General features: G+C 45.7%; 7 protein-coding genes, 1 non-coding gene and 4 pseudogenes across 10 annotated transcripts in view; 8 read left to right on the top strand and 4 right to left on the bottom strand.

Moving 5' to 3' along the window:
- The window catches only part of LOC147977011 (uncharacterized), a 1,211-nt gene extending 924 nt beyond the window's left edge, over window positions 1-287 (bottom strand). The window contains exon 1 of the mRNA XM_087519138.1: window positions 1-287. This exon is cut by the window's left edge and continues 924 nt beyond it. Coding sequence (XP_087375264.1) covers window positions 1-252 — 252 coding nt within the window. The 5' untranslated portion in view covers window positions 253-287.
- A 4,334-nt stretch (window positions 288-4,621) lies between these two features.
- LOC125554955 (uncharacterized) lies at window positions 4,622-6,381 on the bottom strand (annotated as a pseudogene).
- A 3,519-nt stretch (window positions 6,382-9,900) lies between these two features.
- On the bottom strand, window positions 9,901-14,900 carry LOC125554364 (uncharacterized; annotated as a pseudogene). The gene is made up of 3 exons (XR_015602186.1): window positions 14,726-14,900; window positions 12,988-13,062; window positions 9,901-12,764 (listed from the first exon to the last, which is right to left on the bottom strand). The product of XR_015602186.1 is annotated as an uncharacterized LOC125554364 (transcript).
- Window positions 14,901-36,064: 21,164 nt separating this feature from the next.
- On the top strand, window positions 36,065-39,209 carry LOC125553101 (uncharacterized). Its single transcript, XM_087519135.1, has 4 exons — window positions 36,065-36,475; window positions 36,992-37,888; window positions 38,096-38,245; window positions 38,545-39,209. The coding sequence occupies exons 1-4, from the start codon at window positions 36,446-36,448 to the stop codon at window positions 38,899-38,901; spliced, it is 1,434 nt and encodes a 477-aa protein (XP_087375261.1). The 5' UTR covers window positions 36,065-36,445; the 3' UTR covers window positions 38,902-39,209.
- Window positions 39,210-40,453: 1,244 nt separating this feature from the next.
- LOC125553102 (cysteine-rich receptor-like protein kinase 43) lies at window positions 40,454-52,744 on the top strand. Of its 2 annotated transcripts, XM_048716872.2 has the most exons (13): window positions 40,471-40,921; window positions 41,071-41,374; window positions 41,458-41,540; window positions 42,080-42,196; window positions 42,426-42,684; window positions 42,787-43,012; window positions 43,104-43,245; window positions 43,513-43,719; window positions 43,963-44,070; window positions 44,162-44,426; window positions 44,501-44,696; window positions 50,316-50,460; window positions 51,848-52,744. In XM_048716872.2, exons 3-12 carry the CDS (start codon window positions 41,481-41,483, stop codon window positions 50,446-50,448), a joined length of 1,713 nt encoding a protein of 570 aa, XP_048572829.2. In that variant the 5' UTR covers window positions 40,471-40,921; window positions 41,071-41,374; window positions 41,458-41,480; the 3' UTR covers window positions 50,449-50,460; window positions 51,848-52,744. The 2 variants fall into 2 exon arrangements, with proteins under 2 accessions (XP_048572831.2, XP_048572829.2); XM_048716874.2 differs by lacking the exon at window positions 50,316-50,460 and having other exon boundaries at window positions 40,454-40,921.
- LOC147977010 (uncharacterized) lies at window positions 47,970-50,299 on the bottom strand. The gene is made up of 2 exons (XM_087519134.1): window positions 48,434-50,299; window positions 47,970-48,155 (listed from the first exon to the last, which is right to left on the bottom strand). The coding sequence occupies exons 1-2, from the start codon at window positions 49,596-49,598 to the stop codon at window positions 48,109-48,111; spliced, it is 1,212 nt and encodes a 403-aa protein (XP_087375260.1). The 5' UTR covers window positions 49,599-50,299; the 3' UTR covers window positions 47,970-48,108.
- On the top strand, window positions 51,863-109,920 carry LOC147977008 (cysteine-rich receptor-like protein kinase 45). The gene is made up of 7 exons (XM_087521059.1): window positions 51,863-52,033; window positions 52,792-52,814; window positions 53,331-53,484; window positions 53,592-53,847; window positions 108,472-108,694; window positions 108,803-108,923; window positions 109,717-109,920. Exons 1-7 carry the CDS (start codon window positions 51,863-51,865, stop codon window positions 109,918-109,920), a joined length of 1,152 nt encoding a protein of 383 aa, XP_087377185.1.
- Window positions 78,437-81,371, top strand: LOC147977009 (uncharacterized; annotated as a pseudogene).
- An 8,537-nt stretch (window positions 109,921-118,457) lies between the features above and the next one.
- Window positions 118,458-119,901, top strand: LOC147977007 (uncharacterized; annotated as a pseudogene).
- A 4,304-nt stretch (window positions 119,902-124,205) lies between these two features.
- On the top strand, window positions 124,206-125,865 carry LOC147977006 (F-box protein At5g03970-like). Its single transcript, XM_087519132.1, has one exon. The coding sequence runs from the start codon at window positions 124,249-124,251 to the stop codon at window positions 125,413-125,415; it is 1,167 nt and encodes a 388-aa protein (XP_087375258.1). The 5' UTR covers window positions 124,206-124,248; the 3' UTR covers window positions 125,416-125,865.
- Window positions 125,866-131,300: 5,435 nt separating this feature from the next.
- On the top strand, window positions 131,301-135,077 carry LOC125553103 (wall-associated receptor kinase 3). The gene is made up of 4 exons (XM_048716875.2): window positions 131,301-132,336; window positions 132,657-133,163; window positions 133,373-133,516; window positions 133,602-135,077. The coding sequence occupies exons 1-4, from the start codon at window positions 131,436-131,438 to the stop codon at window positions 134,873-134,875; spliced, it is 2,826 nt and encodes a 941-aa protein (XP_048572832.2). The 5' UTR covers window positions 131,301-131,435; the 3' UTR covers window positions 134,876-135,077.
- A 1,057-nt stretch (window positions 135,078-136,134) lies between these two features.
- Window positions 136,135-136,216, top strand: TRNAS-CGA (transfer RNA serine (anticodon CGA)). The gene has a single exon. It is a non-coding gene; the product is annotated as a tRNA-Ser (tRNA).
- The last annotated feature ends 7,963 nt before the right edge of the window (window positions 136,217-144,179 follow it).

The following is a 144,179-nucleotide window of genomic DNA, read 5'->3' as shown; positions in this document are numbered from 1 at the left end:
TGCAATGGGTCCTGCAAGGCCGCGCCCGGGGAGCCGCAGCGCCGTGACGCGTCCACTTACGCCGTCGCACTTCACACCTTCCCAGCCACAACACGTGGTTCCGGACCACGCTGCACGGAGGATGACGCCACCGCCGGTGAGGTTCCGGGCAAAGTCCCGCAGAGTGCAGAGGTCGTCGGCGTGGCACGACGTCGCGCTCGTCGCCGGCAGGAGGAACACCAAGCAGAGGAGCACTAGCCAGCATTTCACCATGGATTAAGCTGTGGTATGCTATGTATCCACAAACAGAACAACTCTTTGTAAGAAACCTTCTTTGGGATGGAAGTAATTCACAAGTGCTCTTGGCAAAAACTGCTTGGGTGGTGCATGTTGTCTTATAGTGTGTGTGTGTGTGTGTGTGTGTGTGTGTGTGTGTGTGTGTGTGTGTGTGTGTGTGTGTGTGTTTGTAAGCATGCGTTACAAGTGGTTCAGTACCCATAGTCCGCGGTAACAAGGCCCACGTCTGCCTCCCAATTCAAACTTGATTTTTGTTGTTGTCTGCCGACTGAAAGCCGTGGACTAAAGTTGGCAACTTCCGCTACTCAATTCAAACTTCTTATAGTACATAATTGCTTGTGGTCAGCTGCTATAGTTCCAATTTATTGTCTACAGCATAAGATACTTGAATTTGGTAGACTGCCTTAACAACCGCCATCTCACTGCCACTGGATAAGGTATAAGTTGTGCGTGGGAAAACTAAGCTATGAGCTGTGTCAGGAAGGAACTGGTAGTTGCTTCTCTCTTGAACTATCCCAATATAAGTTAGGTGTGAGAAAAGAAACTAAGCAACGGACCAAATATATTCCATGTATTAACCCCCAAAGCTTGTTTACTCTGGGCAACCAAAAAGGGAATAATCGTGTGCTTTTCCATGTATATTTGTGTACTTTGTTTTTTTCCGAATGTGTACTCTTTTATGTACTTCAACTTGCAGCAGTTAAGGTACTTGAAATGCACTGAACTCTCCGCTTAAGACAGAAAATGCAGAGAACGAGAAATCTACTTGATGAATGCCACCAGAAGTATCACTATCAAGAGACAAAATACCAATCAATCATGTATGCGGGACGCTATTTAGTGAACCTACTAGCTAGTGTTCACATGTCTGTACTAGCTACAAAGAAGCTGCAGTTTCTCTTGTGACCTGTGGAGATGGAGTACCTACTACTCACTAGATAAGGTATCACTGAATATCTAGATGAGGTGTACCTAGCTCTCCATACGGTGAGAGCTAGGTAAATAAACTTGTAGTTTAGCTAATAGCCTCCCTTCAACGGACGTTCTCCTCAATGACACCCCTCACAGCCAAACCTCCTTTGGCAACCCTCACACACGAGTCTGCGTCCTGCACTATATGCATGTATCTTCTGCGATCGAGATGGCCGAGCACAACCCCCTTTACTATGTGCCTGACGATTCTAGGTCCACCTAAATGTCTTCCCAAATGGAGATCTTTTCTTGTTTGCAAGATATCAAATGCAGCATCAGCTGGATGCAAATTCCTTTTCCTGGCAGTCATATCCTTTGATAGGGCTGGACGCGAGGTGAGCTGTGTTGGACTTTGGTGGACCGAGCTGAGCTAGTTAGAAAGTTGTGATGAGCCGATAGAACCAACTTGACTCGAACTTAGCTCCTGCTTGGTCCGGCTCATGAGCATCTAAGGGGCAGTTGTTCAGGAGCGATCTAGGGGCTATGTTTTTCCGCTTTTGAAAGCAAACTAAGGACGTATGTTGAACTTGTATTTTCATATGAAAAGTAAAATGATGGTGGTAAAGTATGTTGAACATATTTCTAGAAACGGCCATAGTAAAGTAAAATGATTATATTTTCATATGAAAAGTGTAGAAATCGAACCAGTAACAAGATAAAGCTGGCCACTATAGCCTCTTTCCATTCAAACAGAGAAGTAGAGAGGAGATATATTTGTTAGATGATAATAGGGCTGGGAAAAGGATAGATATCTCACATGCCTAAAATTAAAGGGATACATTTAGGTTCTACCGCAATAACATAAACACATGACTTAAATGGGTAAATGACAATAATGACACAGAGACAAAGTTCTTATACATCCAACGAAAAATATAGAAACATCCACATGAGAACACCACCTATGATCCATCTCCATGCCCCATACACCAAAATAGCAACATCCACATGAGAACACCACCTATGATCAGAGGCGGACCACGGAAAAAATTTAAGGTGGGGCGAAGTCTCATTAAGAACACATTAACAATGCACACTACAAACGAATAACCAAATACATTCTCTTTCGCTATAGCTTCAAGAGAATCTGGAGTTTGTTCTTCCACTTGTTCTGTTTGTATCAAATTTTCATGCTCTAGTTCCACATAACTCACTTGATCTTGATGAGTGGCATGTGCCGAAACATTGACACTTTTACGGGTACTTGGGTTCAATTTCAAGCTTCTGCCACTACCAAGCACTTCAAAATATCTTTTCAAATCTGCAATTCACAACCAGAGTGTTCACAACATTAATATGTAACTACAATCTGCTTGAATTTAAGGCTTAAAACTACTGTGAAAATTTGCTACAAAAATTTCAAAAAAATTGAGAAATTATCTCCTCCCCTTTCCTTTGGATTTGCTATTCCTCTTCCTTTCCATCTTCTGGCAGTCTGGTCGGAACTGCGCCGGACTCAGAAGTGGCCGGACGCCCGGACGGCCGTTGCTGCTGCTGCCGCTAGGCGCCTAGGCCCTTGCTAGAGCCGCCGCTTGCGCCACTGTCGCTTGCTTCCACGGTGCCGCCGTCCTCTAGCTCCCCATCCTGCCGCCGCGGTTGCCTGCCCTGCCATCGGCTGCGCCGCCCGGTCCTGGGCTCCTGGCGACCTGGCCAGACGCCGCCACCGCGCTAGATTAGGGATTAGAGTTTTTGCGTGGCGTCGCGTGCAGAGAACAGAGGAGTGGTCGAGTGTGTTGCGTCTCTTCTCGCGTGTACGCTCGAAACCTGGCTGGCTGCCTCGGCTGTTGGCCCATCAGGCCGCTCGCTGCATCGGCCCATCAGGTATTGGCAGCGTCAACGGAACGTATTCTGCTAGCGATCGATGCATAGTAGTTATAATTTTTTTTGCTCAAAATTAAGGTATGGCGGGCGCCATACCCTGCCCACCGGAGAGGTCCGCCAGTGCCTATGATCCATCTCCATTCCCCATACACCAAAATAGCAACATCCACATGAGATTCTACATGTAACAACAGTTGACCCAACTGTTGTGAGTACATGACCAGTCAAATATGTAAAAATAAACTGTAGAAACTAATGTAGTTACTAATAGTTGAAATCCACCTTGAGAGGAGTCATTCTTTGAGGTATGCATATGTTCGATGGACCTGTGGTGGAGCGGAGTTCCATGTGACGCATCGACGACGTGGAGTCTTGGCGGCGTGGCATGGTAGGGCCTGGGCGACGGATGTGTGATGATGGATGCGCGTAGGGAGGACGTGTTGTCTGGCGCCGTGGTGGCGTCAACAACAGTCCTGGCAAGGTCGATGCGCTAGTATCTGCTCTGAAAATGGATCAATGGAAGACGGTGGCGACGACCTATGAGAGTGCGTCAGACCGGTTTGTGCCGCAAACCTGGTATGTGGCTTGGTTGGGGCCTCCGGATTTAGATGTTAGGCTTAGGTGAGAGGTATGGGTGTTCGGCTGACACTTTCTGCACCCCTTCATCAATGGATTGGAGTAGTGACAGATGTATTACTTTGTAAGGTTTTGTGAATAATTGATAAATTGGTTGCATGCATCGCCCAGATGCAGAGGCCGGGGGTCACCCTCCTTCAAAACAAATAGTTGTAATCCACCGCACTCTTGGGAAACTTTGTGGTCTGAACATCCTCCTCCCCCTCCTAATTTTCTGAAAGGAAGCCATGACATAACATAAGGGGTTTAATGTGTAACAAAAATATGGAAATCATACCAGCACATTATGTCTTTATGGGCACCTTTAATATAACTTGCAAGACACACCAATCCCAAAATGATAGCTGGGTTTAGAGAAGTCCTAAAGTCATCTAAACCATTCCACCGATGCTGAAAGTTAAGTCTGACAACATGAAGCTAGCTAGTATAGTTAAGAACCACCTTACCATCTTTCCTTTCATAAGGTATCTAGATGCATTCACCTTGCACCAATCAAGAAGACTGAATACATGGTCGTCTATTATGTTTCCCCACATAAGGTATCATGATGAAGTGCTGGATAAGAATCACGGATTTGGATGATGATGCACCAGATATTTGTTATATCAGTATGGGTGGGTATAGACTGGTTGGTTGGAACGTTATGCAAATAGTCATGTCCATAAGATATTTGTCAGAGTGATTGCTTTAGAAATATCTACCATGATATTTAAAGTTTTTTAAATATACTTCAACACGCACACATACATGCAGATGTTTATGCATGTATGCAGTATATAATTTACGGAAATTTGAAAAATTATTTGAAAAACAGCCTTATTGAAATTGAAATATATTATTTTTCTCAAAAGGTTAAATATCACATAATAAGTAGTATATACCCTTAAAAACACCGTTATTGAGATTGAAAAAAAAATCGAAGTCATTGGCGGTGTCGAATCTTCTTCCTCCCGCATCCACTCGCGGTGCGTCGTGAGCAAAGGTCATTCCTGTCTCTGGGCCTCCATCCGTGTAGCCAAGAAGCAGTGACTGAGTAGTTGTCGATGTAGAACTTAAGGCATTTACGTTCGAGACATGTGTAAGAAATCGTCGCCCCAAAGAAGAAAACACCAAAATCGTTGCAACTGATATTAATGTAAGCAAGTATGTAAGATAATTTCTGGAAATTTTATTTAAAGTAGGAAAAGGATGCTATATCCATGGAGTTACATAACACAATTGGCATGGCCAATTGATTGTGAGCTACACTGATTGACAAATCATTAACCTCCTGTCACGACTTTGTTGCTCCCAGACACAACATGGTTGCTTCCAGATACGGTATTGTTGCTCCCGGATACAGTATTGTGACTCCCGGATACGGTGTGGAAGCTCCCGGATACATTATTGTCAATCCCGGAAACAACATCGTTGTTGTCAGTTACGATATGTTTGCTCCCAGATACGATATGGTTGCTACCCGTTACGGTATTGTCGCTCTCAGTTGTGATGGTATTGTTGCTCCCAGCCACAGTGTTGCTGTTTCCAAATATGAAAGTGCATGTCATTCCCGGATAGAATGTTGGTTCTACCAGACGGGACTTTGTTGTTGGTCCCAGATATGATATTTGGTCGTTGTTGTTGGAGTGTTCTTCTGTTACGCATCACATGCAATGGCATGCTAGTGAAAGCCATACCCAGTAAACGACCAGTGGTGGCGAGGCCCTGGAGATTTATCAAACTCTTGGGTACCTCGCCAACCAATGAATTACCGGAGAGATCCAAATAGCGAAGGTGATCAAGCTCACCAATCCACGATGGGATGGTGCCAATCAGTTGGTTATTGGATAGGTTGAGCTCCTCCAGCTGCACAAGGCCCGCCAATGATGCTCCTGGGATGGGCCCCGCAAGTCCGCGCCCCGGGAGCAACAGCGCCGTGACACGTCCACTTTGGCCGTCACAGCCGACACCATCCCAGCCGCAGCACAAGGCGCCAGACCACGTGGTGCGTAGGAGCACGCCACCACCACTGAGGTTCCCGGCGAAGCCCCGCAACACGCGGAGGTCATCGGAGTGGCACGTCGTAGCGCTCGCCGCCGGCAAGACGAACGCCAAGAAGTGGAGCAGCAGCCAGCATTTCGCCATGGATTCAGCTGAAGTATGCTATGTCTACACAAACACAACAACTATCGGTAAGAAAACTTGTTTGGGATGCAAGTGATTCACAAGTGCTCTTGGCAAAAACTCCTTGGGTGGTGCATGTTATCTTATAGTGTGTGTGCGCGCGCGCATCTGTTGCAAGTGATCAGTACTGTTCGTCCGTGGCCGCAAGGCCCACAACTGCCTTCCAATTCAAACTTGGTTTTCGTTGTTATGTGTCGACTGAAATCTATGGACTCAAGCTGCTGCTACTCCTACTCAATTTAAACTTCTTCGAGTCCCTTAGTGCTTATCGTCAGCTGCCATGTAGGATCAGCGCCGAGCTGGTGAGGTAATTAAATAAGAGAGAGGATATTGCCGTATGCAAGCACAGAGACCGCTCTTGTCAGCAATGCCATGCCTAGGCAGGGTAATAATTCAGAGTGAGACGTCAAAAGAGAGGAAGATCTGGAGACGAAGCTGCCATGTAGGACCGGGGCTGAGCTGGAGTGATCCCGTGAGGCTACAGATCCAGTGCACATAGGGAAAGAGGGACACAAAAATATCCTTGGAAGATCTTAATATGCACACGTCAAAAGAAACGACACCAACCTAGATCTAGATAATTTGGATGACATGGAATGACCCGGAAGAGACCGTTCATTGGCACCAGCCTAAGGTAATTAATTAGCAAGCACCAAATTCACTATAAATTTGAAATTACCCTATAATATAATTTCAAAGTAATGCATCATGCAATTAGTGAAAATACATGATATGATCTACTCCCAATCACATGCGAAATTGTTACCTTAGTGGGGATTAAATTTTGTGCGGCATTGTCATCCACCGCATGGAAGATCCTACGGAGTTCTATTGGGAATTAACATGTCCACTCTGGCAGTATACAAGATCAAGAGGATATCAGCTGTTCCATGGCTTAGGTGCTACCATGCTCCAATGTCACAAAACTCAAATTTTGAAGTATCCGCAAATTTCAAAATAGAAATCGTGGATGTTCACAGGATAGGTGTTTAGAACCCCTAATTTTTTAACCTCGAACTCAAAATACACATATAGATACTAAAAGAGACGAATTCAAATGTGAATAGGGACATTTTAGCTTTGGTCTTGTGACACTATTCATATTGGAATTGTCTTTTTGTATCCTTTTATGTATTTCGAATTTAGTGTTGAAAATTTTAGGTGTTGTATATGTTGTTGCAGCTCTCTCTCTCTCACTCAGAACTAGAGATAGAAGAAAGAGCAGAATACCCAGGAGTTTCACCCGGCCGCACCACGCAGCCCCGTTACTGTTCCAAGAGCACCAAACTCCAATCTGAAAACACACAAGTGGCCATGGCTTTGTAGTGGCACAGCAACGCAGCCCCCAAGTTTCCGTGCGCACGTACACACTAACTAACCGCACGCATGCATACCCACTTACTTCGCCGGCACACCCACGCATCTAGCTTATCCATCTAACGCATGCACGCATGACCCGGCCACCCCAACCGGCCACTAATTCACGCCCAGCTACGCGACGCACGCACACACGCTACAGCCACGAGCACACACACACTACACCACGCACGCACTTTGCCACGGCTTCCGCTGCGTCCCGCACGTCCGGCGCATACTTGACGCGTTCGACGAGTCCGACCGCACCAGTGTGTCCCGCACGTCTCGCGTGCACCCGACGTGCCCGACGAGCCCGACCGCACCAGTGTGTCCCGTACGTTCCGCGCGCACCCGATATGGAGAATCAGGAATTTGAGGACGGACGTGCTACATGGTAAAGAAGTATAGCGTAGAAGAGATGATAAAAGGAAAGATGGTGGAGTATGAGTTCACACGTGAACAGAGGAATAAAACGTTTTCACAATCTAATCCATGGCCTGTTCCAGCTGCTGGGCAAGTCGCCTTGTCGATCGACGGCTCATTTTACTTTGATGGAACCGCGAGTTCAGGGCTGATCCTAAGAAACTCAGGTGGTGGACCGATCTTTGCAGCCTACGCGTTACCTTTTCTTCTGTAACGATAAGCTTGAAGCGGAACTACATGCGTTGAGAGAAGGTCTTACTATCACCATGGAGCGATCAACCCTACAGCTGGTAATCCAGTCTAATTCCTCTATGGTTCTTTCTTCATTGGCCCCGAATATTTTGGATCGGATTTCTAGAAGCCAAAGCAGAGTAGCAGATTGCGTGGCAAACTTTGGGAGGTTACAGTGTATCACGGCTTGTTAGCTATAGAATTATCCATCTTGTATCACTGAGCTTTTGCCAGTTGATTGTAACTTTGTTTCTATGGAATAAAACTCTCTTTCACCCCACAAAAAAAACATACATGTAGTCTCCACAAGCAGTGTACCATTGGGTAGTGCAACTTGTACTCCGGACTTGAAAATTGCAGCACCATCTTCCTTCTGCAGCCCTCAACGGCGCACCGTGAGCAGAGCTTGATGCCGCCTCTGGGCTTCTGACGTAGCAAAGCTCGTGTCGGACAAAGCTTGAAAAAACCAAGGTGCTTGTAGCAGCACGGTTGGGAAGTCGTCGATGTAAACCAGAAGATGCTGACAACCATGATCTCTCGAGATCATTGGCCAGGACCGAGAAGGCCTGGGATATTAATCCTATCTCCATCCCGACAGAGGGGAGGGACACCAAACTCGCAAGTTCCCCGACGAAGCCGTAGCTGGCTGAGCTTCATCAGACGGAGGCGGAACTTGAGGACACCAATATGTTGTGACACCATCCCCTCCACATGATGTCGCCGCCATAGATCGACACTTATCATGCCGGACCTAAGCCCGACGATCGACTCCAAACTCCAGCCCATCAACAATCTTCCGAGGAAGAACACCGATTTGGGGCGGGCAGAAGGACCTTTATTCTTGTCACCTCCGATGCCCCTACACCGAAGACAAATAACTCAAAGACCCTACAGGGACCGGACATCTGATCTGAGATTCCCCCACTCTCCAGCCGCCGCAACGGCTTGCGGAGGGCAGAGGAACCAGCGGCGGTGGCACCGGCGGCCAAGGGTAGCTAGACCATCATCTAATCGCCTCTTCCATGAGAGGCCTACTGAAAAAACACGGTTTGCTAATAAATATGGACGGAAAAAAATCCAGCCTAACTAAAGGGTGTGTCTAGAACTCAGTCGATGGAGACTTAACGAAGTCTCAATCGAGTGACGTTAGCGTGTTTTTTTTGCTACAAGCGGCACGGCTGGATGCTACAAACGGCGACGAAAAATGTTGCGACGGCATTGCAAGCAACAACAATAAATGCTACAACCGTTCTATCTGAAATGCTACAACTGTCAATGAAGGATGTTGCAAACGGTGAGATGACGTGGTACAACCGATGAGGGGTGACAGTAAAGGTTTTGGATATAGTACCATAATCATGGTACCGACCGAAAAACAGTGAAACAAACAAGTCCCATGGAGAAAACCAGTTGAAGGTATGATGTTGATTAATTATGAACATGGGTGGTGATAAGAGATTGTCATGGACACTGCAAGCTCCCACAGATACCTGATGCTTTCATGTAGGGTTTGATACTTGAACAGCAGCATGCAAGTAGTGAAAACAATGCAGAACGGCGGCTTCTCGGCAACAACGTTGTCAACTATATACATGTAGAATGCAATATTATATACTATGTTGTTTGGTTCTGATAAGGTTCAGGTTTGTAGGCCATGAGCTATCTAGGAATGCTTTCTCTTCGCATATAGTAGTATCTTGTACTCCCTCCATCGGCAAATACTTGTCCTTACATCCATTTCTTCTATAAATATTTCTGGATGGAAGTAGTACCTGGGATATATATCCTGAATCGTTTACTAAGAATGTTACTGTTTTCTCAAACGAGTCATGCTAGGTGATTGACTTAAAAAAAGTAAATACAAATTGCGCTCTGGCAGTTTCAGATCGGTGCATCGCATAGACGAGTGCACACGTAGGCCACCACAGTTTGAGAGGCCAGGCGAAGCCGCCGGTCATATCGACGTGGAGTAGAATAGTGAGGGAGCAGTAAATAATGGACTGTGTTAATTACTATTATTAGGCAGGTGCTATAAATTTACAAGGAGTACATGTTTGTTTTCACGACCAACGTTTCCACCTTACAGAAAGGACTTGAGGGATTTCATCACGTCCTTGGCGACGTGTGGCAGGGACATGTACTCAACGAAGTGACCTTCCAGCTCGGTGCAACCGTGGCGTCCCGCGATTCTTAGCGTGGCCAGTGCGTTTTTCGGCGTGATGTTCTCCGCTAACAGGTTCTCGCACAGCCGCTTCATCCTCTCCAGTCGGAACCGGCTCGCCGCCGCCAGCATCTCTCCTGCTATCATCGTGGAATCACCACCGACAACGGGGACAAGGTCATCGACACGAGGTAGCTCATCCGTGTAGATGAAGTGGAGTATGGCCTTGAAAACAGTGGCTCTCATGGCATCAATTTTTACATGGTCCATGCCGGTAGCCCATTCCACCTCCTCGTGTAACGCCGGTGACCGTGTGGCGACCACAAGCCCATGCGCGGGGATCTCGCTGTCCTCGACGAGGAACATGACATCCCAGCCGCTCTCGCTCGCTAGCAACTGCTCGAGGTGTAGTGCCAAGTTGGACTGTGGCACGGGTATCACGGTGCCGGCTACGACGGTGCTGCTAGTGCAGGACATTGTGGTTACCTCAACTCGACATTGGACAGTGAGAGACCCGTAGTGTGAATTCACTAATTCCATGGTGATGAAGTCTGAAAATCCGTAGCCCTCACCTAAGCCATTATCATAGACGTGTGAAATTATTTTTTGGCGTGACGGTGAGTTACCAGTGGGGTCTTTGAGTTTAAAGCTGAACAAAGCTTTGACGTAGTCATCAGCATGAGCATCATTGTTGTCGCCGTCCACGCCGCCGCCATCGTCGTTGTCATCATCAGCATCCTCGTCGTCATTGTTATAACTCAACCGCCTAAGGAAGAGGCCAATGTACTCGGTCTCGTCCCCTTCAAACCCGGATGGGTACACACTTATGGCCCACTCGTATCCCCCCACTTGAAAACTGCCAGATTGGATGTATTGACCACCACTGTGCGTCTTCCTGATGGCTTTCAAGCTTTCGATCCTAAACTCGTGTGTGCCGATCATCACCGCTGATGGGTTATACCTCGACACGCTCTCTCTGCTGCTATCAGTGCCACAACCGGTGGAAGAAGTAGATGGAGATTTGTTGCGAGCCACCGCACGTCGTGGCTAATTTCTTAGTGATCTCGTATATAAAAGAGGGGCATTCTTTCTCGAGCTCCTTGTACTCATTGGTGGCTTGCACGGCGTTGTAGATGTCAGGGTCGGACGCTATGAACTCAACACACGAGGCCTCGAGTTGTCGGCAGCTGTGCCTGTTGTGCACCAGCATCAGCGTCGACATGACGTTGCCAACCGTGATGCTCTTGGACAGTATGTTCTCACACATGAGCCTAAGCCTCTCCAGGTCATATAGGTCTGCGGCCACGAGGAGGTCGCGCACCATTGCCAAGTGGCATGTTCCTTTGTTGGTTTGGGCCAGCTCGTCGGTGTAAATGAAGTGGAGCATGGCGTTGAATGTCGATGCGCTCATGTCGTCGATCCGTAGGCTGCGCATGGTCTTCTCCTTCATCTCCCCGTGGAACTGTGCAGCGAAGACCGGCGACCGCATGGCTAGCACGAGCTTGTGCGCTTGGATCTTGGTCTGGTCGACCACGAACGTCACGTCCGGCCACCACATCTCCTGCCGGAGCCTATGGATGTCCTGGGATAGGCTCGGCGGCGGAGGCACAACGACCGAGTAGTTCCTGGTGGTCCCATCTACAGACTCCTCCCGGATAACGTCCACGGTGCAGTGGATGGTAAGGCAGTCGTCCATGACGTAGCGTTCCTGGTGTTCCAGGAACATGTCGGGGACGGAAAGCTCCCAGGCGACGGCCTTCCTGGACCTGGCCGGAAAGATGTGGGGCTCGGCGCTGTGCCACTCTGCGCCGGGGTAGCGGCCACAGCCTGTGGGGTCGTCGATCCGGACGCTGGCCATGGCGACGACGTCCTCGTCGGTCTGGTTCCTCGAGAGCTCTATGGAGATTGACGCTAGGGTGAGGCCCCGCGCTTGCTCTGGTTTTGCGACGAAGCGGCATACGAGGGCCCAGACGAAGCCGCCGGCGTCGAAACTCCGGGACCTGATGGTGTTGTCGGCGCCGAACATTACGGCGCGTGCTGTAGCCGACGATGTCGAGCTGGTGCGCCCCGCGGACGATCGCGGACCTGTGCGTCGACGCCGTCTTGTGCTGCGTCGCCATGGCCGAGCCGTGGTCGTCCCCCTAGCTAGTTGCTTTCTCCTCTCGATCGAGCGATCGACTGCATATATGAGAGAAGATGATGTGTTGGAGTCCAGCATGGTCTACAATTGTATATTTCGATCGACACCCGGCCACCTGTGCTTCGTTTATGCCTGGGTTAATTGCTGCTGCTCTGCGCTACGTCATATCAGTCCTGGCCGGTGACGTTCCACTGATTTTACGTGTGTTTTTTTAAGGCCATCATGGCTAGCTTTATTGATTAATCAGTAGAGATACATTATCTACGAGTTTGCTCATCAGACAATCTGGAGGCTCGTCGATCCAACTAGAAGAAGCTTTATTATAATAACTAAACCTAGCTAGCGCATGCTCCGTTTGATTTGCTGATCTAAAGCAATACTTAAACTTGACCTTTCCAATCAAGGTAGAGATGTCCATACATTTCACGAATATCGTTGCTGTCGCGTCCCACCAAGTACTCTGACCGGAACAGCAGTTGATCACCGTTAGCGAGTCGGATTCCGCTTCAACCCGCTGGAACCCTAGGCTATTTGCCAAGTTTAGTCCGTCCCTCATCGCCATTGCCTCTGATTACATTGCGTCCGCTGCATAGGGGGTAAACTTACATTGAGCTGCGAGAAAAATACCTCGTTCATCTCTAATAATTCATGTCGTAGCTCCAACTCCTTCGTCCCAAAAAACGCCATGTCCACATTAAGTTTGACAAACTTTGGGTCCGGCTTCAACCATCTTGCCTGTCACAACTATCTTCGCCGTGGCTCGATGATAGTTGCTTGTAATCGCTAAGACCGAGAAAGACCATCTTACCAGTGGCGGGCAACTCTAATTATGTGTTATAAGGCGGCGTGTCCACCAGAGATACCAACATCCCACCACTATGACCTGTTTAATGTCCAATGTCGGCATTAGATGTTGTGGCGTTTGATCAGTAGACAAGATATACTCCATAATGACCGACCCAGATCTATCAACATTTGCTACAGTGTTGATAAAATCTGCCAATACAAGCCGGTTCCACATATCTCTCGAGTGAATACACGTGAAGAATAGATGGCGAATACCTTCAGAGCTCTGGTGGCAAATTGGGCACCCTCCGATTACCCCGACATGTCTATTAGCGAGTATACAGAATTCTGTGCAGTAAACGCCAACAAAATATGGAAGCTTCACGTGGAATTTGTAGCTTCCATAATGTACTCCACACCACTAGAGTAGCATAACCTCCTGGTCGACTGATGTCATTTGCATGCGTCCCAAATTTATGTAACCATTGGATTATGTATGCTGTACGAACGGAGAAAATCTCTTTTTTATCGGGATGCCATGCGATGAAACCATCAAATTCACGAAGACTTAAGGGGATTTGCAGAATCCTTGGAGCATCCACGGGACTAAAAGTTACTATATCTTTGGGGGTTATTTTTTGCGCGGGTGTTATCCTCGGTTTAGGAGGTATTTTTGCCTTCCTTGTTTATTTATCTGTGAGATATAATTCACAAGACATGATAGAACTATAAAAAAATTGAATGTTGTACAAATGCAAGCGCTTATATACACGCGCATACGCTCACCCTTATGAACGCACACACATATACCCTATCCCTATGAGTACCTCCGAAAGACGGAACCGACATATCATCTTGAAATTTACAAAGTCACGTAGGCACCTCGTCTTCGACGAGACTCCCACTAAATGTGCATCGCCGGAAATAAATCCAGAAATAAATGCGAGCACTAGGATTTGAACCATGATATGCTGGAGATACCACAGTCCCTCTAACCATCCAACCACAGGTTGGTTCGCTACAGAATTATAATTTTAAAGCCATAAATCTCAAGATGTTATGCCGGCTCAATATTTTATAGGTTCATAGGGATAGGATGTACGCGCATGCGTTCATAAGCATGTTATATATATAGGGATAACATTATTTTAAATTAGTATGCGCTTAGGTTAGTATGCGTTTAAGTTAATATACGATTAGTTTAATATGCGTTTAGGCTAATGTGTAATTAAGCTAATATGCGTAGGTAATGTGCGATTAGTCTAATATTATATTCACTGCAATATTTAATTCATCGTTGTTTGCACAATCTATTCTTTACTGAGTTGTTTATATTTTATGCAGGATCTATCGTGGGCTAGCGAGGCCAACAGTACAACCGGTGGTGTTCGCAGTGGTGTGATATCCTACGCAATACTCACCATATTTCTCATTGTATCAGATGAAGCTAATTTCGTTCACTTGAAATTTTTGAATTCAAACTTATGGGGTAAATTCTTATCATCTTCCCAAGCAGTTTCACCCGAAGTGAACATTTCTCTATGGCCATAAGGTTCTCTTTGAAACGCCACACAAGGCTACACGTAGAACTACTGTCAGAGGTTTTTCCTATAGGATCCCTAGCATAAGAACTCGTTCCATAAATTCATAAATAAAAGTATCAAGTGAAGCACAAAACTACTTCATTTCAACAACATAATTTACATATGGCTTTCCATTTTGGAAAGCCCCGAAGGGATTACACGAACTAGGAAGGATACCTTCTTATTCTTGGCGGTTACAGCGCCTTTGATATGGTGGCGATTCTACAAGTGGTGGTGGTACTGCTACTACTAAGAGTGCTCTCGAGGCTGCTCTTCTTGCTCGAGGCTCTGGACTCCGTCGCTGCTCTTGTCCTCCTCTCCTGAAGCCAGCCCTTCCTTTTATAGTCGCGAGGGAGGCGCTAGGGAGCCTTCTCTTCTTTATTCATATGGCAGAGCTTTTTGGAGCGAGGATAAGGATGTCTTCACGAGAGCGGACGATAGCTTCTCGTTACTTGCATTGCGGCCTTCTCAGTTCCTCGTTACTTGCATTGCGGCCTTTTCAGCTTGGTTACTCACATTCTGTCTTGACTCAAACATCTGCCTTCTTCTGCGATGCATGCGGCGATGCTCAAGCTTGCTCTTCTTCATGCGGATGATGCTTTATTCTTCACCCGAGGTAATCTTACAATCGCTTCCTAAATAAATTACATTTAGAATATAGATAGTTACATGCATATTGATTCAATATGTAAAATTTGGTAAAAAACAAAAATATAGGTTATAAGATCAGAAAAAACACATTTTATATATGTTTTACACTATGTTTTTACATTTATAAGTTTACGTAACATAAAATATTTTTTACGGAAAGTACATATTTTCTTACGTTCTCTTTTTATGTATGAAATAAGGCAAATTTTACGAAACGTAGAAATACGGTGCATAAATGTCAAAATAGAGAGGGGGTGAAGAATAAATATTCCTCATCCAAGGTGACGAATAGCGCGACCCAAGGTGCATTGTATGTTGGGGAACGTAGCATAAATTCAAAATTTTCCTACGTGTCACCAAGATCTATCTATGGAGTCATCTAGCAACGAGGGAGGAGTGGATCTACATACCCTTGTAGATCGTGCGCGGAAGCGTTCAAGAGAACGGGGTTGATGGAGTCGTACTCGTCGTGATTCAAATCACCGATGATCCTAGTGCCGAACGGACGGCACCTCCGCGTTCAACACACGTACGGAACGGAGACGTCTCCCACGCCTTGATCCAGCAAGGAGGAGGGAGAGGTTGATGGAGATCCAGCAGCACGACGGCATGGTGGAAGTAGCGGGATTCCAACAGGGCTTCGCTAAGCGCTGCGGGAGGAAGAAGATGTGTCACGGGAGGGAGAGGGAGGCGCCAGGCCTTAGGTATGGTTGCTCCTCCTTTTCCCCACTATATATAGGGCCAAGGGAGAGGGGGAGGCGCAGCCCTTGCCCCTTCCTCCAAGGAAGGGTGCGACCAAGGGTGGGGAGGAGTCCATCCTCCCCAAGGCACCTCGGAGGTGCCTTCCCCTTGTAGGACTCTCCCCTTTTTTTTCTCTCTTGGCGCATGGGCCTCTTGGGGCTGGTGCCCTTGGCCCATATAGGCCAAGGCACACCCCCTACAGCCCATGTGGCCCCCCGGGGCAGGTGGCCCCACCCGGTGGACCCCCGGGACCCTTCTGGTGGTCCCGGTACAATACCGATGACCCCGAAACTTGTCCCGATGGCCGAAATAGCACTTCCTATATATAATTCTTTACCTCCGGACCATTCCGGAACTCCTCGTGACGTCCGGGATCTCATCCAGGACTCCGAACAACTTTCGGGTTACCGCATACTAATATCTCTATAACCCTAGCGTCACCGAACCTTAAGTGTGTAGACCCTACGGGTTCGGGAGACATGCAGACATGACCGAGACGTTCTCCGATCAATAACCAACAGCGGGATCTGGATACCCATGATGGCTCCCACATGTTCCACGATGATCTCATCGGATGAACCACGATGTCAAGGACTTAATCAATCCCGTATACAATTCCCTTTGTCTAGCGGTACGATACTTGCCCGAGATTCGATCGCCGGTATCCCGATACCTTGTTCAATCTCGTTACCGGCAAGTCTCTTTTACTCGTTCCGTAACACATCATCCCGTGATCAACTCCTTGATCACATTGTGCACATTATGATGATGTCCTACCGAGTGGGCCCAGAGATACCTCTCCGTCACACGGAATGACAAATCCCAGTCTCGATTCGTGCCAACCCAACAGACACTTTCGGAGATACCCGTAGTGCACCTTTATAGTCACCCAGTTACGTTGTGACGTTTGGTACACCCAAAGCATTCCTACGGTATCCGGGAGCTGCACAATCTCATGGTCTAAGGAAATGATACTTGACATTAGAAAAGCTTTAGCATACGAACTACACGATCTAGTGCTATGCTTAGGATTGGGTCTTGTCCATCACATCATTCTCCTAATGATGTGATCCCGTTATCAACGACATCCAATGTCCATGGTTAGGAAACCATAACCATCTATTGATCAACGATCTAGTCAACTAGAGGATCACTAGGGACATGGTGTTGTCTATGTATCCACACATGTATCTGAGTTTCCTATCAATACAATTATAGCATGGATAATAAACGATTATCATGAACAAGGAAATATAATAATAACTAATTTATTATTGCCTCTAGGCCATATTTCCAACAGTCTCCCACTTGCACTAGAGTCAATAATCTAGTTCACATCGCCATGTGATTAACACTCACAGGTCACATCGTCATGTGACTAACACCCAAATAGTTCTGGGTTTGATCATGTTGCTTGTGAGAGAGGTTTTAGTCAACGGGTCTGAACCTTTCAGATCCATGTGCGCTTCACAAATTTCTATGTCATCTCCTAGATGCAGCTACCATGTTCTATTTGGAGCTATTCCAAATAACTGTTCTACTATACGAATCCAGTTTACTACTCAGAATAATCTGGATTAGTGTCAAAGTTTGCATCGGCGTAACCCTTTACGACGAACTCTTTTACCACCTCCATACTCGAGAAAATTCCTTAGTCCACTAGTTGCTAAGGATAACTTTGACCACTGTCCTGTGATCCATTCTTGGATCACTCTTGTACCCCTTGACTGACTCATGGCAAGGCACACTTCAGGTGCGGTACACAGCATAGCATACTGTAGAGCCTATGTTTTAAGCATAGGGGACGACCTTCGTCCTTTCTCTCTATTCTGCCGTGGTCGAGCTTTAAGTCTTAACTTCATACCTTACAACTCAGGCAAGAACTCCTTCTTTGACTGATCCATCTTGAACACCTTCAAGATCATGTCAAGGTATGTGCTCATTTGAAAGTACCATTAAGCGTTTTGATCTATCCTTATAGATCTTGATGCTCAATGCTCAAGTAGCTTAATCCAGGCTTTCCATTGAAAAACACTTTCCAAATAACCCTATATGCTTTACAGAAATCCTACATCATTTCTGATCCATTAGTATGTCAACAACATATACTCATCAGAAATTCTATAGTTCTCCCACTCACTTCTTTGGAAATACAAGTTTCTCATAAACTTTGTATAAACCCAAAATCTTTGATCATCTTATCAAAGCATATATTCCAACTCCAAGATGCTTACTCCAGTCCTTAGAAGGATTGCTGGAGCTTTGCATACCTATTAGCATATTTCAAGATTGACAAAACCTTCCGGTTGTATCACATACAACCTTTCCTCAAAAATCGTCGAGGAAACAATGTTTTGACATCCTATCTGCAAGATTTCATAAATAATGCAGTAATTGCTAATACAATTCCAACAGACTCTTAGCATCGCTACGAGTGAGAAAGTCTCACCGTAGTCAACTCCTTGAACTTGTCGGAAAACATCTTAACGACAAGTCGAGCTTTCTTAATGGTGACATTTACCATCATTGTCTGTCTTCCTTTTAAAATCCATCTGCACTCAATAGCCTTACGACCATCGAGCTGTTCTGCCAAAGTCTACACTTTGTTTTCATACATGGATCCTCTCTCGGATTTTTATGGCCTTGAGCCATTTATCGGAATCCAGGCCCACCATCGCTTCTCCATAGCTCGTAGGTTCATTGTTGTTTAGCAACATGACTTCTAAGACAGGATTATGTACCACTCTGAAGTAGTACGCATCCTTGTCATCCTACGAGGTTTGATAGTGACTTGATCTGAAGTTTCATGATCACCATCATAAGCTTCCACTTCAATTGGTGTAGGTGCCACAGGAACAACTTCCTGTGCCCTGCCACACACTAGTTGAAGAGACGGTTCAATAACCTCATCAAGTCTCCACCATCCTCCCACTCAATTCTTTCGAGAGAAACTTTTCCTCGAGAAAGGACCTGATTCTAGAAACAATCCCTTATTGCTTTCGAATCTGAGACAGGAGGTATACCCAACTGTTTTGGGTGTCCTATGAAGATGCATTTATCCGCTTTGGGTTCGAGCTTATCAGCCTGAAACTTTTTCACATAAGCATCGCAGCCCCAAACTTTTAAGAAATGACAGCTTAGGTTTCTCTAAACCATAGTTCATACGGTGTCACCTCATCGGAATTACGTGGTGCCCCCTTTTAAAGTGAATGTGGTTGTCTCTAATGCCTAACCCATAAACTATTGTGGTAATTTGATAAGAAACATCATGGTATGCATCATATCTAATAGGGTGCAGTTATGATGTTTGGACACACCATCACACTATGGTGTTCCAGGCTGTATCAGTTGTGAAACAATTTCCACAATGTCTTAATTCTGTGCCAAACTCGTAATTCAGATATTCATCTCTATGATCATATCATAGATCTTTTATCCTCTTGTCACGACGATCTCTCAACTTCACACTGAAATTATTTGAACCTTTCAATAATTCAGACTCGTGATTCATCAAGTAAATATACTCAACATCTACTCAAATCATCTGTGAAGTAAGAACATAACGATATCCACTACATGCCTCAGCACTCATTGGACTGCACACATCAAAAAATGTATTACTTCCAACAAGTTGCTTTCTTGTTCCATTTTACTGAAACCGAGGCTTTCAGTCATCTTGCCCATGTGGCATGATTTGCATGTCTCAAGTGATTCAAAATCAAGTGAGTTCAAACGGTCCATTTGCATGGAGTTTCTTCATGCACATACACCAATAGACATGGTTCGCATGTCTCAAACTTTTCAAAAATGAGTGAGCCCAAAGATCCATCAACATGGAGCTTCTTCATGCGTTTTATACCGATATGACTTACCTGGCAGTGCCACAAGTAGGTGGTACTATCATTACTATCTTATATCTTTTGGCATGAACATGTGTATCACTACGATTGAGATTCAATAAACCATTCATTTTTGGTGTAAGACCATTGAAGGTATTATTCAAATAAACAGAGTAACCATTATTCTCCTTAAATGAATAACCGTATTGTGATAGACATAATCCAATCATGTCTATGCTCAACGCAAACACCTATCTCGATGGTAGAGGGAGCGTACGATATTTGATCATATCAATATTGGAAACACATATCATCAGCTCACCTTTAGCTAGTCTCCGTTTATTCCGTAGCTTTTATTTCGAGTTACTAACACTTAGCAACCGAACCGGTATCTAATACCCTGGTGCTACTAGGAGTACTAGTAAAGTACACATCAACACAATGTATATCAAATATACTTCTATCGACCTTGCCAGCCTTCTAATCTACCAAGTATCTAGGGTAATTCTGCTCCAGTGGTTGTTCCCCTTATTACAGAAGCACTTAGTCTCGGGTTTGGGTTCAACCTTGGGTTTCTTCACTAGAGCAGCAGCTGAATTGCCGTTTCATGAAGTATCCCTTCTTGCCCTTGCCCTTCTTGAAACTAGTGGTTTCACTAACCATCAACAATTGATGCTCCTTCTTGATTTCTACTTTCGCAGTGTCAAACATCGCGAATATCTCAAGGATCATCATATATGTCCCTGATATATTATAGTTCATCACGAAGCTCTAGCAGCTTGGTGGTAATGACTTCGGAGAACCATCACTATCTCATCTGGAAGATTAACTCCCACTTGATTCAAGTGATTGTTGTACTCAGACAATCTGAGCACAAGCTCAACAATTGAGCTTTTCTCCCTTAGTTTGCAGGTTAAGAAAATCGTCGGAGGTCTTATACCTCTTGACGTGGGCACAAGCCTGAAATCCCAATTTCAGTCCTCAAAACATCTCATATGTTTTTCGACGTTTCAAAACATCTTTGGTGCTTCAATTCTAAACCATTTAACTGAACTATCATGTAGTCATCAAAACGTGTATGTCAGATGTTCGCAACATCCACAGATGACGTTCGAGGTTCAGCACACTGAGCGGTGCATTAAGGACATAAGCCTTCTATGAAGCAATGAGGACAATCCTCGGTTTACGGACCTCGTCCGCATAATTGCTACTATCAACTTTCAACTAATTTTTCTCTAGGAACATATCTAAACAGTAGAACTATAGCGTGAGCTACGACATAATTTGCAAAATCCTTTTGACTATGTTCAGGATAATTAAGTTCATCTTATGAACTCCCACTCAGATAGACATCCCTCTAGTCATCTAAGTGATTACATGATCCGAGTCAACTAGGCCGTGTCCGATCATCACGTGAGACGGACTAGTCAACGACGGTGAACATCTTCATGTTGATCGTATCTTCTATACGACTCATGCTCGACCTTTCGGTCTTCTGTGTTCCGAGGCCATGTCTGTACATGCTTGGCTCGTCAAGTTAACCCTAAGTGTTTTGCATGTGTTCCGAGGCCATGTCTGTACATGCTAGGCTCGTCAACACCCGTTGTATGTGAACGTAAGGATCCATCACACCCGATCATCACGGCGTGCTTAGAAACGACGAACTTTAGGAACGGTGCACAGTTAGGGGAGAACACTTCTTGAAATTGTTATGAGGGATCATCTTATTTACTACCGTCGTTCTAAGCAAATAAGATTTATAAACATGATAAACATCACATGCAATCAAATAGTGACATGATATGGCCAATATCATATTGCTCCTTTTGATCTCCATCTTCGGGGCTCCATGATCATCATCGTCACCGGCATGACACCATGATCTCCATCATCGTGTCTTCTTGAAGTTGCCACGTCATCTATTACTTCTACTACTACAGCTAACGGTTAGCAATAAAGTAAAGTAATTACATGACGTTTATGTTGACATGCAGGTCATGAATAAATAAAGACAACTCCTATGGCTCCTGCCGGTTGTCATACTCATCGACATGCAAGTCGTGATTCCTATTACAGGAACATGATCAATCTCATACATCACATATATCATTCATCACATCCTTTGGCCATATCACATCACATAGCATACCCTGCAAAAACAAGTTAGACGTCCTCTAATTGTTGTTTGCATGTTTTACGTGGCTGCTATGGGTTTCTAGCAAGAACGTTTCTTACCTACGCAAAGACCACAACGTGATATGCCAATTGCTATTTACCCTTCATAAGGACCCTGTTCATCGAATCCGATCCGACTAAAGTGGGAGAGACAGACACCCGCCAGCCACCTTATGAAACTAGTGCATGTTTGACGGTGGAACCGGTCTCACGTAAGAGTACGTGTAAGGTCGGTCCGGGCCGCTTCATCCCACAATGTCGTCGAATCAAGATAAGACTAGTAACGGCAAGCATATTGAACAAAATCAACGCCCACAACTACTTTGTGTTCTACTCGTGCATAGAAACTACGCAATAGACCTAGCTCATGATGCCACTGTTGGGGAACGTAGCATAAATTCAAAATTTTCCTACGTGTCACCAAGATCTATCTATGGAGTCATCTAGCAACGAGGGAGGAGTGGATCTACATACCCTTGTAGATCGCGCGCGGAAGCGTTCAAGAGAACGGGGTTGATGGAGTCGTACTCGTCGTGATTCAAATCACCAATGATCCTAGTGCCGAACGGACGGCACCTCCGCGTTCAACACACGTACGGAACGGAGACGTCTCCCACGCCTTGATCCAGCAAGGAGGAGGGAGAGGTTGATGGAGATCCAGCAGCACGACGGCATGGTGGAAGTAGCGGGATTCCAACAGGGCTTCGCTAAGCGCTGCGGGAGGAAGAAGATGTGTCACGGGAGGGAGAGGGAGGCGCCAGGCCTTAGGTATGGTTGCTCCTCCTTTTCCCCACTATATATAGGGCCAAGGGAGAGGGGGAGGCGCAGCCCTTGCCCCTTCCTCCAAGGAAGGGTGCGGCCAAGGGTGGGGAGGAGTCCATCCTCCCCAAGGCACCTCGGAGGTGCCTTCCCCTTGTAGGACTCTCCCCTTTTTTTTCTCTCTTGGCGCATGGGCCTCTTGGGGCTGGTGCCCTTGGCCCATATAGGCCAAGGCACACCCCCTACAGCCCATGTGGCCCCCCGGGGCAGGTGGCCCCACCCGGTGGACCCCCGGGACCCTTCTGGTGGTCCCGGTACAATACCGATGACCCCGAAACTTGTCCCGATGGCCGAAATAGCACTTCCTATATATAATTCTTTACCTCCGGACCATTCCGGAACTCCTCGTGACGTCCGGGATCTCATCCGGGACTCCGAACAACTTTCGGGTTACCGCATACTAATATCTCTATAACCCTAGCGTCACCGAACCTTAAGTGTGTAGACCCTACGGGTTCGGGAGACATGCAGACATGACCGAGACGTTCTCCGATCAATACCAACAGCGGGATCTGGATACCCATGATGGCTCCCACATGTTCCACGATGATCTCATCGGATGAACCACGATGTCAAGGACTTAATCAATCCCGTATACAATTCCCTTTGTCTAGCGGTACGATACTTGCCCGAGATTCGATCGTCGGTATCCCGATACCTTGTTCAATCTCGTTACCGGCAAGTCTCTTTTACTCGTTCCGTAACACATCATCCCGTGATCAACTCCTTGATCACATTGTGCACATTATGATGATGTCCTACCGAGTGGGCCCAGAGATACCTCTCCGTCACACGGAATGACAAATCCCAGTCTCGATTCGTGCCAACCCAACAGACACTTTCGGAGATACCCGTAGTGCACCTTTATAGTCACCCAGTTACGTTGTGACGTTTGGTACACCCAAAGCATTCCTACGGTATCCGGGAGCTGCACAATCTCATGGTCTAAGGAAATGATACTTGACATTAGAAAAGCTTTAGCATACGAACTACACGATCTAGTGCTATGCTTAGGATTGGGTCTTGTCCATCACATCATTCTCCTAATGATGTGATCCCGTTATCAACGACATCCAATGTCCATGGTTAGGAAACCATAACCATCTATTGATCAACGATCTAGTCAACTAGAGGATCACTAGGGACATGGTGTTGTCTATGTATCCACACATGTATCTGAGTTTCCTATCAATACAATTATAGCATGGATAATAAACGATTATCATGAACAAGGAAATATAATAATAACTAATTTATTATTGCCTCTAGGCCATATTTCCAACAGTCTCCCACTTGCACTAGAGTCAATAATCTAGTTCACATCGCCATGTGATTAACACTCACAGGTCACATCGTCATGTGACTAACACCCAAATAGTTCTGGGTTTGATCATGTTGCTTGTGAGAGAGGTTTTAGTCAACGGGTCTGAACCTTTCAGATCCATGTGCGCTTCACAAATTTCTATGTCATCTCCTAGATGCAGCTACCATGTTCTATTTGGAGCTATTCCAAATAACTGTTCTACTATACGAATCCAGTTTACTACTCAGAATAATCTGGATTAGTGTCAAAGTTTGCATCGGCGTAACCCTTTACGACGAACTCTTTTACCACCTCCATAATCGAGAAAATTCCTTAGTCCACTAGTTGCTAAGGATAACTTTGACCACTGTCCTGTGATCCATTCTTGGATCACTCTTGTACCCCTTGACTGACTCATGGCAAGGCACACTTCAGGTGCGGTACACAGCATAGCATACTGTAGAGCCTATGTTTTAAGCATAGGGGACGACCTTCGTCCTTTCTCTCTATTCTGCCGTGGTCGAGCTTTAAGTCTTAACTTCATACCTTACAACTCAGGCAAGAACTCCTTCTTTGACTGATCCATCTTGAACACCTTCAAGATCATGTCAAGGTATGTGCTCATTTGAAAGTACCATTAAGCGTTTTGATCTATCCTTATAGATCTTGATGCTCAATGCTCAAGTAGCTTAATCCAGGCTTTCCATTGAAAAACACTTTCCAAATAACCCTATATGCTTTACAGAAATCCTACATCATTTCTGATCCATTAGTATGTCAACAACATATACTCATCAGAAATTCTATAGTTCTCCCACTCACTTCTTTGGAAATACAAGTTTCTCATAAACTTTGTATAAACCCAAAATCTTTGATCATCTTATCAAAGCATATATTCCAACTCCAAGATGCTTACTCCAGTCCTTAGAAGGATTGCTGGAGCTTTGCATACCTATTAGCATATTTCAGGATTGACAAAACCTTCCGGTTGTATCACATACAACCTTTCCTCAAAAATCGTCGAGGAAACAATGTTTTGACATCCTATCTGCAAGATTTCATAAATAATGCAGTAATTGCTAATACAATTCCAACAGACTCTTAGCATCGCTACGAGTGAGAAAGTCTCACCGTAGTCAACTCCTTGAACTTGTCGGAAAACATCTTAACGACAAGTCGAGCTTTCTTAATGGTGACATTTACCATCATTGTCTGTCTTCCTTTTAAAATCCATCTGCACTCAATAGCCTTACGACCATCGAGCTGTTCTGCCAAAGTCTACACTTTGTTTTCATACATGGATCCTCTCTCGGATTTTTATGGCCTTGAGCCATTTATCGGAATCCAGGCCCACCATCGCTTCTCCATAGCTCGTAGGTTCATTGTTGTTTAGCAACATGACTTCTAAGACAGGATTATGTACCACTCTGAAGTAGTACGCATCCTTGTCATCCTACGAGGTTTGATAGTGACTTGATCTGAAGTTTCATGATCACCATCATAAGCTTCCACTTCAATTGGTGTAGGTGCCACAGGAACAACTTCCTGTGCCCTGCCACACACTAGTTGAAGAGACGGTTCAATAACCTCATCAAGTCTCCACCATCCTCCCACTCAATTCTTTCGAGAGAAACTTTTCCTCGAGAAAGGACCTGATTCTAGAAACAATCCCTTATTGCTTTCGAATCTGAGACAGGAGGTATACCCAACTGTTTTGGGTGTCCTATGAAGATGCATTTATCCGCTTTGGGTTCGAGCTTATCAGCCTGAAACTTTTTCACATAAGCATCGCAGCCCCAAACTTTTAAGAAATGACAGCTTAGGTTTCTCTAAACCATAGTTCATACGGTGTCACCTCATCGGAATTACGTGGTGCCCCCTTTTAAAGTGAATGTGGTTGTCTCTAATGCCTAACCCATAAACTATTGTGGTAATTTGATAAGAAACATCATGGTATGCATCATATCTAATAGGGTGCAGTTATGATGTTTGGACACACCATCACACTATGGTGTTCCAGGCTGTATCAGTTGTGAAACAATTTCCACAATGTCTTAATTCTGTGCCAAACTCGTAATTCAGACATTCATCTCTATGATCATATCATAGATCTTTTATCCTCTTGTCACGACGATCTCTCAACTTCACACTGAAATTATTTGAACCTTTCAATAATTCAGACTCGTGATTCATCAAGTAAATATACTCAACATCTACTCAAATCATCTGTGAAGTAAGAACATAACGATATCCACTACATGCCTCAGCACTCATTGGACTGCACACATCAAAAAATGTATTACTTCCAACAAGTTGCTTTCTTGTTCCATTTTACTGAAACCGAGGCTTTCAGTCATCTTGCCCATGTGGCATGATTTGCATGTCTCAAGTGATTCAAAATCAAGTGAGTTCAAACGGTCCATTTGCATGGAGTTTCTTCATGCACACACACCAATAGACATGGTTCGCATGTCTCAAACTTTTCAAAAATGAGTGAGCCCAAAGATCCATCAACATGGAGCTTCTTCATGCGTTTTATACCGATATGACTTACCTGGCAGTGCCACAAGTAGGTGGTACTATCATTACTATCTTATATCTTTTGGCATGAACATGTGTATCACTACGATTGAGATTCAATAAACCATTCATTTTTGGTGTAAGACCATTGAAGGTATTATTCAAATAAACAGAGTAACCATTATTCTCCTTAAATGAATAACCGTATTGTGATAGACATAATCCAATCATGTCTATGCTCAACGCAAACACCTATCTCGATGGTAGAGGGAGCGTACGATATTTGATCATATCAATATTGGAAACACATATCATCAGCTCACCTTTAGCTAGTCTCCGTTTATTCCGTAGCTTTTATTTCGAGTTACTAACACTTAGCAACCGAACCGGTATCTAATACCCTGGTGCTACTAGGAGTACTAGTAAAGTACACATCAACACAATGCATATCAAATATACTTCTATCGACCTTGCCAGCCTTCTAATCTACCAAGTATCTAGGGTAATTCTGCTCCAGTGGTTGTTCCCCTTATTACAGAAGCACTTAGTCTCGGGTTTGGGTTCAACCTTGGGTTTCTTCACTAGAGCAGCAGCTGAATTGCCGTTTCATGAAGTATCCCTTCTTGCCCTTGCCCTTCTTGAAACTAGTGGTTTCACTAACCATCAACAATTGATGCTCCTTCTTGATTTCTACTTTCGCAGTGTCAAACATCGCGAATATCTCAAGGATCATCATATATGTCCCTGATATATTATAGTTCATCACGAAGCTCTAGCAGCTTGGTGGTAATGACTTCGGAGAACCATCACTATCTCATCTGGAAGATTAACTCCCACTTGATTCAAGTGATTGTTGTACTCAGACAATCTGAGCACAAGCTCAACAATTGAGCTTTTCTCCCTTAGTTTGCAGGTTAAGAAAATCGTCGGAGGTCTTATACCTCTTGACGTGGGCACAAGCCTGAAATCCCAATTTCAGTCCTCAAAACATCTCATATGTTTTTCGACGTTTCAAAACATCTTTGGTGCTTCAATTCTAAACCATTTAACTGAACTATCATGTAGTCATCAAAACGTGTATGTCAGATGTTCGCAACATCCACAGACGACGTTCGAGGTTCAGCACACTGAGCGGTGCATTAAGGACATAAGCCTTCTATGAAGCAATGAGGACAATCCTCGGTTTACGGACCTCGTCCGCATAATTGCTACTATCAACTTTCAACTAATTTTTCTCTAGGAACATATCTAAACAGTAGAACTATAGCGTGAGCTACGACATAATTTGCAAAATCCTTTTGACTATGTTCAGGATAATTAAGTTCATCTTATGAACTCCCACTCAGATAGACATCCCTCTAGTCATCTAAGTGATTACATGATCCGAGTCAACTAGGCCGTGTCCGATCATCACGTGAGACGGACTAGTCAACGACGGTGAACATCTTCATGTTGATCGTATCTTCTATACGACTCATGCTCGACCTTTCGGCCTTCTGTGTTCCGAGGCCATGTCTGTACATGCTAGGCTCGTCAAGTTAACCCTAAGTGTTTTGCATGTGTTCCGAGGCCATGTCTGTACATGCTAGGCTCGTCAACACCCGTTGTATGTGAACGTAAGGATCCATCACACCCGATCATCACGGCGTGCTTAGAAACGACGAACTTTAGGAACGGTGCACAGTTAGGGGAGAACACTTCTTGAAATTGTTATGAGGGATCATCTTATTTACTACCGTCGTTCTAAGCAAATAAGATGTATAAACATGATAAACATCACATGCAATCAAATAGTGACATGATATGGCCAATATCATATTGCTCCTTTTGATCTCCATCTTCGGGGCTCCATGATCATCATCGTCACCGGCATGACACCATGATCTCCATCATCGTGTCTTCTTGAAGTTGCCACGTCATCTATTACTTCTACTACTACAGCTAACGGTTAGCAATAAAGTAAAGTAATTACATGACGTTTATGTTGACATGCAGGTCATGAATAAATAAAGACAACTCCTATGGCTCCTGCCGGTTGTCATACTCATCGACATGCAAGTCGTGATTCCTATTACAGGAACATGATCAATCTCATACATCACATATATCATTCATCACATCCTTTGGCCATATCACATCACATAGCATACCCTGCAAAAACAAGTTAGACGTCCTCTAATTGTTGTTTGCATGTTTTACGTGGCTGCTATGGGTTTCTAGCAAGAACGTTTCTTACCTACGCAAAGACCACAACGTGATATGCCAATTGCTATTTACCCTTCATAAGGACCCTGTTCATCGAATCCGATCCGACTAAAGTGGGAGAGACAGACACCCGCCAGCCACCTTATGAAACTAGTGCATGTTTGACGGTGGAACCGGTCTCACGTAAGAGTACGTGTAAGGTCGGTCCGGGCCGCTTCATCCCACAATGTCGTCGAATCAAGATAAGACTAGTAACGGCAAGCATATTGAACAAAATCAACGCCCACAACTACTTTGTGTTCTACTCGTGCATAGAAACTACGCAATAGACCTAGCTCATGATGCCACTGTTGGGGAACGTAGCATAAATTCAAAATTTTCCTACGTGTCACCAAGATCTATCTATGGAGTCATCTAGCAACGAGGGAGGAGTGGATCTACATACCCTTGTAGATCGCGCGCGGAAGCGTTCAAGAGAACGGGGTTGATGGAGTCGTACTCGTCGTGATTCAAATCACCGATGATCCTAGTGCCGAACGGACGGCACCTCCGCGTTCAACACACGTACGGAACGGAGACGTCTCCCACGCCTTGATCCAGCAAGGAGGAGGGAGAGGTTGATGGAGATCCAGCAGCACGACGGCATGGTGGAAGTAGCGGGATTCCAACAGGGCTTCGCTAAGCGCTGCGGGAGGAAGAAGATGTGTCACGGGAGGGAGAGGGAGGCGCCAGGCCTTAGGTATGGTTGCTCCTCCTTTTCCCCACTATATATAGGGCCAAGGGAGAGGGGGAGGCGCAGCCCTTGCCCCTTCCTCCAAGGAAGGGTGCGGCCAAGGGTGGGGAGGAGTCCATCCTCCCCAAGGCACCTCGGAGGTGCCTTCCCCTTGTAGGACTCTCCCTTTTTTTTTCTCTCTTGGCGCATGGGCCTCTTGGGGCTGGTGCCCTTGGCCCATATAGGCCAAGGCACACCCCCTACAGCCCATGTGGCCCCCCGGGGCAGGTGGCCCCACCCGGTGGACCCCCGGGACCCTTCTGGTGGTCCCGGTACAATATCGATGACCCCGAAACTTGTCCCGATGGCCGAAATAGCACTTCCTATATATAATTCTTTACCTCCGGACCATTCCGGAACTCCTCGTGACGTCCGGGATCTCATCCGGGACTCCGAACAACTTTCGGGTTACCGCATACTAATATCTCTATAACCCTAGCGTCACCGAACCTTAAGTGTGTAGACCCTACGGGTTCGGGAGACATGCAGACATGACCGAGACGTTCTCCGGTCAATAACCAACAGCGGGATCTGGATACCCATGATGGCTCCCACATGTTCCACGATGATCTCATCGGATGAACCACGATGTCAAGGACTTAATCAATCCCGTATACAATTCCCTTTGTCTAGCGGTACGATACTTGCCCGAGATTCGATCGTCGGTATCCCGATACCTTGTTCAATCTCGTTACCGGCAAGTCTCTTTTACTCGTTCCGTAACACATCATCCCGTGATCAACTCCTTGATCACATTGTGCACATTATGATGATGTCCTACCGAGTGGGCCCAGAGATACCTCTCCGTCACACGGAGTGACAAATCCCAGTCTCGATTCGTGCCAACCCAACAAACACTTTCGGAGATACCCGTAGTGCACCTTTATAGTCACCCAGTTACGTTGTGACGTTTGGTACACCCAAAGCATTCCTACGGTATCCGGGAGCTGCACAATCTCATGGTCTAAGGAAATGATACTTGACATTAGAAAAGCTTTAGCATACGAACTACACGATCTAGTGCTATGCTTAGGATTGGGTCTTGTCCATCACATCATTCTCCTAATGATGTGATCCCGTTATCAACGACATCCAATGTCCATGGTTAGGAAACCATAACCATCTATTGATCAACGAGCTAGTCAACTAGAGGCTCACTAGGGACATGGTGTTGTCTATGTATCCACACATGTATCTGAGTTTCCTATCAATACAATTATAGCATGGATAATAAACGATTATCATGAACAAGGAAATATAATAATAACTAATTTATTATTGCCTCTAGGGCATATTTCCAACATTGTATTGTGTTAAAAAAACAAATAGTACACCCAAAAAAACAAATAATACAAATTTAGTAACTTAATTGTGACAGGTTGTGAACTCATCGGCAACATCTGGTGCTCCGCCATGGAGCTCCCTCTGCTTGGTTGTTTGAGTAGCATTTGTGTGTGTGTGTGTAGATGGTCATTTCGGGTTTAAGGAGGTTTATCCATAGATTTTGCTTAGCCCTTCTACAATGAAGGAGATGGCTACGTTTTTAATCGCTTAACCTGCAGACAAGTGTGTGTTTAGTCCATTGACTTCAAAACCTGACAAGTTGACCCTTAACATTTACAAATTGATGTTGGGGGTGGAGAGCAACAACGTGCTGCACAAATTCACCGACACGGCAAATGTGCAGACTACACAGACCTCTTCACTTATGATGAACTTTGAGGACAGCTTCAACCAACAAATAAGCTGTGGAATAATACAAACAACATGCACCTGTAACACAGGATTTAACGTGAAAAAACCTTCTCAACTTGAGGAGTAAAAAACCATGGCTGTGGACCGACTGGTCCACAAACGTTCACTATGAGAATGATGAGTAAAAGGTCTTCTCTAGAATACCTAGAGAGATTTACAACACACTCTCCACATTGCCAACCCATAGCAACAACAACAACCACCAGAGGCAAGATTTCAGCACAGCAAAGTTTATACAGCTTCTGTATCCTTCAGTGTTTTGCAAAATTGCTCTTAAACTGCTAGACCAAATAGCACCAAATTTGGCAGACAAGTAGACACACGAGTTCTTGAGATCCCTTCAAAATTTCAGCTCAATCGGACACCGTTTGCCTACCCAAACTGTTAGTCTCCCAAAACTACCCTGTTATGAAACTGCAGCAGTCAGAGCTGACAGAACCACTCTCAAATATGATGCTCCACTAACCCAATCCTCAAACCAGCTAAGCAGATCGAAGTACTCAAAGTAAGGAATGAGCTCACCAAGTTTGGTGCCAATCCAAGCACGTTTGAGGCTCCAATCACCATCTTAAACACTGTCTAGTCAGATGCAGCAAATCTGGATAGAACCTCCACTTCTTCTTCTTCCTCCTCTCTTTCACATGCTGTGTTTTTTCTCTTGTGTGCTCTCTCACACTATCAAGAATGGCAGCCACCACCAGCAGGGGTTGAGTGGCTAGGGTTTTCTCCTTGCTTCACTTCCCTTGGAAGCGCTCTCAACCGTAAGATGCAGCGAAGATCAACCGCTGACATGTGTTGGACTTATTGGCTGATGTTGGGCTGCCAACACACCTCCATGTGAAGGAACTTTGCCCAACAATTGAGAACCTTAAAGAAGAGATTAGAGATTGTTGGCAAAAGGCGATTTCTCGCCGTTCCCGTCAGCGAGACTGGCGGTCCTCCACACCTTCGATGCCCATCTTGGTTGCTCAAGGTGGATCTGGCCGCGGGCGCTCATCGGTTGGGCAGGGTAGGTTTCACTTTTGGGAGGTATAGTGTCTGGATGACGAGTTCATGGAGACCTCGTTGTCATAGAATAAGGTCCTCCCAAGGTCGTCCCACTCCTGGTAGTGTTCTCTCCAGTTCTGTCGTTGGGCGCATGGAGGTCGTCCTCTCTGAATCTGGTAGTATGCATCTGGACGAGCATTGTACATGAGATTCTCTCTGTTCTGCGGATTTGGCCTCCTTTTGGCAGTGGTGATGGTAGAGGTTGAAGAAATAAAATTGCATGAGCTTTCAAGTCCAGATATGCCAAGGAGCAATGGTTAATGCTCCTACCTTTGTGAGGCTTCAAGTTGGGGTTCCTCCTCCTTTTCTCAGCTGGTTCTTCGACGGTGGGTCAATGAGGAGCTTTCTCTGGGGCGTCGCCCCACCGATGGGGTTTCTCCGGTGGTTTTGCTTTGCCTTCAGTGGTGGCCTTCTACTACGACATATATGGCCATGTTTGGCGAGTTGGTGCTCCTGGAACCGGGGAAGCGGTCTTTAGTGTTGTTAGGTTCCTTGGGCACCGAACCAAGAGGCGAGGTAGCTCGTTCTTGGCTTGCAGCTTCGGCGAAGATGGAGTCTGAGACCTTGTTTTTCATTTTTTGGATTTGTTGTATTTAGAGTCATTTCTAAATCGTTCTATTCCCTGATGTACTATCATATATGAATATGGAAATACCTGTGGGTGTTTCTTTAAAAACATTTCTAAATTGGACAATTTCAGCCCCTCAACCACTAGAAGTGGTTTCTTTGATGAGGTGGAATGGTTTGATTGTTTTCCTTGAGGTGATAACTGCTATTCCAACTTGGCATCTAATTATATCACCTCGTGTACCCATTTTTTTTTACTTTGATCCATGGTTTCTATCTTGTTTTACTTACATGCGGGCACCACCTGCAAGGTGCATCTGCACCCTCCAAGCCTACCTCTGTGAGGAAAATCTACTCACCCCTTCTCCTCTAGACTAGCATTCCAACACCACATGAGCCTGGAGTTTAGTTTCTGGTGAAACCTATTAGCTCTAGCATCCTTCCCCGAGCCTCCCATGCCTCATAGATCGCATGGCCTATTTGAAGAACTCAATCCTCCGCAACCTGTACCCAGCGGCAGAACCATGAAAAAGTGACCCAGATAAATAAACTAAATGCATGGTATATGACCAAGAATTGATCTACCAACAAAGAACCGTTACCAAACCTGAACGGATGGAAACAAAAAAATGTTCCCTGATTTGGTCATCACAATTGAAGAGCCAAAAATGATCAACCCCCCCCCCCCCTCTACTCTCTATCCCACACTGTCCCAACCTACGAACCCATCTACATCTCTCACCTAGACCAATCCACGTGCACAACTGATGCAACCACACTCTCGAGTAGCTAGTAGGCTAGGCTATAGCCATCTTCGCCAGCCCAACCCTGAAATATCTCTTGTCACTATTATAAATTCAGAGTTGGAATATCTCTTCTCACTACTAATGTGAGAGGCGACTAAAAGAAGCGGTCATAAACATTAAAACTTTTAGCCGTTTCTAACGAGCATGATTAGGCGGTTTAAAAAAGTAAACTACCTCCAATGAGCTAGTGCGTAACTGAAGGCGGTTCGAGATGGAAACCGCCTCTAATATGGATACATTGGAGGCGGTATACATCACAAAATCGTCTTCGATTACGATGCATTGACCTTTGTAGCATAACATGCAATGCAGTCGTTGTGTTGGATTCTTTTAATGGAGTATGTGACACTCTAATCACAACCAATGACTAATACTATGAGCTTGCTACTAAAAAACCCCGACATGGTATAGACCACACGCTAGTAGGTGATTAACACACTACTACTGACATGGATTCTACCTTCGATGTGATAGACACTACTCCCTCCATATGGATTTGTGAGGATTCTTTTATTTGACATCAAATTTTAACCATAGATTTAATTAATAAAGTACTCCCTCTGTTCCTAAATATATGACATTTTGCCTGAAAAATTATTATTTTTGAAACAAGACAAAAGATTTGCCATTTCATTGATTAAGAAGAAGAGAATTGCCTGGTTAATTAATGAAAAACCGGGCTAAAACCGATACAACCCAGCCACATGATATGGGCACCACCAGCCAACCTGCTCACAGACATGGAACACAAAGCTGCAAAGAAGAAAGACATCCGCCAAGGAGTCGCAAGCGTTATCGTCATCACCGGTTGTCTTGAACGAGCGACTCCAACTTCACCATAGAGCTCCACAATCAAAGCCAACCCAGAAACAGCTGCGCAGAAGCCAAGACGACACATGCCACCAGAAAGCCACACGCGCAAGCAACCGACAACTTCGACTTTAACCATGAGCATTACAAGGAAGATATGCAGGACTTGCGCCAACCATACCCTCTGCAAACGACCATCGAGTGCCTGTCATCGTCACCACCTGGACCCGCTCCACCGCAGCTCCGACTTCAAAGCAACCCAGCAATCCACTAAAGAGCACCTTGGACATGCCGGGAAGAACCCACTACCAAAGTCCATGCCGCGACCGAAGCTCCACTCGACGCCATCATCGTTGCCAGAACAGAAACCAGCGCCCCGCCTCCGCTAACCACGCGGCGAAGATGCCGCCATCCACCGGTCTTCCAGTCGTAGCCGACTCCAAGACGATGCCCCCAAGGAGGAGAGAGACACGAAGACGCCTTCATCGCCCGATCTAGCAGATCTGAGGTTTCGTTCTGAAGCCCAAGCCATGGAGAGGAGGAGCACACCTCCATGACGACGCTTCCAAGAAAGGGCACAACACCCGCGGGCGCCGCCATCGCCGGCTCCAATGCAAACGGAGCAAGGATTTCTCCCCGGGACATGTCGACCACCTCTACCACCACCGACCGCCGCCCACCAACCATCACACCTGCCGAGGCTAGCCTCCTTTGTGTGGCAGGATCCCACGATCCAACGCGCCCAGATACGCACCACCCCTGGCCATAGCCGCCGACCACTACCGCCATAGAAACCAGCACCGCAATGCAAACGAGCAACACCCAGATCAGAGAGATCCAAATCTAAGCTGCTCGAAGGAAGCCGTTGGGCAGGAGCAGACCTTCGACCCACACCACACCTCGCGCCCCGGGGAACACAACCAGTCGTGCCCGACGAGCGCCAGCCGCCGGCCGTCGACCTACGCTCCACGCACACATCTGGATCATCACGCGCATACACGCCATCCACGCAAGCTATCCACGCCCAGGTCACGCAAGAGCCCGGAACCAGGCCGCTGCCCCGGCGCCCCCACTCGCCGCCCGCAGCTGATGCGAGTCACCGCACGCCGGCAGCCATTCGCCGGCCGCCGCCGCAAGCTCCCCCTTGCCAGCGAGCCGTCGGGAAAAAGAGACCCTCGCCGCCGCCGGATCCGCGCAGGCTTCGCCCGGTGGAGCCATTGGCGACGGCGAGGGGAGGAGAAGCGGTGGATGGTGTTAGAGGCGCCGCCCGAGTCATCTCTTGCCTGAAAAATTATATCATAAGAACCTCTTTCAAATACAATCCAGTACAGAGTAGTATACTTTTCATAGCATATACTCTACTTCATATTTTGTTAGTCATTTTAGATGATGCAAGGGCACTTGAAAAAAAAAGAATATTTAGATGGTACAAAATGTGACTTATCCCAAAACAACAGAAAGTGAATAAATTTTTTTAATGGACAAAAAAAAAGGAAGTGAGTAAAATGGAAATTGTCACGAAAGGACAAGCCCCGTCTTCTCTCTCGCAGTTTGGGATCGAGGCATCGAGCTTTTCTTCCTCCCGTAAAATCTCCCAATCGACCGCCGCTGGGAGAGAGCAGTCGCGCCGGAGCCGGAGGACTTCTCTGCGCCGCCATCACCACTGTCCACCGTGGCGGGTAGGGGAGGGGTACGTGGCGTCTACTGTAGGCCGCCGTCGGTGCTGGGAGCCGTCTCCGCTGGTGCTCTGGGGCCGGGGCCTCCTGAGCCTTTGCTGGGCGCTCGAGGAGCGACGCCGGGGCCCCCTCCGGCCGGGAAAGTTTGCGCCAAGATCAGGATCTGCAGCCGTGGAGTCGAGCCGCCACGCCTTGGCGAGGGACCGAGGGGATGGATTCCCCCATGGCGAAGAAGGCGACGGTGAGAATCCCATAGCCTTTCGTGTTGCCGTTCTTATTCTTGTACCGCCGGTAGATTCGGTGGATGACCAAGTGATTGTACTTTCTTGGCAAGAGCGTGCTGACATCGCATTAGGAATCCAAGGGAAATGAACAAGTGGTGATTGTAATCGGAACAGATCTGGGGTATTTGACCGGTGTCGCATTGTCGGCCGCATTTCCTCGAACCTTGCTCCCAACTAGGATGTCATTGAGCACCGTAAGGACCTGCGGGTTTGGTGTGTTGGAATGGGAGTGACACTGACTGGGAGTAGTGAGATTGGATTTTTTGGGGTTGCTCATATGAGGTGGAAATTCATGCCTTTGTGGGCTTTGGGATAACTTTGTGCTAATTTGGGTCTCACGTAGACGCACATTCGTAGTTCTTGTCACTATATGGCTTGGTACTACTGTTTGTTCTTATATCTGTTAACTATTTCGAGTCTCTGAATTTGGTTAATCGGCAACAAAGTAACCTGATCCATATTTCTGTATGCAGAAACCAGAGGAGGAAGATAGGTTGAGCGTGCTGCCAGATGATGTTTTACTGTCTATCCTGCGGAAAGTCGACATAAGCACGGCCGCACGAACAAGTTCACTGTCAACACGGTGGAGGCAGCTGCCCTGGCTGCTGCCTGAGCTCAACATTGATGTCAGCTGTTTCCTACCTGCTCCACGCTCAGACCCGATTGAGGCAAATGACATGCAGGAAGCTATGGTGGCTCTAACCAAAGCAACCAGGAGTTTATTGTCTAAGCCTCATAGAGGATCCACCACCACGAGGCTGGACCTTGTGATCTACTTGATCAATACTTTCTTGTCTGACCTTGGCCCACTGGTGGGTGACGCAGTCGATTGTGGTTTGTTAAAAGATTTGGATCTCACCATTCATGACGAGACAGATGCTCTTGACCGTAATGAAGAGTATATGCTTCAGCGAGCGCAGGATATATATGGGTTTTTCACTGCCTACCCTAGTGTGCTCCATTGCCTCACAAAGCTCTCTCTGTACAATGTATGCTTCAGTGAACTGGACATCAATCGTGTCCTGTTTGACAGCTGCAAGGAACTGAAGCATCTATTCCTCATTTACTGTGATACTGGCCGTCACACTCTCTGTAAGATAGATGCACCAAATTCAAAACTCAGTGTTTTAGAAATCCACTTCTGTCGCTTTGAGATGCTTGAGTTGGTCTGCCTTCCAAAGCTGGAGAAGCTCACATGGTATCATTGGTTGTCTGAATATAGCCCCTTGCTGTTGTGTTATGTCCCATCTCTTGGGGAATTAGAACTCTCATCTGCGTTAACACTAAAGCATGTACCATTTAAATTAAGTGAGGTTCTACATGGAACCACAAGCATACATACTCTGACATTGGACTTCCAAGGAGAAAAAGTACCACTTTTTTTTTGTATTCACTACATTTGTCACGCCTCTGTATTTTCTGTGTGGTCATATTTATCCGGGATATACCATGGATGAGTTTTTGCATGATAGAGTACAAATAGAGCTGTAAATAATTCAAGAACCTCCATACATGTACTGTTTTCTATAGATGCTTTTAAACTGTTTCTTCTTATTTTGTTTTTATCTTGTGGTCAGCTTTGGATGCAACCTGAAATGAAGCAACTCTGCACCGCATTCAACAAGCTAAGGAAGCTGTCTGTGTGTGGTATCTTTGTTGAATTTGACATTATATGGACGACAGCCTTTCTTGTGGCGGCACCCTCCATTGAAATATTATGTATTGAGGTAACTTGTGCAGTTCCAGTCTAGTATTCCAGTTGAAGTATGTTTCTTATTACCCTTCTAAAATAATGCTTTGTAAGCTTCTCTCACTCTACACAACTTATGAACACATCTTCACCTTTCATCTTTGTAAATTGAAATGAAAGGTCCCTTTCTTTTAGCCCCCCCCCCCCCCCCCCCCCCCCCAAATCCCTTTATTCTGTACATTTAGAGCAACTTGTTTTATCGCAAATGAAAAGGGATTTGTTTTTTCAATTCCAGGAAAGTCAACTATATTCGTATGTTTTCCTCATGCAATCTAGGTATTGGACCATGACACATGCGGTTGGGACGAAAATTATAACAGAAAGTTGCTATTCGCCGATAGAAAAAATCCTGAGTGGGAGATGGACTCGCACAGCTCCAAGAACTGGCTACTGAAGGAGCTCCAGATCTCTGGCTTCAGGCCGCTGGAACAGCAGTTTACATTTATAAGGGCCTTGCTGGAGCGAGCCCCCAACTTGCAGACGATTGTTCTGAAAGGAGACATAGAGTGCGTGTGGGATTGTGTCGCCCTCACAAGAGAGTCTTTATTTCCAAAGAGTGAGGCTGATCAAGAAATGGTGGTGAGGCGAATCACAGACGGCAAACCCTTGCCCCGAGTGATCTTCCATGAATGATCCTGTTTTCTTCGGATCATCTTTGTTGTTTAAGCTGCAAGGACTGAGTTGTCTGTATGACCTGTATCGTTTTGGGTGTTCAGTCAGACAGTTGGATATGGGCCTGTGTAATGAATTCAGTGAGAGTGAGAGATTGGTATGTGCTAGGAACTAAGGCTGGGTTTCATTTCGTGAGAAGCACAGCATGCATGCAAGTTCATGTTCAAGTTGAACTTCTGGTGCTAGCTAAGCTATATTCTTTCTTTCTTTTGGTTGGTTGCTTGCATGCTGGGAAAACCATTAATCCTGAACTTGTGATGCCTGCGCTATACTGTTGTATATACTTGGTTCTCAACTACTCCCTTCATCTCACAAAGTAAGACATTTTTGCAAGCTATGCAAAAATGTCTTACTTTGTGGGACGGAGGACATACCTTGCGAAAGCGTGTTCCATTGTGGGATGGAGGGAGTAGCACACATCTTCTCTATAATATGCAACTTATCCAAATAGTTTTCAATGAATAAGCATGTTGTCTACATGCCTTATAATTATGTTATTTACACTGTAAGTCTGTAAGGGTGGGTCATTTGTAACGTTTTCTATGTTAACTCGAACACTTTTCTATGATTGGCAGCAGTGTGAAAGCCTTGAAGTTCTTTTTTTTTGGCATGCTCAAAGCCCTAAGGTTGTCAGGGCAAGTAAGAAAATGTTTGGGCCATAGGTATGTAGCGATTCGTTTTCCAAAGACAGGCAACTAAGCAGGCGATGAATAAAACCTAGCCCAACCCGTTCATCTACCCCTCTTGACGCCGCTAGGTGGCGGCTGGGAGTTCGGGGGGAGGCTGTGGGATGGCGAAGGAGATGGGTGGTGCTCGAGCGTTGCACGACATTGGCGTTGGTGAAGCCGGCGGTGGCTAGAGGGATCTAGCACGGAGGTCTTCATTAGTGGCCCGGCCTGGCCAGATCATCAGAGAAGAAGGCCTCGGTCTATGGTTTTGAACGACTGCGAGCTCAACATCAAACTTAGACCTGTCGTACAGTGGCATGGGTGTTTTCCCTAGTTTTTCTTTAGGGAGTCTTTGTGTTTGGTTTGGGGCGACGAAGCGGCAGCTTTGCCCCAGGGTAGTTCTTTTCGCCCTGTCTTCGTTCCATTGGTGTGTTTTTCACTTGTGGAGGGCATGTGGAGCTGTGGCTCGAGTGGGTCTTTAGAGATTTGATCGGTTTAGGTTCTAGATGGATCCATCTGGATTCATCCAGCTTTCGTGGTCTTCATGTTTCTTCGGAGCCCTTATCGATGTGTTTTCTTTCTTTTGGGTGGCGATTTTCTTCACAGATGGTGGCCATCGGCGTCTCATGGTCTGCATCGACAATTTCCACAAATATAGATGCAGGAGGCAAAAGACTACGACACCCCACAAATATTGAATGTATTTCAATTTTTCCATATGCATGGTGTCAACAAGTTGTGTGGCTTTCAGGCAAACATGGCCAGCTCTACTTTTCTTAAAATCAATGACCCCCTTATCCATATTGATATTTCGTTTGTTTAGTTTTAGTTTGTGTAATAAATAAATAAAGTTTATAAAAGCACAAACTGGAAAAAATGGAGCTCGGACCAACAACCACAAGTCTGGCCCAAAAAGGCAAGATGAGGGCGAATGGATTCGTGGGCTGGGCTGACTTTGTCACGACAAACGCTGGGAAGTCGAGAGAGCGCGGCCCGGCAGCTCGCGGGCGGGGATCGTTGGTCGGGGCGGCCGGCCGCCGGCGTCCACCGTCGGGGGCTCGGGCTCGGGGCGACGCGGGTCCTAGTCCTCCTCCGGTGGCGGAGGCGGCTCCGCGCCCAGCTAGCGGTTAGCCTCCTCACTCACACCGCCCACGAGCGAGTAGAGTAGTTGTGCAGCTGGGGATTCGATGGCCGCTTCTGTACGAGCTGGGCGCGCGGGGTGCCAGCGGCGGCGGCACGCTTGCCGGCCTGCGCTTCCACCGCGAGTGGGAAACGACGGCTTGCTGCGGCGGCGAGCACCGACTGCGCAATCGGTGATTTCCTAGATGCCCCCCTCGTCTATTTTCTTCTTCTGCTGTTGTTAATTCCATTGGCTGTCCTTAATAAGCTACGGGAAACGAAGTAGAATTGCGGATGGCATTGTTGCTTCTGTTAAACCAAAAAATTGTTTTCGCTGTTTCAGGTGTTTATTTATTGGATTGGATTGGACAAGTTGCGGATTTTTCACCAAATTTCTGCGGTGGTGTGGATAGGCAATAGGCCCCGCCTGTCACACACATTGTGACTGCCCATGTCTGAAACGAAGCCGACCTCTGAGTCAAGTTGGTCTAACTTCTACGAAAAATCTACTAATGGGACGAATGGCAGAGTCAAACTATTCGGCTCAGATTTTTAAGATCCAGATGTGGACTCCTCCACCCCTCAAGGGCCAAGCTCACTCTGATTGCTTGCTTGGTCTGCACACTGCTGGTTGATACTCTCCTCAGGTAAGCGCATGCATCTTTGTACCTTTATCTGTAATCCTGCCACTATTTGCATTCTGCAACCCCGTCCTCACCCGTGTGTGCAGTTCTCCACAGCTCCAAGTCCAGAATGTCCTTGCCGCCACCGGAGCCGTGTTCTGGTTTCGGAACACCAAACTTCCCCTTTCAGGTGTGATTTATTTAACATCTTCAACCTGATAGCCCTGTGATACATACAACATCATCCTACATTCCTTCCTACTTTATCAGTAGTTTCATGGTTCTACATGTAGTATTTGCTCGCCATGTCTTCACTGTACATACCTTATTCTTGTGGATTTCTATTTTTTGGTCACTTGAGAAATTTAGTTCTAAGTCGGTCAGGTTGTTCATCATGAAGTCTTCATTTAGAAAGGAAAATAATAATGATTTTGTGCAACTCCTGGGTACATTTACACAACTAAGAAATACACTTTTTTTTTTTTTGTGAAACTACCTGATTTTTTTTCATAAAGAATCAACATCCAAGATTCTTAACTTAGAAATAATAACTTATCAACCGACTTAGAAGTAGACAATATTTTGATATGAAGTTTCGAGACGTTAAGGAAATACACCTATCAGATGCTCGCAACTGCCTAAAAAAAAGTTGCTCGCAACTAACTACTTTTGTAATGCTTCTTAATTCTATCTAAAATAGGAAAACCATACTCATCCATGCTCCTACAGGCCAACTCGCAAGGGACAAGTGGTGAGTCCAGGATGCCAGGTTATCATTTCTTCAAGCAGGCTACCGGTGATTTTTCAAAAAAAATTGGCAAGGGCCAATTTGGAAAAGTTTACAAGGTATCCCATTACGAGTTACAGGCACACATAGCACATTTCCTGATCTTGTCAAATACGTTTACTTACTATAATATGGTCCACTGTCTCTCACCACTTCCCACATGAAAAGAATTAATAGTTTCGTAGAGTTTTAGTAACAAGGTGAGAAACATGAATCCTTCTCTACTCCTTGCGGTCACAAAGCAGGCCGAATCATATATAAATTTAACTTGTCCAAGCTGTTGAACAGGCATATCTTCCAACCGGGGAGGTGATCGCCGTGAAGCTGCTCCATCAGATGTCAAAGTTTGATGACGAGCAATTCTCACATCATTGTACACAACTTATGAGCACCAACCATAAGAATCTTGTGAGACTATTGGGCTATTCCTACGGAGAACATGAAGAATCACATCTGTACGATGGGAGAGTAATACGCGGTGTATACAAACGCAGGTTAATCGGCTTCGAGTATGTACCCGGCGGAAGTCTTGCCAATTTTCTTTCAGGTGCGCAAGCGCTCCAACGCATGTATGTTGTTGAACATATAACCAAAATGATCCTTAAACATTTACATTCTGGAAATAATCATCTTCAGTCCCTGACTGTAGAACAACATCTCGGATGGAGTATACGCTTCAAAATAATAAAGGAGATCTGTGAGGGTTTACAATACCTTCAGGAAGCTGGCATTGTGCACTTTAATCTCAACCCAGGTAATATATTGCTAGACAATGGAAAGATACCAAAAATCACAGAGTTTGGTTTATATGAGATGTTCAAGGCAGTAAACGACGGAGCCACAGTTACTCGAGGGTGTACTTACAGATTGAGATAGTAATTTGATGTCTGCTTGACATGCAATTTTTTAATCAGCTAATTTGGGTTGTCTTTATTCTCACTTTGTATCGTTTGTGTTATGATGCAGTATGGCACCAGAAATATATTGCTATGGAAAAATGTCAGAACGGTCTGACAACTTTAGCTTGGGCGCTCTAATTAAAAGTATAATGGCTGGAACTACAGACTCGAGCATTCATCACATGGATGGTCCTAAATGTGTTGAGCATGTATGAATAAACTATTTTTTGTTTCTATTTTAAAGATTATCAGACATATGGCAATAAAAAGTTACTCTATATATGGTTTGTAGAACTCAAGTTTAAAATTGTCACTTGTTCGTAGAACTCAAGTCTAAATTGTCACTTAAAACTGTTGCTACTCCAAGTTTTCTCTTGACAACTTTGCTCTTGACCCTGTGCTAGAAATTCAAATGTCATAAGATTTCATAATGTGTCATTTACCTATGTATACACGCTTGTACTCTCTCTTTGAAGGTACACAAAAGCTGGAGGAAAAGGCTACAAGAGATAAGGAGGTATTGCTCATTTGAAGCAGATTGCCAGCAAGTGAGGACTTGTATCGGAATCGCAGTAGCCTGCATGCACAGAGACCCAGGTGAAAGGCCACTGATGAAGGATATTGTTCGTAAACTATATGAAGTAGAAACTAGGGAAGATTACCTGTCGTCGCGGGTAGAACAGGTATGAACATTCTATATGATCTCAGAAGGTTTTAAAACCTCTCACTATATTTTGAAGCTTGCACTCATAGGATGTATGCCGGATGGTGAAAAAGATGTCTGTGAAGTCCATAATTTACATACACATGTAGCGTAGGCACTCTCCTGTTTTACTTTTTGACATAGTCACCAGTATTGTTAACAACTAGAAGAGCAGTTCATATCCACCGTTTCTTACTTGAAATGTTTTGGTGTCATCTAAAAGGCTGTTCATGATTATGAAGTCAGGAGAATATCATTCCAAGAGATGGAACACGTCACGAGTAATTTCTCTCAAAAACTTGGTCATGATGGCTTAGGTGCTGTTTATAAGGTGCAGATTCAAAGCATCGCCTCCTTTTGGATTTCTACAAAGTACAGATTCCAGAATTCATTTCCATGTGTTAATAACAGCAGTTGAGCAGGGAAAGCTTGAAGATGGGGAAGTGATAGCTGTGAAGAGATTCGATGAGAGACTAAGAAAACTAGAGGAGCAGTTTGAGCGAGTGGTGAATCTTATGAAACTCAGACACAAAAATATAGTACGATTAACGGGCTACTGCTACGAACCAACAAAAGTACCAGTTCCTGATGACAAGAATCCAGAACTGTACATATGGTGGGATGTTATAGAGAATTTGCTCTGTTATGAGTTTTTGCCAAATGGAAGTCTGGACATGATATTAAATGGTATGGTTATGGAAACTCAAGGTAGCTCTTGTTTACTTTCCACTTCTTTCATACCTATTACTTTCTTCGTGCAGATAAATCTTGCGAACTCGATTGGCAAACTCGTCACAAAATAATACATGGCATTTGTGAGGGATTGCATCACCTTCACGTGGAATGCCAGGATGCCCCCCTTGTCCATGAGGGTTTTAAACCTGCCAATGTTTTGCTAGATAATGGCATGGTCCCGAAGCTAGCGGATTTCTGCACTTCAATGGCTGTCACACCAAGGTAACCACTGGTTCAGAAAACTGCGGCCTATTGATCTAGAATCCAGGATTGGGTGGTAACTGAGTTCAGTCCTTTTATCCCTTCTACTGGAAGCACCTTATCCCTATGTGCTTACTAACTTGACACTCAAGCCTAAAGTAAAATTTGAAAGGAAAAAAAAGGATAAGCCAGGAAAGCATATTGAACACCGGTCTGCTCCTGCTCCCAGGTTTCTTGAACCGGGGAAACCACTCCCCTTATGGTTCTTCTCGATGACCCATTGGATCTTTCATGATTTGCATATCGTTAGCGTAGTTCCTGTCAGGAATAGGCAACTTGTATTCCCATGAGGCCATAGGCCGATATACATATACATGTACAGGTGTGGAACATATGCAGGAAACCCCTTATACAACGGGATAAATACAAAGGGGTACATGACTTATATTATAACTCTAACACCCCCCCTCAAACTCATGGTGGATGAACAACACCGAGTTTGGAGAGATAAAAGCCATGTTGTGCTCTAGTCTGAGCCTTCGTCAGGAAATCCGCCAACTGTAACTCGGAAGGCACATACTGAAGAGCAATAACCTGATCCTGCACACCAGCGCGCACATAGAAAGCATCAACACCAATATGCTTGGTGAGCTCATGCTTCACAGGATCGCGTGCAATGCTGATAGCACCTGTACTGTCAGATAAAAGCAGAGTCGGTGTAGTGACAGAAACACCAAAATCCTGAAGTAACCACCGTAACCAAGTCACCTCTGCCGTCAAAAGAGCCATTGCTCGCAACTCAGCCTCGGCACTCGAACGGGAAACTGCAAGCTGTTTCTTCGTCTTCCAGGCAATGAGAGAACCACCAAGAAAAACACAGTAAGCAGAAAGTGAACGGCGATCGGAAGGATCACTAGCCCACGTAGCATCCGAATAGGCCTGGAGCTGTAAAGAACTGGAGCAAGGAAAGAATAGACGGTGAGAGATCGTGCCTCGAAGATATCGAAGAACATGAATGAGATGACTATAGTGAACCGAGGTGGGGGCAGAGACAAACTGACTCAGAATATGAACCGGATAAGAGATGTCTGGACGAGTGACAGCTAGATAGACAAGACTGCCAACAAGATGACGATAACGCGTCGGGTCAGGGAGAGGGTCACCATCAGTAGCACGGAGGTGAACATTGAGCTCCATAGGAGTCTCAACAACGCGCTCGTCAGTAAGAGCAGCACGAGCAAGAAGATCCTGGATATACTTTTCTTGGGATATAAAAAAGCCATCAGAGGTAGAAGAGACTTCAATCCCAAGAAAGTAGCGAAGAGGTCCAAGATCAGACATAAGAAACTGCTCACTAAGACGGGCCTTTACAAAGGCAATATACTCGGGGTCATCCCCCGTGATGATCATGTCATCAACATAAAGAAGAAGAAGAGTCCGACCACGAGGAGAAAGGTGAATAAACAATGCTGGATCATGAGCACTTGCTAAAAAACTAGCAGCAGTGATCACAGAGGCAAAGCGCTCAAACCAGGCGCGGGGGGGCTTGCTTAAGGCCATAGAGAGAGCGACGAAGATGACATACCATGCCATCAGGAACAGAATACCCAGGTGGTGGCTGCATGTACACCTCCTCACGCAGCTCACCATTAAGAAAGGCATTCTTAACATCAAGCTGAGATATAGACCAGTGGCGTGCAGAGGCAACGGCAAGAAGTGTACGAACAGTGGTCATATGAGCCACAGGAGCAAAAGTCTCGTCGTAATCACGACCATGCTCCTGCTGAAAACCACGAGCCACAAGACGAGCTTTGTGACGCTCAAGAGAACCATCGGAGCGAGTCTTAACCTTGTAGACCCACTTACAAGTGATCGGACGGACTCCGGGAGGAAGAGAAACAAGATCCCAGGTACCAGTGCGTTCAAGAGCAGCAATCTCCTCTGCCATCGCAAACTGCCATTCAGGATGAACAACAGCCTGACGGTAAGAAGTCGGCTCAAGAACAGCAGCACCAGCGGTGGGAAATCCAAAGCGATCAACAGGCGGACGAGGACGAGAATGCAAGCCATAAGTAGGCTGAGAGGAAGATGACGACCCATCCACAGAGGCATCGACTGGTCGTGGACGACGAGTGTAATGGTGAGGAAAAGATGGAATAATAGAAGGAGGAATCGGCAAGGTAGAATCAGGGGGTGGCGACGAAGAAGTCACCGGAGATGAAGGTGTAGAATCCGGTGACAGGCTGAGAGAGGAGACCGGGGAGGAAGTCACCGGAGATGAAGGTGGAGAACCCGGTGACATGCTAGGCGAGGAGACCGGGGAGGATGGTGGCTGCAAATCAACTAGATGTGGAGAAGGAGAGGAAGTGGAACGGAGAGGTATAGTCTCGGCGGGGGTGATAGGTGAGTCAGGAAAAGTGAGGAAAGAGATATCCTGCACTGAAAAAGTCGAGGAAGATGGGCGTGGGTAGAAGGGACGAGACTCGTCAAAAGTCACATCTCCAGAGATACGCATCCGACGACCAATAGGATCCCAACAACAATAGCCCTTATGCTCATCACTGTAGCCTAAGAAGACACACTCAACAGACTGAGCGGTCAGTTTGGTGCGTTCGCGAGGGGCAAGAAGAACATAGCAAACACAACCAAACGAGCGAAGCAGCGAATAATCGGGAGAACGATCAAAAAGCCGCTCGAAAGGAACACCACCCTGTAGAGCAGCGGAAGGCTGTATATTGATAAGATAGGTGGATGTGGAGACGGCCTCAGCCCAAAAATGAGGCGGGAGAGAGGCAGCAATCATCAATGCACGAGCCGTCTCAAGAAGATGTCGATGCTTTCGCTCAGCCACACCATTCTGAGCATGAGCACCAGGACAAGAGAATTGAGAGAGAGTCCCGTGCTCAGCAAGAACACCACGCAACATCTTAGAGATATACTCGCCAGCGGAGTCAGCACGAAAAACACGAATGGGTGAAGAGAACTGAGTATGAACCATGGCAGCAAAACGCTTATAAATAGACAACACCTCAGAACGAGAAGTCATGAAATAAAGCCATGTGTAACGAGAGAAATCATCTATGAAAATAATATAGTATTTATGACCACCTTTCGAAGCAAAGGGGCCGGACCCCATACATCAGAATGGACTAAATCGAAAGGACGCTTAGACACTGACTCACTATGTGAATATGGTAACTGAATCTGCTTGCCAAGACGACAACCCTGACACTCTAAAGAGACATCTCCTGAGACAGACCCCAGAAGACCTCGACGAACTAAAGAAGACAACCGAGAACCACACAGATGACCAAGTCGATGATGCCACTTCTGGAAGGAACCAGTGACGGAGGCGACAGAAGCGGAAGAACTGGCGATGGTGGTGGCAGCAGAAGGAACATGAAGCCAGTCCAACTCCCAAAGACCCTGAGAATCACGGCGGCGAGGGCCAGCCCCAACCAGAGTGTGCGTGTGACGGTCCTGGACAGAACAAGAGTCAACGTCAAGGATGACGCGACAACCAGAATCCGTAAGTTGACCAGCAGAAAACAAATTCATGGTAAGTCGAGGAACATGAGCAACATCAGGAACAGAATAAGAAGGAGTAGTAAGATGGCCTCTACTAGCAACAGAAAGTGGAGTACCATCAGCAGTGAAGACATGAATAGGAGAATCCAGTGATCGAAGAGAGGACAAAGTGGAAGAATGAGAAGACATATGAAAAGAAGCTCCAGAGTCCAGAACCCATGGGGATGTACCTGACTGTGTAGAGGGTGATTGCTCAGTGCGGGAAGCATCAGTCACAGAACCGGCAGTACCTGTCGAGGAAGAGCCTGAAGCGGCAAGCAGACGCTTAAGTCTCAGAATATCCTGCTCAGTCAAAGCAATGGCTGAAGCTGTCGAGGTAGATGACGAAGTCCCTGAAGATGATGATCGAGCCTTGCGCAGGTGTTTCTTCTTCGTGTAGCACTGAGACTCAAGATGACCATCATTGTTGCAATAGGCGCAATGTGGACGGGGGCGACCTGAGCCTCCAGAAGGAGTGGGCAAGAGCGGCGGAGCACTCGAGCGAGAAGGGGTCGGTGGAGCAGGTGGCGTAGGAGCACGAGTAGCGAGCACAGAGGGAACCTCCAGCAATCCAGCACCAGGTAAGCGAGTCTCCTCAGCACGAATCTCAGAAAGCGCCTCCATGAGAGAAATACGGCCACGAGCAAACAACTGAGCACGTTGGGGCTCAAACTCCTTACGGAGCCGAGACAGGAACTCATAGACGCGATGAAACTCCAAATTGGCTTGGACAGCCTGGCAACAGGGGCAGGTACGACACCCAGCACTACGGAGAGAATCAAGCTGGCGCCAGATAGCAGAACTCTGTGCATAGAAGTCATCAACAGTAGAGTCACCCTGCTGAAGAGCATGCTCCTGACGGATCACAGAGAGGTATAAGGCATCACCAGAGGGCTGATAGCGCTCACGAAGACGGGTCCACATCTCAAAGACAGTAGAAAGACCCAGAAATTCAGAAGCAAACTGAGGCAGAACACTAGCAGTGAGAACAGCTGCAGCACGAGCATCATCATCAAGCCACTGGGTGTAAACAGACAGAGCACAATGATACGTCTGAAGAGCCTCCTCATAAGCCAAAACCCTCTCATCATAAGCACGATCAGCAGCCTCATCAGCAACCTTAGCCGCATCCTTGGTGGCCTGATTAGCATCCGTAGGAAGAACCGATGGAGTTGGCGGAGTAGGGGCCACCGGAGGAACTGGACGTGGCGGACAGCAGACCTCGCCAGAAAGAACACCCCAAAGACGGATGCCACGCATGTGAATGCGCATGAAGCCAGTAAACTCGGTATAGTTAGTACCATCAAAGATCACCGGACAGCGAGGGACAGCGACATAGCCCGATGCAGCAGACATTTTTTTTTTAGGAATCCGAAGTCGGGCCTGCGAGCGAGAGATGAGATCGAGCGATCCTGAGGCGGCCGTCGAGCGATCGATGGAGTCCTGCGATGTGATTCAGAGATCGAGCGGGAGCGGCAGCTTGATCACCGATCGGGAGAGGAGAGAGATCGCCCCCTGCGGCCTGCTGCTTCGATCGCCGATCGGGAGAGGTGTTTCCGACGTACTTTGTACGACGCAATTCCGACGACCTGTGTTTTCGGCCGTTGAGATACACGCGTACGTATACAAGGAGCAAGCAGGCAAACAAGCTGGTCAATGGATTCTTGACGTGAACTAGTACATGCACATGCACGTACGAAACAATCACGCCGGCTCCTTGATCGCTGAAGCAACTCGCCGGGAACTCACGCACACACGCGAAACAATACGAGGAGCCGATGGATAGCAATAGGTGCGTGTCGCACCTAATACTTTATTTCTTGATCGATCTGGAGAGGAGGGATCGAACGCACGAGTTGCAGCGTGCGAAAAAAATAACCTAGCTCTAATATCATGTTAGGAATAGGCAACTTGTATTCCCATGAGGCCATAGGCCGATATATATATACATGTACAGGTGTGGAACATATGCAGGAAACCCCTTATACAACGGGATAAATACAAAAGGGTACATGACTTATATTATAACTCTAACAGTTCCATGATCTTTCAGTAATAGATGTCGTTATGCAGAGGGTACATAGCACCAGAGGTCATGGACACCGGTAAAGTTACAGTCAAGTCAAATATGTACAGTTTGGGTGTTCTGATAATAGAGATCGCAACCGGAGACAGGTGTCCTTGCGACGAATCATCAGGCCGGTAATATATTGAGAATGTAAGACAATCTTATCAATATTGCTCATTCCATATGAATTTTTGCTGCTTTTTTTTACTGAAGCTCTTTGGTTTTGAAATTAAGAAAATAAATTCAATTTGTGCCTTTTCTCTTAACTCTTCTATAGAACTCTAAGAAGGTACTCACACCCTTCAATATGGTTCTATGGCAATGTCAGTGTGAATAAGGGCATCTCTAGTGCTTAAATCTAAAGTAGACCTTAAGGCATGGCCCACCATGTATGGTATACCACTGGAAACCTTATAATGTTGAAGACCCTATCTGGTTCTTTAGATGGTGCCCACCTGTCAGACTTCTGCATACAAACATACTTTTGTATTAAATAATACATTGCGTTCGCTTGTGGCTTGACCATAGCGACATGGATGAGTCTTAAGAATATTTTCTTACAACTCCTTGTCGCCATGCTTTTGGCAGACAGATTCTGTAGGCTGTATTAATTCCTTACAGGTAGCGCCAGTAGCGAATAGCACACCTGGCACATCTGCTTTCGCTACAGAATTTATGCGCTGATCTTCTAACTTGTCCTTTAATATTGTTCTTTCCTCCCCAGATTCTTTCTATGTTTGTGCCAAAATGGTTCACATTGTGCACATGTTAAGTACTTCCTCCATCCGGAATTAGTTGTCGCTCGAACGGATGTATCTACCACTGGTAGATACATCCGTTCGAGCGACAACTAATTCCGGATGGAGGGAGTATGAGTAAGTTCTACCTTTTTACCCACTAGGTACTGCAGAGTGTGAACCCTCCTCCCTTGTGCTATATTGTACGGGTTTACCTCTAAGAATGTTTCCTCGGCTAACCCAGTTGTAAGATCTAGGAGTATGTCGTAGTTGAGTCAGATGACACATGGCATCACAAATATTAGAAAGCAGCTATTGAATTTCTTTAAAATCATGAAAAATGTAAAATATGCATTTTGAAGCATAATTTAAATTATTTTTTTACAAAGGTCAAGTATCAACTGTCACATAACTATGGTAAACAAGTGAGTGAGAATTTTTTTTCAAGATTCAACATATTAATTATTACTCCCTCTGATCCAAAATAAGTGTCGCAGTTTTGAACTGGGTTAGTTCAAAACTGCGGCACTTATTATGGATCGGAGATAGTATTATTTTAATATTTTGTGACATGGAACCTATGGATTGTCTGCTTCAGCCGATGTATGTGCTTGACATGTGGGGCTTCCCTATTAGGTTGGGGAAATTTGTTAAACTGGATAAACCATGGAATAAATCAGAAATATGAGTAAAAGACAGTTTTGTCTTAATCGGGCAATCGTTGAGTGAAATTTGTTATAATTATGAATAAGTGTATTTAGTATATGACATAACCATAGCCACCTAATCCAATTTACCAGGCGGTAAAAACTTGGATGCAAGGTTCCAATGTCGAATTGAAGTACCCATCACTTGAAGCGGGTTTCATCCAACAAGTGGAGTGTTGGATCAACATTGGGCTGAATTGTGTGGATATCCAACCCGAAAGAAGGCCTACAATTGGGCAAATAATGCATTTCCTTGAGACTGAATCTGCCAGTCCAGAGGTATGACTTTGCAAAGTATACACAAACTCCCCTAAAAAGATGCAAAGTACACACAATCACAATATTTTCTGTGTGTATTATTTCTGTTTCATTGTATCTGGCTTTTGAAACAACTCTACTTTAACATATATGTCTACTGAGAGAAAGACCTACTTAGTGCAATGTTTCTACTTTGTACTCCTATTTAGTTAGTTGGCCGATTGCCTATTGAGTGTAGTGTGTATTTAAGGTTATATTATCGTGCTTGCTTGAGCGTATAGTGATCATCTGGCAGCACAGATATAGTCAAACGAAAAGAGTATGTAAAGAGTACATACTCTGTGTGTGATGAGATAAATGGCAATAGGAAAGTGCAACCACTTATGCTTTTCGATGGCCATTTTAGTCCTATTGGACAGGAATTGCAATATGGATGAAAAGCACTACATGTATCATTCCTAATAATATTGTATTGCACAAAGTACTTGTATGTGTCTGGACATTGAGACCACTTAATCAAATAACTGATAGTAGGAAACCAGAAGTGCTAATGTGCATCATGACCATTGTGGCCTTATGGCAGGTTTAGTAAGTGCCAAAGTGCCAGATTATTCTAAACATTGTACCATAAGGATATAAGGGTTTCTAGTCCACACCTTTTGTTATCGCAATTTCGTATCGTTTTTCCTCGTTGAAAAAATTGGTATATATACATAATGACCCTTGTATGCTTGATAGTATTACCACTACGGATAATTCATCCTGTCTTCTGAGAGCAGCATCACGGCATGGTCTTCTTCAGGTTAGTGTTATTCGGAAAAAAATTATCTATTGTACGCTAGTAGTTACGGATTACACTTTCACAGGAAGGAAAATACTAGTTCGGCAAAAGGAAAGGATAATTAAGTCACTAGGGAACATTATTATCATTTACTTCTCCATGATCCACAAAACCTTTTCTGGTGTAGTGTACCTATGTACAACAATGTGCAAAAGCTCGCACGAATTAGTGCAGTTCATCTAAAACTTCTGTTTTTAGAAATGGTAAAAATCCATGCTTTTAGAATATGCACTGAATTGTTATGGTCACTGTAATTAGCTTTGCAAACACGGATGGTAGAAAAGGGTAAAGTAAATAAACAGATGCGCACTTGGGACCATATATTGGTATGGAATCCATTAGGTGTTGTAACATTTTCATTTTAGGTTGATAATAGAAATTTCTTCTTTTAGTGGCGAAATAACATGATTTAGAAGTTCATGAGGAGAAATACTATTACCATGGTACTTATTATTAAGGAGGGTTTTCTATGGCAGAAATGCGTGATCAAGCAAATGAACTGAAGGCCCTGGAGAGCATGTTAAGTGATGCAAGTGCAGAGCCAACAAAGCTATCATATGCACTTTTAAAATCAGTTACAAGAAATTTTTCTCGAATGATCGAGCGTGGTGGGTTTGGAGCTGTTTACCTGGTATATACTTTGTTTCTGATCATCTCTCAAATCACAATTTTTCATATGTTACCCCATTGAAGTGAAATGTTCATGTCAATGCTAACATGTACGGTGAGTGAAAACAGGGAATTCTTCCAAAAGGAAAAGTTGCGGTGAAGAAGCTCTCTACATTGCAGGATTTATCTAATAATGCATTCGTGGACGAGATTGTATGTTTGAAAAAGGCACATCATAGTAATGTAGTCAGACTTCTAGGCTATTGTGCACTTGCACACGGTGAACTGATGGAAGTGAATGGAACACATGTGATAGCACAGGAAACACAAAGGTTATTCTGCTTTGAGTATGTTCCTAATGGAGACCTTCAGAATTATATTAAAGGTATAATACTTGCAACATCATATCCTCATTTTTACTGACTGAAAAATAATCATTGGCCTTAAATTTTGGAAGTTAATGTGAGCACCAAATATCTATGGGGTCATTTGCCTTACAACCCAAGGACTAATGCGTAAAAGTCTATAAACTGAAGTGGGTTTGTAAAAAGCTGTGGGGTCAGCTGAACTCACAGCTTACACATAGCGCCACCATTGGTTTAGGGGTTGATCGAAATTGAATTTGATTGCATGGCTAGATATTCAAGGTCGCGTTATATTAATCCCAAAACTAATTCAGGAGCCTTACAATTGCAATCGAGAAAATATCCAGTGAAACTACTGAAAACCACATAAAGTGGTTTCTGCCGGATGGAGTAAATTACATAAAATCACCACTTCGAGGGCTAGGTTTGCGGAAAACACTAGGATATAGATTCGCTGTAGACAGCCCACGTCTAGCGTAATTCTTTTGCAAAAACCACTGTCGGAGTAATGGGCCACGGGTAGGCTAACCCGAGCCCCAGAACCTTTCAAGACATCGGGGCAGGCTACGCCCCTCAAGATCCCAGGACACAGTGCCGCCTTTAGAGAAGTCGGCGGCAAGGCAACCGACTAGCCACTCGCGGCCGAGTCTCAGGAACGACTTCAGGATAAGCCGACTCCTGACTGCCGACTTCCCAAGAAGCCGACCTTGGGGAGTCGGACCACGACTCCAACAAACCCCATATCCTTATCGGGAGGGACAGGACCGGGGAGTGGCTACAGTAAAGCCCGCTCCCGCCCCTTATCAAGGGCAGGCATGGCCACAACACGCCGTACCCGGGGAGATCTCCCTGCGGCGTGGCACTGTTGCCATGTCGGCTCTGACATCAGTGCCGAAGGACCGAATCCTGTGCCCACGACGGCTTGTCTGTACGACCCTGGGGCGGCGGGTCCCACCAGCCAGTGGGACCCCATGAGACGGCAAGTGCGCCACCAGTCGGCCCCCGAGAGTCGGCCAAACCCTCCCTCAGGGCCCACGCGCCATTAATCAGATGTGACGGAGAGTGGCAATAGTGATCGCCCGCCAGGCGGCGGGGCTGTTGCCACGACTCCATGACCAAGCCCGCGTCATCAGAAGCACGGCTACAGTAATCAGCAGCCGGCAAGACCCGCCCGTGGCGGACGCGGCCTGTCGGCTCCGTACCTGGCCAGTCGGCGGGCCCCAGCAGTCGGCGGAGAAGACGGAGGCCAGAGGCACTGACGGCTGGGCCCGCGCCCAGCCGGATTACCATTGTACCCCTGGGGGTAGGCCTATATAAACCTCCAGGGCACCCATGCAAAGGGTTGGAATCCATTAGCTTTAGACCAAATCATATAGGAGGGAGAGAGCTAGCCTTGCCCTCTCCTACCTCCAGGAAACAGCTCAAGGAGCAATCGTGTAAACACTTTGCCATAGTGATCATGCGGAGACCCCATAGAGCAGCAGTAGGGGTATTATCTCCCCGGAGAGCCCTGAAGCTGGGTAAGATTCGCCGGCGTGCATGTCTACGCCTCATCCCGTTTCCCGGCACCGGCGACGTTCTACTCGCCCCCACCATGATAAGCCATCCTTTGGCATATGTCGCACCAACCCCCGACATTTGGCGCCCACCGTGGGGCCTGGTGCACCGCCGTCCGGAGACCTGTTCTGGATGGGAACCCTTTTCCTCCCTGGCGAGCGCAGCCAGCCAGGCACGCCAGACGGAGTTTGCGCCGACGCGCTGCACGGCGTTGAGATCCCCTGCGCAGCTAGCCGCCTCGCCGAACTTGTCGGCGAGGTTCGCATCTCCGACGAACCTGCATCCGACGCAGGCACGGGCGGCTCTGAGAGCCTCCTCGCGGGCCTCCTCGATCAACTCCACGTCGCCGGCGAGCCTGCCGTGGACTTGGAGTCTGTAGGTTCCACCGACCCAAAGCTGGTCGACTCCGACACCGCGTCGCTCGACGCGTTCCCCACTAATGTGGTGGTCTACGACGAGCCTCTCCCTCGTGCGGAGAGCGGCGGAAGCACCGTCACCGAGGTGCTCGTCATTAGTCATGACGAGCCTCCCGGTGGAGGAGCGCATGACCCACTTGGCGCGGCGCTACAAGACCTGTCTGCGCCCATTCCGGAAGACACTGACGCGGAGACGTTGGAGGCGCGCCGCCTTCAGCTCGTCGAAGGCGCGGAGAAGCCGGCTAGCATGAGACGCTTGTCAGAAGCCTACCAGCGGGAGATGGATCGCGCTGTTGGCGGCTCGCCAGCCCCAGTTGGGCCCAGCCGCCTCGGCGCGGTCCAGCAGCGCGGCGTAGCCATCGCCAACCTGTTCGGGGCAAGTCGCCCTGTGTACGCCACGCCTGCAGAGAACATTCGAGCCGCCCAGGCGGTGGCGGACGAGCTGGACAATTTCGAGGGCGAAGAGCGCCGCCTGATGATGGAGCGAGTCCAGCGGCTCCTCGACGCGGCTGCCGCGCAGAACGAGGCCGGCTGTCGCATGGAGGCGCCACAGCGGCAAAACGACGACCTTCGCCGAGATCAAGGCGCGATGTCTCGGACGCCGATTGGCGGTGCCCGAGGAAGAAGAGACAAGGATCCGACTGTCAGCCACAGTTGGACTCGCATTACCATAGAGCGCGACCGAGATGGCCGCCCGAGAGCAGTAGAATGGCGGGACGACTGTCCGCCTCCTCCTCCTCGCAGGGAAAGGCGAGTCTCCCCGCCGCCTGTTGATCATCCGACTCTTGGCGACCGCCTTGGCCGCCGAGAGGGAGTCGGGGAAAACGACGCCCGCCACCGGATCGACCGGCTTCACCGATCCCTGGCGCTGGAAGAAGAAGACGAGTTGGGTCCGCCTTGTTTCGGGCCCCGCATTCGAGACGAGCCCTTTCCCAAAGGGTTCACGCTCCCAAGAGACACGCCCAAGTACACCGGCTCCATGAAGCCGGAAGACTGGCTAGTCGACTACTCCACGGCTGTCAGCATAGCGAACGGCAACAAGCGTGTCGCCGTAAAATACGTTCCGCTCATGCTCCAGGGCACGGCCCGGACATGGATGAACAGCCTGAAGCCCCGCAGCATCAACAGCTGGGTCGACTTCACCGAAGCATTCGTCCGCAACTTCACCAGCACATACAAGCGTCCTTCCAAGCCTCGTCAGCTCTCCTTGTGCATGCAAGGTCCCGACGAGTCGACTCGTGATTACCTCACGCGTTGGGCCGAGCTTCGGAACTCCTGCGAGGGCGTGCATGAGGTGCAGGCTATCGAGTACTTCACCGCCGGGTGCAGAGAAGGCACCCTCCTCAAGCACAAGCTCCTCTGGGACGAGCCAGAAACCCTCGACGAGCTGCTGATCATAGCAGATAAGTACGCCACGGCCGACTCCTCCATGAAGGCGGAGATTCAAGTTAGCGCAACTGGCAAAGTGGCCCCTCAAGCTCCAAGAACTCCGGCATGAGATGCCAGTCGGCGGCAACAGCAGAGCGACCACAAGCGCAAGGCCCCGCAGCCGGCTTCTAGCAGCCGGCAGGTTGCGACAGTCGAAGCCCAGCAGTCGGATGGGCAGCCTTCACCCAAGCGACAGAAAGGTGGCAAGCCCAACTGGTTACCGGCCTTCTCATACGAGCAAACCCTGGATGGTCCTTGCAAGTTCCATAGCGGCGCGAAGCTGTCGAATCACACCACCCGGAAGTGCCACTCGCTCACCAGGATCGCCAAAGGAGACGACCTCCTACCTCCCTCGCCTGCTGGGCAGCCGCCGCCGCCTCCGCCCCAGCAGCCGGCTATCAGGCCAGTCGGCGCGATACAAGACGAATACTCCAAAGAGCACGGAGCCTACGTGGTGTTTACCAGTATGGCTGACGATCAACGCAGCAGGCGGCTGCAGCGACAAGAGGTGAATGCAGTAGCATCAGAGACACCAGAGTTCATGCACTGGTCCGAGAAGCTTATCAGCTGGAGCAGGGCTGATCACCCGGAGGTGATGCCGAGTCCGGGCTCCTATGCCTTGGTCTTGGATGCCACCTTTGCCACGGATAGACGAGCCGCTCGTATCTCGCGAGTTCTGGTAGACGGAGGCAGCAACATCAATATCCTGTACAAAGACACCATGGAGAAATTAGAAATCAAGCAAAGACAGCTTCAGAACAGCCGGACTGTGTTCCACGGCATTGTTCCTGGGCTTTCCTGCTCACTAATCGGCAAGATCCTGATGGACGTCCTCTTTGGAGACAAAGATCACTTTCGCTGAGAGTCAGTTTGGTTTGAGGTGGTGGACCTCGAGAGCCCATACCATGCACTACTTGGCCGACCTGCCCTAGCCAAGTTCATGGCGGTCCCCCACTACGCCTACCTCAAAATGAAGATGCCCAGTTCCAGGAGAATTCTGACTGTAGCCGACGACTACCGGAAGTCGTCTGCCTGTGCGGCTGAGAGCAGTCGGCTAGCCGAGTCCTTGGTGATCGCAGCCGAGAAGCGGCTCCTTGAGCAGGTTGTGGCGATGGCCGGCAAGCAGCCAGAGGTGTCGCCCAACCCAAAGGAGTCGGAGGCTGAGGGTTCGTTCAAGCCGGCCAAGGAGACAAAGAAGATACCCTTGGATCCGGAGCACCCAGAGAGGTACGCAGTCGTAGGCGCAAACCTCGACAGCAAATAGGAAGGCGAGCTCGTCGATTTCCTCCGTGAGAATCGGGACATCTTCGCATGGTCCCCCAAAGTCATGCCAGGTGTACCGACGGAATTCGCCGAGCACAAGTTACATGTCTGATCTGATGCAAAGCCGGTCAGGCAGCCCCTGCGCCGCCTATCAGAAGAGAAGAGAAGAGTCGCCGGAGAAGAGATAGCCCGACTCCTAGCAGCCGGCTTCATTATGGAAGTATTATTTCCAGAGTGGCTAGCCAATCCGGTCCTGGTACTGAAGAAGAACAAGTAGTGGCGAATGTGTATTGACTACACGAGTCTCAACAAGGCCTGCCCCAAGGACCCGTTTGCTCTACCAAGAATTGATCAGGTGATAGACTCCACCGCCGAATGCGAGCTGTTGAGCTTTTTGGATGCATACTCAGGATATCACCAGATCAAGCTGAACCCGGCTGACAGACTGAAGACCGCCTTCATCACGCCATTTGGAGCCTTCTGCTACCTCACCATGACATTTGGCTTGAGGAATGCCGGCGCCACCTTTCAGCGTTGCATGCAAAAGTGCCTCCTCAAGCAACTCGGGAGAAACGCCCACGTCTACGTGGACGATGTGGTGGTGAAGACGGAAAAGCGTGGAACACTGCTGGAAGACCTCAAGGAGACTTTTGAGAACCTGCGCCGATTCCAGATCAAGCTCAACCCCGAGAAGTGCGTCTTCGGAGTACCAGCCGGCCAGCTCCTTGGCTTCCTGGTCTCTGAACGCGGCATAGAATGCAACCCTGTAAAGATCAAGGCCATTGAGAGGATGGAGGTACCCAGCCGACTGCTGGACGTGCAAAAGTTCACCGGCTGCCTGGCATCCATCAGCCGATTCATCAGTCGGTTGGGCGAGAAAGCTCTCCCCTTATACCAACTCATGAAGAAGACCACCTTTTTCGAGTGGAACCACAAGGCGGACGAAGCTTTTCTCCAGCTGAAGAAGATGCTGACTACTCCACTCGTTCTGGCGGCTCCGACTCCTAAGGAACCTATGCTCCTATACATCGCCGCCACCAGCCGGGTAGTCAGCACGGTCATTGTAGTGGAACGCAAGGAGGAAGGCAAGGCACTACCTATCCAGAGACTGGTATATTACCTAAGCGAAGTACTGTCAGCCTCCAAGCAGAACTACCCTCACTACCAGAGATGTGCTATGGCGTGCACTTTACCGCCAAGAAATTGAAGCCTTACTTTCAAGAGCATCCAATCACTGTGGTCTGCACGACCCCACTTGCCGAGATCATCGGAAGCCGAGATGCTTCTGGCCGAGTGGCCAAGTGGGCCATAGAGCTGGCTCCCTACACCATCCACTACTAGCCCCGCACTGCCATCAAGTCACAAGCATTGGCCGACTTTCTCGTCGACTGGGCCGAGACCCAGTACCTACCTCTAGCGCCCGACTCCACCCATTGGCGGATGCATTTCGACGGCTCCAAGATGCGCACCGGCTTGGGAGCCAGCGTCGTCCTCACTTCCCCTAAAGGCGACAAGCTCAAATACGCCCTCGTCCAAGTTGCAGTTCTGGCAGTCGAAGAAATAGCAACACCCTCATGGGCCCAGCCCATCCTCAAATTCCTGGTGAGCAAAGAGCTGCCGACTGATGAGACCTCAGCACGGCAAGTACAACGCCGAGCGGCAGCCTACACCATACACCAGTAGAAAAAGGGTCAAATGTGAAGCACATTAGTGCCGGTTTGAATTTGAGCCGGCACTAATGTGACCATTAGTGCCGGTTCCAACGGCTAGGCGGGCGGGCATCATTAGTACCGGTTCGTGGGTAACCTTTAGTACCGGTTCATGCCACGAACCGGTACTAATGAGGCTGTGTCAGGCTATGGTCAGCCTGGGGCCCCCACGAAGACCTTTAGTACCGGTTCATGCCATGAACCGGTACTAGAGTTTCTTTGTAAGCTGATTTTTAGTCCCACCTCGCCAAGAGAGAGGCAGTATGAGCGGTTTATAAGCCGTGAGTGCATAGACAATGACGAAGAGTTGCAATGCTCACCTACATGTTGATTAGCTTCAAGCCTTGCGGAATAGCATAGATTGCACTGAGCTATGTGCAGTGCAGTCTACACTATTCCGAATGGCTTGAAGCAAATTAACCAGCATTGCACCTCTTTTTTTATTTTTAATAACTTATTTGAACTCCGGACTTCTTTTGTGTTTAGTATGCAGCATTCAAAGCGACGTCATCAATTTCCAACATGTTCTGACATCATTTGTTGTTTTTCGGTCATTTACCTAATTGTTTAGAGAGCTAAATGACCGTGAAATTGAAAATCACTACAAAATGAATCCTGAAAATGTTGAAACTTGGCATCGTATCATCATATCACCCGCATAGCATGCGCGAAAGAGTAGAGAGGGTCACGGCAAAAACTGTACGCACTTCGTGTACAAACTGGACAAACTCTTTCAGAGTATCAGGGTTTCGGACGAGAGCTCATCTGTTACACGGCCACTTCAATGTTTTTTAAACTTATTTGAACTCCGGACTTCTTTTGTGTTTAGTATGCAGCATTCAAAGCGACGTCATCAATTTCCAACATGTTCTGACATCATTTGTTGTTTTTCGGTCATTTACCTAATTGTTTAGAGAGCTAAATGACCGTGAAATTGAAAAGCACTACAAAATGAATCCTGAAAATGTTGAAACTTGGCATGGTATCATCATATCACCCGCATAGCATGCGCGAAAGAGTAGAGAGGGTCACGGCAAAAACTGGACGCACTTCGTGTAAAAACTGGACAAACTCTTTCAGAGTATCAGGGTTTCGGACGAGAACTCATCTGTTACACGGCCACTTCAATGTTTTTTAAACTTATTTGAACTCCGGACTTCTTTTGTGTTTAGTATGCAGCATTCAAAGCGACGTCATCAATTTCCAACATGTTCTGACATCATTTGTTGTTTTTCGGTCATTTACCTAATTGTTTAGAGAGCTAAATGACCGTGAAATTGAAAATCACTACAAAATGAATCCTGAAAATGTTGAAACTTGGCATGGTATCATCATATCACCCGCATAGCATGCGCGAAAGAGTAGAGAGGGTCACGGCAAAAACTGGACGCACTTCGTGTACAAACTGGTCAAACTCTTTCAGAGTATCAGGGTTTCGGACGAGAACTCATCTGTTACATGGCCACTTCAATGTTTTTTAAAATTATTTGAACTCCGGACTTATTTTGTGTTTAGTATGCAGCATTCAAAGCGACGTCATCAATTTCCAACATGTTCTGACATCATTTGTTGTTTTTCGGTCATTTACCTAATTGTTTAGAGAGCTAAATGACCGTGAAATTGAAAATCACTACAAAATGAATCCTGAAAATGTTGAAACTTGGCATGGTATCATCATATCACCCGCATAGCATGCGCCAAAGAGTAGAGAGGGTCACGGCAAAAACTGGACGCACTTCGTGTACAAACTGGACAAACTCTTTCAGAGTATCAGGGTTTCGGACGAGAACTCATCTGTTACATGGCCACTTCAATGTTTTTAAAACTTATTTGAACTCTGGACTTCTTTTGTGTTTAGTATGCAGCATTCAAAGCGACGTCATCAATTTCCAACATGTTCTGACATCATTTGTTGTTTTTCGGTCATTTACCTAATTGTTTAGAGAGCTAAATGACCGTGAAATTGAAAATCACTACAAAATGAATCCTGAAAATGTTGAAACTTGGCATGGTATCATCATATCACCCGCATAGCATGCGCGAAAGATTAGAGAGGGTCACGGCAAAAACTGGACGCACTTCGTGTACAAACTGGACAAACTCTTTCAGAGTATCAGGGTTTCGGACGAGAACTCATCTGTTACATGGCCACTTCAATGTTTTTTAAAATTATTTGAACTTCGGACTTCTTTTGTGTTTAGTATGCAGCATTCAAAGCGACGTCATCATTTTCCAACATGTTCTGACATCATTTGTTGTTTTTCGGTCATTTACCTAATTGTTTAGAGAGCTAAATGACCGTGAAATTGAAAATCACTACAAAATGAATCCTGAAAATGTTGAAACTTGGCATGGTATCATCATATCACCCGCATAGCATGCGCGAAAGAGTAGAGAGGGTCACGGCAAAAACTGGACGCTCTTCGTGTACAAACTGGACATACTCTTTCGGAGTATCAGGGTTTCGGACGAGAACTCATCTGTTACACGGCCACTTCAATGTTTTTTAAACTTATTTGAACTCCGGACTTCTTTTGTGTTCAGTATGCAGCATTCAAAGCGACGTCATCAATTTCCAACATGTTCTGACATCATTTGTTGTTTTTCGGTCATTTACCTAATTGTTTAGAGAGCTAAATAACCGTGAAATTGAAAATCACTACAAAATGAATCCTGAAAATGTTGAAACTTGGCATGGTATCATCATATCACCCGCATAGCATGCGCGAAAGAGTAGAGAGGGTCACGGCAAAAACTGGACGCACTTCGTGTACAAACTGGACATACTCTTTCGGAGTATCAGGGTTTCGGACGAGAACTCATCTGTTACACGGCCACTTCAATGTTTTTTAAACTTATTTGAACTCCAGACTTCTTTTGTGTTCAGTATGCAACATTCAAAGCGACGTCATCAATTTCCAACATGTTCTGACATCATTTGTTGTTTTTCGGTCATTTACCTAATTGTTCAGTATGCAACATTCAATTTCTAGAAGAAAATAAATAGAAGAAAAGAAATAATGCAGAAAATAAAAAAACTATACAAAAAAATTACTTAAAAATAAATAGAAGAAAATAAATAATGCAGAAAAGAAAAACTATATAAAAAACTACTCAAAAATAAATAGAAGAAAATAAATAATGCAGAAAAGAAAAAACTATATAAAAAATTTGTTGGCGCGCTGCCCAGTGGGCTTGCCAGACCTAGGGTGTGCAAATGCAGGCCCAGAAGGGCCAGCAGGCTCACAGGGCAGCGCGCCCTAATTAATTAGGCCCAGAAGCCTGCTATATAGAGGAGTTCGAAGAGGTAGCGGCGGCTGGGTTTATAAACCAGTGCGGCTGCCCTTCGCCCGGCGAGGTGGGACTAAACTTTGGGGTGGCAGCGCGAGGCCTTTAGTACCGGTTGGTGGCTCCAACCGGTACTAAAGACCACCCTTTAGTACCGGTTGGAACCACCAACCGGTACTAAAGGCCTGCTCTTCCCGCCTCTTGGCCTGGCCAAAGTTGACCTTTAGTACCGGTTGGTGGCTCCAACTGGTACTAAAGGCCTCTCCTATATATACAACACTTACAAAAATTCAGTTAGATCTCCCACTTCTTTCGTCTCCAACCTCTCGCGCGCCGCTCGAACCCGTCCTCGCCGCCCGTCGTCCGTCGTCGTCGTCGCTGTCCCCACCGCTGCCCATCGTCGTCGCCGTCTCGTGCCGCCGCCCCGAACGCCGTGCGCCGCCGTTCGTCGTCGTCCCGCGCGGTCCCGTACGTCTCTCGCTCTCGCGTATACCCTGTTGGGGAACGTTGCAGAAAACAAAAATTTTCCTACGGTTTCACCAAGATCCATCTAGGAGTTCATCTATCAACGAGTGATTGGATTGCATCTACATACCTTTGTAGATCACGCGCGGAAGCGTTCAAAGAACGGGGATGAGGAAGGCGTACTCGACGTGATCCAAATCACCGGAGATCCTAGCGCCGAACGGACGGCACCTCCGCGTTCAACACACGTACGGTCAGCGTAACGTCTCCTCCTTGTTGATCCAGCAAGGGGGAAGGAGAGGTTGAGGAAGATGGCACCAGCAGCAGCACGACGGCGTGGTGGTGATGGAGCTGCAGTACTCCGGCAGGGCTTCGCCAAGCTCTATGGAGGAAGAGGATGTGTTGGAGAGGGAGAGGGAGGCACCAAGGTGTGGGGTGAGAGGCCCTCCTTCCCCCCACTATATATAGGGAGCCTAGGGGGGGGGCGCCGGCCCTAGGAGATCCAATCTCCTAGGGGGGCGGCGGCCAAGGGAGGAATCCCTCCTCCCCAAGGCACCTAGGAGGTGCCTTCCCCTTTTGGGACTCTTCCCCCTTTTATCCCTAGGCGCATGGGCCTCTTGGGGCTGGTGCCCTTGGCCCATATAGGCCAAGGCGCACCCCCTACAGCCCATGTGGCCCCCGGGGCAGGTGGCCCCACCCGGTGGACCCCCGGGACCCTTCCAGTGGTCCCGGTACAATACCGGTGACCCCGAAACTTGTCCCGATGGCCGAAATAGCACTTCCTATATATAATTATTTACCTCCGGACCATTCCGGAACTCCTCGTGACGTCCGGGATCTCATCCGGGACTCCGAACAACATTCGGGTTACTGCATATACATATCCTACAACCCTAGCGTCACCGAACCTTAAGTGTGTAGACCCTACGGGTTCGGGAGACATGTAGACATGACCGAGACGACTCTCCGACCAATAACCAACAGCGGGATCTGGATACCCATGTTGGCTCCCACATGCTCCTCGATGATCTCATCGGATGAACCACGATGTTGAGGATTCAATCAATCCCGCATACAATTCCCTTCGTCAATCGGTATGTTACTTGCCCGAGATCTGATCGTCGGTATCCCAATACCTCGTTCAATCTCGTTACCGGCAAGTCACTTTACTCGTACCGTAATGCATGATCCCGTGACCAGACACTTGGTCACTTTGAGCTCATTATGATGATGCATTACCGAGTGGGCCCAGTGATACCTCTCCGTCATACGGAGTGACAAATCCCAGTCTTGATCCGTGTCAACCCAACAGACACTTTCGGAGATACCCGTAGTATACTTTATAGCCACCCAGTTACGTTGTGACGTTTGGTACACCCAAAGCACTCCTACGGTATCCGGGAGTTACACGATCTCATGGTCTAAGGAAAAGATACTTGACATTGGAAAACTCTAGCAAACGAACTATATGATCTTGTGCTATGTTTAGGATTCGGTCTTGTCCATCACATCATTCTCCTAATGATGTGATCTCGTTATCAATGACATCCAATGTCCATAGTCAGGAAACCATGACTATCTGTTGATCAACGAGCTAGTCAAGTAGAGGCTTACTAGGGACATGTTGGTGTCTATTATTCACACATGTATTACGATTTCCGGATAACACAATTATAGCATGAATAAAGACAATTATCATGAACAAGGAAATATAATAATAATGCTTTTATTATTGCCTCTAGGGCATATTTCCAACAGTCTCCCACTTGCACTAGAGTCAATAATCTAGTTACATTGTGATGAATCGAACACCCATGGAATTCTGGTGTTGATCATGTTTTGCTCTAGGGAGAGGTTTAGTCAACGGATCTGCTACATTCAGGTCCGTATGTACTTTACAAATATCTATGTCTCCATCTTGAACATTTTCACGAATGGAGTTGAAGCGACGCTTGATGTGCCTTGTCTTCTTGTGAAACCTAGGCTCCTTGGCAAGAGCAATAGCTCCATTGTTGTCACAGAAGAGCTTGATCGGCCCCGACGCATTGGGTATGACTCCTAGGTCGGTGATGAACTCCTTCACCCAAATTGCTTCATGTGCTGCCTCCGAGGCTGCCATGTACTCCGCTTCACATGTAGATCCCGCCACGACGCTCTGCTTGCAACTGCACCAGCTTACTGCCCCACCATTCAAAATATACACGTATCCGGTTTGTGACTTAGAGTCATCCAGATCTGTGTCGAAGCTAGCGTCGACATAACCTTTTACGACGAGCTCTTCGCCACCTCCATAGACGAGAAACATTTCCTTAGTCCTTTTCAGGTACTTCAGGATATTCTTGACCGCTGTCCAGTGTTCCTTGCCGGGATTACTTTGGTACCTTTCTACCAAACTCACGGCAAGGTTTACATCAGGTCTGGTACACAGTATGGCATACATAATAGAACCTATGGCTGAGGCATAGGGGATGACACTCATCTCTTCTATATCTTCTGACATTGAGCTGAGCTCAATTTCACACCTTGCAACACAGGCAAGAACCCCTTCTTAGACTGATCCATATTGAACTTCTTCATTATCTTATCAAGGTATGTGCTTTGTGAAAGACCTATGAGGCGTCTTGATCTATCTCTGTAGATCTTGATGCCTAATATATAAGCAGCTTCTCCAAGGTCCTTCATTGAAAAACTCTTATTCAAGTAGGCCTTAATGCTGTCCAAGAGTTCTATATCATTTCCCATCAAAAGTATGTCATCTACATATAATATGAGAAATGCTACAGAGCTCCCACTCACTTTCTTGTAGACACAGGCTTCTCCATAAGTCTGTGTAAACCCAAACGCTTTGATCATCTCATCAAAGCGAATGTTCCAACTCCGAGATGCTTGCACCAGCCCATAAATCGAGCGTTGGAGCTTGCACACCTTGTCAGCATTCTTAGGATCGACAAAACCTTCCGGCTGCATCATATACAATTCTTCCTTAAGGAAACCATTAAGGAATGCCGTTTTGACGTCCATTTGCCATATCTCATAATCATAGAATGCGGCAATTGCTAACATGATTCGGACGGACTTCAGCTTCGCTACCGGTGAGAAAGTCTCATCGTAGTCAACCCCTTCAACTTGTCGATAACCCTTAGCGACAAGCCGAGCTTTATAGATGGTCACATTACCATCCGCGTCTGTCTTCTTCTTAAAGATCCATTTATTTTCTATGGCTCGCCGCTCAACGGGCAAGTCAGTCAAAGTCCATACTTTGTTTTCATACATGGATCCTATCTCGGATTTCATGGCTTCTAGCCATTTGTCGGAATCCGGGCCCGCCATCGCTTCTTCATAGTTCGAAGGTTCACCGTTGTCTAACAACATGATTTCCAAGACAGGGTTGCCGTACCACTCTGGCGCGGAACGTGTCCTTGTGGACCTTCGAATTTCAATAGGAGCTTGGTCAGAAGTATCTTGATTATCATCATTAACTTCCTCTCTAGTCGGTGCAGGCACCTCAGGAACATTTTCTTGAGTTGTGCCATTTTCCGGTTCAAGAGGTAATACTTCATCAAGTTCTACTTTCCTCCCACTTACTTCTTTCGAGAGAAACTCTTTCTCTAGAAAGGATCCATTCTTGGCAACAAAGATCTTGCCTTCGGATCTGAGGTAGAAGGTATACCCAATAGTTTCTTTAGGGTATCCTATGAAGACGCATTTTTCCGATTTGGGTTCGAGCTTTTCAGGTTGAAGTTTCTTGACATAAGCATCGCATCCCCAAACTTTTAGAAACGACAGCTTAGGTTTCTTCCCAAACCATAATTCATACGGTGTCATCTCAACGGATTTCGACGGAGCCCTATTTAAAGTGAATGCGGCAGTCTCTAAAGCATAGCCCCAAAAAGATAGCGGTAAATCGGTAAGAGACATCATAGATCGCACCATATCTAATAGAGTGCGATTACGACGTTCGGACACACCATTACGCTGAGGTGTTCCAGGCGGCATTAGTTGTGAAACTATTCCACATTTTCTTAAGTGTGTGACAAACTCATGACTCAAGTATTCTCGTCCACGATCTGATCGCAGGAACTTGATTTTCCTGTCATGTTGATTCTCAACCTCACTCTGAAATTCTTTGAACTTTTCAAAGGTCTCGGACTTGTGTTTCATTAAGTAGACATACCCATATCTACTCAAGTCATCAGTGAGGGTGAGAACATAACGATAGCCATCGCGAGCCTCAACACTCATTGGACCGCACACATCAGTATGTATGATTTCCAGTAAGTTGGTTGCTCGCTCCATTGTTCCTGAGAACGGAGTCTTGGTCATTTTACCCATGAGGCATGGTTCGCACGTGTCAAATGATTCGTAATCAAGAGACTCTAAAAGTCCATCTGCATGGAGCTTCTTCATGCGTTTGACACCTATGTGACCAAGGCGGCAGTGCCACAAGTATGTGGGACTATCATTATCAATCTTACATCTTTTGGTACTCACACTATGAACATGTGTAGCATTACGCTCGAGATTCATTAAGAATAAACCATTCACCACCGGAGCATGACCATAAAACATATCTCTCATATAAATAGAACAACCATTATTCTCGTATTTAAATGAGTAGCCATCTTGAATTAAACAAGATCCTGATACAATGTTCATGCTCAAACTTGGCACTAAATAACAATTATTGAGGTTCAAAACTAATCCCGTAGGTAAATGTAGAGTAGCGTGCCGACGGCGATCACATCGACCTTGGAACCATTCCCGACGCGCATCGTCACCTCGTCCTTCGCCAGTCTCCGCTTATTCCGCAGCTCCTGCTTTGAGTTACAAATGTGAGCAACCGCACCGGTATCAAATACCCAGGAGCTACTATGAGTACTGGTAAGGTACACATCAGTTACATGTATATCACATATACCTTTCGTGATGCCGACCTTCTTGTCCGCTAAGTATTTGGGGCAGTTCCGCTTCCAGTGACCACTTCCCTTGCAATAAAAGCACTCAGTCTCGGGCTTGGGTCCATTCTTTGGCTTCTCCCCGGCAGCTTGCTTGCCGAGCGCGGCAACTCCCTTGCCGTCCTTCTTGAAGGCTTTCTTACCCTTGCCCTTCTTGAACTTAGTGGTTTTATTCACCATCAACACTTGATGTTCCTTTTTGACTTCTACCTCTGCTGATTTCAGCATTGCAAATACTTCAGGAATGGTCTTTTCCATCCCCTGCATATTGAAGTTCATCACAAAGCTCTTGTAGCTTGGTGGAAGCGACTGAAGGATTCTGTCAATGACCGCGTCATCCGGGAGATTAACTCCCAGTTGAGTCAAGCGGTTATGCAACCCAGACATAGTGAGTATGTGCTCACTGACAGAACTGTTTTCCTCCATCTTACAGCTGAAGAACTTGTCGGAGACTTCATATCTCTCGACCCGGGCATGAGCTTGGAAAACCATTTTCAGCTCTTCGAACATCTCATATGCTCCGTGTCTCTCAAAACGCTTTTGGAGCCCCGGCTCTAAGCTGTAAAGCATGCCGCACTGAATGAGGGAGTAGTCATCGGTACGTGCCTGCCAAGCGTTCATAACGTCTTGTTCTGCAGGGAGAACAGGTGCGTCACCCAGCGGTGCTTGTAGGACATAATCTTTCTTGGCAGCTATGAGGATGATCCTCAGGTTCCGGACCCAGTCTGTATAGTTGCTGCCATCGTCTTTCAGCTTGGTTTTCTCTAGGAACGCGTTGAAGTTGAGGACTACGTTGGCCATTTGATCTACAAGACATATTGTAAAAATTTTAGACTAAGTTCATGATAATTAAGTTCATCTAATCAAATTATTCAATGAACTCCCACTTAGATAGACATCCCTCTAGTAATCTAAGTATAACATGATCCGAGTTAACTAGGCCATGCCGATCATCACGTGAGACGGACTAGTCAACATCGGTGAACATCTTCATGTTGATCGTATCTTCCATACGACTCATGCTCGACCTTTCGGTCTTCTGTGTTCCGAGGCCATGTCTGTACATGCTAGGCTCGTCAAGTCAACCTAAGTGTTTGCATGTGTAAATCTGTCTTACACCCGTTGTATGTGAACGTTGGAATCTAACACCCGATCATCACGTGGTGCTTCGAAACAACGAACTGTCGCAACGGTGCACAGTTAGGGGGAACACTTTATTGAAATTATTATGAGGGATCATCTTATTTACTACCGTCGTTCTAAGTAAACAAGATGCAGAAACATGATAAACATCACATGTAATCAAATAATAATAGTGACATGATATGGCCAATATCACATAGCTCCTTTGATCTCCATCTTGGGGCTCCATGATCATCTTGTCACCGGCATGACACCATGATCTCCATCATCGTGTCTCCATGAAGTTGCTCGCCAACTATTACTTCTACTACTACGGCTAACTGCGTTTAGCAATAAAGTAAAGTAATTTACATGGCGTTTCTCAATGACACGCAGGTCATACAAAAATAAAGACAACTCCTATGGCTCCTGCCGGTTGTCATACTCATCGACATGCAAGTCGTGATTCCTATTACAATAGCATGAACATCTCATACATCACATATATATCATTCATCATTCATCACAACTTTGGCCATATCACATCATAGAACACTTGCTGCGAAAACAAGTTAGACGTCCTCTAATTGTTGTTGCAAGTTTTACGTGGCTGAAACAGGGTTCTAGCAAGAACGTTTTCTTACCTACGTGAAAGCCACAACGTGATTTGTCAACTTCTATTTACCCTTCATAAGGACCCTTTTCATCGAATCCGCTCCAACTAAAGCGGGAGAGACAGACACCCGCCAGCCACCTTATGCAACTTGTGCATGTTAGTCGGTGGAACCGGTCTCACGTAAGCGTACGTGTAAGGTTGGTCCGGGCCGCTTCATCCCACAATACCATTGAAGCAAGATAAGACTAGTAGCGGCAAGAAAGTTGACAACATCAACGCCCACAACAAATTGTGTTCTACTCGTGCAAGAGAACTACGCATAGACCTAGCTCATGATGCCACTGTTGGGGAACGTTGCAGAAAACAAAAAATTTCCTACGGTTTCACCAAGATCCATCTAGGAGTTCATCTATCAACGAGTGATTGGATTTCATCTACATACCTTTGTAGATCACGCGCGGAAGCGTTCAAAGAACGGGGATGAGGAAGGCGTACTCGACGTGATCCAAATCACCGGAGATCCTAGCGCCGAACGGACGGCACCTCCGCGTTCAACACACGTACGGTCAGCGTAACGTCTCCTCCTTGTTGATCCAGCAAGGGGGAAGGAGAGGTTGAGGAAGATGGCACCACTAGCAGCACGACGGCGTGGTGGTGATGGAGCTGCAGTACTCCGGCAGGGCTTCGCCAAGCTCTATGGAGGGAGAGGATGTGTTGGAGAGGGAGAGGGAGGCACCAAGGCGTGGGGTGAGAGGCCCTCCTTCCCCCCACTATATATAGGGAGCCTAGGGGGGCGCCGGCCCTAGGAGATCCAATCTCCTAGGGGGCGGCGGCCAAGGGAGGAATCCCCTTTTATCACTAGGCGCATGGGCCTCTTGGGGCTGGTGCCCTTGGCCCATATAGGCCAAGGCGCACCCCCTACAGCCCATGTGGCCCCCGGGGTAGGTGGCCCCACCCGGTGGAACCCCGGGACCCTTCCGGTGGTCTCGGTACAATACCGGTGACCCCGAAACTTGTCCCGATGGCCGAAATAGCACTTCCTATATATAATTCTTTACCTCCGGACCATTCTGGAACTCCTCGTGACGTCCGGGATCTCATCCGGGACTCTGAACAACATTCGGGTTACTGCATATACATATCCCTACAACCCTAGCGTCACCGAACCTTAAGTGTGTAGACCCTACGGGTTCGGGAGACATGTAGACATGACCGAGACGACTCTCCGGCCAATAACCAACAGCGGGATCTGGATACCCATGTTGGCTCCCACATGCTCCTCGATGATCTCATCGGATGAACCACGATGTCGAGGATTCAATCAATCCCGCATACAATTCCCTTCGTCAATCGGTATGTTACTTGCCCAAGATCTGATCGTCGGTATCCCAATACCTCGTTCAATCTCGTTACCGGCAAGTCACTTTACTCGTACCGTAATGCATGATCCCGTGACCAGACACTTGGTCACTTTGAGCTCATTATGATGATGCATTACCGAGTGGACCCAGTGATACCTCTCCGTCATACGGAGTGACAAATCCCAGTCTTGATCCGTGTCAACCCAACAGACACTTTTGGAGATAACCGTAGTATACCTTTATAGTCACCCAGTTACGTTGTGACGTTTGGTACACCCAAAGCACTCCTACGGTATCTGGGAGTTACACGATCTCATGGTATAAGGAAAAGATACTTGACATTGGAAAACTCTAGCAAACGAACTATACGATCTTGTGCTATGTTTAGGATTGGGTCTTGTCCATCACATCATTCTCCTAATGATGTGATATCGTTATCAATGACATCCAATGTCCATAGTCAGGAAACCATGACTATCTATTGATCAACGAGCTAGTCAACTAGAGGCTTACTAGGGATATGTTGGTGTCTATTATTCACACATGTATTACGATTTCCGGATAACACAATTATAGCATGAATAAAGACAATTATCATGAACAAGGAAATATAATAATAATGCTTTTATTATTGCCTCTAGGGCATATTTCCAACATACCCGCTGCGCCGCCGTCCGTCGTCGTCGCACCCGGCCCGTATGGCGGCGCCCCCGCCCATACGTACGCCGCCGCCCCCGTCCCGTACGCCGGGGCCCCCGCTCGTACGTACGGGGCGGCGGCGTACGGGGCCGCACACATACACACATACACACACATGCATATATACGTACACACTACACACACACACACTTACACACACACACATACACACATATTTCTTTTACTTATTTTCTGTTTTTTAGAAAAGTTAATTAGATGATCGAATGTTTGATTAATGTCGAATGTTAGATGAATTAGCTAGATAGAAAATTGTCGAACTAGAGATTTGAACTAGTTGAATAATTAATATAACTAGTTTATTTTTAGTAAGAAAATTATCGAACTAGTTTATTTAGGTATATGAGATTTGAACTAGTTCAATAATTAATATAACTAGTTTATTTTTAGTAAGAAAATTGTCGAACTAGTTTATTTAGGTATGTGAGATTTGAACTAGTTCAATAATTAATATAACTAGTTTATTTAGGTATATGAGATTTGAACTAGTTCAATAATTAATATAACTAGTTTATTTTTAGTAAGAAAATTTAGGTATCTGAGATTGGATGATCTAACTAAAATATTATTTGTTAATGAGTTTTTCTGTTTATTTAATTTTTTATATATTTTGAGTTTATATAAATGTTAGATTAATGTTGAGTGTTAGATGAATTAGATAGAAAAGTTAAATATATAGTAATGTCAATTGTTAGAGATGAATATAGTTAGATATATTAATGTCAAATGTTAGATGAATATATATTTGGCTAGATATTAATTAATGTTAGATAGTAATAGGTGTTTAATGTTTCACCTATATGAACATAGGAAATGTCATCTGACGACAAAAAAGATTTCATTATGTGCGAACACTGTGAAAACCAGCGCGGCCTGTGCGACAGAAATTTCCTTGTTGATGGTAGGCGCTTCAGCATCAAGCTGGATGAGACATTCGAAGTTGATACAGTAAGTCACTTTGTCAATTATTATTTGAATGCAAAACTTATGCTTCATTTGCTTCAACTTATAACTTTAAATTTTCACTATTCTACTAGCGCATCTCCTGCCATGCAAGAATTTTTGTCTTGGATAAGATAGGTTTTAGTGCTATAGATGATATGGAGGTAAAGAGAGTTTACTTGAAGACGGAGCATGGGTATACTTTCAACGTCAAATTATATAATGGAGACACATACACCCATTTTGAATGCAAAACTTGGCAAGCACTATGCAAGGCTTATGCATTTGAGCCTGGTATGGTTGTCACCTTTGATATTCGTCCGGAAGATGATATTGAAGGTAATATAGACATCTGGGTCGATGTGCAAACGCCTCCAGTTCTACCATTATGTGAGTTTTTCTCAACCATGCATGCATATGTTTATGTCTTTGATACAGTTTATTCAAAAATAGTTGACAACTAATTTGTATTGTCAGCTTATTTCGGTTCAAGCAAACATGTCCGGCGCTTGGTAGACAGGACCTACTACTGCCCCGGGGCTCAACTAAACTGCGAGGAGATAAGTCATTATGTTTCATGGCTTGAGGATCTTAATACTGTCAAGACAATTTTTTTCCTGAACTTAGAAATGTTAGTACTCAAAACGTGCGACCAATGGTGATCGTATTGAACTACGGTCACATCTATAATCGAAAGATGGTAAGATTTTAACTATTTGTCCTTAATTAGTGCATCTTTTGCATACATTATTTTTGAAGCTAAACTTTCATTGCTTAGTATATTAATTACTATACGATGTTCTTCAACAGGGACTTCCGATGACAGTTGTGCCTCAGTGGATCGAGACTAAAGGTGACATGTCAATGGTTAGCTTACGGCCAAGATATCCTACATTGCACATGAGTGCATTCAGGATTTCTGAAAGCGAAGAATGCTTAATATTGAAAGATTGGAGCAAAATTGTTAACGATCGCAGAGAAGTACTAGGGGCAGCAAGGAGAAGCGCAACCCAAGATTAGGAGACAGATTCATCTGCATGCTCCAGTATGATGAATCAGGAGAGCTATACATGTTCTATGCTATTCTACCTGAGAGGGAACAGCACTAGTTCATGCTCTTAATTAGTGTCTCATGTCCGTGTCCTGAACTTCGATGTTGGTGATGATTATGTTGAACTCGATGATATCTTTGCTTCTGTTACAAAGTGAATGTTTCCTCTTTAAGCTAGCCAGTGTTGGTGATGATTAGATAGCTAGCGGTAATGACTATGATGATAAAATAGTGGTAATTAGACGACTACGATGATTTTTAGCTAGCTAGAGTTTATTTATTTATTAATATGCGATGATGATGATGACGACTACAACTCATTATAACGTAAAACAATCCTAAATTAAATTGATAACACAAATTTAATTGAAAAATACAAAATAAAACAAAAACCCACAAACATTTAGTACCGGTTGGTGTTACCAACCGGTACTAAAGGGCTCCCGGCCCCCGGAGCTGGCTCGTGCCACGTGGTTGCCCTTTAGCACCGGTTCGTGCTGAACCGGTACTAAAGGGGGGGCCTTTAGTGACCACACTTTAGTGCCGGTTATGGAACCGGCACTAAAGGGCCTTACGAACCGGTGCTATTGCCCGGTTCTGCACTAGTGATAGTCAACAGAGAGCTGGTCAGGCGCAGCGTCACTGGTGTCTACCAGCGCTGCGTAGAGCCAGAGCAAGGCCAAGCAATTCTCAAAGACATCCACCAAGGCGAGTGCGGCCACCATGCGGCTTCAACAACACTCGTCGCCAAAGCTTACCAGCACGGCTTCTTTTGGCCAACGGCCTTAGAAGAGGCCAAGGAATTGGTCCAAAAATGCAAAGGGTGCCAGAAGTTCCTCTCCAAGCCGCATCAGCCGGCTTCCGCACTCAAGACCATCCCATTGCCTGGCCTTTCGCAGTTTGGGGTCTAGACATGGTGGGACCATTCAAGACGGCACGAGGTGGCTTAACTCACTTACTTGTCACAGTGGACAAGTTCACCAAGTGGATAGAAGCAAAGCCAATCAAGAAACTGAACGATCCGACTGCCGTGACTTTCATCTCCGACATCACAATTCGGTACGGCATACCACACAACATCATCACCGACAACGGCACAAAATTTGCCAAAGGCGCCTTGGCCCGTTTCTGTGCAACACAGGGCATCCGACTGGACCTAGCATCCGTCGCCCATCCACAGTCAAACGGCCAGGTGGAGCGAGCAAACGGCCTCATCCTGTCCGGCATCAAGCCCCGACTGGTCGAGCCTCTGGAGCGTTCGGCTGGCTGCTAGCTCGATGAGTTGCCAGCCGTCCTCTGGAGTCTGTGCACGACTCCAAACAAGTCAACCGGCTTCACGCCTTTCTTCCTCGTATACGGTGCTGAAGCCGTCATCCCAACGGACATAGAGTTCGACTCCCCGCGAGTCACCATGTACACCGAGGAGGAAGCAGAAGAAGCACGTCAAGGCGGTGTCGATCTACTGGAAGAGGGTCGGCTGTTGGCACTCAGCCGGTCGAGCATCTACCAGCAGAACCTGCGCCGATACTACAACAGGAAGGTCAAGCCGAGATCTTTCCAAGAGGGCGACCTTGTGCTCCGACTGATCCAGCGAACAGCCGGCCAGCACAAGCTGTCGGCGCCTTGGGAAGGCCCTTTCATCATCAGCAAAGTACTGGGCAACGACTCCTACTACCTGATTGACGCTCAGAAGCCCCGAGCACGCAAGAGGGACGACTCCAGCAAAGAGACGGAGTGGCCATGGAATGCAAATCTGCTCCGAAGATTTTATAGTTAATGCAGTATGCACCATGCTACCTATTGTATTAAAGTACCAAGGCTTCGGGCCCCCCGAGACGAGCTCGAGGACTGCCCTCTTTTGTCTATATGATAAAAATTACGCCTACGAGTATATTACTCTTTGTTATGCCGATTGGCACCGGGCTCGACAGGTCGGCCCGGGGACTTGCCGCCTTGCACTATGAAATGCTTCCTGCAGCCGGACAAGTAGTGTGTGGCGCCTAAGCCATCTCCTGTCAGAAGCCACAGCTCGCAGAGCGACTGTACGGTGGGCAGGAGTAAGGTAGAATGGGCGTTCGCATGAAAAATGGCTAAGGAGTCAAAGCATAAAACATAGCTTAAGATGGCTTCCAGCCTTTTTTCGCAAACCGACTCTTGAATAGTCGGCTTGCCGCCTTCTATTCAACTTGCTCAAAAACTCTAAAAACGGCTAAGTACTTGCCTTCCCAAAGTAGCCAAGCATTTGATCCAACGGCAGTCCGCAGAGCGGCTGTCCGACTGGCAAGACTGGCCCTCTCCTACCTCCAGGAAACAGCTCAAGGAGCAATCGTGTAAACACTTTGCCATAGTGATCATGCAGAGACCCCGTAGAGCAGCAGTAGGGGTATTATCTCCCTGGAGAACCCTGAAGCTGGGTAAGATTCGCCGGCGTGCATGTCTATGCCTCATCCCGTTTCCAGGCACCGGCAACATTCTACTCGTCCCCACCATGATAAGCCATCCTTTGGCATATGTCGCACCCAACCCCCGACAACCACTGGTCGGCGGATCGGGCCATGTTAAGTGAGTTTATGACAGCTGGGGCCCGTTTTTCGCCCACGTGGCACTCCAGGCCATCCCGACAGCCGCCAGACGGTGTTAGACGGCGTGTTAGGTCTCGTCTTTAGTTATCCCCGCATCCGTCTCTGTTTCCCCATTCTTCTTCCCCCTCTCCCTCGCTCCCGCCGCCGTCGCCCCCTCCCCCTCACTCCCAGCGCCGCCGCCCCCTCCCCCTCGCTCCCCCCCGTCGCCCCCTCCCCCTCGCTCCCGCCGTCGTCGCCCCTTGCCCCTCGCACTGCAGAGATGCGTAGCCCGGTGAAAGGTGGAGTTGCTGGTGGCGGCGCTCCGCCCGGCAGCGGAGGAGGACCCGCAGTGGATCCAGGCGAGCTTTGCGGGAGCTCGAACCCTAGCAAGCCGACGGAGGAATCAGAGGAGGAGGACCTGCAGTATTCGATGGAATACCGGGCGGCGAGAGCATTCACCGCGGCGGTGATGGCCAATCCGACGGGAAGCCAACACATCGGGTCATCCTACGGCGGCGTATAGTGAGATCCACTTTTCTTTGCTCTTCCCCTTCCTGTTCTCCATTCAATGAGTACTCCCATTCAATTGCGTTGCTAGTGTACTCTAGGGTTAGGGTCCATATTGCTCTATCCTATCAGATGGAGTAGAGTAGATGTTGCGGATTTGTTGTCATGTGCTCTAGTGTTGACATAATTTAGATTAGTTCAGATTATGTGATTTGTTTGTCCTGTGCCCTAGGGTTGACATTTTTAGATTAGTTAACAAATAAGCTGATTTAGTTGATTTTATAAACGAGCAGCAAAGTTATCCTGGTATAGTATATGATTATGATATTATTAACTTAGAAAAATGCATGTTTGTGCTTTGTTATTCAGTTTATTTTAGGAATGGAAGAAATAGAAGATGATGACAAGCTTGAGGAAATTCTAGATAACATAGCATTGCAAAATCAAAAAATATTGAATGTGACAGTTGTTAGGGCCAGTTCTTCCAATGCTGCAACTATAAACACCAACTCCAATGTTATTGAGCAGCAAATCCTTCAAGAAGAAATTGGAGAGCCCAAACTATATCAGATAGATGAAGGAGGAGTGCTGTTCAGTGCAGGAAATGTGCATGTAGCAGCAGCAAGTTCAGAAGCAGCAGAACTGGAGCCAATGCCCATACAGTTTCAAACACAGCATAACACAAATAATTTGGAGGAGCAACTTGCTTTAGGTTATGTACAAGTGGAAGAAAATCCTATAAACAATTCAGAGGAGCAAATGGAAATTGAAAAGGTTATGGAGGAGACAAGGAGGAAGGAAATTCAAATGTTTAGGAAGAATAAGAAAAATAAAGAGAAGGACACTTCTTTGAAGAGAAAAGCTGCAGTGATGGATAATGAGGAGGACAGTGATGATGATGATTTGGAAGAATATGGTGATATCCTTGCTAGGCTTGAGGAGATGAAAAGACAGAGGGAAGATCCACTCCTTCATTTTGAAGGGGACATATATAGATGTTGAGGAAATGTATGAGATAGAGGAGGAGGATGCACTATATGAGCCTGAAAGTGAAGAAGAGGAGGAAGAGGAGGAAGAGGATGAAGAGAGTACTCTGGAGGAAGAGAGTAATCTGGAGCAGGTACGACAAGATGGACAGAAGAAGAAAAAGGAGAAGAAACACAGAAAAGGCCCAACAAGCAGATCACATGCAAGTGTAGAGGAGTTGTTTAAGGAGGACTGAATACCATCTTCTGATGAAGACAAGAAACCAATGGACTTGGGTGTGGAAGATGATGATGGTGCAGAGGCATTGGCATATGTTTTGCCCAATGGCAGGAAAAGCAGAGCTAAGAAGATGAAGAAAAGGTTATGGTATGATGAGAATAGAGCTCACCCAGCTGAGCAATTTGTGAAGCATCTTTGCTTCATTGATGTGTACCAGTTCAGGAATACACTTCAAACAATGCACATTCCATAGAACAGGAACTATGAGTACCATAGAAATTGCAGTGACAGGGTTATAGCACAATGCATAGATGAGACATGCCCTTTTTATATAGCAGCTTCTCAGATTGCAAATGAGAAGACTTTTACCATAAGGAAGCAGTATGTGGTGCACACTTGTCCTTCTGTGTCAGAGAACACAAAAGTTATTGCTAAGTGGGTTGCAAAGTTTTGTGAGGAAGCAATCAGAAATGACCCATGCACAACAATCACTACTATAATTAACACTGCAAAGAGCAAGTATGGAGTGGAAATATCAACCCACATGGCATACAGGGCTAAGAAGGCAACAAAGAATGTTGTGTTAGGAGATCAGAAGGCCCAGTACACCGGGATTAGGGATTATTTGCAGGCTGTGCTAGATACTAATCCAGGTTCAAGGTGTATAGTGACAACAAGACATTTGAGGGAGCATCCAAGCACAAACCCTAGGTTTCATGGATTATTCTATTGCCTAAATGGATGCAAAGAAGGGTTTCTGAGTGGCTGCAGACCATTCATAGGTAATTCCTTGGTATCTAATGTGTGTTTGAATAATGTGTGTTTTCAAATAGTTTGCCTAATGTGTTTACTTGTTATAGGTCTGGATGGATGCTTCATAAAGCTCACTACTGGTCAACAGATCCTTGCTGCTACTGGAAGAGATGGGAACAATAATATATTTCCCATTGCTTTTGGAATTGTTGATAAGGAGGACACAGATTCCTGGACTTGGTTTCTGTATCAGCTGAAGGTAGCACTAGGTGGCCAATCTGGGAAGTTTGGCAACTACACAATAATTTCTGATAGGCAGAAGGTAATGAAATCCACTTGTGCTAGATTTCATTTAGTTCTTTCTAGTAGTTACTTGCATTTAGGTGTAGCTACTTTCTATACACAATCATTTAGTTCTTTCTAGTAGTTACACAATCATTTAGATGTAGTCACTAAGTTAGCTTTACTTAAATTCACACAGGGCCTGCTTAAAGCCATAAACAGAGTCTTTCCCAATTGTCCACAAAGGTTTTGCCTCAGACACATTTACCAGAACTTTCAAAATGCTGGGTTTAGAGGGCCAGAATTGAAGAAATACATGGATGAAGCAAGTTACTCATACACTGAACATGGTTATAATGTTGCAATGGATGAGTTGAAGAGAGAGTGTGAGGCAGCATGGGCTTGGCTTAGTAAAATCCCAAAGCACACTTGGGCCAGACATGCCATGGACACAAATTGCAAAACAGACTTAGTAGTTAACAACTTAAGTGAGGTTTTCAACAAGTGGGTTCTAGATGTCAGGGCTAAGCCAATAAGGACCATGGTTGATGGAATTAGAACAAAATTAATGGTCAAGTTTAATACAAATAGAACCAAGACTCAGACTGTCAGATGGGAGATTTGTCCAACATATGCAGAGAAATTGGAGGAAGAAAAGAAGTGGTCTAGAAACTGCCAATCATTGATGGCTGGCCCCAACCTTTTCCAAGTTACTAGTCAGGAGAGAACATATGTTGTCAACCTAGCACAAAGGACTTGTGGTTGTAAGAAGTGGGATATGACAACAGTTCCTTGCAATCATGTTGTTTCTGCTATACACAAGGCTAAGCTTCAGCCAGAGGACTTTGTTCATGATTTCTTCAAAAAACCTACGTACCTGGCAGCTTACAGTCCTATAATATATCCTGTACCTGGCCCTAACATGTGGCCAAGGATAGATAGTTTGGACATTGAGGCTCCTGTTTTCAAAGAACACAAGGGCAGAGCACAGACTAAGAGGAGAAATGGCCAATTTGAGAAGTCGGCTCCCAAAGACACTTCAAGAATGGCCTCAATTACCTGCTCCAACTGTAGAAAGGTGGGCCATAGGTACACCAATTGCCATGATGCTCTAAAGCCTGCACTTGCTATGAGAAAGAACAAACATCAGGTAACCACTCTACTATGAGAAAGACTAAATTTGTTGTTACTTTGTTGCTTACTAATATTAAACTACTTGTTTCATTGCAGCCAAGCACAAGCTCTTACCCACCTGATAGTAGAAGCACACCAGCACCAGCAAGGACTGCAGCCTCTGCTGCTGTCAGTCCAGCTCCAGCAAGGACTGCAGCTTCTGCTGCTGTGATGACCCACAAGTATAGGGGATCTATCATAGTCCTTTAGATAAGTAAGAGTGACGAACCCAACGAGGAGCAGAAGGAAATGATAAGCGGTTTTCAGCAAGGTATTCTCTACAAGTACTGAAATAAGTGGTAACAGATAGTTTTGTGATAAGATAGGTTGTAAGGAGCAACAAGCAGCAGAAGTAAATAAAGTGCAGCAAGGTGGCCCAATCCTTTTGTATCAAAGGACAAGCCGTAACAAACTCTTATAATAGGAAAAGCGCTCCCGAGGACACATGGGAATATCGTCAAGCTAGTTTTCATCACGTTCATATGATTCACGTTCGATACTTTGATAATTTGATATGTGGGTGGACCGGTGCTTGGGTGCTGTTCTTACTTGAACAAGCATCCCACTTATGATTAACCTCTATTGCAAGCATCCGCAACTACAACAAAAGTATTAAGGTAAACCTAACCATAGCATGAAACATATGGATCCAAATCAGCCCCTTACGAAGCAACGCATAAACTAGGGTTTAAGCTTCTGTCACTCTAGCAACCCATCATCTACTTATTACTTCCCAATGCCTTCCTCTAGGCCCCAATAATGGTGAAGTGTTATGTAGTCGACGTTCACATAACACCACTAAAGGCTAGACAACATACATCTTATCAAAATATCAAACGAATACCAAATTCACATGACTACTCATAGCAAGACTTCTCCCTTGTCCTCAGGAACGAACGTAATTACTCACAAAGCATATTCATGTTCATAATCAGAGGGGTAATAATATGCATATAGGATCTGAACATATGATCTTCCACCAAATAAACCAACTAGCATCAACTACAAGGAGTAATCAACACTACTAGCAACCTACTAGCACCAATCCCGGACTTTGAGACAATAATTGGATACAAGAGATGAACTAGGGTTTGGAAATGAGATGGTGCTGGTGAAGATGTTGATGGATATTGCCCTCTCCCAATGAGAGGAGCATTGGTGATGACGATGGTGATGATTTCCCCCTCCCGGAGGGAAGTTTCCCCAGCAGAACAGCTCTGCCAGAGCTCTAGATTGGATCCGCCAAGGTTCCTCCTCGTGGCGGCGGAGTCTCGTCCCAAAAAGTTCCTCTCTATTTTTTTCTCATCGAAAGACCTCATATAGGAGAAGATGGGCGTCGGAGAGCCACCAGGGGGCCCACGAGGTAGGGGGCGCGCCCCCCACCCTCGTGAGCAGGGTGTGGGGCCCCTGGCCTTCATCTTTGGCATGGATTTTTCTTTATTTCTTTTAAGACGTTCTGTGGAGTTTCAGGACTTTTGGAGTTGCGCAGAATAGGTCTCTAATATTTGCTCCTTTTCCAGACCAGAATTCCAGCTGCCGGCATTCTCCCTCCTTATGTAAACCTTGTAAAATAAGAGAGAATAGCCATAAGTATTGTGACATAAAGTGAAATAACAGCCCATAATACGATAAATATCGATATAAAAGCATGATGCAAAATGGACGTATCAACTCCCCCAAGCTTAGACCTTGCTTGTCCTCAAGCGAAAAGCCGATAACAATAAATATGTCCTCATGTTTAGAGGTAGAGGCGTCGATAAAAATAAAATACGGACATGAAGGCATCATGATTATTCTCATAACAGCAACATATATAGATTTTTGTCATATGATTACTTATGTTCAAGTGATGATCTATTCACAATGTAAGAGTATAAATCATAAACCTTATTGGGCTCCGACAAACTATAATCTCAGTCATTGAAGCAATTGCAATTTATCATAACATCGGAAAGAGTCTATGTCAGAGCTAAAAAGCAAGTCTACATACTCAACTATCATTCAGTCCTCCATAATTGCTAACACTCACGCGATACTTGTGGTTACGTAGTTTTAATCGGACATAGAGAAAGATAGGGGCTTATAGTTTTTCCCCACAACCTTTTACCTCAAGGGTAATGTCAACAATAATGGTTCATGCTCCCCTACATCCAATTAGATATATATATCATGTTCTTTCCAACATGCTGAGCTTGCCAAAGGATAAAATGAAAAAGAAAAGGTGAAGATCACCATGACTCTTGCATAAGGTAGAAGATAATAATAAAGGATAGGCCCTTTGCAGAAGGAAGCAGAGGTTGCCATGCGCTTTTATGGTTGGATATATAAAATCTCAATGCGAAAGAACGTCACTTTATATTACCCCTTGTGATATGAACCTTTATTATGCAGTCCGTCGCTTTTATTACTTCCACATCACAAGATCGTATAAAGCTTATTTCTCCCACTCCAATCAATCATACATATTTAGAGCAATTTTTATTGCTTGCACCGATGACAACTTACTTGAAGGATCTTACTCAATCCATAGGTAGATATGGTGGACTCCCATGGCAAAACTGGTTCAAGGGTATTTGGAAGCACAAGTAGTATTTCTACTTGGTGCTGAGAATTTGGCTAGCATGAGGGGGAAAGGCAAGCTCAACAAGTTAGAGGATCCATGACAACATACTTTATCTCAGATATAAGAAATACATAACTCATTACGTTGTCTTCCTTGTCCAACATCAACTCTTTAGCATGTCATATTTTAATGAGTGCTCCTAATCATAAAAGATGTCAATGATAATATATCTATATGTGAAAAACCTCTCTTTCCTTATTACTTCCTATTAATTGCAGCAATGACCAAAGCTATGTCTGCCAACTCCCAACAACTTTTAATCATCATACTCTTTCTATGTGAAGTCATTACTCTCAATAAGATCAATATGAACTTTTTTCTTTTTATTCTTTTCTCTTTTCTTTTATTCACCCAAGATCATGGCAAAATAATCAAGCCCTTGACTCAACACTAATCTTTATTATATATACCTCGCGGACTCGATCACATAGAGAGATCATAAAGCAAAACTCAGAACTAGATCATGCCATAAACTTTATTCTACTAGATCAAGATACTTCTAATAGGATCGAACTAAGAAAAATGGTAAAGATAGGAGTTGTGATTGTGATACTGTCACAACCCTAGAACTTGATTGCAATTAGTTTCATAAGCATCCATGCATCATGTCTATATTTGTTTGAAATTTGAAATAGGGATGACAAACCCTAGCACTAAATGAAATGCAATTAGGATCAAAATAAAAATATTTCCAATGAACCCAGAATGCCCTTTAGAAAAGTTCATTTTTTTGATAAAGGTGAAAACTTCTGCCAAAAATGATGCACATATTTTTTAGGCCATTCTGGATTTTTGAATAACCCATATTGTATTTGAATTGGGGCATTTAAATACTATTAATATTTTTAAATGCCCCAATAATTCTGAAAATAGTTAAGGGCCTCTGTAATAATTCATTTAATGCCCACAATTATTTTCAGGATTTATTAAAATGATTTGGGTTATAAACTAAATCAAAACAAAATAACAAAAATAGAAAAGCAGAACAAATTAGTAAAGAGAGAGAGAGAGAGTGGACTTACCTGACGCAGGTCATCTCGCAGCCCAGCTGCGGCCCATCGCTGTAAAGGGCCTAGCCCACCTCCTCACCGTGTTGTCTACCTCCTGCCAGTAGGAGCAAGGGCGCGTGGTCGCTGCGCGCGCGCCAACTCCTGCTTCCACCGTGACGCCGGCTCTTCTGGACGCGCCACGGAGACGCCCAGAGGCCTCTCTCCCCTCTCCCTCACCCGTGGCCTCTCCCCTCCCCCGGACCTCTCCCTCTCACTCACCCGAATGGGTCCGTCGCCGCCGTTCGCTGCCACTGTGACCACCGTCGTCTTCTCGCCCCTTCCCCGTGTCCAAAAGCTCTGTGACGACGCACAGCTCCTCCACGCGGAAGATCCCGAACCCAGGAGCACCGTGGTGACGCCTTCAAGCTCGTCTTCCACCTCGGGCGCCACCGATCACCGTCGTCGATTCGCGATGTCTAGCGCGCCCCCGAGAGATTTGACCAGGAACGGTCATGTTGACGTGCTGACGTCACACCAACGTCATGCTGACGTAGTAAATGCTTTTCTAGTTTTTCTTATTCAGAAATGATTTAGAAATTCCAGAAAATAGTTAAAACTTCTAAAAATCATAGAAAATCAACCGTAACTCCAAATGAAATAATTTATATATGAAAAATTACCAGAAAAATTCAATCTATCCATTTATTCTAATTTCATGCATGATCAACCAACTTATACCCACTGTATAAGTGAAAACATGATAGCGGCATTTTAAATGCTAAATATGGAGTTTGCATATGAACCCTTGGTCCATATGGACTTCATTTAAATTGTTGCTAGATGCATTAGTGCAAATCATAACATTATTGCCATGTCACATTCATGCATCAATATTGTTGCATTGCATTGATTGTGTTTCCTCTCTGTTGCCGGTGTTTGTCCCCTCTTAATAGACGATGTTCCGACGATTTGATCGATGACACCGATGAAGAACTATACTATCTTCAGAAGTGCCAGGCAAGCAAAACCCCCTTGGTCATTCCGATACAATCCCACTCTCTCACTCCTGCTCTCTTTTATTGCATTAGGACAAGAATGTTTCAACTGTTACATGCTGCGGTAGCTGAACCCCTTTCCTCTGCATGACCTTCCATTGCCACAGTAAATAGATGAAACCCACTAGCATGAGTAGGAATTGTTTGAGCCCTGATGTGCCTACTCATTCATGCTTGTTGTCACACCTGCTACTGCTTAGAGTTGAGTCAGGTCTGATTCATCGGGAATGAATTGGAACGTGGTGAACATGTCCTACCGTTGAGAGCTAAGTGTGTGAACACGATTTGGTAAAGGTAGAGGTGAGAGGCCATGTAGGAGTACATGGTGGGTTGTCTCATTGCAGCCGTTCTTAGGAACTGAGTTCTGTGTTTGTGATCCATGAACAGTTACTACCACACATTGGGTTCCGGTAACTCGGCCCCTCTCGGCTTATTAATCAACTCGATCTCTGTCCAGGAGTTGCAACTAGTTTCTGGTGTTTGTAGGTAGTGTTAGTAGTCTACCAAGTGGCACCCGGTACAGGTGGGCTTGGGACAGACTAGGCACAGTGGCACGGTGTACCAAGTGGCACCCGGATGGTGGGCTTGGCAACCCTGCACACATCGTTTGGGGCCGTGAGCGACACCCCGGCCGGATCTCCTTGCGGATGGAACCCGAATAGGTGATAAACCTGGATGAGAGACTTGTGTGGTTAGTCAGGTCGTGGCCGACACCCTCGCCTGGCTTCCTCTTGAAGGTTGCCGAGGTACATGACGTGTACAGGGCGATAAGTGGCGAGAGCGTGTGTGAAGAAGTACACCCCTGCAGGGTTATCATTATCTATTCGAATAGCCGGATTCCTCGGATATGGAAACTTGGACCCCTTGCATAGTTCATAGACAAGTGAAAGTGGATACTCTAAAACTCGCAAGATAAGCATAAGTGCTATGGATGGCGTTCTCGCAGGGAGACGGGAGCGGATCCATACTGGTGTATTGGTATGGTGAATTTGTGGACTCATGTGCGCGGCCTCAAAAGAGTTTACTTGCAGTCGTAGTTCAGGTTAGCCATTGAGTCAAAGCTGGCTTGCTGCAGTTAAACTCCACCATCCCCTTTATTGATACCGATGCATATGTAGTTAGCTCTGATGTAAGTCTTGCTGGGTACATTCCTACTCACGTTTGCTTATTTCATGTTTTGCAGAGAGACTTTAGTCTCGCTAGTAGTTCCACGTGGACTTCGACGTTTAGCTTGTTACCTCAGCTACGATCTTGTACCCTTGGGAGGGTCTGGTAGATAGTCAGGCTCCTCAGCCTTCTTCATTTTTAGTTGTCTGTACTTAGACAAGTTAAGCTTCCACATGTGCTTTGACTTGTATGCTTTGAATGTTGGGTCATGAGACCCATGTTTGTAATATCTCACTCCTCGGAGCCTAATGAATAAATACTTTGAGTCGTAGAGTTTTGTTGTGATGCCATGTTGTATTTACACATATCGAGCATATTGTGTGTATGATTGAAATGCTTGGTATGTTTGGGATCCGACAACCTAGTTGTTTATCCTTGGTAGCCTCTCTTATGGGGAAATGTAGTCTTGTGCTTCCATGAGCCATAGTAGTCCGCTACAGCCCGGTTCACCGGAGTCTTGCTAGCCTAGCACTACTGCTCCGGAACACTTGACTGGCCGGCATGTGATTCACTTCGTTCCTGTGTCTGTCCCTTCGGGGAAATGTCACGCGGTGACATCCGGAGTCCTGCCTAGCCTGCTACAGCCCGGTTCACCGGAGTCCTGTTAGCCCAGTGCTACAGCCCGGATTCACACGCTGCTGACCGACATGCTCGATGTTGATTCATGTATGCCTGTTCCCGTAAGTTAGTGCCACTTTGGGTTCACAACTAGTCATGTCGGCCCGGGTTCTCTGTCATATGGATGCTAGCGACACTATCATATACGTGAGCCAAAAGGCGCAAACGGTCCCGGGCCATGGTAAGGCGACACCCGTGGGAATACCGTGCGTGAGGCCGCAAAGTGATATGAGGTGTTATAGGCTAGATCGGTGTGACTTAGAATCGGGGTCCTGACAGCATTGGTATCAGAGCCTGACTGCCTGTAGGATTACCAAGCCAAACCGGTCGAAGTTGAGTCTAGAAATGCTTTAGTTATGTAAGGGAATTGATTGTGGAAGGGAACGTAAGGCTCTTTTTACTCCTTATCCTCATGACCTTCTGATCTGAGTCATCTTATCTTTTCTACGGGGTTAAGAACTAGGCTTCTCTTCTATCTCTCAGGATGACGTGTTACTAAACCGTAGTTGCCTAGGATTGTTGGATTTAAGCCTCAATCCAGTTTCTACTACTCCAGTGTGTTGTTAGTTGGACTTGGAAACTTGATATTGCGATGTTAAGTGGTTATGCCACCATTTTGCAGGATGTCTCAAATCTTTTCGAGCATTTACAGCCGTTATGCTGTCCGAGTCATTCCAGGTTTCTAAATAATCTGATGCATTTGCAAATCCTTCCTCCGTTCCCGATGTCCTTTTGGTCAGAATAAGCACACTAGCCAGTGAGTTGAGGTACTCTGTTGCCTCGACATATATGTTGGAGCTATTATTATGACCCTAGGTGTCTTAGAGAGTCACCTAGTAATCTAGCAATGCTTTGTATTCCCGGAGTGATGATTCTGGCCATTGTTCTCGAAAGCATCCCGTGATGCCATTTAGTAGTAGGTATTCTACTCTTGGGTTCCTGACCCAAGATTCACTCCACTTACCTTATGTTGATAGTGTTTGCTAGTTCCTTTAGAATATTAGTAACCTTTGTGATAGTCCTCGAGGTCCGTGGTATTTTCTTCTTTCAAGTACCATAAACTGCTTATGGCAGAAGTTCTTTTGAACCAAATGATCACAATAAGAGTGCTCTTGATGAGTTCTTCATTCTACATTGTGAATCTGCCAGTTTTACCTTTCTACATGGGTTATCCAGAAGAAATGTTGAGCTTTGCTCGACATACTAATCTATGCATCCACAACTCAGAAAGATATATGTTCCTTGAGTTGTCCCTCCTTAGTTGTTTCTGACCTTCGTCTATCAATTGATAGTCAAGGGTATATCATTGCATTCGTTCATCAAAGTCTATTATTCTTGTGGTCCGTCAAGCCATTCTACTCCAGAATGACTAGGAGAAAACAAACTCTAGAACCTCATCCATATCTAGGATTGGGTCAAAGCAATTGTATTCCGCAGATCAAAATGCCAATCTAGCTTTTGCTCTGTTCTACCTTGAAGTGTTACCATCTTATTGTCAAGAATGTCATGAGAATTGCACCACCTCTTATGAATTCTTGACAGAGTGATACTTCTCACCGTCATTATTCATTCCTCGGTCCCGTGTTGTTGTAAGATTGCCGATAAGTGAACTGTGAGGTGTGAAATCAATACTCCTAGCAACCCTGTTGCTTGGTAGTTAATGGACAATACTCTCATTCTTAGCGTGGTGGTTATTGAATCATAACCCTAAGATTGATCGTGCTGCCTAGTCCATATTTCCGGGTGCACTCATCGACCAATGAGTTAGGATTGTGACAATCCCTCGCTTCTTGATCATATCGTCTTGCCCTGAAAAGCAAGATTGTGCTCGAGTTAAATAACATATCGGTGGTTTGTGATTTTTTGAATATCTTCTCAGAAGTATTACCAGGTTGTTCCCTAATCGCTATGTTGAGTTCGTGATCATGTTGGTTTTTCTCTAAACTATACATTCTCCAAGAATTTGTGTTTGATACCCCCGAGCTAGTTGGTTAAGCTAAACAACAACTTGGAGAATTGGAAGATGGAAGCTTGTCTGACTTAGTTCATGATAAGGGATATCTTTTTGTGTGTGTGTGTTGAAGAAAGATGATATCTTCATCGATTGGTCCCTGAGATCAGTTGTTGGACCTATTGTCTTATCAACTTTGATTTGAGTATGGGCTATCGTCAAATCAAATCAGAACCAACGATGTTCGTAATGTTGTCTTACTCGTGGTTGATCCCTCGAGCACACACCATTACATCCTTTGGGTCTGACCAATGCTATCACCGTGTTCACATGATGGTGGAAGTCCAGTGATATGGAAATTCCGATGAGTTGCTGTTGAACCCATTAGCAGCATTTTGTCTCCCCCATGATTCATGTTGAACATCAACCTAGTATTGGAAACTTTGTAAGCAATGCCTTCATGTTCCGTTCATGAAGCTTATGCTTGGATGGAAGAAGTGACTTCCTCACATTCATGTGCATTTGGAGCAAGTTGCCGCCATAAGTTCGAGAAAGATTGTTTTGTTTCCTCTGATACCATCCCAAGTTAGTTATGCATGTGTGAATGTATTATATGGTTTGGTAGATTAATTACCTCCACTCCATATGTATTCCCTGGCACACCAAGCCACTGATTGATTTGTTCAAGGAGAAGAAGTTCCTTCTTAAGAGCATGCCTTATGCAAGGACTTTGTTATCCTTGATGATGGTTCCCCACCTGAACTCGGTAGTGTTTTTATTCTAAGACTACCACGTGGTCATGCTTGTCTGGGACAACATGTTCACATGTGTTAGCAGAACCAGCTCATGTTTTGGAGCTTACTACCGTAGTTCATTTCCCCGAGAATCTCGCAACGTCATATCGTCGAATTGTGTTGCAAATTTTCATTTTCTTTCTAGACTTGATGAGTCTGGAATATCCTGACACCAACCAGATCTGAATATCAGGCAGATATGATGTTGGAACACACTCCAAGAACTATAATATTGGTCTCTCTGTAACCAGTAAAGTGGATGTCGTGGCCAACACACCCAGCCGGAAGACCTATTATTGTAGTATCTTGATTGAGGAAGTTGGCCACCTCCCCATAAGGATTTCGTAGGATTTACTCCAGGAGTTCTTTCTTATGGATCCTTTGTATTCCGAAGTCCGACCACTTCTTGATGACTATGTTGATGCTTTAAAGCATGACCGTGGTAACCAGTACATCAAGGAGAACATTAGAAGCGGAGTACTAAATGTCTCTCAGTCGATCATCCAGATTTCATTCCCTTGGCCTCGCTAAGGTGAAATCTGAGAAAGGGTTGTCTTTCTATGCATCTGCCTGTCCACCACTATTCGTCAAGGTAGTAAGATGTGTTGCCAGGATCCTCGACTCGGATGTTGGTAGAACCTTGATGAATATGGAAATGCTCAAGTTCTTGAGAGCACGCGCAAGCAAATTCATCCATTATGTTGGCTTCAACAAGGTAGTCCACATCATCCATCCTAGTCGGAGTATGCCATTCTTTCGAACCCCTTCCAACGATCGATTGTGATTACCTCAGGCTGGTATAGAGAGTTTCAATAATCTCTATATCAAAAGTAATTATTTTTGCCACTTAAGGGAATAATTCTATGAGTCACCTTCCCCGAGGTGTTCCGTTATGGTATCATGGGCAACTTAACTCCTCGCTACTTTGAAACCCCCCCTCACCATCTATTTAAGCGTTGAATTGTTGCCTACCAATTTGAACCTTTGTCATATGTTTCTCATCCATCATCTCTGATGTGTGTTTTGCGTCTCAGCTCAAGGGATGCTTCTACGCCTCATTCCGTGAGTTGATCTTGTGTTCATTAAGATCGACGATCCATTCTTGTGAGGTTGTCTTGCTCTCTTGTCGCCATGTTGGATGAAGTTCTCAAAGGAAAGGATGTCATAATCAATATGATGTAGTGGATCAACATCTACGAGAAGGGCAGTTGGATCATGAAGATCGTGTTATTACTTTTGTGTTCCCTCTGTCTTCTTACTCACGTCTTGAATCTCGGGACGAGATTCTTGTTTAGTGGGGGTGAGTTGTCACAGCCCTAGAATTTGATTACAATTAGTTTCATAAGCATCCATGCATCATGTCTATATTTGTTTGAAATTTTAAATAGGGATGACAAACCCTAGCACTAAATGAAATGCAATTAGGATCAAAATAAAAATATTTCCAATGAACCCAGAATGCCCTTTAGAAAAGTCCATTTTTTTATAAAGGTGAAAACCTCTGCCAAAAATGATGCACATATTTTTAGGCCATTCTGGATTTTTGAATAACCCATATTGTATTTGAATTGGGGCATTTAAATACTATTAATATTTTTAAATGCCCCAATAATTCTGAAAATAGTTAAGGGCCTGTGTAATAATTCATTTAATGCCCACAATTATTTTTAGGATTTATTAAAATGATTTGGGTTATAAACTAAATCAAAACAAAATAACAAAAATAGAAAAGCAGAACAAATTAGTAAAGAGAGAGAGAGAGAGAGTGGACTTACCTGACGCAGGCCATATAGCAGCCCAGCTGCGGCCCATCGCTGTAAAGGGCCCAGCCCACCTCCTCACCGCGTCGTCTACCTCCTGCCAGTAGGAGCAGGGGCGCATGGTCGCTACGCGCGCGCCAGCTCCTGCTTCCACCGCGACGCCGGCTCTTCTGGACGCGCCACGGAGACGCCCAGAGGCCTCTCTCCCCTCTCCCTCACCGGTGGCCTCTCCCCTCCCCTGGACCTCTCCCTCTCACTCACCCGAACAGGTCCGTCGCTGCCGTTCGCTGCCACCGTGACCACCGTGGTCTTCTCGCCCCTTCCCCGTGTCCAAAAGCTCTGTGACGACGCACACCTCCTCCACCCGGAAGATCCCGAACCCAAGAGCACCGTGGTGACTCCTTCGAGCTCGTCTTCCACCTCGGGCGCCACCGATCACCGTCGTCGATTCGCGACGTCTGGCGCACCCCCGAGCCTGCTGACCTTCTCCTCCGACCCCCAATGAGCCCCGCATTTTTCCCCTCTCTTCTCGCTGCCGAACGCGTCCCCTAACCGTGCTCTTCACCGGAGCCGATGAAGGAAATATGCCCTAGAGGCAATAATAAAGTTATTATTTATTTCCTTATATCATGATAAATGTTTATTATTCATGCTAGAATTGTATTAACCGGAAACATAATACATGTGTGAATACATAGACAAACAGTATGTCACTAGTATGCCTCTACTTGACTAGCTCGTTGAATCAAAGATGGTTAAGTTTCCTACCATAGACATGAGTTGTCATTTGATTAACGGGATCACATCATTAGATATGATGTGATTGACTTAACCCATTCCGTTAGCATAGCACTTGATCGTTAGTTTGTTGCTATTGCTTTCTTCATGACTTATACATGTTCCTATGACTATGAGATTATGCAACTCCCATTTACCGGAGGAACACTTTGTGTGCTACCAAACGTCACAACGTAACTGGGTGATTATAAAGGAGCTCTACAGGTGTCTCCGAAGGTACTTGTTGGGTTGGCATATTTCGAGATTAGGATTTGTCACTCCGATTGTCGGAGAGGTATCTCTGGGCCCACTCGGTAATGCACATCACTATAAGCCTTGCAAGCATTGCAACTAATGAGTTAGTTGCGGGATGATGGGTTACGGAACGAGTAAAGAGACTTGCCGGTAACGAGATTGAACTAGGTATTGAGATACCGACGATCGAATCTCGAACAAGTAACATACCGATGACAAAGGGAACAACGTATGTTGTTATGCGGTTTGACAGATAAAGATCTTCGTAGAATATGTAGGAGCCAATATGAGCATCCAGGTTCCGCTATTGGTTATTGACCGGAGACGTGTCTCGGTCATGTCTACATAGTTCTCGAACCCGTAGGGTCCGCACGCTTAAAGTTTCGGTGACGATTGTATTATGAGGTTATGCGATTTGATGTGCCGAAGGTAGTTCGGAGTCCCGGATGAGATCGGGGACATGACAAGGAGTCTTGAAATGGTCGAGACGTAAAGATCGATATATTGGACGACTATATTCAGATGTCGGAAAGGTTCCGAGTGATTCGGGTATTTTCGAGAGTACCGGGGAGTTACGGGAATTCGTATTGGGCCTTAATGGGACATACGGGAAAGGAGAGAAAGGCCTCAAAGGGTGGCCGCACCCCTCCCCATGGGCTGGTCCGAATTGGAGTAGGGAGGGGGCGCACCCCCTTCCTTCCTTCTCCTTTTTCCTTCCCTTTCCTTCCCTCCTACTCCTACTACTTGGAAGGGCTCCTAGTTCTACTAGGAAAGGGGGAATCCTACTCCCGGTGGGAGTAGGACTCCCCTAGGGCGCGCCATAGAGAGGGCAAGCCCTCCCCTCCTCCACTCCTTTATATACGTGGCCAGGGGGCACCCCATAGACACACAAGTTGATCAGTTGATCTCTCCCAGCCGTGTGAGGTGCCCCCCTCCACCATATTCCACCTCGGTCATATCGTAGCGGTGCTTAGGCGAAGCCCTGCGTCGGTAGCAACATCATCACCGTCACCACGCCGTCGTGCTGACGGAACTCTCCCGTGAAGCTCTGCTGGATCAGAGTTCGCGGGACGTCATCGAGCTGAACGTGTGCTGAACTCGGAGGTGTCGTGCGTTTGGTACTTGGATCGGTCGGATCGTGAAGACGTACGACTACATCAACCGCGTTGTGCTAACGCTTCCGCTTTCGGTCTACGAGGGTACGTAGACAACACTCTCCCCTCTCGTTGCTATGCATCACCATGATCTTGGGTGTGCGTAGGAAAATTTTGAAATTACTACGTTCCCCAACAGCCGAAAGCTTCCGCCCGCCCGCCATGTCACCAGCGTCGCCGCAGCCGCTCAGGCTCAAAACCGAGCGCGTCACCGTGCTCAGCACAGCTCCACGGGCCCAGAGCAACCACCCGTTGCTCCTGCCGTGCACCATAGCGACGTTTGCATCATCGCTCGAACTCCGGCCGCCGCATTTGAGGACGCCGCCGTCGTTCTAGGTCACCTACGGTGACGCCACCTGCACCAAACGACACGGACGGGTTCCAGGTCTGCGTAGCACCCCTCCACGCATCAAACCGTGGCCGGAGCAGCGATTCCGCAGCACTCTGCTGCGCCTGCCGTCGCCGGCGTTAAGCCGCCGGCGCGTTTGACCTTTGACCCAGGGTTTGACTCCCCTGAGTCACCCGCGTGTGGGCCCAGGCCCCTAATTAACCTGGGTTTAGGATTAGTTTAGTGTTAACTAACTTTGTTAATTAGCCTAGACAGTGACACGCGGGACCCACTGCTCAGATTTGACCAGGAACGGTCATGTTGACTTGCTGACGTCACACCAACGTCATGCTGATGTAGTAAATGCTTTTCTGGTTTTTCTTATTCAGAAATGATTTAGAAATTCCAGAAAATAGTTAAAACTTCTAAAAATCATAGAAAATCAACCGTAACTCCAAATGAAATAATTTATATATGAAAAATTATCAGAAAAATCCAATCTATCCATTTATGCTACTTTCATGCATGATCAACCAACTTATACCCACTGTATAAGTGAAAACATGATAGCGGCATTTTAAATGCTAAATATGGAGTTTTCATATGAACCCTTGGTCCATATGGACTTCATTTAAATTGTTGGTAGATGCATTGGTGCAAATCATAACATTATTGCCATGTCACATTCATGCATCATATTGTTGCATTGCGTTGATTGTGTTTCCTCTCTGTTGCCGGTGTTTGCCCCCTCTCAGTAGACGATGTTCCGACGATTTGATCGATGACACCGATGAAAAACTATACTATCTTCAGAAGTGCCAGGCAAGCAAAACCCCCTTGGTCATTCCGATACAATCCCACTCTCTTGCTCCTGCTCTATTTTACTGTATTAGGACAACAACGTTTCAACTGTTACATGCTGCGGTAGCTGAACCCCTTTCCTCTGCATGACCTGTCATTGCCACAGTAAATAGATGAAACCCACTAGCATGAGTAGGAATTGTTTGAGCCCTGATGTGCCTACACATTCATGCTTGTTGTAATGCCTGCTACTGCTTAGAGTTGAGTCAGGTCTGATTCATCGGGAATGAATTGGAACGTGGTGAACATGTCCTACCGTTGAGAGCTAAGTGTGTGAACATGATTTGGTAAAGATAGCGGTGAGAGGCCATGTAGGAGTACATGGTGGGTTGTCTCATTGCAGCCATTCTCAGGAACTGAGTTCTGTGTTTGTGATCCATGAACAGTTACTACCACACATTGGGTTCCGGTAACTCGGCCCTCTTGGCTTATTAATCAACTCGATCTCTGTCTAGGAGTTGCAACTAGTTTCTGGTGTTTGTAGGTAGTGTTAGTAGTCTACCAAGTGGCACCCGGTACAGGTGGGCTTGGGACAGACTAGGCACAGTGGCACGGTGTACCAAGTGGCACCCGGATGGTGGGCTTGGGAACCCTGCACACATCGTTTGGGGCCGTGAGCGACACCCCGGTCGGATATCCTTGCGGATGGAACCCGAATAGGCGATAAACCTAGATGAGAGACTTGTGTGGTTAGTCAGGTCATGGCCGACACCCTCGCCCGGCTTCCGCTTGAAGGTTTCCGAGGTACATGACGTGTACAGGGCGATAAGTGGCGAGAGCGTGTGTGAAGAAGTACACCCCTGCAGGGTTATCATTATCTATTCGAATAGCCGGATTCCTCAGATATGGAAACTTGGACCCCTTGCATAGTTCATAGACAAGTGAAAGTGGATACTCTAAAACTCGCAAGATAAGCGTGAGTGCTATGGATGGCGTTCTCGCAGGGAGACGGGAGCGGATCCATAGTGGTGTATTGGTATGGTGAATTTGTGGACTCATGTGTGCCACCTCAAAAGAGTTTACTTGCAGTCGTAGTTTAGGTTAGCCACTGAGTCAAAGCTGGCTTGCTGCAGTTAAACTCCACCACCCCCTTTGTTGATACCGATGCATATGTAGTTAGCTCTGATGTAAGTCTTGCTGGGTACATTTGTACTCATGTTTGCTTATTTTATGTTTTGCAGAGAGACTTCAGTCTCGCTAGTAGTTCCACGTGGACTTTGACGTTTAGCTTGTTACCTCAGCTACGATCTTGTACCCTTGGGAGGGTCTGGTAGATAGTCAGGCTCCTCAGCCTTCTTCATTTTTAGTTGGCTGTACTCAGACAAGTTACGCTTCCGCATGTGCTTTGACTTGTATGCTCTGAATGTTGGGTCATGAGACCCATGTTTGTAATATCTCGCTCCTCGGAGCCTAATGAATAAATACTTTGAGTCGTAGAGTTTTGTTGTGATGCCATGTTGTATTTACACATATCGAGCATATTATGTGTATGATTGAAATGCTTGGTATGTGTGGGATCCGACAACCTAGTTGTTTATCCTTGGTAGCCTCTCTTATGGGGAAATGTAGTCTTGTGCTTCCATGAGCCATAGTAGTCCGCTACAGCCCGGTTCACCAGAGTCCTGCTAGCCTAGCACTACTGCTCCGGAACACTTGACTGGCCGGCATGTGATTCACTTCGTTCCTGTGTCTGTCCCTTCGGGGAAATGTCACGGGGTGACATCCGGAGTCCTGCCTAGCCTGCTACAGCCCGGTTCACCGGAGTCCTGTTAGCCCAGTGCTACAGCCCGGATACACACGCTGCTGACCGACATGCTCGATGTTGATTCATGTATGCCTGTCCCCGTAAGTTAGTGCCACTTTGGGTTCACGACTAGTCATGTCGGCCCGGGTTCTCTGTCATATGGATGCTAGCGACACTATCATATACGTGAGCCAAAAGGCGCAAACGCTCCCGGGCCATGGTAAGGCGACACCTGTGGGAATACCGTGCGTGAGGCCGCAAAGTGATATGAGGTGTTACAGGCTAGATCGGTGTGACTTAGAATCGGGGTCCTGACAGATACGATACCGGGGCACCTCCCCCAAGCTTGGCAGTTGCTAAGGGGAGTGCCCATACCCATGTGATTATATCTCCTTTGTCGGTGAAGAAGGTGGAGGTGTTGTTGGCTTAGTTGGTGGCTTAGTCTTTTCCCTTAATTTGCGCTTGAGGACGGCATTTTGATCCCTCAAATCATCAATTTCCCACACCAGGGTTAATATCTTTTTGCATAGGTCCTTCTTATTTTCCTGCAGGAGACGAAAAGGGATAAACTCGAACTTGGGTTTCTTTACCCTATCAGGGAGACTTGACTTTTTGAACTCCACATGCATGTCCCTAGGTTGAGGTAACGGTGCTTCATCTTCCTCTAAGCTCGTCTCCTCCTTCTCCTTGGGTTCATAGTCCTCTTCTTCCTCCGTGGTCCATCCATTATGTTCCACATCTCCATAGACCTTTGAATTTGCTAAGTAATCATCCACATAGCTTTCTCCTTCCGAATCCTGGGAAGACATGTTGATTTAATCTGCAACGGGATAGCTCAAAACAAAGACAAGAGGTTTTTGCGTGATACGGGAGTCAAAACCTTCAGGAGAATATATAATGAATTTTACCGACCAAAATACGTAATGTGCAAGAAAACGGAGTCCAGAAGGCACACAAGGTGCTCACGAGGTAGGGGGGCGCGCCCAGGGGGGTAGGGCGCGCCCACCACCCTCGTGGGGCCCTCGTGTCCTTCCCGAACTGCTACTTATTTTTCTATTTTTCTAAATATTCCAAAACGGAGAAATATTGCCTTAAAAATTGTTTTGGAGTCGGTTTACTTACCGTACCACATACCTATTCCTTTTCGGAGTCTGAAACGTTCCGGAAAGTGTCTCTTATGTATTCCTCCGGGGTTACGGTTTCAATAATATTGGTTTCAACATTTATGGGATTACCTGAGATATAATGTTTGATTCTTTGACCGTTTACCACCTTCGGATTTATGCCCTCGAATTTGTTGATCTTTATGGCACCGGAACGATAGACCTCCTCGATAACATAGGGGCCTTCCCATTTAGAGAGAAGTTTTCCTGCAAAAAATCTTAAACGAGAGTTGTATAGCAATACATAATCACCTACATTAAACTCACGCTTTTGTATCCTTTTGTCATGCCATCTTTTAAATTTTTCTTTAAACAACTTGGAATTTTCATATGCTTGGGTTCTCCATTCATCAAGTGAGCTAATATCAAATAACCTCTTTTCACCGGCAAGTTTAAAATCATAGTTAAGCTCTTTAATAGCCCAATATGCCTTATGTTCTAGTTCGAGAGGTAAGTGACATGCTTTTCCATAGACCATTTTATACGGAGACATACCCATAGGATTTTTATATGCAGTTCTATAAGCCCATAACGCATCATCAAGTTTCTTAGACCAATTCTTTCTAGACCTATTAACAGTCTTTTGCAAAATTAATTTGAGCTCTCTATTGCTCAACTCTACTTGACCACTAGAGTGTGGGTGATAAGGAGATGCAATTCTATGATTAACATCATATTTAGCAAGCATTTTACGGAAAGCACCATGAATAAAGTGTGAACCACCATCAGTCATTCAATATCTAGGGACTCCAAACCGTGGGAAAATAACTTCCTTAAGCATTTTAATAGAAGTGTTATGATCAGCACTACTAGTTGGAATAGCTTCTACCCACTTAGTAACGTAATCAACAGCAACTAGAATATGTCTGTATCCATTAGAGGCAGGAAAAGGTCCCATATAATCAAAACCCCAAACATCAAACGGTTCGATAACAAGTGAATAATTCATAGGCATTTCTTGACGTCTACTAATATTACCAATTCTTTGACATTCATCACAAGACAAGACAAACTTACGAGCATCCTTGAAGAGAGTAGGCCAATAAAAACCAGATTGCAATACCTTATGTGCAGTTCTATCTCCAGCGTGGTGTCCTCCATAAGACTCGGAATGACACTTGCGTAGGATCTGTTCATGTTCATGCTCAGGTACACAACGTCTAATAACACCATCTACTCCTTCTTTATAAAGATGTGGGTCATCCCAAAAGTAATGTCTCAAATCATAGAAGAACTTTTTCTTTTGTTGGTATGTGAAGCTAGGTGGTATAAATTTAGCAACAATATAATTAGCATAATCAGCATACCATGGAGTACTACGAGAAGTACTTATAACATTTAATTGTTCATCAGGAAAGTTATCATTAATAGGTAGTGGGTCATCAAGAATATTTTCTAACCCAGACAGGTTGTCTGCAACGGGGTTCTCAGCTCCCTTTCTATCAATAATATGCAAATCAAATTCTTGTAGCAAGAGAACCCATCTAATAAGTCTAGGTTTAGCATCTTTATTTTCCATAAGATATTTAATAGCAGCATCATATGTTTGAATAGTTACTTTAGAATCAACAATATAAGATCTGAACTCATCACAAGCAAATACAACTGCTAAAAGCTCTTTTTCAGTAGTAGCATAATTTCTTTGAGCATTGTCTAGAGTCTTACTAGCATAATGAATAACATTTAATTTCTTATCAACTCTTTGCCCTAGAACAGCACCTACAGCATAATCACTAGCATCACACATTATTTCAAAGGGTAGGTTCCAATCAGGTGGCTGAACAACAGGTGCAGAGACTAATGCTTTCTTAAGTATTTCAAATGCTTCTACACAATCATCATCAAAGACATATGGTATATCTTTTTGTAATAAATTAGTCAGAGGCCTAGAAATTTTTGAGAAGTCCTTAATGAACCTCCTATAAAATCCGGCGCGACCAAGGAAACTTCTTATACCTTTGATGTCCTTGGGACATGGCATCTTTTCAATAGCATCAACCTTGGCTTTATCAACTTCACTACCTCTTTCAGAAACTTTGTGCCCCAAGACAATACCTTCATTAACCATAAAGTGGCACTTTTCCCAATTCAAGACAAGATTAGTTTCTTCACATCTCTGCAAAACTCGATCAAGATTGCTCAAGCAATCATCAAAAGAGGAACCATAGACGGAAAAGTCATCCATGAAAACCTCACAAATCTTTTCGCAAAAGTCAGAGAATATAGCCATCATGCATCTTTGAAAGGTGGCAGGTGCATTACATAAACCAAAAGGCATACGTCTATAAGCAAAAGTACCAAAAGGGCATGTAAAAGTAGTCTTTGATTGATCTCTAGCCGACACAGGTATTTGAGAGAAACCAGAATAACCATCTAGAAAGCAATAGTGTGTATGTTTGAATAATCTTTCTAGCATTTGATCAATAAAAGGTAAGGGGTAATGATCTTTCTTAGTAGATTTATTTAATTTGCGGGAATCAATTACCATCCTATAACCTGTGATAATTCTTTGTGGAATCAATTCATCTTTATCATTAGGAACAACAGTAATACCTCCCTTCTTAGGGACACAATGGACAAGACTTACCCACTCACTATCAGCAATGGGATAGATTATACCTGCCTCCAGAAGCTTTAGTATTTCTTTTCTTACCACTTCTTTCATTTTAGGATTCAGACATCGTTGAGGATCACGAACTGGTTTGGCATCTGCTTCCAAATTTATTTTATGTTGACATAGAGTGGGACTAATGCCCTTAAGATCATCAAGAGTATATCCAATAGCAGCACGGTGCTTCTTCAGAGTTTTCAATAAACTTTCTTCTTCATGCTCTGAAAGGTTAGCACTAATAATAACAGGATATATCTTCTTTTTATCAAGATAAGCATATTTAAGATTATCAGGAAAAGGTTTAAGCTCAAACACGGGATCACCCTTGGGTGGAGGAGGATCCCCTAAGATTTCAACAGGCAAGTTGTGATGCAGAATAGGTTCCTGTTTAAAGAATACTTCATCTATTTCCCTTCTTTCATTCATGAACATATCATTTTCATGGTCTAGCAAATAGTGTTCTAAAGGATCACTAGGAGGTACGGCAATAGAAGCAAGATCAATAATTTCATCCTTACTAGGTAATTCTTCCTCACGATGTTGTTTACTAAATTTAGAGTAATTAAACTCATGAACCATATCATCCAAGCCAACGGTAACAACATTCTTAGTGCAATCTATGGTAGCATTGACAGTATTTAAGAAGGGTCTACCAAATATAATGGGACAAAAGCTATCTTGTGGGGAAGTAAGAACAAGAAAATCAGCAGGATATTTAATTTTCCCACACAAGACTTCAACATCTCTAACAATTCCAATTGGTGCAATAGTATCTCTATTGGCAAGTTTAATAGTAACATCAATATCTTCTAACTCAACAGGTGCAATTTCATTCTTAATTTCTTCGTATAAAGTATGCGGTATAACACTAGCACTAGCACCCATATCACATAAGCCATGATAACAATGATCTCCTATTTTAACAGAAATAACAGGCACGCCTACCACAGGTCTATGTTTGTCTTTAGCACAAGGTAGCAATTCTAGCAGTTTCACCTTCGAACTGAATGACATGCCCATCAATATTATCAGAGAAGAGATCTTTAACAATAGCAATATTAGGTTCTACTTTAACTTGCTCAGGAGGTGTATAAGTTCTAATATTGCTTTTACGAACAACAGTTGAAGCTTTAGCATGATCCTTTATTCTAACGGGGAAAGGTGGTGTCTTAATATAATAAGTAGGAACAATATGATCATTATAAGTGACAGTCTTTTCTTCAACTTTAATAGGTGCAGCTACTTTTACTTCTATGGGAGGATGATATTTAAACCACTTCTCCTTAGGAAGATCAACATAAGTAGCAAAAGATTCACAGAAAGAAGCTACTATCTCAGAGTCAAGTCCATATTTAGTGCTAAACTTACGGAAAATGTCGGTGTCCATAAAACATTTAACACAATCAAACTTAGGTGTCATACCTGACTCCTTATCTTCGTCGAAGTCCCAATCTTTAGAGTTGCGTTTAATTCTATCCAATAAATTACATCTGAATTCAATAGTCTTCATCATAAAAGAGCCATCACAAGAAGTATCGAGCATGGTGCGATTGTTTTCAGAAAGCCGAGCATAAAAACTTTGCATAATTATTTCTCTTGAGAGCTCATGATTGGGGCATGAATATAACATTGATTTAAGCCTCCCCCAAGCTTGAGCGATGCTTTCTCCTTCGCGAGGCCAGAAATTATATATATAATTGTGATCACGATGAACAAGATGCATAGGGTAATACTTTTGATGAAATTCCAGCTTCAATCTTTTATAGTCCCATGATCTCATATCATCACATAGGCTATACCATATCAATGCTTCTCCCTTCAAAGATAAAGGGAAGACCTTCTTCTTAGCAACATCATCGGGTATACCTGCAAGCTTAAATAATCCACAAACTTCATCTACATATATTAAGTGCTCATCAGGATGCTTTGTTCCATCTCCTGTAAAAGGATTAGCTAGCAGTTTTTCTATCATACCCGAAGGATACTCATAAGGAATTTCATTTTCAATAGGTTCAGTAGGTTGAGGAGCAACTCTTTGCTCTACTGGTCGGGGTGAAGATACCCCGAACAAGCCCCTCAGAGAATTACTTTCCATAGTAACAAGTGACAGTGAATTTCAGCACACTATATAAATTTTTCCTTACCAAATTCCACCTACCAAATGCGCTACACTCCCCGGCAACGGCGCCAGAAAAGAGTCTTGATGACCCACAAGTATAGGGGATCTATCGTAGTCCTTTCGATAAGTAAGAGTGTCGAACCCAACGAGGAGCAGAAGGAAATGATAAGCGGTTTTCAGCAAGGTATTCTCTGCAAGTACTGAAATAAGTGGTAACAGATAGTTTTGTGATAAGATAGGTTGTAACAAGCAACAAGTAACAAAAGTAAATAAAGTGCAGCAAGGTGGCCCAATCCTTTTGTAGCAAAGGACAAGCCGGAACAAACTCTTATAATAGGAAAAGCGCTCCCGAGGACACATGGGAATATCGTCAAGCTAGTTTTCATCACGTTCATATGATTCGCGTTCGATACTTTGATAATTTGATATGTGGGTGGACCGGTGCTTGGGTGCTGTTCTTACTTGAACAAGCATCCCACTTATGATTAACCTCTATTGCAAGCATCCGCAACTACAACAAAAGTATTAAGGTAAACCTAACCATAGCATGAAACATATGGATCCAAATCAGCCCCTTACGAAGCAACGCATAAACTAGGGTTTAAGCTTCTGTCACTCTAGCAATCCATCATCTACTTATTACTTCCCAATGCCTTCCTCTAGGCCCAAATAATGGTGAAGTGTTATGTAGTCGACGTTGACATAACACCACTAGAGGCTAGACAACATACGTCTTATCAAAATATCAAACGAATACCAAATTCACATGACTACTCATAGCAAGACTTCTCCCTTGTCCTCGGGAACAAACGTAATTACTCACAAAGCATATTCATGTTCATAATCAGAGGGGTAATAATATGCATATAGGATCTGAACATATGATCTTCCACCAAGTAAACCAACTAGCATCAACTACAAGGAGTAATCAACACTGCTAGCAACCTACTAGCACCAATCCCGGACTTTGAGACAAGAATTGGATACAAGAGATGAACTAGGGTTTGGAGATGAGATGGTGCTGGTGAAGATGTTGATGGAGATTGCCCTCTCCCGATGAGAGGAGCGTTGGTGATGACGATGGTGATGATTTCCCCCTCCCGGAGGGAAGTTTCCCCGGCAGAACAGCTCTATCGGAGCTCTAGATTGGATCCGCCAAGGTTCCGCCTCGTGGCGGCGGAGTCTCATCCGAAAAGTTCCTCTTTATTTTTTTTCTCATCGAAAGACCTCATATAGGAGAAGATGGGCGTCGGAGAGCCACCAGGGGGCCCACGAGGTAGGGGGGCGCGCCCTAGGGGGGGCGCCCCCCACCCTCGTGAGCAGGGTGTGGGCCCCTGGCCTTCATCTTTGGCGTGGATTTTTCTTTATTTCTTTTAAGACGTTCCGTGGAGTTTCAGGACTTTTGGAGTTGCACAGAATAGGTCTCTAATATTTGCTCCTTTTACAGACCAGATTTCCAGCTGCCGGCATTCTCCCTCCTTATGTAAATCTTGTAAAATAAGAGAGAATAGCCATAAGTATTGTCACATAAAGTGAAATAATAGCCCATAATACGATAAATATCGATATAAAAGCATGATGCAAAATGGACGTATCATGCTGCCACTGCTGGGGGATCATCAAGGAGGGCAACATCTGCTGCCAGTCCAGCTCCAGCAAGGAGGGCAACATCTGCTGCTGCTCCAGCTAGGAGGCAGCCAGCTGCTCCAGCTGCTCCCAAGGGTAAGGCAGCAGCCAGTAAATCTTCATCATCTGCTCCCAAGAGTAAGGCACCAGCAACCAGATCTTCATCAGCTGCTGCAAAGGGACCAAGGTTAGCTTTCATGCCTCCAAGACCAAGTGATGGTTCCCAGAGAGTCAGGAAGCCGAGCAACAGAATGAAGGATTACTTGACTGCCTCTGGTGCAAAATGGTGATGATTTGGTTGTGTTGATGCTTTATCAAACTATGGCATTTTGGTTGTGTTGTGAAACTATGTTGCTGAAGTTATGCTACTCCAGTTATGCTACTCCAGTGTTGATGGTGATTTGGTTGTGTTGATGTTGTATCAAACTTTGGAATTCTAGTAGTCCTGTGATGCTCAACTGTTATGATCAATTTGTGTCAAACTATGGCATTCTAGTAGTACTGCTGATGCTGTGATACTCTTGATGTTGTGATACTCTTGATGCCTACTTGATGCCTCGACGTCGACCAAAAGCCAAAAACCCATCACTTGGCCTACCTTGATGCCTCGACGTCGACAAAAAGCCAAAAAAAACCCTACTTGATGCCTACTTGATGCCTGGATGTCGACAAAAAGCCAAAAGCCCATCACTTGACCCTACTTGATGCCTCGACGTCGACAAAAAGCCAAAAACCCATCACTTGGCCTACTTGATGCCTCGATGTCGACAAAAAGCCAAAAACCCATCACTTGACCCTACTTGATGCCTCGACGTCGATAAAAAGCCAAAAACCCATCACTTGACCCTACTTGATGCCTCGGCGTCGATAAAAAGCCAAAAACCCTAACTTGGCCTACTTGATGCCTCGACGTCGAAAAAAAGCCAAAAACCCATCACTTGACCCTACTTGATGCCTCGACGTCGATAAAAAGCCAAAAACCCATCACTTGACCCTACTTGATGCATCGACATCGATAAAAAGCCAAAAACCCTAACTTGGCCTACTTGATGCCTCGACGTCGATAAAAAGCCAAAAACCCTAACTTGGCCTACTTGATGCCTCGACGTCGATAAAAAGCCAAAAACCCTAACTTGGCCTACTTGATGCCTCGGCGTCGATAAAAAGCCAAAAACCCTAACTTGGCCTACTTGATGCCTCGGCGTCGATAAAAAGCCAAAAACCCTAACTTGGCCTACTTGATGCCTCGGCGTCGATAAAAAGCCAAAAACCCTAACTTGGCTTACTTGATGCCTCAGCGTCGATAAAAAGCCAAAAACCCTACTTGGCCTAGTTGATGCCTCGACGTCGATAAAAAGCCAAAACAACCATAATTGACACTACTTAACTCAGAATCATCAGTTGAACAGGAACATACTAAAGCAAAAATCATCATTTGCAAACAGATTACTTAAGATAACATTAACCAGCTCTAAATACCACCAAATTTAGCACTAGTTCAAATCCATACATAATCATAGTTTGACATTCAGCACTAGTTCAAATAGCACCACATTCAGCACTAGTTCAAATGCAAACATCTTACTTAAGATTACATATCCATAGTTCAGGAGTACTCATAGTTAATAGAATTTAAACTACTATCATTACAACAAATGCCAAACCACACCCTGCAAAAGGTCAGCAAATGCCAAATGATATTGCCCATTCTTCTCTTGCACTGCTTTATCCATTTATGATGGCCTTGATCCCCTCCAGCTTCACATTGCTCTCTTCAACTGTCTTCTTGAGCTCATCAATGTGGATCTGCAAATTCTTCTTCTCTTCAGCTAGCTTCAACTTCATGTTCTTAATGACAGTACCTTGAGCAGCTGCTATGTTCTTCAAAGTGTCATACTTCTCCTGCAACTTGGTTGTTTCAGCATCTTTCCTTTCTATCACTGCCCTCTGCTCCTGGGCATCCATAAGTGCATTGACATCTTCAACCAACTTCTCATAGCTGGCCTAGAGTTTCTTCTTCTCTTGTGTCAGGTCATGAACAGTAAATGAATGCATCAGACATTCATCATTCCTGTCCATCTTACTCTGTTCATACATAGACCACAACTTGAACAGTGCATTCTCAAGGGTAGTGGGCCAAGATGGATCAATCCATTCTACTAGTCCACAGTTTTTACCTTCCGGAAAAAAGAGTATTAACAAAATGAATTACATAACAGTGACTTGCTTACAATGATAGGCTAGATTACTTTATACTAAAATTCAGATCATGCTCTAAAGTAAACAACTACTAAGTAAACAATGCTGGTGTGCTAACCCATGAATATTCTGTCCTAAAATAAGCTAACATGACAGAGTTAAAAAATGACCTAACTAAACAATATTGCCAGATCCAAACTAAAAAATGTTGGTCTGCCAACCCATGCATCTACTCTCTTAAAATATGCTAACCTGAAAGAGTTAACAAAATGACCTAACTAAACAATGTTGCCAGAACCAGACTAAACAATGCTGGCAGAGTAAACAATTAATGAATCCACTGTCCAAACTTCACAATATAATACAATGCCTGCTTCCACAGTAAACAATGACTGCATCCACTGTCCTAACCTCACAATATGATACAATGACTGCTTCCACAGTACATATCCATGCTAAACAAATGACATGTCTGTTTGGTAAATCCACAACTTCCAATTAGTTCAGCTGGAACCATACCTTCTCTGCACAACAAAGAAACCTCCTGCCAGTGTGAATCCCTTCGAAAGCAACACGCCTTTCTGCTGCCTTCCCGTATCCATGGCACAAAACATACATATCTGTCTCAGGGCCCTCGAAATCTGAGTCTTCAGTGCTAGCAGGAACCTGGAGTGCAAAGGAATGACAGAGACTTGGTCCAATGATTGAAAAGAAGCTCATTCCAGAAATCCCCAAATATCAAACCCTAACCCTAACTCTGAGAATTGACCTTAATGGTGTCGTCGTCAGAATCTGAGCTCATGTACTGCCTGGTGTGCTCGCTGCTATCGACCCATCACTCCACGACACCATGGCGCTGCGGCGGCGGCGACGGGTGCGGCGACCAAGAACAGAGCGAGAGCGAGAGCAAGAAGAGAGCGAGCGAGCAGAGTGGGGAAGGAGTAACGGTTGGCGCTTTTGACTGCTAGGACCGAACGGCGCTGTCTAACGCCGTCTGCCGGCTGTCGGGACGGCCTGGAGTGCCACGTAGGCGAAAAACAGGCCCCGGCTGTCATAAACTCACTTAACACGGCCCGATCCGCCGATCAGTGATTTTTGCAAAAGAATTACGCTAGACGTGGTGCTGTCTGCAGCGAATCTGTATCCTAGTGTTTTCCGCAAACCTAGCCCTCAAAGTGGTGGTTTTATGCAATTTACTCCTGCCGGATGTTTTCTCATTGCCAACCATTCTACATGTTCCATGCATTGTAGTTTCTTGGGAAAAAGCAAGCATTTGCTCAAATCATCTAGCGTACTAAGGATTATAAAGACGGATTAATTGTACATCTGTGCATAAATATTGTTACGTTGTGTTACTAGTATTTCTTCAGAGGGTCACTCATACATATTATAAAGTAAAAGGTTCCTAAATCTGTATGCCGAATAGGCTATGAAATTTGAATGCGTTTTTTCCAACGTTGGTTTTTTCGCTTTTGCAGAGAAATGTGCTGGACATGAATGGCAAATACGTTACCAAATGATTAAGGGGATCTGCCATGGTCTACACTACCTTCACAAACAACGCATTACTCATTTGGATCTGAAACCTGAGAACGTTCTGCTGGATGCTAACATGGAACCAAAAATTATAGACTTTGGTCTGTCAAGATTCCTTGCTGAAGGGCAATCCATAATTGTGACCAAGCAAATATTTGGAACACGGTAAGCTAAGCCTCTTGAGAACTCCATTTTTTACATCGATGTCAAATATGTTGAATTTTCTTTGTACCAGGATATCTCATATTGACTATTGTATATATTGTCATGCAGGGGATCAATTGCACCAGAACTTATTAATAGTGGTGAAATATCATTCAAGTCAGACATATATGGCTTGGGTGTCATAATCACAAAACTATTAACGAGAGATAACAACTACGATTTTGAAGATGTGAAGATGTAAGGAGCACCTATCTAGCCATTCTAGTATATGTTGTTTAGTTATGTCAAAAACAATTACCAATCATACATGCATAGTCAATTTTCAACAAGCAGAAAGTTCGTAGTTTTCATGTGTGAAATCATACTAAAAATTCTTAAGCAATTTCGTAGAACTCGTAAAGTGGATATACATGCAGAGAAACATGGTGAAAGAGTCCGAGTAAACAAAAATATTAGCTGAATTAAATCTGTAGTTTATCGCACTTTCAACTAGGTAGAGAATTTGGTTTGGCATTCCTCTGTTAACATCACTGCATGCTTGAGCTGAGCTGGCACCCATGTGTGCCAGTTCCACGACCTGCAGCACCTCCCACGGTCGACATCCTGCATTTCCAGACACCCTGGACCTGGAGACAGAGCCCAGACATCTAGCTGTAGTTCTACGTATTTCCTAACGGCTCCCATGGTAAGACGGCTTTAGATCGTTATCTCCTCTACATGGACAAAGGAAGCTTAGAGTTTCTTCGGTATCCTCCTCCAGCAAGGCTGTCATTTCTCTCCGCCTCCCGTCATCTTCCATCTCCATGTGCTGGAAAGAGGGGAAAACTCTGCTCTTTATCTGATGTACCACTGAAATGCACTAGTAGGCCTATGGAAAGCAATTACCTACGAACTTGAGACATGTATTGTTTATCATCAAACAAATCTTCGGTGTATGGCATAAGTTAGTTCAATTAATGGGTATCCTCGCTTCATACAACATATGGGGGTTGTTATCCTTATTATATATTCTAACTTTACAGTGGCATAAAACACTAGAGGTGGGCTGCTCACAAGAGAAAAGGTGTGTTGAGATAGCTCGAAAATGCATGGAGTATGACCAACATAAGAGGCCTACGATGGATGAGATCATGCAGGAGCTGAATGAGATGGAAAACACTATCCAAGAGAAGAAGCCTTCAGTTGTTCAAAAATGGAGAAACAACCTGTCGTCTTCACTGGTATGATTATTCAAAGCAAATAAATGCCCTTATAACCTCAAAATTAAATAGAGCTTTTCTCTAGTAAAACATCTTTTTGTGAGAGTTCTTTCAATCACCTATTGTTATCCATCATTTGAGATATTTGGTACTCCTGTGGTGGCTTGAAACACTTGGCTGATGAGCAGAAGGGGCACTGGAGACAGAGGAAGGATCGAAACTAGCACATTCAGTCCACCCTGCTTGGAGCCTGAAGACGTCAGGAGACTTCCACCCCGTGTGGGTAAATTGCTTGATGTGATGTGCTATTGTTTGTGCATGGTTATATCTCGATCGGCCTGTAACAGTGTCATTCGCAATGTGGCAGTGACCTTGATACCGTGGCCAATTGTGTTTTCGAGTTGTTCAGATTGCGACTCTGCTTGGTTCATCGGGTTGCAAACCAGACCTAGCTAGCACTTGGTCTGAACTGGTTGTATCAGTACCATTCTATAAACTGTTCAGGCTCTGTTTTCCTCCGTCCGTACGGTTGTCATGCGTTCTTCTTGCATGTTAAATTTTATGACAGCACCAGTACTGAACTTGTGATCCGTGCGGTGTGTATTTGTTGTGCTAAACTAGCATAGAATAGATCTATTTTTCCTGTAATTTAAATCCATTGATTAGGAAGGATAAGTAAACTTTGAAAGAAAGGAAAATGATCGTCTAATTATGTGCTGTTAGTAGCTAGATGGCTTCTCTCTCTTTTTCATCTGACGAAAGGATAAGGAGGCAGCCTACCCAGCGCTACTGGTTCCTCGTCCATTAGAGATGAGGTAGGAGGTGACATGGGAATCGATGTCGTTGCATCCGGGTTGGGCGCCGCCGTCGCCGCCCGTCTCCACCACGAACTTCTGTCCCCGCAGGGCTGTTCGGCTCTCGCTGTGCTCCCGAGCTTGGCACAGCCTCATGTCCGACCATCACCGGTCGTCTCCCTGTCGCAATTGCAATGTCAGAGTTGCAAATGGTGATGAAAACGACGATGGTGCTGCTGCGACATCATCACTCATTGCAAAAAAAAATCCGCAACATCAACAATGTTGCAGAAGTCCTCCCGCAACATCATCTTTGTTGCATAAAATTCTTGATTCACAATAGATGGCATCATCTTTTCAGTAAAAAAAATTCTGCAACATTATTCATGTTGCAAAAGTCCTCCCACAACATAATCTATATTGCAAAAAGGTGAAGATGAAAAAAATAATTCTGCAACACCACCACCTACTGCAAAAGTCCTCCCGCGGCATCATCTATGTTGCAAAAAAAAGTTGAAGACAAAAGTAACGCTTTGGTGGTTTTGCAACAAAGCAATTGTTGCAGAGCGAGCTGCGCAACATCTATCTTGTTGGAATTCCCGACGCGTCTCATTTGGAAGATCGGATGGCTATTTATTCCCCAATCCAACGACGCAGGCAGGAGTAGCGCGGCTTAAACGGAAAGGACAATTTTGATTGGGAGCCACGGAATCCAAGTCCTTGATGACACACTAATCAGCAAGGAAAACGTTTAAAATAAACCGGATGAAAACAACCAAACACAAGCCTCCGCGTGCGATCGACACGCGTCCCTTCGCTTGGCCCCACACCCATGTATTTTTCTCCCGCATCTTCGTCTCCTTCGCGACTCACAATTCTTTCCTACAGATCCCCTCTCTCTCTTGCTGCCCACATGGCGCACGCTCTCCTGCTGCCCACTCAAGATGGCCACTCGCTCTCCTGATGCCCACTGCCGTAGCCGCGCTCGCCCTTCTCTTCCATGGCCGAGTTGTTGCTACTGCAAGGGGCGCCGCTGCGTTGCAGCCAGTAGGCAGAAGCTTCAATGTCGACCACCGCCTGCCATGGCCGTCGGAGTTGATGCTGCTACTGTGACGGGGAGCATCTGCGTATGGCGTCAGAGCTGCGATTTGAGCATCGCGCATGGCCTTCCTGAGCTGTAATGGAGAGCGGCACTGCGAAGGTGACTGCGGCGAGTGGCCGACAAGGTGATGCTGCAACTCCGACGAAGTTGCCTTGAAGCCGTTGGGGAAGCACGCCGGTGTTGCAATGGGGCAACCTCCGGCCGCTGGAAACAAAGCCGGCGCTCCAATGGAGCTTCACCGGAGTTGCAATGGAGCTTCGCCGGAAGCAAGTGCTGCATTGTAGCTTGTCGGAGTTGCATCGGAGCTTCGCCGGAGCTGCCAATGCTGCGTTGTAGCTTGTCGGTGTTGCACCGGAGCTTCGCCGGAGCTGCCAGTGCTGTGTTGTAGCACTGTCGGAGTTGCATCGGAGTTTCGTCGGAGCTGTTAGTGCTGCGTTGTAGCGTTGTCGAAGTTGCATTGGAGCTTCGCCGGATGTCGTCGGTGCTGCGTTGAAGCTTCGCCAGACGCCGACGGTATGCCATGAGAGATGCAGTGGAATTGTTTTCGGGATGCAACAACGCGGCATAGAAGCAGTCGCGCACTTACTACTGTCGTTTGGCGTTGCTATGATCCAACTGCCACAGCGGGCTATGATCCAGCGGCCACAGCGGGCTAATCGGACGGCCGCCTAGCCGGATGATTTCTTAAAGAAATCATCCGGCTGATTTATAGCATCGGCCAATCGGCAATGTTATTTCTCTACGACTAGTAAAGCGTGCACTTGCAATGCACGTATCATCAAAGAGTCATGGTTCACACCCTCCTAACTTCTCCCACTAAGGGAAAAATGGCGGCGACAGTTTGCCCTTCCCTTTGTCATCAAGATAGTGGGTCCCCTCATACATATTTCACTGCTCCAAACTGAGGGGGGGGGGGTGTTTCGACTCTAGCACGATGAGGATGTCGTTGCATAAAAATAATACAACCCGCTCTCGTCCACCACCCAAAAAAATTGGACAATGCACCATTCATGCATTTTTTTCTTTCAGTGGAAACAACAATCTATTAATAAATAGTTTGCAATGTCATGTGCAATCAGTTGCCTAGCAACACACCTATGCTCTGACTTCGGTTTTCACCGCATTGCTTCATCTCTAAATGTTTAGAGCAACAGTCAGTAACACCCCCCCTTTGTGGTTGCAAGCACTCACGTGGTTGGTCATTATTTTTTGAAAAAGAATTGAAAAGAATCAGTATTTACCTTCACCCATTCACCCATTTTCTCTAGTCTTAACCACCTATCCAGTTGCCTGGCCAGTTGTATTGTGGCAATCGCATCAGGTGTACCTGCAAAATAGGTTTTTCATACAATTGTCATGAGGTTGAGTTTCTGCATCATTTTCCCTTGTCATATTAGTGTTGCTTCAATATAAACATAAAAATAGCTGATTCGTTTGATCAGAAAGTAAATACCAGGGTTTCAAACATGGTTGACGAATTGCATTGGAGCTTACAAGGTATGGAATGTCAAACTGATAGTAGTAACGGCATGCGTGTTGAGAATATCTTGTCCTATATGTCTTTTTTTACGGGTAAAATCTTGCATTAATCAAATAGCATCATCATCATTACAATCTGCTTTACTACCTCTCGCAAGCCGGAACCAAAACGAGGAGACAAAAGATGATTGATCTCAGCAATCAATGATGCAAACATTGATCTGTGTAGATCCTTCTCCTTGAGCACGTTCACTACTGATAGCGTGTCTAGTTTCACACAAATAGGCAACTCTGATCTCTGAATGGCAATGAATATTCCCTCCATACAAGCACATAACTCTGCTTCGTGTCCTATATTATAATGAAGAAAATAAAGTTTAATTTCATATGAAGTATTTTAATAACCTTAAGATAAGTGTGACTTCATTCATAATCATCTTTATCAATAACTTTGAAACCACAATCTCCCACACTTACAATTTTCAGAGTCCTAGTCTTCTCAAACATTGCATTCATACTTCCTGCCAAGAGAAAGGTCAAAATAGCTATTAGAAAAATTAAGGCAGCCTAGAAACACAAATATGAGTTAATCAATACTCGTATTAGTTCAGAAAGTATCATTCTTTCAATAGCCAGTCTCCAACCTTTTATGATTTAGTATGATTGCCACGTTTACTGGAGATGTGGCCAATGTGTTATCTGCTCTCTGATGTCCTGCAAGGCTACTAAAAACAGAGAAATCATTTGCATATAGATAAGTAATTTTATGCAAAAAAATAATGGTTGAAAACTTACTTAAAAATGCAATGCTCCAATTTCGCAAACACTCATTTCTTTTTTTTTTCCGGGAACACGCATGAGAATTGCATGTAAATATATTAAGAAGGGGAGAGTATATCAACCTAAAGAAGGCCAACAAGAGCAGCAACGCCACAAAGTTTAAACAACTATAAAACAAAAAGATGACACAGCCTGCAGCTAAATATCGTTGTCTCTTCAGCAAAAATATTTCCATGAAAAAATCTAGCTATAACTTAGTATTTTCTATTTATATGTGGCGTGTCGGGTTTTTTTCAATGAAGAAAATGAACAATGCATTTTCTATATCTCAATTCTTAATCCGCAATTTGTTAGAGCTTCAGTTTTACTCATCGTCCTTAAACTCTGTGTTTTGAATGAAGGGACGAAAGAACCATCTCCAGAACCCTTTCCCTATTAAACTATATAAAATTTATTTCAGAAATTTTATTTAGTTTGATTTCTAGAACACAGAAGAACATTGGTATAAATCGCTTGCACACCCTGTCCTTGCTGTGCTCTTCTCTCCTCACTCTTCTTTTCACTTACTCGCTGGTCCATGATTAGAGCATCTCCAACAGCCGTGCTAAACTAGCGTCACGCCGCAAATTAGGTCGTTTTAGCGCGCGCGCAACGCGGCGGGTCGCTCCAGCGGACGCGCAAAAACGGCGCGCGCACTATAACGGGTTGGGCGCGCGGTCGAAAACACTTAGACGCGCGGTGTATTTCGGGCGCCCGCTGCAGCGCGCGGCACACTCCAGCGCTCGCGCCCGCACTTCCTCTCCCACTTCTACCCCCCGTCCGGCCGCGCCGCCGCCGCCGCCCGCGCCCCCCGGCGACCATTCAGGCTTCCCCGGCCTATCCCCGCGCGCCCGCGCTTCCGCCCCATCCCCTCCTAGTCCCACCGGCGCTCGCGCGCCTCCGTCATCCGAGGAACAGCGCCCGAGCGCTCGCTGCCGCGCCGTGCCCGCAAGGTGTTTGACAAAATGCCTACAAGGTATGTATTGCTCAAACTTCATGAATTTGATGCATGTTTTGAATTGTAGTTTTTATAGTATAGTATTGAACATTGTAGATGAGTTCGTCGTATGATTCTTCCGAAGAAGAATTTGATATGGAAGAGGAGGAGGATCTTGCAATGATCCTAGCTATGCATATAAAAAAACCGAAGCACGATGGTTCGGTTATGGGTCGGTAGAAAATTTGGAGGGATAGGATCGATGCCCACAACAGATTGATCAGGCATTATTTTGCGGAGAATCCCATATACCCTGAGTCGTATTTTCGTCGCCGGTTTAGGATGAGCACCGAGTTGTTCAGGCGCATTGCAGAGAAACTAGCGAGCCATGACCGTTTTTTTCAGCAAAGGAGGAATGCCGCCGGAGAGCTTGGGCATAGCACCTTTCAGAAGGTGACAACCGCTTTGCGTATGTTGGCATACGGTATACCGGCTGATCTTGTTGATGATCACTTGGCTATGGGTGAGAGCCAAGCCATCATGTGTGTCAAGCGCTTTGCAGTGGGAATTGTGTAGGTGTTTGGCGAGGAGTATTTGAGATCTCCCAATGCTGAAGACGTCGCAAGGCTATTGGCGATGAACAAAGCTTGCGGTTTTTCTGGCATGCTTGGCTCAATAGATTGCATGCATTGAAGTTGGAAGAATTGTCCAAAGGCATGGCATGGGCAATTCCACGGCCAAAAAAAGGGTTCCACTATAATCCTTGAAGCGGTGGCCGATCAGGAGACTTGGATTTGGCATGCATTCTTTGAAATGCCTGGATCTTTGAATGACATCAATGTTGTCAACCGGTCACCACTGATGAATAAGATTGCAAACGGTGAGTTGCCACCGGTGCAGTTTGTAGCAAATGGCCGTACGTACAACTATGGCTATTATCTAGCGGATGGCATCTATCCAAAGTGGCAAACCTTCGTGAAGCCGTTGAAAAAGCCGGAAGGTAAGAAAAATCTTGACTTCCACAATGCTCATGCGGCGGCTAGAAAAGATGTGGAGAGAGCATTTGGGATTTTGCAAGCCCAATTTGCTATTGTGAGAGGACCGGCTAGATTTTGGGATCAAAAAATGCTTCGGTAAATCATGCACGCTTGTGTGATCATGCACAACATGATCATCGAGAATGAGCGTGGCCAAGATTTAGACTACTCACAGTATGAGCTCTTGGGATATCCCGTGCGAGTGCGACGGAGGGCTGAAAGGGTAGCCCGTTTTATTGCCTCCTATCATGCCATTCGGCGTCCCGCAACGCACAATGAACTTCAGAATGATTTGATTGAAGAGTGGTGGGCATGGCATGGACGACAAAGAGCATGATGATATCTGCATTCGACATTGTATTGTTCATGAACTATTTGTTGTGTTTATTGCATTTGTTGTACTGAACGATAAACTATTTGTTTGAGTTGTAATGATAACAAAATTGAACTATTTATTGTTGATTTATTTTGTTTGTTTGATCATTTTTGCTCATAAAATACATGTATATGTGGTTTGTGCGGCGCGCGCGCTATATTTTTGCGCTCTGCTGGAGCGGCGCGCGCGCGCTACATTATAGCGCGGCTGCTGGAGCCAGCACAGACAGACGCGCTAAACCAGCCGAAGCGCGTGCGGCAAACAGGTTTTTTACGCGCGGCGCTTAGCGCGGCCGTTGAAGATGCTCTTAGATGACAAAAACAGAGCCCCTAAATCCCTGATGGATGCGGTGCTGAGCGACTGCACCTGTGTCTCAAGTGTGTGGATGCCTGCGTGGTGGTCGTCGCATTGCGCGATGCAGTGTCCATCATCAGCGCCTGCATGCTGGCTGCCCGTGTGCGACACGTCGTCGCCATTCTCGGCCTGCTTTTGGCGACCGTCCTCCAGGACAGCTGTGACGACGCCCTGGTCGTCATCCGCGGGAACCTTAAAGAGTCCGTAGAAGTCCGCGACTCCACGAGGCGTGGGAGTGCTGGACGTCGACCTGCGCCATGCCAAGGCCATCGTGAGCGCTTGCATGTTGGCCGCTAGCATGCACCACATAGTCATCATCGTTGGGCTGCGTGAGGCGGCAATCCTTCGAACGGCATGCCGTGACGTCCATCTGCGACCTCGCCGTCGCCTTGGTGAACGCCGCCCTCCGCGGGCACGCTCGCACGACTCCGTTGCCTTGCTGGATGCCGCCTTTCGCGGGAACGCCACCATTGCCCTGTTGGATGCTGCCTTCCGCGGGAACATCACCGTGCGGGTGGACTCCGTCGCCCTACTGGACGCCGTCCTCCGCAAGCAAGCTATCTGTCTTCCCAGTTCCCACAGATGGATATCTTCCATGGCCATGAGCTTGACGGGGAGGAGAAGAGATGGACGAAGATGAAAGACGAAAAGATAGAAGGAGAAGGCGTGCGATTTGAAGTAATTAATGCGGGAATTACAACGGAAGCGAAGGTAGAGGAGCATAGTTGGAAAGAATCGCCGAAATATCCCACGCACAGATCTCACGCGCAGATCATGGATTATATTTGGCAAAATATTATACCCACAGTAAACGAAATCAGGGGAGTAATTAGTTAGAATTTTTTCCTAAAGAAAAGGTGCGTGAGGATGGTCTGCGGCAGAACATCCAATCTGAACCGTTCGATTGATTGGCAGACCACCGGGACATTAGACTAGCCACAATGGGTAGTAACATGGACTAGTAACATGCTCATGTTATTAGTCTATGTTACTACCTCTATAGTGGGAAGTAACATATGTGTGATAACATGGAGCCCTTCATTTATTAGGCTATAGACACATTTTGCCTTGATATGTGTGATGTTACTCATACTAGTAGTAACTAGCTATGTTACTACCTCCGTCACGGTTTAGAAGGCGCGGTTGAAAATTCTCTGGGACCTAGGTGGTTATCTATTGATTATGAGATGAGTTAAAAAATAGCATTCACACTACGCATGCATATAGAAATAGTACTAATAGCTACTAGAAATAAATGCAATGCGCACTAAACTTTGTCTATTGTAGAAACGCACGCAAATTTAACTGTGCCTTCTAAACCGTGACGGAGGAAGTACTACTTTCATCTCTTTCTTCATTTATTGCATGCCACATCACCTATTTAACCTAGATATGTGTGATGTTATTATCTATGTTACTCCCATTATGGGTAGTCTTATGGGTTCTCAAATTTCACTTAATCAATTAGATCTGAGGGCTCTGCTTATTTCGTGTACATTTTGTGGTGTGTCTTTAAAAAAAACTATGTTTGCTCTTTTAATAGTAGTGTAGATGTAGATACGAAGGCGTCCGTAGGTCTAGCCGCCCTCGACACCGTCCTTCTTGTTTCCCCAAAACCCCTTCTTCCGGGGCAGCCCCCGTATTAATCTCGTTTCCCCAAAACCCCATGGACGAGCTCGCCAGCGACCGCCCCGGCCTGCCGCCGCCGCTCCATCTTCCGCATCTCCCGGACAACATGCTCGTGGAGATCCTCCCGCCAGAGCCCATCCACCTCTTCTGCGCCTCCTTCGTCTCCAAGCACTGGCGAAGCCTCGTGAACGACGCCCGATTCCTCCGCCTCTTCCGTGAGTTCCACGTGGGGAACTCCTCGGCTTCTTCAGCAACCGGCTGGATCATTCCCTCTTCGTCCCCACCTCCGGCGGCTTCGCGCTCTCCGCCGCCGCCAAGATGTCCCACCGCGACTGGTGGGCCCTCGACTGCCGCCACGGCCGTGCCCTCCTGGAAAAGTTAGGGTCCCGAACGCTCCTCGTCTGGGACCTCGTGACCGGCGACCGGCGCTACCTGCCCCTTCCCCCCGCCTGCAAGCGGAGTGACAACGGCGCGGTTCTCCGCGCGGCCGGCCACGCCGATTGCCATTGCCATCGGTGCCCGTTCCTCGTGGTGTACATGTTCAGACGACGTAATTCTGCTGCAATCTGTGCGTCCGTCTGGTCGTCCGAGACCGGCGTCTGGAGTGAGACCACCTTCATCATTGTACCATATTTATCAGTTGTTCCGGAACCGTCAACTCTGGTTAGGAATAAACTCTACTGGCTGCTGGAAAACTCTGGTATCTTAGAGTATGATTTGGATCATCATGGGCTGGGTCTAATTCACGAGATGCCATACGACGCTCTCTGGGCGGGGAAGTTCCTCCTCATGCCGGCAGAGGATGGACGGCTTGGTTTGGCCGGCGTTGAACGACACAATCTTCATCTGTGGTCACTGATTGCGAGCATTGATGGGCGGGTAACATGGACACATCAAAGGGTAATTGATCTTGGGAATTTCCTCGGGCCAGAAGTGGCGGCGAACTGTATCTATGGAATTGGTTTTGCTCAAGATGCTGGGGTGATCTTCATTCATATGCACGCTACCGTCTATATGATCCATCTCAAGTCCATGCAGATCAAGGAGGTGTCAGAGAAAGGGTTGTACGGCGGCGAACTTCATTACACAAGTTTCTATGCTCCAGGTACTGCCATTGTGTCCAATGTTGGCATTGAGGAGATCAACATTATTATTATTTTTGATAGAGTAGAAAAAAGGCGTCCCTATTCCTTCAATGTATTGTGCACAAAAGAAATAAATATAAATTATTGAATATTTGTTTCAAGATAGATAATCTACAGTGTCTTGATGAATCGTATTAATCTTGTATTACATGTCATTTTGTAGCAAAAGCAAGTGTTTTGTGCAAGGTGAGATATATTATAGTGGTTTCATTGAAGCGTCACCATATCTTATCAGTTCTTTAGCCCAGTTGCCATTGGTTTATTGAGTAATTTTTTTTCATAGGAATTACCATTGGTGGTGGAGATGATCAAGCTGAAATGTTGAACAACAGTTGAGATGATTGTGCTATCACATCTGCGGCGATGCTTTTGTTGCTAGATGATGTGACGTTCCCTTTTTTTTTTTTTGCTTGGATGGCTTGACAATTTTGCCGTGCATATGCAACTGGTCGATATTCTCTCCATTGGTAAAGAAGCTGGCATGCTATAGAATACAGTTAGAACCCTGACGCTGTGTTTTAGTTCTGTTTCTCTACCCCTTGGACGGCAACAGCTCTCAGATCGACCTTAATTATTCGGCCTTTTCTCTTAGAGCTGGGAAACACTTCCCCCTGTGCCTGCACAATTCATAGCTCATTGTGCTAATGTGCTACCGTGATGCAATTTATCATGTCATACATTTTATATCCCTTTGATCATCAATCAAGAGTTGGAGTATGCATTTCAAAAAATATAATGACCAGAAGGTTTTGGTGAATTCATGCTCCCATTTGTGTGGGTACTAAGAGCATCTCCAGCCGTTCGGCCTCCAGGACGTCGAAAAAGAGCCGTCTGGGACCGAACCGGCGTTTGCTTGTCGCGTGGGGGTGATTGCGTTCCCAGTCATCGCCGTCAGGTCGCCGCCAAAATCGCGCAAACTCAGCGATCTAATACGAATCTGGCACAAACTCAGCGATTTTTCATTGAAATATGTAAAAAAACAGAGAAACATACAAACTACGCCTAGCCCTACTACGCCGCGGCCGCCACCCGCCTTCTACATGCCGAGGAGCCTGTAGAAACGGGTGTAGTCGCCGCCGTCGTCATCGGCGTCGCGCGCCCTGCCGGAGCCGCCGCCGTCCCTACTGCACGCCTGACCAGGGTCGCCGACGCGCGGGGAGTTGGACGGCCTGGCTTCGTCCTCCTCGTCATTGTCAAGGACGACGACGCCGCCCTCCTCGCGTCCGCGGCGCCGGGCCTGGAGCTCCACGTACTCCCGGCGTTGGCGCGCCACCTGCTCGCGGACGTAGTCCGCCTTCGCCCCCTTGAGGGCGGTCTCGTCGTCGGTGGCCATCTCCGCGTGCTCCGGCTTCACGGGGAGCAGCCCCGGCTCGGTCTTCGGCCGGACCAGGCGGAGGGAGCGCGGGGAGGAGCGGCCGCCCTCTTTGATGACGAGGGCGCCGTTGGGGGTGCGGCAACGAAGCGACGTCTCCTCCGGCTCCGGCTTGATGGGCAGAGCGCCGGCGAGCCGGAGCCCGACGATGAGGAGGTCCCCGGCTCCATTCGCTGCAGCGTCCAGGAGCTGTCACGGCGGCGAGAGAATGACGAGCGCAGTGGGTACTAGAGGCGCGGCGTGTTGCCGGTCTCGATGTGGTCGAGGACGGCCTCGAGGGTGCGGCCGGGCATGCCCTACCACTCGCGCCGCCCGTTGGCGTTGAGGCGGCCGCGGGGGATGACGCCGTTGGCGGAGGTGATATGCTCTTCGTGGCGGCGCTCGAAAGTGCATCGTCCACAGCGTGTGGCTGTCGGCGGCGTACCTCGGCTCGTTCCGCTGCGCCTTCGTCAGGAACGAGCGGATGCGGGCAATCTCAGCCCGCCGTTCGGCCCCGGGCTGCACCGGTACCGGGACGCCGCCGACGCTCAACTTCCACGAGCCCGGCACCCGCATGTCTGGGGGCGCCAGATAGTCGGCCTCGTAGAGGAGGCGCGCCTCGTCCTCATGGAGATGGCGTCGGCCGAAGCCGTTCGCCGCCGCGGAGTCGCCGGGGTACCGCTCGGCCATTGCTCGTCGGCGAGGAAGAGGGGGGAGAGGCGGCTTCTGTGGGAGACGAGGCGAGAGAAGGCGAGTTGTGGCGACTGATGCGTTCACCAACGGGGAGGTCGGCTTTTATAGCCGATTCGGGGCACGCGTCCCGGACGCCTTCACTGCGCCGTCCGTGAGGCATCAATGGAGGCTGACCGGCGCGGTAGCGCGGCAGCCTTGGCATTGATTCCTACGGGAACCGAGGCGATGAGGACGACGAAGCGGCGTCTCGCTGACTCGGTGGGCCCATTCTTGTTCGCGCCAAAATCGCTTTCCCCGGCGCCCCCCAGCGCGCCCGGTTCGGCCTGGGTCTGCCGGCGTCAGTTTCGGCCCAAACCGGCGAAATACGGGCTCCTGGGGCACGACTGGGCTGTGTTTTGGGCGCCGGCGGCAAAAAAACGCCTTGGAGGGGCTGTTGGGGGTACGGCTGGAGATGCTCTAAATCTCAACTTTCATTTCAAGAAAAAAGTATAACTGTAAATCAGATGTTTCTTTACCATGCCTTGTGGTGTTTACATGATATTACCCCTACTGTGTACAAAGTTGACCACCATACTGCACATGACTCGTAAGCTTGGTAGTACAGTGTTCACTTTTGGCAGCATATCGTTCCTTGGTTCGTTCCAGGTCATTTTTATACTGAGATGTGCAGAGAGACTTGAGAATATGTTTAAGTGGTAGTTACTGTTTTCCTAGTGTTGTTTGAACTTGCAGATATTGTTTTCTCTGAAATTTGCCCCTCAAAAGTAGCCAAAATTGGCTCTGTTTGATGAAGTTGCTCGCCATGCAAGTACCTAGGTCATGTTCTTTGTCTCTGTGGCACTCATGCAAGGTGCTCAATATTTTGCCTGGTGATGTCGTAGATGTTAGGCGCTTTGTGTGGCTGTAACAAACTTGCAATGCCAAATGTGGCACTAGCTTGCGAAAGAGGATGAGTTTTTTTTTTTGCGAAACAGGACGAGTTAATCATGCAATGTTATCTTTAGTGATTTCTATAGATGTTATCCGACTGCGACTTGCTAGATATAAAGATCTTGTTGACGAGAAAAGTCTGTTCAATTTTTTCATGAATACGCAAAGCTTGCGTATCTTTCATTGATGAGAGAAATGCATATTTCAATCAACTCTTGCCTTAGTCTAATTTACAAACCCCAAGTCTAATAATGTCTACATTACAACTCCTAACTATTAAAACCGGCCAAGATTCAACCCTCCTCTCCCTTTTTGACTGGTTGACCATCTAATCAACATGTCCAGTCAGCAAGCTACGTCAGCAAAAAATTAAAAATTAAAAAAACTGCAAAAAATCCAAAAATATATAATCAATTTTTTAGAAAAACTATAAAATAAAAATAAAACTTCAAAATTCTGGAAAATTGAAAAAAGTATGTGCCTGTTTTTTGAAAAAAAAACTCAAAAACAAAGCTCAAAAACTTTTCCTAGATGCTTAGTATTGTTTTCTTGACTTTTTTTTACAGTTTTTTATTTTTCTTGCATTTTTTATGTGAAAGAATTTTTCTGGAATGTTTGAATTTTTTTTGTGAGGTTGCTTGTTGACTGGATGGTCAACTGATAAAAACCGGTCAATGGGGGAGGGGAGGGTTGAATCCGGATTGGTATTAAGAGTTCGGAGACGATATTAAAGTTGATAGTTTGTAAATTAGACTATGCTAAGTGTTACAGGTTGAAATATGCACTTCTCTCTTCATTGATAAAAGAAGTTGAAATGAGAATAAAGGGGTACATCATATGACACAACCAAAGATGGCATAGACATGGTGCCTGGAGCGGAGAGACATGAGATGCTACAACAAAGCGCTAAAGTACCTTGAACAAGAGAAACAACCCGAGCCGAAACAATGTCCCAAGTCTTGAATAGCATCACCGAGTACACCACGAGATGACACCTTCATGAAGGGGAACGATGTTGATGTTGCTGTCGTCTGATCTGAAGAAGCGGATCCAAGGTTTCCCCTATTGCTCGAAGAGGGGCACAGGAAAAGGTCGTGAAAGCGCCTCCAAGAAGGGGACAACATCCGCACATGTCGCTGTTGTTAGCATCATCAAGCCGAGCAGAGATTTCACGATGTCTAGCATCAACAAGCTGCCATCATAACCTGCAAGTGGATCAGCGGGTTGAATGCGGAGCGCCGAAGTAGGCTTTCGGGCTCCGCCCCCCGTGTGATTGTCGGGTAGGCGGGCGTCTTGTCAGCCCGCCAGTCACATCTGATCTGAATGTGGGGAGGGCTCTCGAGATGACATAGAGAGAGAGAGAGGTTTTGTGTGGGTCCATGTAGCCAGTCCTAGGTCTGGACTTTCCCAAACCTCTTCAATTTGATGCCGGTTTTGCGGGATTTTGGATGCCCGGACCAATCTGGGCAATCATGGCGACTACCCTTGGATGGTTAAATATTTATGCGTGTTTTTGGCGATCCGTGTGTTGCCTTATGGCTCAAACACTGAGAGAAAATATATACAAACTGGGTTTCTTTTGCATAAAACGCCTCAAACAAATGACTCGAGGGCCCATTTAGCAAAAAACACAACCCCATTTACCCTCGCGTGACAAAAAGTCAAAACAAAAGTAACCCCCGGCATGCAATTCCCCAATTCCCAAACCTATGGAGGAGCTCGCTGGCGACCGCCCCGGCCCGCCGCCGCTCTATCTCCCGCTTCCCCCGGACGACCTGCTCCTGGAGATCCTCCTGCGCCTCCCGCCGGAGCCCATCTACCTCTTCCGCGCCTCCTTCGTCTCCAAGCACTGGCGCAGCCTCGTGCACGACGCCCGCTTCCTCCGCCGCTTCCGTGAGTTCCACGGGGGGACGCCTCCCGTCCTCGGCTTCTTCAACAACCAGTTGGAGCATCCCCTCTTCGTCCCCACCTCCGGCGGCTTCGCGCTCTCCACCGCCACGATGTCCCACGACGACTGGTGGGCCCTCGACTGCCGCCACGGCCGAGCCCTCCTGGAAAGGCTCGGATCCGGAACGCTCCTCGTCTGGGACCTCTTGACCGGCGACGAGCGCCACCTGCCCGCCCCCCCGGCCTGTGACGGGATGTACAACGGTACGGTTCTGTGCGCGGCCGGCCACACCGTCCACGGCGACTGCCGGTCGTGCCCGTTCCTCGTGGTGTACGTGTTCAGTCGAAGTAGTTCTGCTATCTGTGCGTGCGTATTGTCATCCGATACTGGCGTCTGGAGTGAGGTCACCTCCATCGATATACAATCTTTAGTAGTTGATCCGACACCGTCAGCTCTAGTTGGGAACACACTCTACTGGCTGCTGGAATACAATAATATCTTTGAATATGATTTGGATAATCATAGGTTGGGTCTAACTGCGAAGTTACCAGGCGACACTCTATGTAGCTATCGGGGACAGGTTGTCATCATGCTGACAGAGGATGGACGTCTTGGTTTGGCCGGAGTCGAAGGACTCAATCTCCATCTGTGGTCACTGCTGACAGGCATTGACGGGCTCGTAACATGGACACATCAAAGGGTCATAGATCTTGAGAATTTTATTGCACCGGAAGTGGTGGCATCATGTATCTATGGAGTTGAGGAGGTTGGTTTTGCTGAAGATGCTGGGGTTATCTTCATTTATGTGCACCCTAGTGTCTATATGATCCATCTCAAGTCCATGCAGATCGAGGAGGTCTCAGAGAAAGGTACCTTTGGCAACGTACTTCCTTACACAAGCTTCTATGCTCCAGGTACTGCCATCGTCTGCACCAATTTACCAACAAGTCCTTCATGTCTGAGTGGAAGACAACTCTTTCGCAACTAACAAATGTATATGAAATTATGATGCCGTTGCATTCTTACTTGCATATGTTTCTCTTCATCCAGACCCAACATCTACCATTTGTGTGCATCATATTGCATAATGAATTAGTATGTATTGGGGAGAAATCAACTTTTGATGTTCTATCAGTGGTACTTTTAGATCTCTTGTAGATTTAGTCAATACTGCTCCATTTAAAGGTGATTTATTACTATATATACAGTTGAAAGGAAGAGCATAGCTGTTTCTGAGCGCCGATTTATAATTTCTTCTGTCATTGTTGCCCTACTGGTGTTGGATAATATGATCTCACTCACACATGAGAGTTGTGTTGCGTAATAAAATGACGTCGCCACCAATTCATTAGCGAGTCATTGCAAGATTTGTTTCTCTTTCTGTTTAAGCTACTGGATTCAGTTAAGGTATAAATGGTCTGCAGTGTCTTGAGTTGACATTGTAATCTTGTATTCACTAGTAGAAAACAGGGCTATGGTCTAGGCCGGCTCAGCCCATTAGTCCCGGTTCAGTCTAGAACCGGGACTAATGTGAGCATTGGTCCCGGTTCGTGCGGCTAAGGCATTAGTCCCGGTTCACTCGGGCCCTTTAGTCCTGGTTTAAGACATGAACCGGGACTAAAGGGTGCGATGACCTTTAGTCCCAGTTCGTGCCTCAAACCGGGACAAAAGATTAGACCTTTAGTCCCGGTTTGAGGCACGAACCGGGACTAATGGGGTTGAGACCTTTAGTCCCGGTTCGTGCCACGAATCGGTACAAAAGGTCCCATTTTCAAGGATCGCCTTTTCAGTTTTAGAAAAAATAAAAGAAAATAATGGAAATGTCAAAAAAATAAAAGAAAATAAGTTTTCCATGTGATATGTGGTCTAGTTGTTGGGAAAATTTGCAAATGTGAATTTTGACTTTATTTGCAAAATCTCTTTGAAATTTGTAAAAATGGGCATAACTTTTGCATACTAACTCGGATGAAAAAGTTTTTTATATGAAAAATCATCTACTCGAAAAGTTACATCCGAATTTAACAGGGGATTTTAAGATTTTCAAAATCCTCAAAAACCTAATAGAAAAAAAGTTACGGGGCTTTTAAGATCTAGAGTGGAAAAAATTGAAAAATATTCAAACAGTGAGCAAACTGTGGTCAAACAATGGTCAAACTAATTATTCTAGAATATTAGTGTTACTAAATAATTATTTTAGTTATTTCAATTTTGGTCAAATCTGGTCAAACTATGGTCAAACTGTGGTCAAACAATGGTCAAACTAATTATTCAAGAAATATTAGTGTTACTAAATAATTATTGTTTTTTAAAACAATAGTTTTAAACTCAAACAGTGAAATGTGTCACTTCATGCTCAAGCAAAATTCCTGAAGGTTAATAGGATTGACATCTTACTATTGTCAGGAAAACAACAAGTGCAGACTTGGAGCGAGGGAGAATAGAACCCGGAAGTTAAGCGTGCTCAGGCTGGGGGAGTGGGAGGATGGGTGACCGTTCGGGAAGTTAGATGATTTGGAATGATGAGGGGTGATTAGAGGATAAATTGAGAAGTGATGAGGGGTGGTGATTACAGACTAGAGGTTAAAATAATTCAGAAGTTTGAAAATAAAAAAAAATAAAAAAAAAATTTCAAAAAAAAATCATAAAATTTCTTTAGTCCCGGTTGGTGAACTGGGACTAAAGGTGGAGCTCCACGTGGCCGCGCCCTTTAGTCTCGGTTCTGGATTGAACCGGGACTAAAGTGTCAGCAGGTGTTTTCTTGCCCTATTGCCATTGGTTTACTGACTCATCTTCTCATAGGAACTATAATTGGAAGTCGAGATGATCAAGCTGAAATGTTGAACAACTGTTGAGATGATTGTGTTGTCACATCTGCGGTGATGTTTTGTTGGTTAAAAGAGGTGATGTGACATTTGTCTCACTGTATTTCTGTTGTTCTGCTTGCATGGGTTGATAATTTCCTTGAATCTGCAACGGGTCAATATTCTCTGCAATAGTAAAGAAGCTGCCGTGCTCTACATAATACAGTCAGAACTCTGAGCAATGTGTTTTAGTTCTGCTTCTCTAGCCCTTAGACGTCAACAGCTCTCACATCGACCTTATTCGACTTTTCTTGGAGCTGTGAAACACTTGCCGCTGGGTTTGCACAGTTCATAGTTCATTGTGCTAATGTGCTGCCGTGATGCAGTTTGTCATGTCAGTCATTTTATATATATTTTTTGACAAGTGGACATTTTATATCCTTTTGATGCATAGTTGCATCAGTCGTGAGCTGGGGTCTGCATTTCAGAAAATAGAATGACCAGAAGGTTTCGACCCCTTCAAACATGAAGTCATGCTCCCATATGTGTGGGTTCAGTTAATCTCAACTTGATCATCTTTAGACAAAAGTATACCTGGAAATCAGATGTTTCTTCATCATGCCTTATTATCCCTCGTGTTTACAGGATCTTACCCCTTCTGTATACAAAGTTTACCACCACACATGGTTGGTAGGCTTGGCAGCCTATCGTCGCTGCAGGTCGTTTTTATAGTGAGATGTGCAAAGAGACGTGAGAGCATGTTTAACTAGTAGAAACTGTTTTTCTAGTGCTGTTTGAGCCATCCTGAAGAGTGGTAGCATTTCAGCTTCAGGAACATATCCACACCTGCATGACTAATCAACAGCTAGCACACTCCACACGTGTGTGATCCATCCGACCGACAAAAGCAAAATTTGAATATTTGCTTGATTGCATGAAACATATCCACCGTGGACTAAACATTGTGATCATATTCAACACAAATTAATAGATGTTGAGTGGTAGGAACTCGGATGGCACAGCACCACCATTGTTGGCACAATCAACTCATGATTTCAGCACGCATTCTTATCATGTTTTCACTAGATTTTTTTGGACAATCCCAAGGTAAGATTGATTGACGGAGTCAAGAGATGGAGATCTTGGTTTAGCAGCGGCTGCCTGTCCTTTTCTTTCGTGAAAGGTATGATCTAGAGTGTGATTCTGATCCCGTGATTGGGTGCTTGGCGTAGAATGAGTGGAGCATACTAGGAATGCCGAAGGCAAGAGAACATGGCGTCTTTAACTCTCCCAAGTCCTAACACACATTTCTGGTTGAAAATCTTCTATATCTAAATAGTTAGCCCCCACTAACCTACTTCTCTCCACATGCAAGCATGCCATCACAGCATGCAACATACATGAAAAAATGCCCACCTCAACATGAAAGCATTCAAGAGAATTTTCATTCTATTGTGTTATTTTTATTAATAAATATTTTACAACTATACAATAATCAAACATTGTAAATATTATGTATGTTTTTAGTTCTCATATTATTACACCGAATTTTCATGTTGCATAAAATCAAATATCACTAAATTCTATTAGAAAACATTATCGCAACAACTTTTGGGGTAATGTCATTTAGTTATTAGCAATGGCGACGTCCAAAATGTAGCATCAAAATAGTTTTGCATACAAACTGTTTCCTACACCTTAGGTACCGAAAGATATTTGGCATGAGATATATGTACAACTTATTAATGCCATCTCTAATTTGGTTGTTGGTCATTTCTTCCTCGTCCTTCTTGGGGAATACTGAAGGCTGCACACCATGAGTCACATTATTCGTCTCCTTTCAAATTATTCATAAAAAAATATTTGGGGCGAGAATATGCCATCTCTAATTCGCCTCATGACAATTTCTTGCTCATCTTTCTTGGGGAATTTTGAAGGCGGTGTACCATGAGCAACACATGCGTCACATTCCTCGTCTCCTGTCAGAACTATCTTATTCAAGTTGCGAGATCGCTGCAACACAGATCTTATGAATGTATATTGTTGTTCTATTAACCTAAAGCCGGCGAATTCGAGCTCTTTCAGAATCCTGTTCTTGGAATTGTTGAAGTCCATCTCCCACCAAGGAGTCCTTCTTTTGAAAGTAGAGAAATGATCCCTTAACTTTAAAACCAGCAAAACTTAGTCCCTCTACTTTTAAAACTGGATAAGTTTAGTCCCTCATGTTGTTTTTGATGGTTTTCTGCAGACAACTAGCTTACGTATGCACGTTAATTGATCTAAGCTGATTCCTCTCGGGCCAAAAGCACCGGCCAGTGTTAGCTCTCAACTCACACACTCAGGTGCACTCTGATGTGAACATCAGCACTTGAGTAGTTTGTGCAGCAAACAACTTGACGCGCTGCTAGACACTTGCAGCGACATGGAACGACATATGGATGCAGCTGTCGGACTCGACTCGCACGGCCTCGGCATAAAAATAGTGAGCTCGTGCCCTGCTAACTGAATGAGAAGAAAACGGAAAAAAATCAAGCGCATCAGGGAGAGTTTGCTTTATACTCAAGCGAGCTAGTACGAGGCTACCTTTGTACAGGAGAATGGCCGTGTGTTGGGCGCTGCTTCGGCCGGAAGGGGTGGCGTCATGGCCGATAGCCACCGCGCGGAGTACCACCCGGAGGGATTAAACTTATCCAGTATTACAAATTGAGGGACTAAACTTATCCGGTTTTGAATATTGAGGGACTAAGATTTACTGGTTTTACAATTGAGGGACCATTTTTATACTATCGAAAAAGTTGAGGGACGAAAAATATACTTATCCCTTATGGGCCAGCCTTTGAAGCATCCGTTTGCGTCAACGCATTTAAGGCCCTGCTTGGATTAAATCATTTATTTTCCATTCCAAATACAGTTGTAAAAAATACAGTCATCCGCCCGCCTAGAAACTGCTCATAGCCGGTGAGTTACACTTATAAGTAAAATACAACCATATTAATTTACATCCATTCCAAGCGCGGCCGGCCTAACCAGCACTTATCCATCTTTGATGTGCAAGTTCAAAAAGTTTCAGCTCCTAATTCGAACTACATTTAGAGGACAAAAAAGAGAAAATCAGATTTGATGCGCATGTTACCTCGCTCGTTCGCTCTCAGCGACGGCGCAAGCAAGCAGCGACCAACACATTCTTCTTCGATAACCATCCGCATCTTCTCCGCCACAGGTAATTTCCCCAAACCCATCAGGACCAGAGCTCCATCGCTGTCTTCTTCCTGATAATTTCCCCTATGTGAGTTACGAAACCGTATGTGTGCAGGGAACTGACCCCGTGAGCCGCAACTCAACAGGCCCTTGAGTTTCTTGGATCTTTCCTAGCTAGGATGATGCTGGTGCGTCTCCAACGATCGATGCCCCTCCGCCTTGATTACAAGTTCACAGATCACACACGCTATGGTATGAACACAGCTTTGATGCTGAATTGTCAGAATTGACTACATTTAGCCGCGCTTGCAACCAGCGACGTATATTGCCTTCCTGTGCACCAGTGGCTGTCAACTACTAGCACAAGTCACATGAGTCTTGCCCAAGCTTGGGCACCTTCATGTGTCTTTGATGCTGCATCCACAATTTAGTCGCGTTCACAATCGGCGTCGTCCATCGTGTCCATCTTGCCTTCTTGTGCACCACTGGCTGTCAACTACTAACAAGTCAAAAAAGTCTTGCACAAGCTTGTTCCCTGTGTCACCCAAGCACAGGTGGCGTTCCCTCCTCCATTGATGAATTGTATGAATATTGCTAGCTCACATATGATGGGGTTCCAAGAAAAAACAGAGGTCAGCAAGTCTTGCACAGACCTCACAAGTCAGCAAACCTGTATTCAAGATGTTGATGTATGGCACGCACGCAGACCCACCAATTCATGACCAAGTGGAATTCCATGTTCTACTTTTTGACAGATGTATGGTGGCGTGCTTCGCTCGGTTGTTGACAACGCATTCTAGAACTTATTATATGCGCGAAAGTCTTCCGGAGTTCCCACGGGAGATGGCGGGAAAGTCTTCCGGTTGCTCTGCAAATCACATCTTTGATAGGAAAGTCTTCCGGTTGCTCTGCAAATCACATCTTTGATAGGCTTCTAGTAATATACAGTACAGGGTGCTCTGTTCTCTCCCACCTTTTGGGTTCTACAAACAAAATTCTGTTAGCCAGCATGCGGCTGGTGCTCTTGTTGGTGTGGCTGTGGAGCTTGGCACCCACTGCCATGAACATCAAGGTGGCATCTGCAGCCCCCCATCCTCCATCTGCCCCTAGCCTCGCGCGCTGCCCCAAAACCTGTGGGGATGTGAGCATCTCGTACCCCTTCGGCATCGGGCCAGGCTGCTTCCGGCGAGGCTTCGACCTCATCTGCGACACCACCACCAGGCCTCCCAAGCTCTTCCTAGGCAACACCACCACCCAGGTGATCAGCCTCTTCCCTTCAGGAACCGTCCTTGCCTCCATCATGTACACCATCCCCATGGTGCCGGGTGTTGGCACCTACAACCTGTCCTGGGAGTCTCCAGGGAGGAACCTCAACATCGCGACCTACAACTACCTGGGGTTCCTCGGCTGCGGCATCGGGGTCTACCTGTACCACCCTGACACGGGTGACCTCGTCGGCCACTGCACGATTAAGTGCACCTCCATGGCGAGCTTGCTCCTCGTGACGGAAGGTGGAGGGATCTGCAACGGCATGGGCTGCTGCACCGTCACTTTCCCCGTGGCGTTCCGAGGGTTTAGGGTGACCATCGTGAAGAACAACGAGACAGTGCCACAGCCTTTTGCTAACATCACCATCAAGGCTTTCTTGTCATTCCGCCCGTATATCTTTAGTATTGCGGACCTGTTGTCCGATAAGATAAATGCGAGCACTGTCGGTGCTTCCTCTGCTGCGTACCTCTCGACTGTGATCACAGATAAGCCCAATTGCGCAAAAGCTCGGTCGGATGATAAGACACGGTATGCCTGTGGCAGTAGCAATTGTGAGAATGTGGCAAATGGAGGCTACTATTGTACCTGCTCTGGCAGTTCTGATGATGGTAATCCCTACATTCTTGATGATTGCAAACAAGGTACTCACCCTCCTTCCACACCTAGTTTCTTTTTCATTTGATCCAATTATATGAATTATGTTTTTCAAAAAGGTACTCCATCCGTTCCTTTTTATAAGACGTTTTGGACAGCTGGCATTGAGCTGTTTTGTGCTCTGTCTGAATTGTCTAAACGTCTTATAAAAGGGAACAGAGGGAGTATATGATGTGATGTGTTAAGAACATTCTGGAAATGATAGTCAGGGACTTGAACAACAAATGGTGTATAAAGCGCTTCATTTGTTCATTGATTGTTATCTCATTACATGTGTTTGGTTATTGATATTTCTTCACTGAAACAGAGTATAATCATACCCCCAAAATGAACTGTTCTAGATCATGTGGTAGCACAAACGTTCCTTTCCCTTTTGGGTTTGAACCAGGGTGTTACGCTACCAGGAGATTTCAACTGAATTGCGCATCCAATCGCACTCTTATTGGCAGACCACCTGTAAAATATGAAGTGACAAATATTTCATTAGATGATGGACTGCTATATGTTAATAAGCTTTCAGAGTTTGAAGATGCCAACATGAATTATCTATCAATATACTACGGTGGCTCTGGATATTTTGGTCAGCAACTGGTATATGGATTGGATAAGTCTGATTTATCTGAGGAATTTGGTGTCTGGAGGTGGTCCGCGGCCAACCTTACATGTGAAAGTGCAAAAAAAGACAGAGCGTATGCATGCCGTAGCGCGAATAGTGAGTGTATTGGTGTCACGCATGGAAAACTCTACATTGGTTATCGATGCAAGTGCTCTCCTGGCTTTGAAGGAAATCCTTATGTCGAAAATGGATGCACAGGTATGTGCTCTTGTATTTTAGTGTGTTCTGTTTTATGGTATGCAGAAATAACATGGAATTTTCATGAGAGTGACATGCTATCGGTATAATTTTATATATGTTGTTTGCCGATATTAACGAGTGTTTAGCAGGTAGAAAGCAAATAGAAATACAAAATGACATATCATCCAATCCAGTTTACAAAATGACATATCATCCACTGCTTGCAGATATTGACGAGTGTCTGATACCCAATAACTGTAAAGGGACATGCTATAACCTGAAAGGAAGCTTCCGTTGTTGCCCTCATGACATGTTCTTTGATCCAGTAGAAAAACAGTGCACTCCTGATAAGCGGCAAAATCTTATTTTGGGTATGTCAGTGCTGTTCGCTGTCTTGTGCATTCCCATTGTCAGAAAAATAAAACAAATCTTCATCTGTTGCAATTACTCATGTAGGGGTTTCTACTGGGATTGGCAGTGGTTTTGGAGTACTAGCTCTTGCACTGGGTGCGATTATACTAATGAGGAGATTGAAGAGAGGCGCTCAAAGGAAAATCCGAAGGGCATTCTTCAGAAAAAACAAAGGTCTGCTCCTGGAGCAGCTGATCTCATCCACCAGTGAAAGCGTCACTCACAGCACAAGGATATTTTCCATGGAAGAGCTAGAGAAAGCAACCAACAACTTTGACCCGACGCGTGTGCTCGGGCACGGAGGCCATGGCACCGTCTACAAGGGGATTCTATCCGACCAGCGGGTGGTGGCCATCAAGAAGTCCAAGATGGTGGAGCAGAGCGAGATCGACCAGTTCGTCAACGAGGTGTCCATCCTGTCCCAGATCATCCACCGCAACGTGGTGAAGCTCTTCGGGTGCTGCCTCGAGTCCGAGGTGCCGCTTCTCGTGTACGAGTTCATCTCCAACGGCACGCTCCATGACCTCCTCCACAGCGACCCGGACGCCAAATGCTTGCTGACGTGGGACGATCGTATCAGGGTTGCTCTGGAGGCTGCAGGGGCGCTTGCCTACCTCCATTCGTCCGCCGCGATGCCGATCTTCCACAGGGATGTGAAATCTGCCAACATACTATTGGATGACACTTTCACCACGAAGGTCTCGGACTTCGGCGCCTCCAGGTCCATCTCCATCGACCAGACTCACGTGGTGACCATCGTGCAGGGGACATTCGGGTACCTAGACCCGGAGTACTACTACACCGGGCAGCTCACCGAGAAGAGCGACGTCTACAGCTTCGGCGTGATACTCGTCGAGCTCTTAACAAGGAAGAAGCCAATTTTTCTCAACAGTCTTGGTGAGCAACAGAACTTGTGTCATTACTTCCTTGGACGGCTGAAAGACGAAACCGTCATGGATATTATCGATTCTCAAGTTGTGGAGGAGGCCAGCCAGAGCGAGATCGACGAGATGGCGTCGGTCGCCGCGATGTGCTTGAGGACTAGAGGCGGGCAGAGACCTAAGATGAAAGAAGTGGAGCTAAGGCTGCAGCTGCTGCGAGCTAGGAGGCGACCTCCTAGAAGACACGAACAAGAGTTGCAAAGGCACGGAGAGACCAAGCCGTTGTTGTCAACTCCAATTAAGTCCAGATCTACTTCTGTGGCCATGGCCAAGAACGTTGAGCTTGGCATCGTCGCTGATAATCCGCCATCGCGGACTCTCACGAGGTGCTACTCCATGGAGCAAGAGATGGCAGCTTCATCAGAGTTTCCTCGTTAGGCGGTAGTAGATTTTGTTTCGAAGAGGACTTCCCCCATGCGCCCTGTGTTGTTTATCTAGACTAGATTCTTGCAGTACCTTGATTTTAGCATTCAATCCCTGTGACTAGTAAGTAATGGAGTGGATAGTAGAAGAATGTGTTGATAAATTCAGTGTAAGAATGTATACAGAAGGTTCAGAGCAAGAGATGGTATCTTCATCAGAGTTTCCTCGTTAGATGCAGAATCTGTTACGAAGAGGACTTCCCCGCGCGCCGCGTTTTGTTTATCTAGACTGCCGCAGCGCCTTGATTTTGGTTTGAGGGTATGACAATTCAATCCCTGTAACTAGTAGGAGTAGTGACTAGTGGTAGATGGTGGAAGAAATGTGTGCACAAATTTAGTGTAGGAATGTGTACACGAATACCAGGCCCTGAGGCGGTGCCCCCCCCCCCCCCCCTCGGGCGGCAGGTGCAGCACCACCTACCCCCTTCCAGCCTGGTGGTCCGGCCAGCGTTAGCTTCCTCATTCAAGATTCCACACATGGCGGCTATGGGATTGCTCAGCTTCAGGCCAGGAAGAAATCTCTGCTCGGCATGCCGGTGCTGGCAGCGACGGCGCCCGTGGGTGTTGTTTTTCCTTCTTGAAGGCGCTGTCATGGCCTTCAGCTGCGTCCCTCTTCGAACTCGGGGGAAACTCTAGGTTCGGTTGCTCCGGACCGGATGGCGAAGACGTCTCGGCGCCGTCTTCCTTCTTGAAGGCGCTATCTTGCTCGCTCATGGTGTCCCCAGTGTTGGCTTGGCGATGTTGAGACTTATCGCTGGTTCGGCATTGTCGCTCTTGGTCTGGGTTGGGTTGGTTCTAGCTGTGTTGTTCCTTTTTTGTTTGGGCCGAGCACCCCTCTCCTTGTGCTCCGGGCACCATTTCACGCCTGTCTGCGTTCGTGTTATGTGTTGTATCCCTGTTGTACTCATTCTATTCCTTCTATCAATTGAATGATATGCAATCTTTGCGTATTCGCGAAAAAAAAAATGTCCACATCAGATTCAGTGTAAGAATGTCCACACCAGATTCAGTATAAGAGTCTTATTGCCTTTTTTTTTACCCCTCAAGTTTAGGTGGCCATGAATGTGTGTACAGAAAATGAGTTTCATGTTAGTTTGCTCCATTATTTAGCTGATGAACTGGAGCGTTTTTCTGGATTGGGCATCTTGGTTTCTGCCCAATGTGGGTGTAAGGTATGAGATAAATATGTTTAGTTCCAAGCTGTAGACGTGGAAGGTCGATATGTCCGAGTGGTTAAGGAGACAGACTCGAAATCTGTTGGGCTTTGCCTGCGCAGGTTCGAATCCTGCTGTCGACGTTTTTATTTTTCCTTTTCTTTTCTTCTCCGTCGAGTATTTTTTACCTGCAAATGCAATAAGCACAATGTCTATTTTGGAAGAGTTATGAAATACTTTTAAGGCATGGTCTGCACTATGCAAAACTTAAAACTTAGGAAAACGAGCTTCCCGTGCTTACTCCAGAGCAAAAGACATTGCACGAATCACACCACAACATAACGATGTTAGGTTCCGCATGGACACCATGCCAAGCCGATGTACTTAACTCCCCCGAGATCATCATTACGATGAAGAAATAAATGGGCCAATATTCTCTTGTTGCTTATTTCTCGGTTGCGCATAAACTAATCAAGTGAAGCCATCGACATGCTTCATATTTTTATCCATATAAACGTCTTTGTAAATTACAATCGTGATTTCCAGACCATCAACGGAGTTTGTTGGCGGCGGCGAGTTGTCTGTGGCCAGGGACGGATTAAGCGAGGGGGGAGGGGGGAGCCCCCAACGATCGAATCGTCCCTCGATAGCGATAAGCTATTCCGTAATCTTTCTGCTTACGTACATGTATGAAAACTGCTTCGCCCCCCCCCCCACCCCCCTCCCCCCAAAGAAGAGGCACTGTTAGTTACGCGCGAAGCCACGTATCGATAGATGGATGCTAGTATGTTCGTTTCAACGCCGGTGCGATCTAGACCGATACGATACTACCTGCTAGCCACTCCGATCAGATCTCTCCATCGTGCCGCCATCAAGAAGCGGAGAAGGGAAAGGGGCGCTGGGACAGGCAGGCGCCGTTGTGCCGATCCACGGCCATGCTGCCGGTTGCCGGCAGCCCGAACACACGACAGTTGAGCGGCAACAACTCAAGGGGGAAAGGTAATTTATGTTGGAAATATGTCCTAGAGGCAATAATAAATTGATTATTATTATATTTCCTTGTTCATGATAATTGTTTATTATCCATGCTAGAATTGTATTAATAGGAAACTCAGATACATGTGTGGATACATAGACAACACCATGTCCCTAGTAAGCCTCTAGTTGACTAGCTCGTTGATCAATAGATGGTTACGGTTTCCTGACCATGGACATTAGATGTCGTTGATAACGGGATCACATCATTAGGAGAATGATGTGATGGACGAGACCCAATCCTAAGCCTAGCACAAAGATCGTGTAGTTCGTATGTTAAAGCTTTTCTAATGTCAAGTATCATTTCCTTAGACCATGAGATTGTGCAACTCCCGGATACCGTAGGAGTGCTTTGGGTGTGCCAAACGTCACAACGTAACTGGGTGGCTATAAAGGTACACTACAGGTATCTCCAAAAGTGTCTGTTGGGTTGGCACGAATCGATACTGGGATTTGTCACTCCGTGTAAACGGAGAGGTATCTCTGGGCCCACTCGGTAGGACATCATCATAATGTGCACAATGTGACCAAGGAGTTGATCACGGGATGATGTGTTATGGAACGAGTAAAGAGACTTGCCGGTAACGAGATTGAACAAGGTATCGGGATACCGACGATCGAATCTCGGGCAAGTACAATACCGCTGGACAAAGGGAATTGAATACGGGATTGATTAAATCCTCGACATCGTGGTTCATCCGATGAGATCATCGTGGAACATGTGGGAGCCAACATGGGTATCCAGATCCTGTTGTTGGTTATTGACCGGAGAGTCGTCTCGGTCATGTCTGCATGTCTCCCGAACCCGTAGGGTCTACACACTTAAGGTTCGGTGACGCTAGGGTTGTAGAGATATTAGTATGCGGTAACCCAAAAGTTGTTCGGAGTCCCGGATGAGATCTCGGATGTCACGAGGAGTTCCGGAATGGTCCGGAGGTAAAGATTTATATATAGGAAGTCTTATTTTGGCCACCGGAAAATGTTCGGGATTTTTCGGTATTGTACCGGGAAGGTTCTAGAAGGTTCCGGAGTGGGGCCCACCTGCATGGGGGACCCACATGAACGTGGGTAGTGGAGGCAAGGCCCCACACCCCTGGTCAAGGCGCACCAAGATCCCCCCTTAGAAGGAATAAGATCATATCCCGAAGGGATAAGATCAAGATCCCTAAAAGGGGGGATAACAATCGGTGGGGAAGGGAAATGATGAGATTTCTTTCCCCCACCTTTGCCAACGCCCCAATGGACTTGGAGGGCAAGAAACCAGTCCCCTCCACCCCTATATATAGTGGGGAGGCGCATGGGAGCCGCACCCTAGCCCCTGGTGCCTCCCTCTCCCCTCGTAACACCTCTCCCTCTCGCTAAGCTTGGCGAAGCCCTGCCGAGATCCCCGCTGCTTCCACCACCACGCCGGCGTGCTGCTGGATCTCCATCAACCTCTCCTTCCCCCTTGCTGGATCAAGAAGGAGGAGACGTCTTCCCCAACCATACGTGTGTTGAACGTGGAGGTGCCGTCCGTTCGGCGCTCGGTCATCAGTGATTTGGATCACGACGAGTACGACTCCATCAACCCCGTTCTCTTGAAAGCTTCCGCTCGCGATCTACAAGGGTATGTAGATGCACTCCTCTCTCTTGTTGCTAGATGACTCCATAGATTGATCTTGGTGATGCGTAGAAAATTTTAAATTTCTGCTACGATCCCCAACAGTGGCATCATGAGCTAGGTCTATGCGTAGTTTCTATGCACGAGTAGAACACAAAGCAGTTGTGGGCGTGGATATTGTCAATTTGCTTGCTGTTACTAGTCTTATCTTGATTCGGCGGCATCGTGGGATGAAGCGGCCCAGACTGACCTTACACGTACGCTTATGTGAGACTGGTTCCACCGATTGACATGCACTAGTTGCATAAGGTGGCTGGCGGGTGTCTGTCTCTCCCACTTTAGTCGGATCGGATTCGATGAAAAGGGTCCTTATGAAGGGTAAATAGAAATTGGCATATCACGTTGTGGTTTTGGCGTAGGTAGGAAATGTTCTTGCTAGAAACCTATAGCAGCCACGTAAAAACTTGCAACAACAATTAGAGGACGTCTAACTTGTTTTTGCAGCATGTGCCGTGTGATGTGATATGGCCAAAAGGATGTGATGAATGATATATGTGATGTATGAGATTGATCATGTTCTTGTAATAGGAATCACGACTTGCATGTCGATGAGTATGACAACCGGCAGGAGCCATAGGAGTTGTCTTAATTTATTTATGACCTGCGTGTCAACATAAATGTCATGTAATTACTTTACTTTATTGCCAAAGCGTTAGTCATAGTAGTAGAAGTAATAGATGACGAGACAACTTCAAGAAGACACGATGATGGAGATCATGATGATGGAGATTATGGTGTCATGCCGGTGACAACGATGATCATGGAGCCCCAAAGATGGAGATCATAAGGAGCAAAATGATATTGGCCATATCATGTCACTATTTGATTGCATGTGATGTTTATCATGTTTTACATCTTATTTGCTTAGAACGACGGTAGCTTGAATAAGATGATCCCTCACTAAAATTTCAAGAAAAGTGTTCCCCCTAACTGTGCACCGTTGCGAAGGTTCGTTGTTTCGAAGCATCACGTGATGATCGGGTGTGATAGATTCTAACGTTCGAATACAACGGGTGTTGACGAGCCTAGCATGTACAGACATGGCCTCGAGACACATGCGAAACACTTAGGTTGACTTGACGAGCCTAGCATGTACAGACATGGCCTCGGAACATGGAAGACCGAAAGGTCGAACATGAGTCATATAGAAGATACGGTCAACATGAGATATTCACCGTTGATGACTAGTCCGTCTCACGTGATGATCGGACACGGCCTAGTCGATTCGGATCATGTTTCACTTAGATGACTAGAGGGATGTCTATCTGAGTGGGAGTTCATTAAATAATTTGATTAGATGAACTTAATTATCATGAACATAGTCTAAATTGTATTTGCAAATATGTTGTAGATAAATAGCTCACGTTGTAGCTCCCTGTTTCAATACGTTCCTAGAGAAAGATTAAGTTGAAAGATATTGTAAGCAATGATGCGGACTAGGTCCATAGTCCGAGGAGTGTCCTCACTGCTACACAGAAGGCTTACGTCTTTGATGCACCGCTCGATGTGCAAACCCCTACAACGTCGTCTGTGGATGTTGTGAACACCTGACAGACACATCCTGATGACTACTTGATAGTTTAGTGCACCATACTTTATGGCTTAGAATCGGGATTCCAATGACGTTTTGAACGCCATAGAACATATGAGATGTTCCAAGAGCTGAAATTGGGATTTCAGGCTCATGCCCGTGTTGAGAGGTATGAGACCTCTGACAAGTTCTTTTGCCAACAAGATGGAGGAGAATAGCTCAGCTAGTGAGCATGTGCTCAGAATGTCTGGGTGCTACAATCACTTAAATCAAGTGGGAGTTAAACTTCCAGATAAGATAGTGATTGATAGAGTTCTCTAGCCACTATCACTAAGCTACTAGATCTTCGTGATGAACTATGACATGCAAGGGATGGAGTTGATCCCGGAGCTGTTCGCGGTGCTTAAGACCGCAAAAGGTAGAAATCAAGAAGGAGCATCAAGTGTTGACGGTTTAACAAGACCACTGGTTTCAAGAAGGGCAAGGGCTAGAAGGGAAACTTCATGGATGGCAAACCAGTTGCCGCTCCAGTGAAGGAACCCAAGGTTGAACCCAAACCCGAGACTAAATGCTTCTATTGTAAGGGGAACGGTCACTGGTAGCGGAATTACCCCAAATGCAAGGTAGATAAGAAGGCTAGCAACGTCAAAGTATATACGTGTTATTAATGTGTACCTCACTAGTACTCCTGGTAGCACCTGGGTATTGGATACCGGTTCAGTTGCTATTATTGGTGACTTGAAGCAAAAGCTACGGACTAAACGGAGACTGGCTAAGGGCGAGGTGACGATGTGTGTTGGAAGTGTTTCCAAAGTTGATGAGATCACCATCGCACGCTCCATCTGCCTTCGGACATGGTTTAGTTGATTTGGATCACGTGATCACTTAGAGGATTAGAGGGATGTCTATCTAAGTGGGAGTTCTTAAGTAATATGATTAATTGAACTTAAATTTATCATGAACTTAGTCCTGGTAGTATTTTGCAAATTATGTTATAGATCAATAGCTCGCGTTGTTGCTTCCCTATGTTTATTTTGATATATTCCTAGAGAAAATTGTGTTGAAAGATGTTAGTAGCAATGATGTGGATTGGATCCGTGATCTGAGGTTTATCCTCATTGCTGCACAGAAGAATTATGTCCTTGATGCACCGCTAGGTGACGGACCTATTGCAGGAGCAGATGCAGACGTTATGAACGTTTGGCTAGCTCAATATGATGACTACTTGATAGTTTAGTGCACCATGCTTAATGGCTTAGAATCGGGACTTCAAAGACGTTTTGAACGTCATGGACCATATGAGATGTTCCAGGAGTTGAAGTTAATATTTCAAGCAAATACCCGAGTTGAGAGATATGAAGTCTCCAACAAGTTCTATAGCTAAAAGATGGAGGAGAATCGCTCAACTAGTGAGCATGTGCTCAGATTGTCTGGGTACTACAATCGCTTGAATCAAGTGGGAGTTAATCTTCCAGATAAGATAGTGATTGACAGAATTCTCTAGTCACCATCACTAAGTTAGTAGAACTTCGTGATGAACTATGATATGCAAGGGATAACAGAAACGATTCCCAAGCTCTTCGTAATGCGGAAATTGACGAAGGTAGAAATCAAGAAAAACATCAAGTGTTGATGGTAGACAAGACCACTAGTTTGAAGAAAAGGGCAGAGGGAAGAAGGGGAACTTCAAGAAGAACAGCAAGCAAGTTGCTGCTCAAGTGAAGAAGCCCAATTCTGGTCCTAAGCCTGAGACTAAGTGTTTCTACTGCAAAGGGACTGGTCACTGGAAGCGGAACTACCCCAAGTGATTGGCAGAAAAGAAGGATGGCAAAGTGAACATAAGTATATTTGATATACATGTTATTGATGTGTACTTTACTAGTGTTTATAGCAACCCCTCAGTATTTGATACTAGTTCAGTTGCTAAGATTAGTAACTCGAAACGGGAGTTGCAGAATAAACAGAGACTAGTTAAGGGTGAAGTGACGATGTGTGTTGGAAGTGGTTCCAGGATTGATATGATCATCATCGCACACTCCCTATACTTTTGGGATTAGTGTTGAACCTGAATAAGTGTTATTTGGTGTTTGCGTTAAGCATGAATATGATTTGATCATGTTTATTGTAATACGATTATTCATTTAAGTAAGAGAATAAATTGTTGTTCTGTTTACATGAATAAAACCTTATATGGTTACACACCCAATGAAAATAGTTCGTTGGATCTCGATCGTAGTGATACACATAATCATAATATTGAAACCAAATGGATGCAAAGTTAATAATGATAGTGCAACTTATTTGTAGCACTGCCGTTTAGGTCATATTGGTGTAAAGCGCATGAAGAAACTCCATGCTGATGGGATTTTGGAATCACTTGATTATGAATCACTTGATGCTTGCGAACCATGCCTCATGGGCAAGATGACTAAGACTCCATTCTCCGGAGCGAGCAACTGACTTATTGGAAATAATACATACTGATGTATGCGGTCCGATGAGTGTTAAGGCTCACGGCAAGTATCGTTATTTTCTGAACTTCACAGATGATTGGAGCAGATATGGGTATATCTACTTGATGAAACATAAGTCTGAAACATTTGAAAAGTTCATAAAATTTCAGAGTGAAGTGGAAAATCATCGTAACAAGAAAATAAAGTTTCTACGTTTGAAAAGTTCAAGCGATTTCAGAGTGAAGTTAAGAACCATCATAACAAGAAGATCAAATTCCTATGATCTGATCGATGAGAATTTCTGAGTTATGAGTTTGGCAATCACTTAAGACATTGTGGAATTGTTTCACAGTTGAAGCCACCTGGAACACCGCAGGGTAATGGTGTGTTCGGACGTTGTAATCGAACCTTATGAGATATGGTGTGATCTATGATGTCTCTTATCAATCTACCGTTTTCATTTTGAGGATATGCGTTAGAGACAACTGCATTCACTTTAGATAGGACACCATCTAAGTCCGTTGAGATGACGTCATGTGAACATTGGTTTGGCAATAAACCAAAGTTGTCACTTCTTAATGTTTGGGGCTGCGATGCTTAAGGCTTCAGCCGGAGAAGCTCGAACCCAAAGCGGACAAACACATCTTCATAGGATACCCAAAGGTGACAGTTGGGTACACCTTCTATCTCAGATCCGAGGGCAAATTGTTTGTCGCTAAGAACGGGTCCTTTCTCGAGAAAGAGTTTCTCTCGAAAGAATTGAGTGGGAGGAAGATAGAACTTGATGAGGTTGTCAAACCTTTACTTCAACCAGAGAGTGATGCAACACAGAAAGATGTTTTCTGTGGCGCCTACGTCTGTTGAATAGGAAGTTAATGATAGTGATGAAGGAAATATGCCCTAGAGGCAATAATAAAGTTATTATTTATTTCCTTATATCATGATAAATGTTTATTATTCATGCTAGAATTGTATTAACCGGAAACATAATACTTGTGTGAATACATAGACAAACAAAGTGTCACTAGTATGCCTCTACTTGACTAGCTCGTTAATTGAAGATGGTTATGTTTCCTAACCATAAACAAAAGAGTTGTTATTTGATTAACGGGATCACATCATTAGGAGAATGATGTGATTGACATGACCCATTCCATTAGCTTAGCACCCGATCGTTTAGTATGTTGCTATTGCTTTCTTCATGGCTTATACATGTTCCTATGACTATGAGATTATGCAACTCCCGTTTGCCGGAGGAACACTTTGTGTGCTACCAAACGTCACAACGTAACTGGGTGATTATAAAGGAGCTCTACAGGTGTCTCCAAAGGTACATGTTGGGTTGGCGTATTTCGAGATTAGGATTTGTCACTCCGATTGTCGGAGAGGTATCTCTGGGCCCTCTCGGTAATGCACATCACATAAGC

Source organism: Triticum urartu, chromosome 4A (assembly GCF_056163025.1).
Source record: "Triticum urartu cultivar PI428250 chromosome 4A, HENAU_Tu73, whole genome shotgun sequence".
In the NCBI taxonomy this organism is placed as follows: Eukaryota; Viridiplantae; Streptophyta; class Magnoliopsida; order Poales; family Poaceae; genus Triticum; species Triticum urartu.
Note: the sequence above shows the minus strand (reverse complement) of the source record. Positions and strands in the feature narration are given on the sequence as shown.

Bases quoted from the DNA above. Each gene is read 5' to 3' on its own strand.
- LOC125553101 (XM_087519135.1), top strand. From the start codon at position 36,446: ATGGATTCCCCCATGGCGAAGAAGGCGACG. The intron at 37,889-38,095 runs GTACCACTTTTT...TCTTGTGGTCAG, and splicing joins TGGACTTCCAAGGAGAAAAA to CTTTGGATGCAACCTGAAAT. The intron at 38,246-38,544 runs GTAACTTGTGCA...CATGCAATCTAG, and splicing joins TTGAAATATTATGTATTGAG to GTATTGGACCATGACACATG.
- LOC125553102 (XM_048716872.2), top strand. From the start codon at position 41,481: ATGTCCTTGCCGCCACCGGAGCCGTGTTCTGGTTTCGGAACACCAAAC. The intron at 43,246-43,512 runs GTATGAATAAAC...CTCTCTTTGAAG, and splicing joins GTCCTAAATGTGTTGAGCAT to GTACACAAAAGCTGGAGGAA. The intron at 43,720-43,962 runs GTATGAACATTC...GTCATCTAAAAG, and splicing joins TGTCGTCGCGGGTAGAACAG to GCTGTTCATGATTATGAAGT.
- LOC147977010 (XM_087519134.1), bottom strand. From the start codon at position 49,598: ATGTCTGCTGCATCGGGCTATGTCGCTGTCCCTCGCTGTCCGGTGATC. The intron at 48,156-48,433 runs GTACATCCCCAT...TGTTCTGTCCAG, and splicing joins ATCACCCTCTACACAGTCAG to GACCGTCACACGCACACTCT.
- LOC147977008 (XM_087521059.1), top strand. From the start codon at position 51,863: ATGCAAGGTTCCAATGTCGAATTGAAGTACCCATCACTTGAAGCGGGT. The intron at 53,848-108,471 runs GTATAATACTTG...TCGCTTTTGCAG, and splicing joins CCTTCAGAATTATATTAAAG to AGAAATGTGCTGGACATGAA. The intron at 108,924-109,716 runs GTGAAGATGTAA...CTAACTTTACAG, and splicing joins ACAACTACGATTTTGAAGAT to TGGCATAAAACACTAGAGGT.
- LOC147977006 (XM_087519132.1), top strand. From the start codon at position 124,249: ATGGAGGAGCTCGCTGGCGACCGCCCCGGCCCGCCGCCGCTCTATCTC.
- LOC125553103 (XM_048716875.2), top strand. From the start codon at position 131,436: ATGCGGCTGGTGCTCTTGTTGGTGTGGCTGTGGAGCTTGGCACCCACT. The intron at 132,337-132,656 runs GTACTCACCCTC...TCACTGAAACAG, and splicing joins TCTTGATGATTGCAAACAAG to AGTATAATCATACCCCCAAA. The intron at 133,164-133,372 runs GTATGTGCTCTT...CACTGCTTGCAG, and splicing joins TGTCGAAAATGGATGCACAG to ATATTGACGAGTGTCTGATA.